Genomic DNA, 144,179 nt, shown 5'->3' with positions numbered 1-144,179 from the left:
TTAAGCGTACAGATCTTGGAAGATTTTTAGGTATTTCTAATATTGCAGAGTCGTATCGAGATATTCCAATTATTTCACGTAATGAAATAGGGTTTATTTCAAACCAACCCCAACTAATAATCCTCATGATGTTTTCATAACATTGGATGCTGCTCTTGAGATTTGTGCGCGTTCAAGAAAACCAAAGGCTCTTAAAATTATGAGAATGCTGGCGTCGAAAGGGATTGAAAAATTACAAGAAACCATCGAAGAGCATCGTCAAGCTCTAGCAATACTAAGCGATGACCTCCATGAAGAAGAACACCAGCTCGATCTTCGAACTTTAGAAAATGCGGAGCTTCGTGAACGGTATGTTCCTAATGGTTATCCATACGATAATGTACTCTGTGTTATTGATAAAAATGTTCCTAATGAATGTGGAAAAAAGGGACAACATCCCCACTATATAATTCGTTGTCAACGTCGATCTCTAAACGATCAGCTCCGTACATTAAGATATGGTAGAAAGGAATCCAATATGTGATGATCCCAACGCTGTGCATACATGGAACAGGTTCAGGGTGATAATCTTGGTATAGAAAATTCATGGCGAAATCATTAAAGTTTACCAGATAACGCCACACGCGAGTTATTCGAAGGGTTGTATGATATCGATATGTCATAATGTGTATATATTTTGTGTGTTATGAAACACACAAAAATCGGGAAATTTAAACCATTCTTTCACATGCTTGGGAGGTAGTTCAATATCCTCGGGAATCAACATTAACTCTTCGGCTACGAAAGATCTATCAGGTCCATCTACCAAGTAGTATAGTAGACGAGTACCAGTTACGATCCGATCCAACATGTACGTACACTTCGACCACCAAGCATCCGTTGCGCGTCTTCGAGCATCTCCATGTTCCTCTCCAGCCTGGAGCAGATACAGATATAAGCCGTCGTTAGGCAGAGCCTTTTCGGGATATTCCTCATTTCTCGCGAGTGGGACCTCCTGGAGCTTGATCGCTTGCGAGGGCTTCATGCTGATCATCGCGGTCTTACTATTGTTAATGTTTTTCACAATGGTATATAAGTGTTTCACCCAGGTGGTACTGGTTTCGTCAGTGACCAGCTCCTGAGCATTTTGGGGTTTAAAGAGCCTTTGTGCTAGTACTTTGTTGTAGGACTCCACGAACGCCGTGAAAGTATGATGATATTTGGTGGTTGCCCGCTTGATCTCGACGCCCTTGCTTTCAAGCAGGTTCGTCACATCTGATTTTAATTCACTACCGTTGTCGCATTGGAAAGTCTCCGGGTATCGGAGAGGTCCTGCTTTATAGATATCCTTGAGCATCTCCGCGACTTCACTAGATTTTTTGGTTCGCAACGGCCTCGCGACCTTGTATCTTGAGGCCACGTCAATGCCTGTGAGTATATATTTGTATGTGTTTTTATACACTGTATCATGGGGCATATAGAGCAAATCGAATTGATGCATTTCGTTCGGTTTCGTGATGGTGAAATGCGGATAATTGATCTTTTTCGGACCTTTGATATGTCGGAGCCACAAGAGTTGCCGACTCAGGCAATGTATAATTTTCTTTTTGGAAAGACTAGAGTTTTCAGTCAGTAATTTGATAACTTTCCGTCCGGTCTAGAGATTTTCTGGTTGGTAGTATATTTGACTTAATTTTTCCGCTTCTTCCGGATTAACAACATGCTTTGCTTTTGACATGTTTATTATACATATCAAAAAACGATTACATATATTTGTATATCGCAAAACCCAAAAGGACTAAGGAGCCAAGAATGAACGTCAGTTCACCGTCTTGTTGCTGTTTGCTGGGTATGTAAAAATCAGAGAGCTTTGGGGCCTTCTCGATCGTCGCGATATAGTACTGTCTCATATTTTCGTCGAGCTCTTTGAGACTTTGCCCTGCCTCCCGCTGTTCCTCCCGACGTTGGTTATACCAGTCTATTTTTACGTGACGATCCCGCACCCACTGCGCCTGAGCGGCTTCAAGCTTTTCAACTGCTAGATCATGCCGTTTCCGCTCTTCGTGGCTATGACCTGAGAGCTTACTGAATAAAAAATTTGATCTGCTGAACGCCAACGTGTTTATAGCAGCGCCCGCTACGAGGACACCGATTGTTGCCATGTTTATTTTGTAGATCCAAGACCTACAAAGACAGATTTTGATGCTCTTAATATTCTACTGAATGAAATCTGCCATCTAAAATATTCAACTGAGCATCTTGGATTAAGTAAACATAGCATTTTATATCACCGACGGTATCGTCGGCCTTCTTTGTAATGTGGAGGGTTATGCCGACTGACAATCTCTGCAAGGGCCTCCCGCTTCTGTGTAGGGCATGGTCCGGGCTTGCTCTGAAGTGGACAAAAAGCCCATACCTCTCCGTAAAGAACTGCCCGATCGTGACGATGCTATCATGTTGACCGAAGAGCTCCTCTACTTGCTCTAGATGGTTCTTTGGCAACATCGCGTGGCTATACAGTTGATTAGGCTCACCCTCGATAGTGATCGAAATTTTCTCGATCTTTGGGTTATAGAATCTTTCATTATTACCACTATATGCTTTAAGTACACCGGGATCCTGGAATAAGAGTAATACACCCTTTAAGCTCTTGGCAGGGGTATCTAATTGTAGGTTGTAACTCGTGTCGGCCTTTTTTATGATAACCACTTTACTCCTAAGTATACGCTCGTACGGTAGAGCCAATCTGGAGTACCTTGAGAGCATAGCATTCGCGAGCTCCTCGTTTACAACCTTGTCGAATTCTAGCGAGATATTGCTGATCTTATAGGAGGAATCAGCTGCCTTTGCAGCCGTAGATCCTGAAGCTGGTGTACCGCCGTCACCGTCACCGTATGCCGCAAAATGAAGAATGAATATCAATCTGTCATAAAGTCCATGTTGATAGTACGGCCAATCTCGTGTCAACGAGAACATCTTGCCGATAGGGATGCAAAACGTATTACCGTAGGCCTCAGCGATCGCCTTTTCCTCGTTGTTCCCAACATGGTCGCTGGCTTTGACCTGGAGGCTCCGAATCTTTCCATCGTTGGGGTTGATACCTTCAAGGATCAGATTATTGTCCCTGTCAAATTTTGAAATCCAGAGATCACGGTACACTACGAGTATGTTGTAGTCAGCAATGTTTTGCACTTCGTGACCGTTCAGGCTTATGCGGAGGTTTTAAAACCAGGGACTTGCCGATATTGCTCACAGTTGTACGCTTGCTGTTTGTACCAGTCAGCTCAAGGTCAAAAAGGAGTTTGAGAGAACCTTGGAAAATTATATCATTCTGTCCCAAATTGGGGACGTCCACGTACAAATTTTTATCCTGGTTAATTGTAGATGGCACGTGGCTGATTTTCACCCTTTGTCGTTTGCCTTTAATCCCATACATCTTTTTTACCTCCTTGTACGGATCTAATTTTCCAAAAACAGACATCTTTATTTATAGCGGTGCATGGGTTGAAATCAATGGCTGATAATCTAGAATTTGAGGATGACTTTACGCCAGAACGAGATATAGAATACGAACCCGAAGAATTTAGTAGTGAGAGTGAGATCCTTATACCCGAGGATATTCCTGATACAAGCAGTATGTCCGCAATACCTTCACAAGGTGACACTCTCACGGCAAGGCGAGAACTACTGATATCGAAGGTTGATAGCCTCTACGAAGCTCTTAGTTGGGAGCTCGGTCAACCACTCGCGAGACATTATGATGACTTTGAAATGGATGGAAATCGCCTTTTCTATGATGGTGTAGAGCTCACGAAACAAAATGGTGAGCTCAGGAGTGTTGTCGAGATACGGAGAAAGTTGGGGATGAATCGCATGCGTGCCTTAGGGTTTACCAACTATACTACACCCAACAAGGGCAGTAAAAATATGGCGCAGGGACTCCTTAACAAGTTTGTTTACGTTGAAGAGAAGGCTGATGACATCGAAATGTTGCCACTACCCGAGAATGTTCTAGATGAAACAATGAGTCTGATGGAGGATACTTCCTTTACCGAAGCGTTAGACGAATATGAAAGAAGAGGATTTAAGCGCGAGCTTCAAACGCTAAGTGGCAACGTGAAGACGCTAGAAGCCAAAATAGTATTGTATGATTCTCAGATCAGAGATAGAGAAGCGGAGATTAAAAGGCTCGAGAGCAAAAAGATCACATCTGGAGCATCCGAGGAACAACAAAAAATTTGGGATAATGATATAGCCAAGACTAAGGAGGACATTGAGCGGCTCAGGGGTGAAAAACAGGCCATTCAAGAAGCCCATGGTTTACTATAGACTGAGACCCTCATGAAGATACGGGGGACGATCTATCCCTACGTGAGAAGCTAAGCTTTCTCTGCAAAGAGCAGGGGATCACGATTGCTAGTATCGTATCAGCTGTTGGTCTACTTATATCCACCTTTGTCCTTACACTAACAGGTGGTAGTGGGGCAGCAGCAGGTGCAGGAGGAAGTGGTGGTACCAAATGTTTCGTGCAAAAACAGCTGGAGAGACTCGGGAAATTTTTAAAATATTTGGCAGGCAAAGCGGGAGCTGCCCTCCCAGGGATCATTGGCAGCGTGGTGTCGTTATTCTTCCGGGTAGCCGCCAAGGTTGTGGAGTTCGTAGCGAGACATCTGTACATGGCCATCGCGGGAGCTGTGGGTATCGTGATGGTTTACGTGGGGAACAGAAGGAGTGGGAAGAGATCATAGATTATTCTGGTAAACCACCTAACTTACCAGATGACAATCTGAATGTTTCATCCATATATAGGTGATAATTAGCAATATCCCCATAGTGATAATGGTAGCCTTAGTTTCCTCGTGAGCTATTGCTGACGATGGAGCTGGTGGGGGATGTGGCACCTGGGAAATATGACGTTGATAATGCTTCCTTGGTATGGCAACAGCATGCGGAGCGTTAATATTGGGATTGATACCAATCTTGAAATGGTCCTGACTGATCAGGATCTTGTTGTTAAAACCTTGCACGTTTCCGATCCTTAGGTTCATATCTGAGGGGGTCATGTAAACCCCGTATGCTACCGAGAAGTCTACCTTCGACCTCGCATATCTGAGTACATTTTCAAACCCCGCAATCTCTCGACCTGTATTTGTAGGTCTATTGACCAGCTGTTCAAAGGTCGTCAAGTAAAGCCGTTGGGAATCAATAGAACTGCCTTTATTACCAATAATTCCTGATCGCACATTGGCTTGGCACTCCAAAATCAAATACGCGTAGCATCGTACACTTTGCGATAACTTTTCAATGCCGATGCGTGTAAGACCCTGACTATTTTCAATTATCCATTTACTCCATGAATTTTCATTAAAATATGAAGGCCCACTGCCAGGGAAGTCTTTGCGAGTAGCCTACCAGCTACTAAAGATTGTCTCGTTCCTCCATTCATGCTCGCTACTACTAACCCCAAATTCACGAGCCATCCGTTGGAATTTTTCCATGTTAAAAGGATTGTTGATGGAATTAAAGCGGGAGGAGCCAGGTAGGGGGATTTCAAGCTCCTCTAAAATTTTTCGGATTTGAAAATACACATGGAATCGATAGACAGCACGCACAAGGGGCAAGAGGGAGTTTAGATGTTGCATGCTGATACCACATGCCGATGTCGCGCAGTAAGCAACAAAATTCAGCTGCGTAGACCAGAGGCTGAAAGGGTATGTTGCGCATCTATCAACCGGAGGATTACTGTGGAAAACATAGTCCACAAAGATATCGGGAAACCTTACTTTAAATGATGACCCTTTGGCATCTATAACGATATCCTGCACTATGAGATCCGAGCCCTTTAGCTTGTTCAGGTATCGCTTATGATTGGGGTATATTATAATTTCGAGGAATACTCATAAATATCCATTGTTTTCTTTAATAGAAACATGAAGCAACTGTACGTTACGGATATTTCAAAGCCGATAGTCTTTGAAGAATATTTGACTGAGGGCACCAGAATAGCGCTAAAAAAATTAGTATTCGGCCAACATGGCTAAATATCTATAGCAATAATGATTTTACTATACGTAAAGTAGGGTCCGTTCAAGAGGAATTAAGAATAGAGCTAATGAACGGCTTGTATAAGATTGAGGATATAGCAGCTATTGTCAATACCCAGGCACAGGGTAAGGTACAGCTATTTGTGCTAAATAACGGTTTGTGCAGAATAAGGGTTCATGATGGATATACCCTAGTATTTGGGGAAACACTTCACAAGCTCCTAGGGTTCACATTCGATCCTCGTAAATAATATTATCAAAAGGGCGATTATGACGCACCGTATAAAACAGACGTGTATCAAAGATTAAGGCTAACATGTCATCAATTAGATGACGGCCATGCCCTGCTAGATGGGAAAAAATCGAAAACCCTAGCGGTATTGCCCACAAAAGAAAACAAATGGGGGACATGCTTGGGTGGAGCTTTGATAACGTCGTATATATACCCTTGAAAGGATCCACCGATCCTTTCGAGTTCATGCTAACGGATGAATACCACTCGCATAAAAACGTATCATTTGTAGGACTAACGATGGCTATACTTATAGAATAAATGAATGATGATGTTATGAAATTATACCCGAGCTTACCACCGAGTGCTCCAGATCATGAAAATAACGAGGGGCACGTGTATCGTCTGAAGAAGATCGAAGAGATCGAACATTTTCTACGAGTTGAAGTCAAGCAGCGTGAAAAACTCGCTAAAAAATTTGGAATGCATGGTACCTGGATTAATCTTATATCAAGGCCTAGTTGATCTTATATCAAGGGCTATTGAGAATGGAGTGATAAGTGATTATGAATTCACTCTAATAATGCAAGAGAAGCAAAAATATCTCCTATTGACGGAACAGATCCGACAACGCACTAAGAAAATCGTTGAGACAATTAATGAACAAGAAAGGCAGCAATTAGTAGCAAAAGGCAGAGAAGAGGGTAAACTCGAGTTGTTGAAAAAACTACAGTCTGCGCAATATGTAAGCACTACTTAGATAAACCGCCTGAATATTCATAATTTTATTGTTTTGTACAAAACACTGAATGACACCCACAATCTCACCAGTAGTTGCATCAATCATAAAATCACCATTATATATAATGGTTCGCGTTTGTCTCGCCTCGAGGCCTCTGATATATTCCTCTAAAATTTTCATGGCCGCGATATCTGAGCTTGGCTTGCAGTATGGACCATCGGTCTGCGTTGCAGTGTTCTTGTACTTTACTTTATGAATCGCGGTTATAATTTTACCCTTTTTCATAGTGGAGTAGCCACGAATACCCAGCTCTCTCGCTTCTCTTTTTAATTCATTCATGTTTATTATACGACGACGAACGGGTCCTCTTCATCATCTGAATCAATAAGATGTCTTATACTTGAGGTTACAGGTACCGGCCTGTATTTGCACTCTTCAAGCAAGACCTGTAGATAGTGCTCGGAGCCTTGCTTTTAAATGCTGGATATTTTTAAAATACATCTGCATTTGCAGGGCTGCTTCAGTGGTACTGGTTGATCATAAAAATTAGTTGTCACCTCACCTTCCCGTTCCTTGACATTTGTGTTCAGATACCGATCGTTCTATAATGGTGAGGTTGAGAATGTACTACCATAAAATTTTTCAATCTTGGCCAGGATAATCTGATATTTCTCCAACCATTCTTGATGGTTATGTATATCGAATGACATTCTGAGTGACGAGCTATCAACGTATCTGGATGCACCGTTGCTATATAGACCTCTCGGTGTTGTGATTAGCAACGACGATATCCTTCTGTCATTTTTATACCCTATCACAACTCTTGCATTCTTGCTCTTATTAGCTTGGATAGGATCGCTGAGTATGATGTTCTCAATTTGAACCTCCTCGATGCTTAGTACTGCTGGTTCTCAGTAAAAATCTCTGGTCTCTACGGAATCATTACAAAATTTAAACATCCTTTATTTAATAATCAGGGCCCAACTAGGAATTTTCACAAGCACAGTATCCGTTGTAGGTGATCCACATGATATAATGTTGCCAGCACATCATTTTTTCACATATGATTAACCTCCTTCCACACTTCTCACATCTATTATATTTATCAAGATCAATCCCACATTCATCACAATAATCAGTCATTTATTTGATATAACTCTGGTAACTGACAATTAGGGAATTTCCCTTACTCATATTCTGTATACTACCATATATACTATTACGCATTCGTTGATGACGTCATATATTTCTAGTTATTTACATTTAATATTATTATGTGTTGGTTATTGGTATTTATATATTATTTTGTGTTGATAACAGCATATGATTTAGTTTTTACTTGTTTTGGGATGGAGGTGGTGATGGAAATGGTGAAAGCGGGGTTTTGGGGGGTAAAGGTGTAGGAGGAGCGAAAACCTGATTATAATCACTCCCTATCACTACTGTCTGTCTGTCTGTCTGTCTGTCTGTCTGTCTGTCTGTCTGTCTGTCTGTCTGTCTGTCTGTCTGTCTGTCTGTCTGTCTGTCTGTCTGTCTGTCTGTCTGTCTGTCTGTCTGTCTGTCTGTCTGTCTGTCTGTCTGTCTGTCTGTCTGTCTGTCTGTCTGTCTGTCTGTCTGTCTGTCTGTCTGTCTGTCTGTCTGTCTGTCTGTCTGTCTGTCTGTCTGTCTGTCTGTCTGTCTGTCTGTCTGTCTGTCTGTCTGTCTGTCTGTCTGTCTGTCTGTCTGTCTGTCTGTCTGTCTGTCTGTCTGTCTGTCTGTCTGTCTGTCTGTCTGTCTGTCTGTCTGTCTGTCTGTCTGTCTGTCTGTCTGTCTGTCTGTCTGTCTGTCTGTCTGTCTGTCTGTCTGTCTGTCTGTCTGTCTGTCTGTCTGTCTGTCTGTCTGTCTGTCTGTCTGTCTGTCTGTCTGTCTGTCTGTCTGTCTGTCTGTCTGTCTGTCTGTCTGTCTGTCTGTCTGTCTGTCTGTCTGTCTGTCTTTCTGTCTGTCTGTCTGTCTGTCTGTCTGTCTGTCTGTCTGTCTGTGACTTTTGCAAAGACGATATTTTTTACCACCCGAATGCGCGAGTTTTTCGAGTTTTTTTGTCAATATCTTTTAGCGTCAATCTCTTATAATAATACGGAGAGTGTGTCCGTCTGTCTGTGACAGGCAAAGTGGATGTGTTCATTTTCCTTTGATGTAGCCGAAATTTCCTTTGAAGTCTCCGAAAAAGTTATATCCATTTTGCCAGCGGGTTTACTTTGTTTACATCACGTGATCTAAATGAAGCAACTTGATTTGCCGAAAAAATTTTAACGGCTTACTCCCGAAAAATGGTAACCCTCGACACAAAAGCAACAAGAAGCCCTGGGGGCTCTAAGAATTTCCGCGCGCTACCACAAAATTTGATGAAAACCTGCTAATTCGTTGTGTTATTGTGCCAAACATTCGAAGGGGTTTGGTGCATGAACCTCTGAAGATAAAGCTTATCAGTGACATTATATCTTACAACAAACGCAAACAAAACGAAACGTGTCATAATAAACTCACATTTTAAAAGAAATTGGTAACAAAAAATACAGCCTATCATTCATGGTTGAAAGTCTTGCGATTGAAACGTTTATGGTCTTAAACGGCATTAGTTGACAAAAAATCAAAATTTTGATGTGACGATCATTTTCAGCATACTTTTTTTATTAACTGTGTCAATTTTTGTCGAAAATAAAGCAGTTTTATTTTTTGGATAAATTTTGTCCTGAAATGACATTTAGGTGACAAAAAATCAAACTTTTGTACCATCATCATTTTCAGCATACTTTATTTGTTAACCGTGCCAGATTTAGTCGAAAATGAAGTGGTTTTAATTTTTGGACCAATTTTGGCCTAAAATGGCATTAAGGTAAAAAGAAATCAAAAGTTTGATGTCACCATCATGTTCAGCATACTTTATTTGTTAACTGTTCCAAATTTTGTTGAAAATAAAGTAGTTCTAATTTTTGGACCAATTTTGGCCTAAAATGACATTTAGGTGACAAAAATCAAAATTATTATGTCACCATTATGTTCAGCATACTTTTTTTGTTAACTGTGCCAAATTTTGTCGAAAACAAATACCAATTTTGTCCTGAAGCGTCAATACTAGACTTCCCAGTAGTTAAGGAGCTTGGGTACGAAGTTTACATCTGTGACGGACCAACGTGAAATCCCAGGGTCGATTATTTCTCAAAAAATGCTCCGAAAGAAAAAACGACGGTTTTAAAGAATTTCCTACGCCTTCGGGCGCGGAAATTCAACAACAAGAAAACAGCCCCTTCGTCTTGATAAAAGTAATTCAGAGAAAGAAAAGTCCAAGAAATGAAGTGAGAAGTGGTAGCTAGAGCTAGAAGTAAAGTAGTAAAGTTAGAAGAAGAAAATAGAAGCTAGAGGTTGAAGTGGATTTGAAATCACAAATAGTAAGAACTTTGATGTTTTTAGACGTTTAGTTTTTATGTCACTGGAGCAAGCAGACTCGCATTTTCCAAGAAAAGCCTCAAATTCTTGAAGTTTCATATTTTAGCGCTTTTTTAAAAACAAACCTAGCAACCATATTTGTTTATGTTTTTGTTGCATAATTAATGTATCCCCTGGTGCGTAACTAATGTGTTTGTCCTAAAATTCAAAATGCTACATAAAGCTGTTAGCTGACTAACAAACGGAAAACTTTGGTTTGTTGAACTTACTGATCACTGTAATGTTATTATTTTTACATTACTATTGTTTCTCTTTATATGTGTTTTACTAAGCATAAATAGCTAGCTTTAGTTTTAGCTAAGTGTTCCCAGTTTAAGTATATTTAACTGGGGGTCTTAGCTACTGTTAGCTAGCTAATGTTGTCCTCCATGGGCTAGCTCTAACCTATGACTTATATTGTTATTCCTCTTTTTTAATTATCTATAGCTAGCTACCTTAGTTTCCAAACTTCTTTTCTTTTATGAGCACGAATTATGTTCTAGCTACCTACCTACAAAATCTTTAAAGACTTGAACTTTTGCAGATGTATTTTATATTTCTTTTCGCATTTCCTGTAAACTTTACAAAGGGACCACGTGCAATATGACAAGTGGAATATTTTTTTTCTCCAGAATTTAAAGCGTGTGTGTTAAGTTATTTTTTATTGTTTTGTTTCTGACATCCTGTTTAACTTTCGTCAGCCTACATGTAAAATGCCAGGTTATTTTTACAGGGGGGTGTAGCTAGACATTTGATTGGAAATTTACATGGGTTTTTGACTTTATTTTAATTTATGAGAGGATGGTCGTTCGGTTCGGGAAGGTTGTTCGTGTTTTTGTTTGTGTTGCAAACTGCTGTTTTTTAAAATTTTCTGTAAACTTTTGTGGGAAAAAGACCACATGCAATATACTGAAAGCACAAATTTTGTAGAATTGGCCTCCACTAAAGGCTGTTGTGTAAGCTAATGGCTTTTTCATAGTTCGTATTATAAACTTTTGTTGGGGAGAACTAAACTGTATGTGATGTCATTTTTGCTGGAAGAAAATTCCATGGTTTCACGTTTTTGTTAAGAATTTTATAATTGTGGTAATATATATATAACTGTTTTTGGTGATGATGAAAAAACTTTTTTGTTTTTTATATTTTATGAAATGCCTGATTTTTCTATAATTTGATGTGTTTCATAACCTTTTTGTGGAAGATTTATGGGCAATAGCAATATAGAACATGCTAAATGAACTGATTTTTGTTGATTTGGATGTGCTCCTCAAAAACCGAGCTGTTTTACATTTTGTGTTAACTTGTGTGAGGACGGACCGTATATACACTCTGTTTTCCAAAAGTAATATCTTTGTTGATTCAAATTTACTCCTTATTTATTTTTGACATTCACGTTTAAAATGGTTGGTAAAGGTAACTACAGATCATCATACAAAGGAAAATTTTTTTGTGTTCTTAACCTGTTAATTTTTACAATTTGTGTATATTTTTGGGAAACAGGATAGTATGTAATTGAATAAATGTTTTCCAGATATAAATTTGATGTTTTTTGACACTTCTGATTGAAATATTAAAGGTTTTCAACGAAGTAAATATTTGAGATGTGTTATTTCTGACTTTATTATTATTGTTAGTGTTGTACTTGATTCTAACATTATTTTGATTAGTGTTTCAAGCTCTACACATAATCTTTGTTGATTCAAGTTTATTCTTTGCTCATTGATTTTTTGACATTATGTTTAAAATTGTTGGTAAAGGGCAGTGCGGAACTAAAAGAGAAAATTTTTGTGTTCTTAACTGGTTGATTTTTACATTTTGTGTAAATTTTTGTGGGAGAGGATGGTAATGCATCTAAAATGACTGACTTTTCTAGATTTAAATTTTATGTTTTCCTAACTACGGCTTTTTCATATTTTTGTATAAGCGTAAGGGAAAAACAATATTTAAAATGTATAAAAAACTTATTTTTGCTAACTCTTGGAGGCCTCCTTTTTGACACTTCAGAATAAAATACTGAGGGTTTTCAACATAATCACTTATAAGATGTAAATATTTGAGATGCGTTATTTTTGAAATTGTTATTATCCGTGTTGTGACTGTTGGTGTTGTAACTGTTGGTCTTCTTACTGTCGGTTTTGTGAGTTTAGTGTTGTGAGTGTCGATGTTGTGAGTGTCGTTGTTGTAACTTTTTATCAACTAGATTTTACACCTTGCAAGCTGTTCTTTTTTTTTTGTGTAAGATTTGTGTGGAGGATTTAATGTGATTTGATATTTGACATTTTGTGTAAGATTTTAAGAACATTTTTTTGTATATACACTGCTGACGTCAGAAAAACATCTAAAAGAACCTATTTTCCCATTGTCCTTCTGCCTAAGTGGATTTCTCCACTGGCCTTATCGACTAGTATCTTATATTAAATTAATGAAGCCGTTACAGTGCACTTAAAACTTTGAGGCCAAATAACTTGGAGACGAGATAGTGACGTCAATGATTTTTCACCGCGTGGGTAACTAGGGACCACCTAGGAACAATTTGGGTAATTTTCCCAAACCTGGATCCCCGAATCCGTTTTGGAATGGACAGATTGATGACGTCACCAAGAAACCTCCAAACCCTAATATCTCTGCAACCGTTTGTCAAAAGTACACGATCCTATACATTTTCTTGATCAGCGTTTCAAGATCTCTACAATGAAGGCAGCAGGTATACAAATTTCTAAAAAAAATTGGGGTTGTAACGGGCCATTGCTGACGTCAGCAAAATTTTTAAACCCTTATATCTCATTAACCGCTCATCAAAAGCACATGATCATTTACATTTTCTGGATCAGCAGTTTAAGTTCTACACAATAGAGGCAACGTGAAAACATGGTTATTATTTTATTTTTATTGTTTGTGGATGGGTTGCTGACGTCATCAAAATTCAAATGACGCTTCTTTTTCATTTTTATCCTGCCTCAGTGGATTTTTCCACGGGCTTTATCGACTAGTCTCTTTAATTGGGCCCCGCCAAAGGGGCGCACATTTAGCGGACCGCGGGTATATAGTGTTTGTGTTGTGTATGGCAGAAAAATGTTTTCCACTCTCTATTTCGCGGGGGACTTCTGCTCGATCTTCCAACCCGGCTCTGATATAACACAACCTATGTGTGTGGTACCACCAAGACAAAAAAAAAACACTCATCGAGCAAATCTGTTTTTGTCACGGTGTCCTTGTTGTCTATAAAGATTTGAATGCGATAAAAAATGTTAAGCGAGATTCTTTTGTTATGCTAATTATGGAGCTTTGTAATATGAGGCTTCCTTTGCCTCGTTTAATGTGCTTAAATCGCTGCAGCCCACGTAAATTTATCTTCAAGAATAGATTTGTTTTTGTCTGAATCACGTTGTTGCTAAACCTGTTAACGGTAAATAAGTGGAAGGGTTACTTATGTCTTATATGAAATTAAACTTAGGACGGTTCCCGGCGTTGATCCAAAGGCCGCAATTTAGGGATGCATCGAAATTTATAACTGGGAAGTTTTCTTGTGCCGTTGATGCATTTTTTGAACTTTTTATTAATGCTGTATAATGTCAATACTTGCCTTCTTCTTCTTGTGAAGAAGAATGTTACATGTTAAGGTTGTTATCTGATGTTAAGGTACATTTTGATGTCAATTATCTGTAAAGATTTCGTGTATATACGGCCATGACTAAAACTGCTTACATTCTGTTGGTCTTCAGTCAGGGAAAACAGCAAATTAGGATATCATAAACTAATTAGGCTATTCGCCAAATTAGGAGAAGGATTCCTAACCTAACTTGGCTATGCTATCCTTATTAGGCTATGAAAATTTTTTAAAAGCAAAAAAAAAATCACCGTTAACGCGCTATCCGCATCTTTATTTCACTCTCTTTGTGCAGCTAAATTTCAAAACTTTGATATTTGAAAAAATCGTCGCATTTGTACGACGGAACTAAAAGATATTGACCAAAATCGGCAAAATATTTTGCGCATAGTCTAATTAGCATATGATGGCCTAACTAGGAGTTTCTTTCCGGCCAAACATTGTCTTTCTGCAACCGCCATTTTGAAAACCACATTTCGTTTGACATCCTTATTAGGCTATTTGATGTCCTAATTAGGTCATTCTCGCAGGAATTAAATATTTCGTCTACCCGTCGTTAGTTTTCGTTGAAATTTTGATGAGTTAGGCGCAGCATTGGTAAGAACCAAAACAACATGTAATATGGACGCGAATTTTTTTTGCAAAAGTTGAAAATGTGATATCCTAATTAGGCTATCAGCATGGCTTAAATAGGAGATGATAGCCTAATTAGGTTACATAGCCTAATTTGCTGTTTTCCCTGACTGGTCTTGCCTTAGTAGCTTTACTGATGTAGCTAGGGAGCTAAATCTATTTTTAAATTCCTCTAAAATTACTTTTACTAGCTATACATCAAGCTAGCCAGCTAGCTAGCTACACAAAATAGTGCTTTAATTACCTTTAAAAAACCTTTGTCCTGCTTTGCTTAATTTTATCAACAAGGGTGATGATAAGCCGCATACGCCGTAAAAAGTTGTAAAAAAGTTAGGGAGTTTCAGAGGACAACCAATAATTTCATTCAAAAAGCCGCCAAACTCCCCCTTTTATATGCGGGCGTAGATGTGTATATTTTTACATGGCTAGCCTCACAAATATCGAGGGATATACCCTGTCTATTATTTCCAGGAGGGGCCATGGCTTAGATGGAGAGTCCTAGAGTATTTAATGCTTTTTTTGAGCTACGCAGACCCAATTAGGGCCTGCGCTCTACTAGACAACTCCCGGCAACATCGACCCACATAATGTGCCATCTCCCCAATTTCCCTCACATGGCTTGGGTTAACCCGGGGCTATGGTAACATTCACTCGCCCATGTTGAATCGCCGCCAAGAGGGATCGAACCCCGGTCTCCCGCACAGAGTACGAGAGCTATAACCACTAATCTACGGTGTCACCGCCGCGTTTGCAGCTTATCAGCACCCTCTTTTTCTCATGAGGGGCTGGATACCCGACTCCCGTTCTTTTGAGAAAAATAGGGCTAAAATAACTTCCGAAGAAACCTTTGTGAGGCTATTGCTATCAGGTAAAAAGATATTCGTCAAAGGATTTTTATATCTCCTGCAGAAAAGTTGTCAAAGCTTGACAAAAATTTATTGTTGCTTGCACTGAACAGTCAAGGTGAACTAATAATTAGCCAATAACATGATAGTTAGCCGTTGCAGTATAACTATACGCTACCGACAGTATAATTGTTGTTACAGGCTTCTTTGTGTTCTTCACTTTTTCATGGTTTTTCTTGAAATGAGAATAGTTTCTTGTTAAATAACATGACATACTGCTACATTAACACTATTATCTTCTTGGTACAAGCGTTTCTTGTTCCTATTTTTGGTTTTAATTGAAGTACATCTTTATGTGGATCTATATAAATATAGATGGCTATGGGGAGATCGATAACGAAGAAATGTGTGGAAATTTAAGTCAAAAAAATTTATATCGTATAATTAGCTGTATGAGCGACTAATTATACTGTACACATCCTATATATAATTATTCTGCATCGGCTAACCATTCTGTTACTGGCTAATTATCAGTTCTCCTAATTTTCTTGGAAAACTTTCTTGACCTTACCTAAAGTATCACAATATATTTTTCTAAGATTACTTAGAAAAGACTTGATTATAAAAATCTCATGAAAAGACTATCAATTTATAAGTTTGACAAATTTATTAATTGTGCATGTTGTTTAACAATGATATCGATAGCCAGCTTGACTAAATTTATGTACATATATTAATATAATATACCTTGTGCATCACATGGCATTGATTTGTATCTTTTTAATAAATTCTCACTTCAAATCAAAAAGGTAGACAATAATTACACAACCTGGTATTAATTCAGTTCCTGGTAAAATTGTATTCTTGTTTCTTATTTTTAAATGTACTTTCTTTTTCACATGAACTGTTAATAAACCATGCACCATCAGCATTTTCGAAAAATCTTCGAGAGAATAAATGTTAAAGGATTTTATTGGTAAATTATTGAGTAATAATTCATTGAAATTGAACTTGTTCAGAAGTTGTTATATGTAATCGTCAAGTTCATACAAAACAATCTGTATCCTAGAATTTCAAGAATTTTTCAGATTAGTTATAAAAATATCCAGTTAAAGTTTTTAGAATATATACTATATATATGTAAAAAAATTATTTCTTAATTTTTATTTATTATGTTGTATTTTAGGTTAGTGACAATAATAATTGAGAATTAGGATACTTATGATTTGTTTACCTCATTGTTCTCCGTTTTCAAAGTCTATATTTCAAATTTCAGAATCTTCTAATAATGACAGAAATCTTCAAGCCGCAGGGCTTCTTATTTATAATTTTTCCCCTGAGCAATAAGCCTATCCACAAGTCTCTATTCGATTCCGTTCTGCATTTCTGTTATCATACCCGTAATCACGCAGTTACATGAAACACCCACCATTTTCCATTTTAAATTTCGATCCCGTTCTAAATTTGTATTTTTAAAATCGTTATTAGCAATTCGCGGCGCATTAGTGGTAACTATGGCTAGTAATAGCCGTATTTTGTCTGTCTCTGCGCGGACCTTTCGCCGAGTTTGAAAGACGTGCTACGGAAACACGAATATCAAATGCCATATATTTTTATCCACTTTGTTGCGACGGGTAAATTTAAAAGACGGACGACCCCGTCGATTTTTCCACGGGTTAACGACTAGTCTCTTTAATAATAGACGTATTCTGTCTGTCTCTGCGCCTGTGGATTTTTCCACACCTCTTTTCCAGCTCTTAAATGAATCGTTTCTCCAGAACTTTGGGTTCCTCGTGCTTTATGAATGTTGGTTCATCATTCACACTATTGTGAATAGCAAAGCTCATTGGTACGTGCTCTGATATGTACGTAAGGTCTGCTGTTTGCTACTTATTCGTGGGTGCCAGAAGAGCCTTTAAGTCAAGAACGTAGTGATGTTACGATGTAAACTCATTCTTAAAATGTTGTTTCGCCCTGGGTGGATTTTTGCACTCCCAGATCGTGACAAGGTTGTAGCTTAGTTCCTGTATAACTTTCTCCTTTTTTTTCACCTTCTTGTAACGGTATGTATTGGTTTCGGGCTGACAGGGGCATCCGTGTCATTTGCAACTGTGATATTCGTAGACAGTCTTTGTTGTAGGCTCTTGCCCGTCTACTTTGAGCTCTTATTTTTGTTCACGTATGACGTGTTTTTCTCCGTGTCCACAAAGTTCATGGTGTACGTGCCTTCCTGTTTCCATCGGCATTTTGCGATGCAGCGTAAATAAAATTCTCTCCGTAAAACACCTTCTCTGACTTGCTTGGTATACACTTTACCTTCTGACTTTTTCAGATGATTGTCGTCTTGTGTTCTTTGCAATAATTCTTCTTGTGCCTTGTTAGATTGCAAGCTTGCGCAAATAACTGACCACAATCCTCGCAATCCAGTGTTTTTATTGAAGCCTCGATCCTTTTGATGTAGAAGCATGGTCCTTCCAACATTCCAAGGGCGATATCCTCCAACCCCTCCATGTTGGTTCTAGCTAAAGACGAGTTGCCACGGCGTCTTTGTTTGGTTCATACACTCTGTTGTGGATCTTGAAGTGCTTCGCGATACCCTCCATATCTACCAATTTTGTACAACTGACATCTTCCCGCGTTAGCTTCGAAGTCTGGTAGTACTCGCGTGTTAGTTTAAGTGCCCCTCGCGCTGCTTTCTATCGTCACGGTAGTGTATGGCAAGACATCGCCACATGCACAAGTTGTCTGTTCTTTCATTTTCCTTGTCAAAACTACATATACACCACTTCTTCCGCAACTAGTCCCGAAAAGGTCTGCACTCGAACAGTGAATCCCTTGTGCTTATGATCTTGATTTGCACATGCTTGAACACTAGTTTCCCTTACAAACCTGAGATTTTAATAATTCTCTTTGTCAGAAGGTATGCTTTACTCAAAAACCCGACATCTTCAGTATCAATGCGCTTCATCTCACATTCTTCTATGAATGCTGTGATTTCGGCGAGACTAAAGAGGGATCCTTGTGTACCGTTGGTCTACCTATATGCAGATACCTCGCCTTCACCTTTGAAAATGTTGCAGCTGAAGCTATAGATTACCTTCCTCCTCATCTTGATGCCTGGTGTGATTTCTTTCATGATTGTATCTGTGAGAGGTTGGTTAAGGTGACGGTATACCTTTACTGTATCAAAAAATCGATTTTTTTTATTAGCCATTTACACTAAAGAAACGACGATCTTCCCAATGGTGAAACTATTTATTTATTTTTCGAAGGGGAATATTGTTTTTATCCAAATAACTAACTTTCTTTTCTGATCGGTCTTTCACACCTTAAATTGAATAAGAGTTAAGAGTGAATGTTTTAACACTTATCATCCTCTTGAGTATAACTTTTAAAAATAAATTATATTTCCTTTCCGAAAAGAAATGACTATTGCATCTGAAAAAAAAACACTTTCATTTCTAAAAATGTATGCCATCCTGTTCTGTTTCTGCAAGTCACAGAAAAATGTTAAACGACTTAGAAAGTTCTATTTCTATGGTATTCTCAGTCACGTCTTTGCGAATAATAAAATTTAAAAGGACAACCTTCTGAATATTCATCGCCTCGGAAGTGTGAAAGTATCACCATCATTATGAGTATGCATGAAAGGTGTGATATTTTAAAAAATCTTTAAAACACTTTCTCGTAGTGTTGTTTTTTTCGTATACCATCTATTACATATCAAATCTCTTTTACAAAACCACAGAAGATCTACAAGGGAGAGTGCTACTGTGCTGTAGCCGATGTGTTTATCTAAAAGCGATATTTTTTTATTTTAAAAAAATCAACAATTCTCTAGATATTACATCACCAGGCAAAAGTTTAAGTTAAAAAATGGCTTTTTTAGAAAAAGTAAAATAAATCAAAAACTTTGTGGGAAATAATTAAAAAATCGTTTTTACATACATCTATCACGATTTTATAGAACATCGAATGAGATTTGGAAACGAAGTAGTTTTGTAAATGAAGTCGCTTTTTTGAAGGTAGGGTGTGTTTCAAAAACGTCTCCGTACTTAAAAAGTTAAAAAGTTTCAAATTATTTTTATACCATTTGATAGGTGGTTCAAAATGCCTTATGGTGATGTATGAATGAATAAACTATGATTAACTATCGCTGAAAAAATCGCGATTTAAAAAACCATGCTCAAAAGGTATACCGTCACCTTAAGGTTCTTGTTGGATTTTTTTTTATTTATTTATTTATTTATTTAAAGTTGGATCCAGTATAGTTACAAAGTACTAATTTATGCCAACTATCAAATTAAAACATGTAAATACTAAGTGATAAAAATACAAAAAAAATACTAAAATAAATCATCGATTGATCCCCGAATGAGCAGCACAGAGTTTACATTGGCAGTATATTTCAACGTGCCTGATAACAGATTTGAATTCTTTTAGATCTGTCACATTTTTGACACACGCAGGTAGGTAATTCCAGGCTAGGCTAGCGCGAAATTGAAAAGAATTCTGCCCGATACTGCTTTTAGAAGGTGGAATGACCAGTACAGTACCACGCCTAAGACTGTAAGTAGTCTCCTTCTTTCGAAAAATATCCCACATTAGTTTAGGGTTCAATCCATGAAGACACTTTTAAACTTCAGTTACAAGGCTTTTCAGATTTCTATCATGGATAGGCATCATACTAGATAATTCCAGTATTTCTGTATAGGTTTTCTGCACCAGACCAGTTTTTGCACACAACGCTCTTTTATGGGTTGCCGAAATGAGATTGTGTGCCTGTTTGCTGCAGAACATTCATACAAGGGGGCAATAATTGAAACAAGGTAAAATAAATGAGTTAAATAATAAATCAATCTGATCCTGTTTGAGAAAATTTCGTATCCTCAGGAGTGCTTTTGTCTTTGAGGAAGCACTTTTGCACATCCCTTTTACGTGAGGGTAAAATGAAGGTTTTTCATCCAGAGTAATACCTAGTAACTTAACTTGTTTTGATGGAGCAATAGAAGATGAGCCAATCTGAATGCTGATATTGCCAACATCAGCTCCCAGAATTATCATCTGAAACTTGCTTGGATTTGCAACCATACCATTTGAGTTGAACCAGTTTACCACTTTGACTATGTCAGAGTGCAAACTTTCTAGAACAGCAGTAATGCTACTCTTACAACTAAAAATGGTGTTGTCGTCGGCAAAGTTGCAGATATCACCCTCTAATAACAGGAACAACAAATCATTAATAAACACATTGAATAATATCGGTCCTAGGACAGAGCCTTGAGGAACTCCTAACAAAATTTCTAACCACTCACTAACCGAGGAGCCTAACCTCACTCGATGTTTCCTGTTTGATAGATAGCTCAGTACAAGCTTTAATGTACTATATCCAACGCCATATGCCTCCAGTTTTGCAATTAAAAGACCAAAAGGGAGACAATCAAACGCTTTGGATAAATCCATAAAAACTGCACCGACTTTTCCAGATTTTGACATTGACATTTTTGCCACTTTTGAAGCATGTTTAAAATAGCATACTGACAGCTGTAACTCTTTCGAAATCCACAAAGATATTTAGACAAAAAGGTGTTGAAGAATGGTAACAGTTGTTTGGCTAAAATTCTCTCAAAAACTTTGGAAACAGTCGGTAACAAACTGACAGGTCTATAATTTACCTTGTCTGTGGAGCTACCCTTTTTATATAAAGGGATTATCTCTGCCAAAGATAAAAGACTAGGAAAAACAGAACTGTCAATAATAGAACTGTTAAAACATTTTGTAAGTACTGGAACACAATATCTAGCAGCTAATTTAAGCATCTTCTTTGGAATCGAACCACTGACTTTCTTGCTATCATCTAACGCAAGAATTTCCTTAAACATGACATCCTCACAAATTGGAGACAACTCAAAAGTATGTGTCTGTTTCTTTGATTTAATGAAGAGGACACTAGGGTGAGACGCATACTTCTCAACTGCAGCAAGCAGGGGCGGATCCAGACTTTTTCAAGACTTAGTCAAGACTGAGTCTTGAATTTAGCAGCTGGGGGCTAAATTTTAAGCTTTGCGGTTACAAAAATCGCCGAAAATTGTCTTCCGATTTATCTAGTTATTAATAAAATTGACCAAAAGAAACGCTAAGCTATAACAAAATCTCCTAAGAACATCTTTTATAAGAATCAAACCTCCGTCTTACACGTCTTATTTTAGATAGATAAAACCACTAAAATTAACAGGGATTAATTACAATAAAGTAAGACAATTGTGAATATATTTCATTATTTATAAACTCCTGCTGTTTCTGCCAATATCAGGCTTCATCAGCATGACTAGGTGAATCAAATGATCACACCAGCCATGGACAGCAAAATAAAACACAATAATAACAAAAACAATAAGAATATGGAAAGATCAGGATAATGAAGATAAAATATACATACATGTGATATGATACAAACACACCTCAACCCATGTATGTGTTCAGATATATTTGTTTATTCACAGGGCTAAACTCAAGTTTCGTTTGAACTTTAAAAGAAGAATTAAGAAGGGCTTTTTACTGCTTTTTGCTTGCTGAAATAGGAAAATGCAACTTTCAGTTAAGAAAGTTGCAACCTGGAAAAAGGGGAACGTAATGATTTGGCTTGAAGTCTACACCAGACTTAACAATATCTTCATAACAAAATAAAATTTTTAACTAATCTTCATCAGGTGAAATAGATGGGTGTGGCAATATACACTGTGTAAAGAAAGTTGTGACAAACTGTTACAAGCCGAATTGTGGGTAAAATGTGTTAATTTTTCTCTTTATTACTGTTGACAAGGCAAGTATTGATAGAAAAGGAAACCATGTCTTGGGGGTACAGTTGTTGATTGCTTCTGCTTTAACTGCCTCCTCAGGAGAAAGAGTCATATCACAAACAATATGGGAAAGGGAAAATCTGAATAAACTTTTCTCAGATAAAAAATTATTTGCCTTTTGGTTTTTAAAAGCAAATTGAAAACAAGGATGATTGGAATAAAAGGAAGGATGCAAGAAAAGTTCTATGGATGTCAAGATTCTCAAAACATCAACAAGAGAATTATCACCTATACCAATACCAACGATGCTGAGCTGTATAGACAGTCTCCTGATGGATTGGATCTAAAAATAATATATTTTACCATGACCTTTTACTCAACAAACTTTGTTTCTTAATAGCCATTCCAAGAGTTGTTTATTTTCATCACCAACCTTACTTATCCAGATGTCAAGTTCTTGCTTCTAATAACAACACAAATATTAATTGAGAAAGAATTCCTCCACAATGCTGAAAATTCTGTTCAAAGCTCATATTACAAAAACAATACACCTTTATGATAATTCAATTGTACATGCGTTCCTACGGCTCTCCATCGTTTTACAATATCGGAAAAAAGGAGGTAAAACTCGTGTTTTTATGAGAGTTTGTTAGAGACGAAAGCGTGTTTTCTCCAGTTTGTTAACTTCCGTCGTATCAATTTCTTTCAAATTTTCAGGAAACGTTAATAATAAGATACAACTTATGTGTACTTTTCATTAAAAACAAAACGTGGCAAGAAAAGTTATCACGAAATCACGTGTTTTCTCCTTAATAAACTCTTATAAAGTGTAATGTTTACCTTCTCTGATTGCAAAATAAGCTGCGATGGAGTGTTATTTTTTCCGAATTATCGTAAAGGTGTATTAGCCCTAGCTATTAGCTAATTAAATCTTTTTGCGAAGCAATTGAGCTTTGCGAGCGAAGCGAGCGAAGCGAAATTGTGGAGCACGTTTGCTACACGCGAGGTATACCAAGAGAATTATTGAGATTCTCAAAATTTCGATAGAAAAAAAATCATATAAAATCAGCGTAAAGAAATAGGACTGATATTTTTGCACATAAAGCTAGGGTATTTTTTTTTCTAATAAAACAAATAAGTTTGGACCGAGGGGTTAAAGTATAAGTTTAGTAAAAAATGCAATAAGTACGGCTCGTACCCCCCCACCCCCGGATTTTGACCCCCCCCCCCCGTCTTTTGGTCCGGACTATACGTCCGCCGAACTTGAACACACAAAGAGGAATATGCCGTGAACAAGAAACGGTAGTCGGCATTTTAGAAACGTATATTTTACAGACCCAAAATATGCCTTATTTCTTTGTATTATAGCTAGTTATGGTATAAATAATTAATTAATTACTTTGCAATTTTGCTTCTAATACTATTATAGTTGTATTTTAATGAAATATAATAGTATTAAAAGGGTTTTCTTCTTTTGAAAAAATTTATTGCTAGTCCTGTTTCTAATCAACTTTACTTGTGTATTTTAAGCTTTTTTGTTGCTGTGCTTTTTCTGGAGATTTTAGTTGGATTGGAAAGCTCCTGTGTAAGGTACCCTTTCCTGAAGAAAAATTGAAGTAATTTGTACAATTATAACGCGCCGAGCTGTGTTTTATTTTATTGTTTCTAAGAAGATGTAAGAATACAATATTATCAATTTTAATTGGTTTTATCCAAATCAAGGTAAGGCTTAATCACACGAAAGGTAGCTAGCTAGCTAGAGCTCAGTTTTGTATAAAAGAATTGAAAGTAATTTGTAGAATACATATGGAGAAGCTGTATTACTACCTAACTGATAGCCAGATATAGGAAAACCTGTAGCTAGGGCGCAGACAAAACAAATAGCGGGCGCTAGAGTGAGCTGACCAACCGTTTTTTATCATTTTTTATTTATTATATAAGTAACCTGTTACAGTAATTAAAAAAATATCCACTTTTGCTATCAAACCAACAGCAATGTAATTGTCAATAGGAATTAGTTTTCTGTACACCCTCCCTGAGAAAAAGGTTTAAAACGACATTAAAACATTAAAACTGTCATTCAAAAGAACTTCTAGGATGCCCAAGCCGCACCACGTCCTCTAAACGGCGTGGGCATCTTCGAAACTGCTTGTAATTTTAGAACAAGGGTGCTGATAAGCTGCATACGCCGTATAACGTGCAGGCGTTTTTGGGCAAGTTTAGCGTTTAGCAAAAAATTGAAGTATTCACCCAAAAAAACCCGCATAGACCATAAACTAAAGTATGTGGTAGCAAAGTTCTTAAAAGAACTGTTTTTGATGGTTTTTTGATAAAATTTACTTGATAAATAACTTTTAATTTTTATTAACTTCTTTCTCTTAAAGCATCTTTTTCCAACTATCGTCCACAAGGTGTGTTACAAGGAATTGAATTTTGAAAATGCTCCAGGCAAGTTCGGGAAAGTGCGGGCGGTTTTGGAAGACAATCACTAATTTAATTGGAAAAGTTCCCCGAACTCGCCCTTATATATGTGGCTGTTTGCAGCTTATTGACACCCTCTTATTTTAGAATATTCTCAGGAATAATAGACCAAGAGAAATTACATCACAGTTTTTTGTCCACCGCCCACGTGTGTTTGAGAACAACCCACATAACAAAGTTCATTATTTTTTAAATTATTTGTGTAAAAATTACTATTTCATTCAGGATAAACCATTTGTCAGTCATTTTATTCGCCCAACAAAGAATCCTATCCAAGGTGCTTTTCTATTAGTGCTGAATTTAATAATTGACATGGTTCAGCATAGTTTTTAAAAGTGTCTGATTGCAAAATATGATTGCCAAAGTTCAGCACTTGTAATATTTGTGTATTTGTGTACTCAGCTTCTAAAACACACACAAGAGACATTATAATTTCCTCTGGGTGATTACATTAATGTTGGTTGAAAAAAAACTGAATGATGAGAAGCATATGTTTTTAAATGGGTCTAGGACAATAAACTTATTTATTTCCCTTGGCCTTGCATCAATCAAATTCTGAAAAAATAAACACTTATGATTTTGTCAGATTTGGAAACTGTTGGTATGGTTGGAACTTTGCGTATAAAATTAGTAAAGTTGCCAAATTGTTTAGTTTTTTTCTTTTATACTTTTCCGAATTAGCCTTAATTATTTATAAGATGAAAAACAGTGCTTTCAATTCCATTGACTTGGCCATCCCTTAAAGGCACTGGAAGCTTCACTATATGAAAATGTTTTCTTTTTCTTTTAGATTGTGTACAATGGGAGTGAGTGATGTAATCTTCTAATGCGTGTGGTGAAAAGAAGGCGAATCCGTTATTGGTTTTCTGCCCAAATTTGAAGCTATTTAATAAATCTTGATAAAGTTAAAAAACTGTTTTGATTTGTTTGTTTTTGTTTTAATTGTTTCCCGTGAGTTTTCGAAATTCGTTCCAGCAGATTCTGTGGCTTCTACTGCCGGTATTTTTAGGTGAAAAAAATACTGTTTTGTTGTGAGGTCATTTACGAAATCGTTACGTTAGGACCAACTTCTGCGGGTTGTACAACTCGATGTATCACATATCTTTCGGAATACTGCTAAAAGTGTAATTTTGTATTGCGCTCTTTACTTTTACCATTCTGTGGGAAAAGGCGGTACAAAATTTTAACACGCGTTATTCGTTTTTGTTAGTTTCGCGTAATCTAATTTTCTCGCACATTTTGAAAAGAATATCCCACACGCACATCAAATACTCGCGCAGTCTGTTCGCAAAAAAAACTGTTTTTGAGCTACGAATTGTTCCGCAGAGCGTTCATTTTCCTACCTCGTCCCCAGGGTTCTTCTATATGATATTCAATTTTGATGTATTTCGGAAGATGTTAGCGCCAAAGAAACAAGAAGCGCTAGGGACAAAGTATTGGATAGTTTAATTTTGCTTGCAACTGCGAAATGCTTCGCAACCTTTTTTTTTAATTTCTAGTTGTATTTGGTTTTAATAGTCTGTTGTATAAAGCTCTCCCCAACTAGCTTTTCGTAGCAGATATACTGAAAACCTTTAAATAAATGCAAGGTGTGTTGGAGAGTAAAAAACATACTTCTCACCTTGAAGCAATAATTCCTTTATCTTCACACCTCGCCTCAGATGGAAGGTATATATCTGGACCTGAATTCCGATGAAGACTTTTACCAACCAAGGGATAAATATCCCCAGACAACAAAAATGCTCGAGAATAAACACTTTCTAAAAGTTCTTTTTGCGAAGCAATTGAGCTTTGCGAGCGAAGCGAGCGAAGCGAAATTGTGGAGCACGTTTGCTACACGCGAGGTATACCAAGAGAATTATTGAGATTCTCAAAATTTCGATAGAAAAAAAATCATATAAAATCAGCGTAAAGAAATAGGACTGATATTTTTGCACATAAAGCTAGGGTATTTTTTTTTCTAATAAAACAAATAAGTTTGGACCGAGGGGTTAAAGTATAAGTTTAGTAAAAAATGCAATAAGTACGGCTCGTACCCCCCCACCCCCGGATTTTGACCCCCTCCCCGTCTTTTGGTCCGGATTATACGTCCGCCGAACTTGAACACACAAAGAGGAATATGCCGTGAACAAGAAACGGTGGTCGGCATTTTAGACACGTATATTTTACAGACCCAAAATATGCCTTATTTCTTTGTATTATAGCTAATTATGGTATAAATAATTAATAAATTACTTTGCAATTTTGCTTCTAATACTATTATAGTTGTATTTTAATGAAATATAATAATATTAAAACGGTTTTCTTCTTTTGAAAAAATTTATTGCTAGTCCTGTTTCTAATAGACTTTACTTGTGTATTTTAAGCTTTTTTGTTGCTGTGCTTTTTCTGGAGATTTTAGTTGGATTGGAAAGCTCCTGTGTAAGGTACCCTTTCCTAAAGAAATATTGAAGTAATTTGTACAATTATAACGCGCCGAGCTGTGTTTTATTTTATTGTTTCTAAGAAGATGTAAGAATACAATATTATCAATTTTAATTGGTTTTATCCAAATCAAGGTAAGGCTTAATCACACGAAAGGTAGCTAGCTAGCTAGAGCTCAGTTTTGTATAAAAGAATTGAAAGTAATTTGTAGAATACATATGGAGAAGCTGTATTACTACCTAACTGATAGCCAGATATAGGAAAACCTGTAGCTAGGGCGCAGACAAAACAAATAGCTCTGGGCGCTAGAGTGAGCTGACCAACCGTTTTTTATCATTTTTTATTTATTATATAAGTAACCTGTTACAGTAATTAAAAAAATATCCACTTTTGCTATCAAACCAACAGCAATGTAATTGTCAATAGGAATTAGTTTTCCCTACACCCTCCCTGAGAACGAGGTTTAAAACGACATTAAAACATTAAAACTGTCATTAAACAGAACTTCAAGGATGCCCAAGCACCACGTCCTCTAAACGGCGTGGGCATCTTCGAAACTGCTTGTAATTTTAGAACAAGGGTGCTGATAAGCTGCATACGCCGTATAACGTGCAGGCGTTTTTGGGCAAGTTTAGCGTTTTGCAAAAAAATTGAAGTATTCACCCGATAAAACCTGCATAGACCATAAAGTAAACTATGTGGTAGTAAAGTTCTTAAAAGAACTGTTTTCGATGGTTTTTGATAAAATTTACTTGATAAATAACTTTTAATTTTTATTAACTTCTTTCTCTTAAAGCATCTTTTTCCAACTATCGTCCACAAGGTATGTTACAAGGAATTGAATTTTGAAAATGCTCCAGGCAAGTTCGGAAAGTGCGGGCGGTTTTGGAAGACAATCACTAATTTAATTGGAAAAGTTCCCCGAACTTGCCCTTATATATGTGGCTGTTTGCAGCTTATTGACACCCTCTTATTTTAGAATATTCTTAGGAATAATAGACCAAGAGAAATTACATCACAGTTTTTTGTCCACCGCCCACGTGTGTTTGAGAACAACCCACATAACAAAGTTCATTATTTTTTAAATTATTTGTGTAAAAATTACTATTTCATTCACGATAAACCATTTGTCAGTCATTTTATTCGCCCAACAAAGAATCCTATCCAAGGTGCTTTTCTATTAGTGCTGAATTTAATAATTGACATGGTTCAGCATAGCTTTTTAAAAGGGTCTGATTGCAAAATATGATTGCCAAAGTTCAGCACTTGTAATATTTGTGTATTTGTGTACTCAGCTTCTAAAACACACACAAGAGACATTATAATTTCCTCTGGGTGATTACATTAATGTTGGTTGAAAAAAAACTGAATGATGAGAAGCATATGTTTTTAAATGGGTCTAGGACAATAAACTTATTTAATTTCCCCTGGCCTTGCATCAATCAAATTCTGAAAAAATAAACACTTCTAAAATGATTTTGTCAGATTTGGAAACTGTTGGTATGGTTGGAACTTTGTGTATAAAATTAGTAAAGTTGCCAAATTGTTTAGTTTTTTTCTTTTATACTTTTCCGAATTAGCCTTAATTATTTATAAGATGAAAAACAGTGCTTTTAATTCCATTGACTTGGCCATCCCTTAAAGGCACTGGAAGCTTCACTATATGAAAATGTTTTCTTTTTCTTTTAGATTGTGTACAATGGGAGTGAGTGATGTAATCTTCTAATGCGTGTGGTGAAAAGAAGGCGAATCCGTTATTGTTTTTCTGCCCAAATTTGAAGCTATTTAATAAATCTTGATGAAGTTAAAAAACTGTTTTGATTTGTTTGTTTTTGTTTTAATTGTTTCCCGTGAGTTTTCGAAATTCGTTCCAGCAGATTCTGTGGCTTCTACTGCCGGTATTTTTACGTGAAAAAAATACTGTTTTGTTGTGAGGTCATTTACGAAATCGTTACGTTAGGACCAACTTCTGCGGGTTGTACAACTCGATGTATCACATATCTTTCGGAATACTGCTAAAAGTGTAATTTTGTATTGCACTCTTTACTTTTACCATTCTGTGGGAAAAGGCGGTACAAAATTTTAACACGCGTTATTCGTTTTTGTTAGTTTCGCGTAATCTAATTTTCTCGCACATTTTGAAAAGAATATCCCACGCACATCAAATACTCGCGCAGTCTATTCGCAAAAAAAACTGTTTTTGAGCAACGAATTGTTCCGCAGAGCGTTCATTTTCCTACCTCGTCCCCAGGGTTCTTCTATATGATATTCAATTTTGATGTATTTCGGAAGATGTTAGCGCCAAAGAAACAAGAAGCGCTAGGGACAAAGTATTGGATAGTTTAATTTTGCTTGCAACTTGCGAAATGCTTCGCAACCTTTTTTTTAATTTCTAGTTGCATTTTACGAACAGATTCAAAATTATCACACTTTAAATCAGTAAGCACCCGCGCCAACATATCTGCTGCAGCCATGATAGTACGGAAAGAATCCAAGCCAAAAGGCGTGAGTCTTTGACTAATCCTGACGGATGGGAGTTAAAACTATAGCCTAATAGGTTATCAGTAACCGCGCAGTACGGAACATAAATTTCCTTCGCCGGCTGCGGGCCACATATTGTTGGACTACGCATAGAGTGTGAAAATTACGTCACGATTTTGACGTCACAGGCCCCTTAGGTGAGATGGGGAGGGTTGCGGGCCATAGCTATTTGATTTTTGACTGACTGAGTGACTGATTAGTCAAAATGATATGGCAAGCCCTATTCACATTTATTCGATATACCTTGTATATCAACGGTACCTTCGAGAAACCCGGTTTATCGATCGAAAAACCTGGTTTATCGGACGAGTTTCCATGTTTCTCGCGAGAAACCTGGTATCTCGCTCGAAAAACCAGGTTTTTCGATCAAGCTGCCCTGCAAATGTGCACTCAGTTTATGGCTAATAGATATATTTTAAATAAAAACATTCCGCGATGACGAGAAACAAGGTTTCTCGCTCAAGAAACTCAGTTTATCAAAATTCAAAAAAAGAAAAAGAAAATCAATGAGAAGAATGAAATTAATTGTCCCGCGTATTTCACTATGGGGGTATTTATTTCTTCATCCCACATGGTTTGCTTCACAAGCTCTTTCTGCAACTTGAGAGAAGAACAGAACGTCATATCCAAAAGCAAAAGACCAAAACCACAAGAAGTATACGAGAGCAGGAGTTAGGAAGAAGATGCCTACTAACGGCTCACAACACCGCGGTACAGGGAGAGATTTCAGAAGAATGGTGAATTCTCCTTACTTTAGAAGTACTGGAAATTTGCCATCGTTGCCAGAAAATCCTCATAGCAACACTAGTCTAGGTTTGTGAAATGTTATATTAATTTTTTTGCATGTCCTGGGTGTCTTTTTTCAAACTAGAAATACACCTCTTGACATTGTTGTTGTACTCATGTGCAGTTCCTTTTACCTACCAGAAGTTGTTTGTCCTAGGTCCTACTCAGTCTGCTAAGCTGCGCTCTGTTTACCTGTACAAAACAATACAAAACAGCACATTGTTTGCAGAACAGAATAGCACGCAATACTGACACTGCAATGTGGAATGGTTTTGATTAGTTAAGATATTCATGATGCATCCATTTACATTCAGTCCCGCACTGATACAAAGTTTTAAATGTTTCAAAAACCATTTTTTATCTAAGTGCAAGATATTTCCATTTTAATATGTTCAGGTCTTATTTTTCCAAGAATGGAAAGGAGGGGGTTACATGGAAGAAACAGCACTTCCATCACTTCATCAGGTATATATATAAATCAGTTCTGTTTTTAAGTTTTAGAGAAGTATGCATAGATACATTTATGTATCTTTTTATAACTTTTCATTGCAATGTATGAATCCCTCTTTTAGCTAGAAATTATAGAGCTTTTTTAAAGGAGAACTAACGACAAAATCTGCGCATATGTTTTTTTGTAATAAATATGTTTGTTCATATCACAAAAACAACATTGCATACCATTTTTTTCTATTTACTCTATTTTTTTGTCCAAATTTTGTCCCTAAACTTGGTCAATGGTGTTTTTTCACATTGTCCAAAGTTTCAATATTGGGCATTTTCTAGTCCCCCGTGGTTGAAAACAAACCAATGCTCAACAATCTTGAGATGTTCCTTTCTTTCAATTCTATATTTTCTAACTGTGTGGTTTTTGGGTTGCTTGCTTTTTGGGGTGCATTATGAATTATTTGAATAATTTAGCACATTATATTGGTCCACCTCACCTTGAGCTGATATTACTATCACATTGTTACGTCATAAATCTTATTAATTTACCGAATAGCGTTTCTGTGTAGCCACTGTCATGGTAGCGACCATAAGCCCCTTTTGACCAGAGCTAATAAAGGCGTAACAAATTTCACACTTCAATATTGGCTTTGAAATAAACAATTTAAGCAGAACATGTCATCATTCGTTGGTTCTCCCTTAAGAAGGTGGGTTATCAGAAGGGGATTGAGGACCGGTACTGTATAATAAAAAATCCTGTTTGTGAAATTACTTCATTGCAAAATGATAGTTTTTATAAATTTATAAAAAAGAGGTTTTTAAAAGCATGATGTAATAATAATTACTTTATAGCTTTTCAACAAGATACTAATTCACAAAGTTTACCATCTTCTGCAAGTACCATTACTTCGAAATCTAAAACAATATCAAACTCTTCACTTTCATGTGTATTAGGTAATGACATACACATCACCACCACTTATGAGGAATAATTTTTTTTCTTTGTTGCAACACACAAAAAACTTGAGTTTTGTGTGCTGTTAAGTCAAATGATAATTTTTACGTCTTCAAATTAATGCAAGATCAGTTTAAATACAGACGGTAAATGGATCTCAAATACAAGCATGATGGTATTTGTTTTGTATTAGGTTCTCAAGTTGATATGTTGTCTACACTCTCACATGCACCAGTTACACAAGATGTTGCTTCTTTTGGTAAATAGTTTGACTTTGCTATCATCACTAGGAAGCCGTTACTTCCATAATTCTCCTTGTAAAATTACACCATCTCGTTTCAGTTACCATTATGTCCAGTGTTCCAAGTTCTGGAAATGATGAAGGTGTTTCAAATGCGATGCAAAGTGTTTTGACAACGTTGCCAAAAAATAATATTACCTTTCTTGAAAATATCACATTCTCTGATGATGATGATGATGATGATGATGATGATGATGATGATGATGATGATGATGATGATGATGATGATGATGATGATGATGATGATGATGATGATGATGATGATGATGATGATGATGATGATGATGATGATGATGATGATGATGATGATGATGATGATGATGATGATGATGATGATGATGATGATGATGATGATGATGATGATGATGATGATGATGATGATGATGATGATGATGATGATGATGATGATGATGATGATGATGATGATGATGATGATGATGATGATGATGATGATGATGATGATGATGATGATGATGATGATGATGATGATGATGATGATGATGATGATGATGATGATGATGATGATGATGATGATGATGATGATGATGATGATGATGATGATGATGATGATGATGATGATGATGATGATGATGATGATGATGATGATGATGATGATGATGATGATGATGATGATGATGATGATGATGATGATGATGATGATGATGATGATGATGATGATGATGATGATGATGATGATGATGATGATGATGATGATGATGATGATGATGATGATGATGATGATGATGATGATGATGATGATGATGATGATGATGATGATGATGATGATGATGATGATGATGATGATGATGATGATGATGATGATGATGATGATGATGATGATGATGATGATGATGATGATGATGATGATGATGATGATGATGATGATGATGATGATGATGATGATGATGATGATGATGATGATGATGATGATGATGATGATGATGATGATGATGATGATGATGATGATGATGATGATGATGATGATGATGATGATGATGATGATGATGATGATGATGATGATGATGATGATGATGATGATGATGATGATGATGATGATGATGATGATGATGATGATGATGATGATGATGATGATGATGATGATGATGATGATGATGATGATGATGATGATGATGATGATGATGATGATGATGATGATGATGATGATGATGATGATGATGATGATGATGATGATGATGATGATGATGATGATGATGATGATGATGATGATGATGATGATGATGATGATGATGATGATGATGATGATGATGATGATGATGATGATGATGATGATGATGATGATGATGATGATGATGATGATGATGATGATGATGATGATGATGATGATGATGATGATGATGATGATGATGATGATGATGATGATGATGATGATGATGATGATGATGATGATGATGATGATGATGATGATGATGATGATGATGATGATGACTTGTTCTCTACAAACGCAGCTGCCTGCTTAAGCAACATCGAAACCTTAAGACTTCATAGTTTTAAAATTCCAGAGAAAACAAAAAAACGCAGAAAAAAAGGGGTCCTTTACCATCTACAACAAAGGCAAAGTTTTATCATCTCCCAGACGCATCAAGAATTCCAAAATTCCGAAAACTGACAAATGGCTCTGCCGATCCTCTTTTATTAGAACATATTAATAGTGGCTACGGTAGTTTTAAGTAAAACATCCAGCAGGGTAACAAGGTAGCACTATTGCCCTACCTAACAAAGGAAAAATGACTAATAATTATGTGCATTTTATTTGAACGGAGAAGCTACTCCAAACTTTCTGTGGCATACCGACAGTCATCATAAATTGATACGGTATGTTTGGTGACAGGGTAACAACGGTTTGTAAACTCTGTTTTCATATCAGCTATTGTTGCGGGAAAGTAATTTAAAAAAAATATGTTACAGTCGCACACTATAATGGTGTATGCGCTTAACTTGATTTACGCCTGTGCAACACGGTTTAACTGTACTAAGCGTTCAGCTCAGTGTCACGATTAATTTTTTAACTTGCGCAAAAAGTTATTCCGCAAAATGAAATAAAATTGACGATTGTTTTTGCTATGATGGAGTAACAACACTTTGTAAACTCTGTTTTTATATCAGTTATCGTTGCGGGAAAGTTATTTTTTGAAAAATATGTTACAGTCGCACACTATAATGGTGTATGCGCTTCAAATGATTAACAACATACTGTATACCTGTACTAAAGCGCTCCACCTGATCGTGTGGGACAGTTTACCGCTCTTATTAAGCGCTCCACAGAGTGTTCAATGCCGGATCACACCTTTACTTGTGGCTTAACCCGGCGTTTCGACGCCGGGTTTCCCGGCTAGTCTCTATAATAATAGCCGTCGTCTGTCTGTTTCTGCGCAGACCCCCGCTGAGTTAGAAAATGATGTTACGGAAACACGAATATCAAATGCGATATATTTTTGTCCACTTTGTTGCCATGGGTAAGTTTAAAGGACGGGCGAACCCGTGGATTTTTCCACGGGCTAACGACTAGTACACGTCAATAATATACGTAATAGCGTCATTCTAAAATTGCGATGTCATCATTATTTTATGTTTTTCGATCGTTTTTTTAACCTAAATATATATACGAAACCCTCATATAAGCAAAAGTTTATTCCAAAAAAAAAATCTAAAAAAACCTAAACGCAAACCTGAAATTTTGCGGTGATTTTGGTACTGCGAAATTTTTTTTGCGCGAAAGTCTCTTTCCTTAAAGTATTATATCCTACAACCCCAGACATAAATTAGTGGAAAGAAGGACGAAATTTCGAAGTTCGTAATTACAAGCAATTGAGAAAGCCGTTTCTATGTAAATAACAGGCACTCTAAATTTGTAAAGAGTCCTTGTCAAACTCTTAAACGGTGCTAATTTTTGCTGCCGTCGGCACGCCCTAACTTCCCGATATTTTGGAATGAATTATTTCATAAGACAGACATTGCGAAAAGTGCAGCTAGCGCATTTTCGACGTTCGTTACTTGGCTCCACACCCTTGTCAAAGTAAAACGTTTACAACCTACCAGCTGCATAGTACTGGTGAAGTAATGCTGTTTAGCCATTTTGAGAAACAGCCAAAAAACGGCCATTTCCACAAATATTGTGTCCAGGGTTGTAGCTTGATATCCTCTAAGATTGCGGATACCATATAGTAAATTGAAATATTTTCGAGTGTATTAATTTTCGTGCAAAACTTTTTGGGCGTAATTTCTGCACTACTAACGAACGTTTTTATATATGCCATACATTAATTTGATCAGAATACAATACAAGCAGAAGCTAAACTTTTTTTAAAAAAAATTGTATATTTCCCCAGCAGAGCAAATCACTACTTTATGCTGAAGCCAACAACTTGTACACAAAAATAGTAATTTTTTTGTCTATCGAGTTTCATCACACCGACTTGGAAATAATATTGGTATAAATAAGCTTTTATTATAAAAAAAATATTATTGATTGTACCCCTGGTGTATTTTTATTGCATTCAAAATTTTATATAGCACAAATAAAAATTAATAAATAGGATAAATGGACAAATAGTAAAAAGTGGACAAATAGTAAAAAATGACATAGCCCAAGGATAACAAAAAACAAATGCTAAATTTTAAATAAATGGAATATAATAAAATTATAACAAGGTTATGAAAATACAAATTTTTCAAGTACAGTATTTTCTTACACAGTAACAGGTATTTTTCATATTGATTTAAAAATAACTCCTTTAGTCATTTGTATCTACTCCATATGATAATGACATGCATTGCTCTTTTTAGTTCATACAATACGACAACTCCCAAAATATCTAAAAAAAATACTTGTTTATAGTATGCTAGGGTCCTCACTGAGACAAAATATGGAAAGTTTCTAACAAGGTTTTCGAGAATTTAAAAAGTGTTTCAGAGTTAGCCAATTTTTCTCAATTACTTTGGTAATCTAATACTCTAGCAGGAAAGATCCTGATTCATGAAATTTTTGTGCAAGTTTAAATTCCAGAGAACTCTCCACAGACTTTCCAGGTAATAAGAATGGCTTATTAACTGCTTACCGTAAAATATAGATAAAAAAACACACTGCGGTTTATCTTTTTTTATTGTTTTGTTTTTTGATTTCCCGGCAGTGTTACTTGTTTACATATAGCTATCATTATTGCTGCTACAAAATTAAAAGTTATATGGTGCAGTATATATATGTAAAGCCTGTCGTTAAGGCTTTTTAGCCAATAAGCACTTGTATATATATATATAGAGAGAGATTTTTTTGAATGTTTACATTTTTCACAGTAAGCCCTTCTGGCTTTAGAAATTGCCTGGTAGGCAAAAAGATGTACATGCTAGGTGAAAGAAAGTCTTGTTCAGTCTATTCCTTTGGACAAAGGTATTGGTAAGACTTTAAATGAATATATAGGTATATTAAGCAGAATGTAGAGCAATCTACAATAATAGTTTAAAGCCTCAACAATGTTTCCGTAAAAAGAAATGGTCTGATAGGACATTTCTTAAGCAAGCTTCCACATCTTTTTACCTGCCATGCGGTTGCTAGAGCCAAAATAGCTTACCCACAGAAAAATGTAGCTATTAACCAGTTAAAAATAGTTATCAGTTAATAAGGTGTCATAAACTGATTGTGCGATTAAATATGTCTAAAAAATGCCAAAATGCCTGTCCTTAAATGAATTTCTAAACATGCCTGTCTTAAAGCTCACCAAGCTCTTTTTTTATTGATTTCCAGTAGTAAAACGGATTCTGAGAACAACAAAATGATGAGTAACTCGTTTAGCTATAAGCAGAGATGTTTTTGGTGCCTAGCCATATAATTTGATGTAGGTAACTAGGTAACTGTTATTAAGTAGTAAAAGATCACTTACTGGGGTAAGATCACTTTTTTTTTTACTTCGTCATCATTAGTGTGCTAGCTAGCCCAAACATAAGTTTGCTTTAAGCAAAATTAAGTTGGGGCATACCCTATGGCTGTTTCTTAGAACGGAAACATAATACTACCAATAGTTATCTTACACTGCCTGCCTCTAGCTAGGATCCTCTCTCTCTCTCTCCTAGCTTCAATATCACTGTCTCGTAGTGGTAAATGAAAGTATAAACAAAACCTGCTTTTGCAGGGTTTTTTTTAGCAAAAAATCATTGCTGCATTGAACAAGATGTCAATGGTGTACTTTGCGGAACCTAACTTAGTCGAAATAGATATGCATCACTACACTGGATTATTATCCATCCACTGGTGTATTTTTTAGAAACCTTGAATCTCGACCGAAATACCAAGTTTTTCCAAAATTTACTTTGAGATACCAGGTTTATCGAATCGAAAAACCTAGTATCTCGATCACGGGAACGAAAAACCTGGTTTTTCTTACCGTTAAACCTAGTTTTTCGATTGATATACTAGGTATATCGAATACTTGTGAATTTGGCTTGCCATAAAATGAATCAGTCAAAATCTGTAAGCTATAATTTGCAACCCTCTCAGTCTATATGGTAGCGACGTCACAACTTTGACGTCAACATCGCTATAGGCGAATTGGAGAGGGTAACTAATAGGGTAACTAATGATGACGAAGTAAAAAAAAAAGTGATCTTACCCCAGTAAGTGATCTTTTACTACTTAATAACAGTTACCTAGTTACCTACATCAAATTATATGGCTAGGCACCAAAAACATCTCTGCTTATAGCTAAACGAGTTACTCATCATTTTGTTGTTCTCAGAATCCGTTTTACTACTGGAAATCAATAAAAAAAGAGCTTGGTGAGCTTTAAGACAGGCATGTTTAGAAATTCATTTAAGGACAGGCATTTTGGCATTTTTTAGACATATTTAATCGCACAATCAGTTTATGACACCTTATTAACTGATAACTATTTTTAACTGGTTAATAGCTACATTTTTCTGTGGGTAAGCTATTTTGGCTCTAACAACCGCATGGCAGGTAAAAAGATGTGGAAGCTTGCTTAAGAAATGTCCTATAAGACCATTTCTTTTTACGGAAACATTGTTGAGGCTTTAAACTATTATTGTAGATTGCTCTACATTCTGCTTAATATACCTATATATTCATTTAAAGTCTTACCAATACCTTTGTCCAAAGGAATAGACTGAACAAGACTTTCTTTCACCTAGCATGTACATCTTTTTGCCTACCAGGCAATTTCTAAAGCCAGAAGGGCTTACTGTGAAAAATGTAAACATTCAAAAAAATCTCTCTATATATATATATATACAAGTGCTTATTGGCTAAAAAGCCTTAACGACAGGCTTTACATATATATACTGCACCATATAACTTTTAATTTTGTAGCAGCAATAATGATAGCTATATGTAAACAAGTAACACTGCCGGGAAATCAAAAAACAAAACAATAAAAAAAGATAAACCGCAGTGTGTTTTTTTATCTATATTTTACGGTAAGCAGTTAATAAGCCATTCTTATTACCTGGAAAGTCTGTGGAGAGTTCTCTGGAATTTAAACTTGCACAAAAATTTCATGAATCAGGATCTTTCCTGCTAGAGTATTAGATTACCAAAGTAATTGAGAAAAATTGGCTAACTCTGAAACACTTTTTAAATTCTCGAAAACCTTGTTAGAAACTTTCCATATTTTGTCTCAGTGAGGACCCTAGCATACTATAAACAAGTATTTTTTTTAGATATTTTGGGAGTTGTCGTATTGTATGAACTAAAAAGAGCAATGCATGTCATTATCATATGGAGTAGATACAAATGACTAAAGGAGTTATTTTTAAATCAATATGAAAAATACCTGTTACTGTGTAAGAAAATACTGTACTTGAAAAATTTGTATTTTCATAACCTTGTTATAATTTTATTATATTCCATTTATTTAAAATTTAGCATTTGTTTTTTGTTATCCTTGGGCTATGTCATTTTTTACTATTTGTCCACTTTTTACTATTTGTCCATTTATCCTATTTATTAATTTTTATTTGTGCTATATAAAATTTTGAATGCAATAAAAATACACCAGGGGTACAATCAATAATAATTTTTTTATAATAAAAGCTTATTTATACCAATATTATTTCCAAGTCGGTGTGATGAAACTCGATAGACAAAAAAATTACTATTTTTGTGTACAAGTTGTTGGCTTCAGCATAAAGTAGTGATTTGCTCTGCTGGGGAAATATACAATTTTTTTTAAAAAAAGTTTAGCTTCTGCTTGTATTGTATTCTGATCAAATTAATGTATGGCATATATAAAAACGTTCGTTAGTAGTGCAGAAATTACGCCCAAAAAGTTTTGCACGAAAATTAATACACTCGAAAATATTTCAATTTACTATATGGTATCCGCAATCTTAGAGGATATCAAGCTACAACCCTGGACACAATATTTGTGGAAATGGCCGTTTTTTGGCTGTTTCTCAAAATGGCTAAACAGCATTACTTCACCAGTACTATGCAGCTGGTAGGTTGTAAACGTTTTACTTTGACAAGGGTGTGGAGCCAAGTAACGAACGTCGAAAATGCGCTAGCTGCACTTTTCGCAATGTCTGTCTTATGAAATAATTCATTCCAAAATATCGGGAAGTTAGGGCGTGCCGACGGCAGCAAAAATTAGCACCGTTTAAGAGTTTGACAAGGACTCTTTACAAATTTAGAGTGCCTGTTATTTACATAGAAACGGCTTTCTCAATTGCTTGTAATTACGAACTTCGAAATTTCGTCCTTCTTTCCACTAATTTATGTCTGGGGTTGTAGGACATAATACTTTAAGGAAAGAGACTTTCGCGCAAAAAAAATTTCGCAGTACCAAAATCACCGTTTTGGTACTGATAATAATAACTGACAAATGGCTCTGCCGATCCTCTTTTATTAGAACATATTAATAGTGGCTACGGTAGTTTTAAGTAAAACATCCAGCAGGGTAACAAGGTAGCACTATTGCCCTACCTAACAAAGGAAAAATGACTAATAATTATGTGCATTTTATTTGAACGGAGAAGCTACTCCAAACTTTCTGTGGCATACCGACAGTCATCATAAATTGATACGGTATGTTTGGTGACAGGGTAACAACGGTTTGTAAACTCTGTTTTCATATCAGCTATTGTTGCGGGAAAGTAATTTAAAAAAAATATGTTACAGTCGCACACTATAATGGTGTATGCGCTTAACTTGATTTACGCCTGTGCAACACGGTTTAACTGTACTAAGCGTTCAGCTCAGTGTCACGATTAATTTTTTAACTTGCGCAAAAAGTTATTCCGCAAAATGAAATAAAATTGACGATTGTTTTTGCTATGATGGAGTAACAACACTTTGTAAACTCTGTTTTTATATCAGTTATCGTTGCGGGAAAGTTATTTTTTGAAAAATATGTTACAGTCGCACACTATAATGGTGTATGCGCTTCAAATGATTAACAACATACTGTATACCTGTACTAAAGCGCTCCACCTGATCGTGTGGGACAGTTTACCGCTCTTATTAAGCGCTCCACAGAGTGTTCAATGCCGGATCACACCTTTACTTGTGGCTTAACCCGGCGTTTCGACGCCGGGTTTCCCGGCTAGTCTCTATAATAATAGCCGTCGTCTGTCTGTTTCTGCGCAGACCCCCGCTGAGTTAGAAAATGATGTTACGGAAACACGAATATCAAATGCGATATATTTTTGTCCACTTTGTTGCCATGGGTAAGTTTAAAGGACGGGCGAACCCGTGGATTTTTCCACGGGCTAACGACTAGTACACGTCAATAATATACGTAATAGCGTCATTCTAAAATTGCGATGTCATCATTATTTTATGTTTTTCGATCGTTTTTTTAACCTAAATATATATACGAAACCCTCATATAAGCAAAAGTTTATTCCAAAAAAAAAATCTAAAAAAACCTAAACGCAAACCTGAAATTTTGCGGTGATTTTGGTACTGCGAAATTTTTTTTGCGCGAAAGTCTCTTTCCTTAAAGTATTATATCCTACAACCCCAGACATAAATTAGTGGAAAGAAGGACGAAATTTCGAAGTTCGTAATTACAAGCAATTGAGAAAGCCGTTTCTATGTAAATAACAGGCACTCTAAATTTGTAAAGAGTCCTTGTCAAACTCTTAAACGGTGCTAATTTTTGCTGCCGTCGGCACGCCCTAACTTCCCGATATTTTGGAATGAATTATTTCATAAGACAGACATTGCGAAAAGTGCAGCTAGCGCATTTTCGACGTTCGTTACTTGGCTCCACACCCTTGTCAAAGTAAAACGTTTACAACCTACCAGCTGCATAGTACTGGTGAAGTAATGCTGTTTAGCCATTTTGAGAAACAGCCAAAAAACGGCCATTTCCACAAATATTGTGTCCAGGGTTGTAGCTTGATATCCTCTAAGATTGCGGATACCATATAGTAAATTGAAATATTTTCGAGTGTATTAATTTTCGTGCAAAACTTTTTGGGCGTAATTTCTGCACTACTAACGAACGTTTTTATATATGCCATACATTAATTTGATCAGAATACAATACAAGCAGAAGCTAAACTTTTTTTAAAAAAAATTGTATATTTCCCCAGCAGAGCAAATCACTACTTTATGCTGAAGCCAACAACTTGTACACAAAAATAGTAATTTTTTTGTCTATCGAGTTTCATCACACCGACTTGGAAATAATATTGGTATAAATAAGCTTTTATTATAAAAAAATTATTATTGATTGTACCCCTGGTGTATTTTTATTGCATTCAAAATTTTATATAGCACAAATAAAAATTAATAAATAGGATAAATGGACAAATAGTAAAAAGTGGACAAATAGTAAAAAATGACATAGCCCAAGGATAACAAAAAACAAATGCTAAATTTTAAATAAATGGAATATAATAAAATTATAACAAGGTTATGAAAATACAAATTTTTCAAGTACAGTATTTTCTTACACAGTAACAGGTATTTTTCATATTGATTTAAAAATAACTCCTTTAGTCATTTGTATCTACTCCATATGATAATGACATGCATTGCTCTTTTTAGTTCATACAATACGACAACTCCCAAAATATCTAAAAAAAATACTTGTTTATAGTATGCTAGGGTCCTCACTGAGACAAAATATGGAAAGTTTCTAACAAGGTTTTCGAGAATTTAAAAAGTGTTTCAGAGTTAGCCAATTTTTCTCAATTACTTTGGTAATCTAATACTCTAGCAGGAAAGATCCTGATTCATGAAATTTTTGTGCAAGTTTAAATTCCAGAGAACTCTCCACAGACTTTCCAGGTAATAAGAATGGCTTATTAACTGCTTACCGTAAAATATAGATAAAAAAACACACTGCGGTTTATCTTTTTTTATTGTTTTGTTTTTTGATTTCCCGGCAGTGTTACTTGTTTACATATAGCTATCATTATTGCTGCTACAAAATTAAAAGTTATATGGTGCAGTATATATATGTAAAGCCTGTCGTTAAGGCTTTTTAGCCAATAAGCACTTGTATATATATATATATAGAGAGATTTTTTTGAATGTTTACATTTTTCACAGTAAGCCCTTCTGGCTTTAGAAATTGCCTGGTAGGCAAAAAGATGTACATGCTAGGTGAAAGAAAGTCTTGTTCAGTCTATTCCTTTGGACAAAGGTATTGGTAAGACTTTAAATGAATATATAGGTATATTAAGCAGAATGTAGAGCAATCTACAATAATAGTTTAAAGCCTCAACAATGTTTCCGTAAAAAGAAATGGTCTGATAGGACATTTCTTAAGCAAGCTTCCACATCTTTTTACCTGCCATGCGGTTGTTAGAGCCAAAATAGCTTACCCACAGAAAAATGTAGCTATTAACCAGTTAAAAATAGTTATCAGTTAATAAGGTGTCATAAACTGATTGTGCGATTAAATATGTCTAAAAAATGCCAAAATGCCTGTCCTTAAATGAATTTCTAAACATGCCTGTCTTAAAGCTCACCAAGCTCTTTTTTTATTGATTTCCAGTAGTAAAACGGATTCTGAGAACAACAAAATGATGAGTAACTCGTTTAGCTATAAGCAGAGATGTTTTTGGTGCCTAGCCATATAATTTGATGTAGGTAACTAGGTAACTGTTATTAAGTAGTAAAAGATCACTTACTGGGGTAAGATCACTTTTTTTTTTACTTCGTCATCATTAGTGTGCTAGCTAGCCCAAACATAAGTTTGCTTTAAGCAAAATTAAGTTGGGGCATACCCTATGGCTGTTTCTTAGAACGGAAACATAATACTACCAATAGTTATCTTACACTGCCTGCCTCTAGCTAGGATCCTCTCTCTCTCTCTCCTAGCTTCAATATCACTGTCTCGTAGTGGTAAATGAAAGTATAAACAAAACCTGCTTTTGCAGGGTTTTTTTTAGCAAAAAGTCATTGCTGCATTGAACAAGATGTCAATGGTGTACTTTGCGGAACCTAACTTAGTCGAAATAGATATGCATCACTACACTGGATTATTATCCATCCACTGGTGTATTTTTTAGAAACCTTGAATCTCGACCGAAATACCAAGTTTTTCCAAAATTTACTTTGAGATACCAGGTTTATCGAATCGAAAAACCTAGTATCTCGATCACGGGAACGAAAAACCTGGTTTTTCTTACCGTTAAACCTAGTTTTTCGATTGATATACTAGGTATATCGAATACTTGTGAATTTGGCTTGCCATAAAATGAATCAGTCAAAATCTGTAAGCTATAATTTGCAACCCTCTCAGTCTATATGGTAGCGACGTCACAACTTTGACGTCAACATCGCTATAGGCGAATTGGAGAGGGCTGTGAACCATGGCTTTTCGCCGTAAAAAAATTACCATCTGATTTTTTAACGCCCTCCGTTTGCAACACCTGGATCGTCGACATCTTCGCTTGGCTAACATTTTTCGTCAAATTTACACTTAGTCACGCGACTTATCTGACTAACCCTGGATCCGCACCTGGCAAGAACAGCATCACACTCGGATGAAAGAGCTTGAGGAATGTGTGGCATGTTAAGGTTGTCAGTAACTTTATTAAAATATTTATTAAATATGTTTGCAATATCACTATCATTATTATATAATATATCCGTGTCAACAAGAGTAATTCTTTCTTTACCATATTTGGCTTTTTCATTAAACAAAGGTTTTACCGATTTCCAAAAACCTTTACTCATATTACTTCGGCCAAAGTTGGAAAAGAAAGTTTTCTTGTCCTGCCTATTTATATTGACCACCAAGTTTCTTTGTTTTTTAAATGCTCTCACATCATCGTCTTTCCCGGAAGTGTTAGCTACCCTTTTAAGACGCGAACGTTTCATGATCGCCTTTCTGAGAGTTTTAGAGACATGGGGCCTATTATTTGCCCTGAGGAACTTGGTTTTCAATGGAGCATGCCTATCTAATAAAGATGTAAATATACTATGAAAATCATCATAATTTGAGATATTGGTCATAGACCGAGATATATCCTCTAAAAAATAAGTTTCATCAAAATTCTTATAGCACCGGTAACTAATTTTAAGTGGTGGTAGTTTGACATATTGTGTTTTAAGCATTGTAACGTTTTGATACGATTCCCATCCTCCAGCAACTGTGTGCGTCGTTTTCGTCGAATGTATGCTGAATGTCTTCGATTCCTTCAGATTCCGTGAATCATTTTTTTTCGCGAGGGAACATGTGCTTGATGTCTTCGACTCCATGGTATTTGTCTTTTATGCCTTCGACATCGTGGTAGTTTTCCTGCGCTTCAGCTAAGTCCTGCAGTGTTGCCCCGAACGAATTTGTTCCTTTGCCCTATTGTTATAATGTAGAGTTTCGTCATTTCATTCTTGAACCGACTTATCTCTTTGTTACAGGTATATTTTTTACCAACTAACAAAAAATTTCTTAGTGCACAAAACTTTTTTGAGTATGGATTTAACCTATACTCAAAATATATTTGCGCATGTGCGGTATAGGTCACGTGACTTTTTGGCTGACTTTTTTTGCTTTTTTGCGTGACTTTTTTAATAATTCTTGGATAATTTTTAATAATTTATGATAATTTATGTTGATGACGTAAGAGGTTTTTGAGTGGTAGCTGTGGAAGGGGTTGGGAGTGAGGAGTTGGTCGACTTTAACCTACTTGAGAACTTCCTTGCTAGTAGTGTGGTAACGTTTACTTTTTGTCCACCAATAACATTTTTAAGACATGGCTTTTTCGGCTACATCAAAAAAAACGAACATGTCCACTATTCCTGTCACAGTCATAGGACAGAGGTAACCTATTAATATAGGCGATAGTGTGTAATATAACGTGAGTTTTGGATAATAACGCACATAGAATAACAAAAATATAGAGTAGTAGTAGTGTGTAAAAGAGAGTTACAATTTCGTTTATATATACAAGTTCGTATCGTTTAAAAGTAAATAGAAAATATATACATACATCAGCTAGTAAAATAAAGATCTTAAAGTATACGAAAAAAATTAAAGGACTGACTGGATCTTTCAGAAAGCAATTTTGCCTTATCACCAAGCGTTATCACTAAGAGGATACAAAGGAAATGAAAGAGACAAGAAATTAACGCTTTCACGATTTTTTTCTGTCTTTATTTTGCCTCAATTAAATGGAACATTGAATTCTCTTCAAGGGGCCATCCTCGTCTCCAGGGTTTGTTGCCTACGTCAAAGCTATTTGACAGCTAATAAGAAAACAAAACTAAAGCTAGCTTTGTTGAGTCAGCTCTATGTTAAAATTTGTCTTTATGTTTTGTCTGCCATGTTTGTTCTGTAATTTATTTAACTATTGTGTTGTCAAGTGTAGTTACCTAAGTGTATTTAGTGTAAAAATTTAATCACCTGTTTGTGTCTTTGTGTTAATTAAATGTCAATTTGTGCAATGTTATAAAATTTAATTGTAAAGTGTACTCCATAGGGAATTTATATTTATTTATTTAAAAGCAGATTTTTCAGTTCACTTGTTCACTTGAAGTCTCTGAGGTGATCACATCTTTTTCAATGTCAAGAAAAGTTTAAATAATCCTTCACAAATTCAATTTTTTTCAACAAGTTTATTTAAATTCTAATCAAGTTTATTTTTCAAAGCTCTCACACTTGGCAAGCTGGTAAGCATTATATAGTTTATAATATTTGTTATATTTCCTTAGTCATTTTTTTTGAATATTCACTACATATATTTTTCTTATATATTGTAGTTTGAACACGTCGTTACAAGCATTGTGGGCGAAACTTGTCTTTTTTTTGGTTAACCCTACAAACTTAGATAGCTGGCTAGCTAAGTATAAAATATGTTTTCAATGTCTTATAAATGTTAGTTGAATAATTTTTTAGAAGCAACCCAGTTGAAAATATTAGGTTTAAAATTGGGTCAAAATTAAAATAATGCTTAGCAACCGTTAGTCCTTATATCTACGCTAAGATCTCTTCCCTCAGGTATCAACTTTCCCAGTAGAACTATGATTTCCTAGAAGCAATATATGCTTCGTTTAAGCAGCAATAATTTGATCAGAAGGGTAAAGGTCTGGTTCACATTTCCCAAACTGTGTTGGTAAAATAAAGGTGCTAGGCGCCGTAGTTTAGTGGTTATCACTCTCGTACTTTGTGCAGGAGACCGGGGTTCGATTACCCCTATGGGCGATTCAATATATGCAATTGAATATTACCATAGCCCCGGGTTAACCCAAGCCATGTGTGGGCCGTTGGGTGTTGCAGGGAGTTGTCTGGCAGAGCGCTGACCCTAATTGAGTTTGCGTAGCTTAAAGAGAGCATTTAATACTCCAGAACTTCCCGTCAAAGCCATGGCCCCTCCTGGAAATAATAGACAGGGTATATCTCTCGATATTTGTGAGGTTATCATGTAAAATATGCACATCTATCTATCTTCAGACTCAAATTTTGTTTCGAGTCGTGACATTTTTCTACCAATTACTGGTGTGGCTAAATTTTGCACAAGTGTGACGTTTCTGCTTGCCAGCTATAGCTACATTACAGACCAACAAAATTTTACATCAGTTGTTTGTATTACTTGGAAGACGCATTTAGCTGGTTTTAGGTCATACTAAAACTATACTTTTGGAAGAGCACATTTTTATGTAGAAAAATGAATAAAAAATAAGATTTTTTTTATTTAGTAATGGCTTATTATGCGTGCCTATGTACATATTAGCAAGATTGAAATTTTCTTGATATATCGAAGAAATCGCTGAGATTCCTAACATTTTTTGATTTCCGTCGCCGCTACGCGGGGCGGAATCTTTAAAATCGCCTGAAGGAAGAGACAGCACAGAGCCTGGACGCTGCTAAGTTTGTGTCCAGGCTAAAACCTAAAAAAATCTCCATTCCATTTTCGAAAGCCAATGAAGATGCTTTATTTTAATCTATTTTGGGTACGGCCATGACTAAAAGTGCTTACATTTCGCCCCCTTGCCACTTTCTGGTCTCTGATGGTTTGGTCGTAGTAGTTTCATTGATGTAGCTTGGGAGCTAAGCACATTTTTTAAAATCGTGTATTTTATCAGGTGGTACTGACATACCCCTTTTAATAGTCGTGAAATTACTTATATACTCACTATCGTATAATAACATCGTATAGAGCCAGATAGCTAGCTAGCTACACAAAATAGTGCTTTAATTAGAGTTCCTATTTTCTTAAAGAGCCAGCAACAAAAAGCCTTTGTCCTGCTTTGCGTAATTTTTCCATTACTGGACACCCGACTCACCCGACTCCTGTTCTTATGGGGAAAAGGGGGGCTAAAAAAACTTCCAAACAACACTTTGTTGGGGCTACTTCTGTCAGATAAAAAAGGTATATTCCCACAGGATTTTTTTTATATTTTTTGCAGAAAAGTTGTCGAAACATGACAAAAGTTTATCGTTGTTGCACCGAACAGTCAGGGTGAACTGATGATTAACCTGCAACAATATATATATACTTAGCCGATGCAGGATAATTGGACGCTGCGCATAGTATAATTAGCCGTTAAAAGCTTCCTTGTGTTCTTAACAGCTAACTGTTCGAGAGTCCTAGAGTATTTAATGCTCATTTTGAGCTACGCAGTTTAATCAGGGTCCGCGCTCTACCAGACAACTCCCTGCAACATCCAACAGCCCACACAGTGTGCCATCTCCCCTATTTCCCTCACATGGTGGGTTAACCTAGGGCTATCATAGCATTCACTCGCCCATATTGAATTGCTTCCAAGGGGAATCGAATCCCATTCTCCCGCACAAAGTGCCAGAGTTATAACCACTAAGCTACGGTGCCATTGCAAACGGCTAACTATTTTTTTTAAAAATCTCACGGAAAAGACCATCGATTTATCAAATCCGCAAGTTTATTGTGTGTTTACCCTTTTTTGTTTCAACTTGTTGACTTCAATTCGTCAATTTAAAATTTCAGAAGTAATTTCGGAATAATGCAACTAATCAGACTCTCCGAAAAGAAATTCAAATTTGAGAATTCGAATCAAAAAAGGATAACAAACAATTAAATTTGTTGAATCCAATAAATCGATTTCGACAAAATAAATCCTGTATTGTCCACAGGTTTCAAAATCATGGATCGCCTGCTTAATATATTACTTGTTTAACAAAAATATCAAAAACCAGCTTGATTAAATTTATATACATATATTTATATATATAATATACCTTGTGCATCACATGGCATTGATTTGCATCTTTTTAATAAATTCCCTTTTCAAATCAAAGAGGTAAAGAGAGGTTAAAGAGGCAATAATTAAACAACCTGATGACATTTCAGTTTTAGGCAAAATTGTTTCTCATTTTTAAAACGTTCTTTCTTTTTCAGATCAGCTGTTATCAAACCATGCACCATCAGTATTTAAACAAATCTTCAACAGGAGAGTAAATTCTGAAGGCCTAAATACGGAAATATTTAAATGCTAATATGTATTTATTGCTGAATTAATTAACAATGAACTACTTCCTTCATTCAAATGGAGCTCGTTCAAAAGTTATTATTCGAATCGTCAAGTTTATACATAACAAGATTTGTATTCTGAAATGTCCAGAATTTCCTGATCAGTTTTAAAAACATCCAGTTAAAGTTTTAACTGTTATTATAGAATACTTCATATAGCTATGTAAAAATTTTATTTTATTTTTTATTTATTAGATTGTATTTTAACTTTGCAGGTTATACAATAATAATTGAGAATTGGGATTTGATGAATAATAATTGAGAATTGGGATTTGTTTACCCCATAATTCTCCGTTTTCAAGGTCCACTTCAAATTTCAATATCTCTCAGGCTATTGACGGAAATCTTCAAGCCGCAGGGCTTCTTGTTTTTGGTTGAAATTCCTCAGTCAGAGTGACCCTGGTTTAGGCTCTGATGCTATAGGCTCATTCGACGCGGCCGAAGCTCACATAAGCTTAATTTAATAAAACGCAACATAAATTTGCTTCCAAGCCAGGATGGGTAGAAGGGAACAAACATACCGTAAAATTCTCCATATCCATGGGTCTACTATTTCTCATCGAATTTTTTGGCGAGCTTAACTTGGAGAGGGGCTTAATATCAGGAGGCGGAGGCTTGTTATCTATGTGATAATAAACTTAGGGATTTAACAGACGTGAGTGAAAATAGTAAATAGTATCAGGTCATTAAATATGTGGCACAATCTCTACATCATGAACACAGTCATACAGTGTGTCTTCTTCGTTGTGTCGTTGGTGCTCTGTTCGCAGTCATCCGAAAAAAATACATCGTTCCCATCATACAAATCACCGACTTGTTCTCATCATATGCCCACAGTCATTTCCATTTTCCGAGTATCAGCCGATGGGCTTTTATTGTGGTAAAAATAAAATTAGGAAATAGCGTAGGGGTTATTTTCGGGGAGAACTTTATATTCGGGAAAAGGGGGGCGGTGGTTGCGCTCTAGTGTTGTAATTTTTGGTGTCGATTAAAGCCGACCTTTACATTTGCGACTTGTGTAGACACCGTTAGAAGATTAATGCTTTTTGATATTTCTAAATACGATAGGAACAATTTACATCCACTGTTCAATACCTATCACATCTCAATTACCAATTGCGACAATCTGAATCTTTATACCAGACTCGATAAACCACGAAAATACTCGCTCGATAATTCTATCAAAAATAGTAGACACAATTTAAAGAAACTGTTTGTTCGAGAGTGTTGAAATCAATTTCTTTTACGTTGTTTTATCTTCCACTCAGTTCACAATACGCTCGCCATAGCAATTGACTTCTGGCGTTTCAAAGAGGAAAGACATAATTTTAAAACGTTGTTCAAAGAAAACTTTCCTGTGATTTATATTATTTCCAAAATTTTACCTATTTTATTACTATGAGTGTTTAAATATAAATTATCATTGTTATAAAGATAAAATAATATCCAATTTTTGATCTACAGACTGTTCTAGGTCAACCTCGTCCCTAGGCCCATTTTTCTCTTTCTGACAATCTCGGACGGCGAGAAGAAATGACCCTGGGCCACACTGGTCAGTTCTGAGATTTGATTAGTTTCTCAAGTTTCCGTTAATTATGAAGAGGAATTAGTTTATGCGTAAAAAATTAAATAATAACAGAAAAACAATAATGGCAGGTAAGTTTATGTGCGAAAGGGACGCTGGAATGTTTATTTTCTGCTGGACTGAATTTATTTTTGTGAAAAATAAAATATTCGGCATTGTTAGTATAGCTTAACGTGCAAACAAAATTAAATAGCTTTTAGTTGTACTCAGAAGCTGTTAAAGTAAGCTTCTGTTTTTTTTACAGTGCAGTTAAGGAGGTAGCCACTAGACTAGAAAGCTAGCTTTTGTGCACAGGGTGTAGTAAAAACACAATGAAGGTTTCTTTGAAGACATGTTTAGCAGCTATCTAACTAGCTCAAATACAACACAAGGTACATACAGGTATACTACGATGGCCCCTATGACTCACTTCTTAATAAAAACACTTCTCTTCTTAGTTAAAAAACTTCTCTTCTTAGTTAAAAAACTTCTCTTCTTTCTTTCTTTTTTTGAATAAATGACCGACCGTCACCTTCAGGTTTTTTGCGTTTTTTATATATTAGGGAGACGAGAGTGAATAACTGACGTATCCGTTTAAGGCATTCGTTTATATTTTTTAATACGCACGTTCTTATAAGAATACCAAAAATTTTAACCAGGCTGGCCATTATTTCTTTATTGTTCTAAACAAAATACGTATTGTTTTAAATCTAAAATCCTAACCTAACATTTTTGAAAGAAAATGTGCAAACTGAAAACTTTAAAATAAATATATACTTAAAATTTTTATGTAGCCAAAAAAAGCGAAGGCAACACTGCAATCATGTTTTCTCGAAGCAAAAACTCAAAACACTTTAACTAACTTGTTTCTGATTAAAATTAAAACTCTATCCATGTTTTCGATCCAAGATTGCTTTGCATAAATTATAGCAATACGGTGTTCTCGGCGGTCCGCATGCAATTCTTAACAAAATGACCAAATTTTGAATAAATTAAAAATCAGCACGAATCGTGCTGATTTTAACCAGTCTGGCCCAGGGTCATCTCTTCGCGCCGTCTCGGATATCAAAAAAGCGAAAAATTGCCCTGGGAACGAGGTTGTGTTCTAGGTATCTTATAGCGTGCGACGCGTTTAAAGTGCTAGTTGCATTAAATACCAAGTTCATATCAAATGTTTTTCTTGTAATTATATGGACAGTGAAGTATTTTACATCAACTAAGGATGGAAACTTACGATAAAAATAGATAAGCGAAATGTTAATTTCCTTATACAAGGTTCAAGAATTTTCTACCATATTTTTTGAGGATAACAGTATTTTCATAAAAAAATAGGGGACATCCAAGGACATATAATATTTTTCCTAAAATATTGAATGTCCATTTAATAATTACGTAACACCCAAATTAGCCATTTTTTAACACCTCCCACCCATTGTAACGTTCGTAACAAATCCAGGAGGGCCACAGAAAAGAGTTGTTCAAAAATCAACTTTTGGAGATTTGAGGAGACTTTTTTTAAATTTCAGGAGAATTAAATTTTGAAAAGGCGTGACAACCCTGTTTAAACAAGGTGTATAAGAACGAAATTTGAAGTAATTTTTAACCACGTGTTAACTGACCACCATATTCTCATCGAAATTCGAATGCTGTAGTTATTTGTTCTGGTTTAATCATTCTAAAAAGACTTTTTAAGACATTTTAAGTACGAAATGTGCACTATCCCGTAATTTGAACAAATGTTTTTAACTCAACATTAAAATTCGAATTAGAGAGTTTGAATAATACTAGGGTGTTAAAAAAATAGGGTGTTAATTTTTTATTTTTTTGCCTGTATTTCGCGTTTTTAAGCTAACTTCTACAACTTTTAAACGAAAAAAATATCTAGGTACAAACGAATGCCCAAACTTCTAGGGAAAAATGTAAACACAAGGAGTTTCCCGTTAAACGATATGCGCAAAAGCGCCTAGGAGTTTCAGCGTCCATATTGACAGTTAAAGAAACGACGCTAACTTGCATCCGCCGTAAAAAAAGACGGTAAGATGCAATCCTGTCGTATCCAACATTAAAAGAATTAAACATGAGAGAGGATAGAGATTTAGAGATTTGACTATTTTCATGATAAAGAATCTTTTTGCTTTTGAAGACACTCCACACGAAGACTTACATTCTTCTATGAAACACACAGGTGACGGAGCTCAAACAAAGAGCTTAATCAATATGGGGGAGGGTGACACAACAAACACGGGAGAGGACACCACGCACAGCTAACAATAACTACGCGATGGTACTATTTAAAATTAACATTCTATGCGTCCAGAAAAAAATAAAAATATATAGAAAAACTAAGAAATATAGAAGAAAAGACGAGAAAAATTCCACAAAAAATAATAAAAATAAAAATAAAGTAGTTTATCTTCCCTCGTCCAGAAGTTCTCGAATATCCCATATCTGAAAATAAAAAATCATTGGTATTGTTTTTCCGGTACGCAGAAGAAAGCAGTAAGAACAAGAGGGGGAGAGCACGTACCTTCACCATATTATCCACACCACAAGTTAGCATGCGGGATTTCGAAAGGTCGATATTTAGGTGAGCGATGCCGTGTTTGAGATCATGAAATGTAGATGTCGAAATTTTCCTGAAAACGAAAAAATAAAAATATGAACTCATCGGAACATTGGTCATATCTCAGTCCTATTTACATACACACACTTTTGAGCGGAAATAGGAAACTGAAATAATTCTTTTCAGCTTTCCCACATAGCATAGAGAACTTCGACTCACCTCCAATAAAAAACAACCATTTTGTTGCGTTGTAACGTTGTTTTGTACGAAAAACGTGTTCTGTACGACGTACAGAAGACGCAATATCCTCAAAGTGGACACTTCCTTAAGACTGACGAAACATAGACTCCTAGACGATTTCTTAATAAACTCTTATAATAAAACCTCTCCAAGGCGGACAGTTTTAAGCGGACACCTCTTTAAAGCGGACACTGGGCAAGTAACATGGGCATCCCTAACGGATTTCCGTTTTTGAATTAGAATTTTTACTCGTTTCTTGCTAAAATAAGCAAAAATTCTCAAGGCGGACACCTTTCTAAAGCGAAAACAATCTTTGGTCCCGTATGTGTCCGCTTTAAAGAGGTCCCACTGCACACTATGTGTAAAAAAATTTGCGAATGGAGAAATTCGTCGCTTGGAGTTAAAAAACATTGTAAATTTTAGAATTTTTCTCCCTCTACGCGAGTTAAAGTAGCATTTTTTTCTTGTTCATAAACTTTTGCGAATCGATGCTTTTGGAAAATTTAGCAAAATAGATTTTTGCTAGTTTCTGCACTGAAAGCAAAGGATTAAGGAAAAAAAGTTCATAATCTTATCTTCACTTACTCTTCGTCTTCTATCTTGTCGTAACATTCCTCACACAATCTGACATCGAATTCGTATCCCATCTGAGGTAACACGGATGTTTTATCGCTGCAGTTATGACACACTGCCCGACCACACCTTCGACAATGGTGCTGAAAACAAAATAGATAAATACAGCACCTTCAGAAACTGGTAATGAGTAAACAATACGAAAATCCCCTTACCTGTCTGACGCCAACAATTCGTTGATCCCACATCTGTTTGAAATTCCAAAAAAAGGGCGAAGCACATTTTTCACACATATCGCTTTGTGACCATGTGGGTGTCTGAAAACACAACACACACAACTCTTCCAATTAAACAAAACAGAAATGAGTTATTAAATAAACTACTTGAGGATATGAAATAGCTGACATCACCTCTTTTCTTTCTGATCTGGTATTCCACACTGTCAAGTCTTGATCATCACCAACACTAAAAAGTCGATCTGCATGACTGGCAAGACCAATACTTCGAACTCTAGATCTAAAAAACAAAAACACCTGCTTATGTAGATATTCTGCCAATAATTGCCAGCACATTCAAATTACAAAATCAAAACAGAGCATCAAATGTGCAAACAGAGCTTACAAGTGACCATGCAGTTCAACAGCTGAACCTTTTTGTCCGCCTATATCCCATACTATCACGGATTTATCGAAACTTCCCGAGTATAACCACTTTTTCTCAGCATCCCACGTAAGACATTGAACGCTACCTAAAACATTGAAACACATGTTAGCTGAGAAAACGATGCATCAAGCCGAAAAAAAAAATGTTTGCGAACGAACTATAAAATAAAAATCTGTCAAAAAAGAAACTGTGTTTTCTCAAGTAACCGCCTTCTGGAAGAGAAGACTTCACATGGCAGCTATACATCTGATTTGATGAAGACAAAGGAAACCAGTTAACTACAACCCCAGATAAAGAATACGTCCGAAAAATGGACATTGTTGATTGTGATGGGGATAATCTTGGTAGTGAGAAAATAAAGAAGTTCCAACTCATTTTCGTAATAAATGCTCTTCTAAAATAAATTCCTCCCAGAAATGTTTAATTTTTATTCGACAAAAAAAAGGGTAATAATAGAATTACCTGAGTGGCCCTTCAAAACTGTGATTGGTTTCAAACCATCTTCAGATAATTTCAGCACATGTATTTCACCAGAGAAGTCACCCATAAACGCGTAACTTGAGGTCATATCGAATCTTCAACAATCGTTAAGGTTTTTCCTTTTTTTCTTCACATATTCAGTAAATTTAATTTCTTCCCTTTTTCAATACCTTTTCATCTTTACGAAATTATTAACCTCAATGGAAATTAAATTCCAAGCACATTGAATTTTTTTATATATTTTTATTATCATAATTAGCTTATTAATTTTTCAAAAAGGCCGAAATTAATGACGTTCAAAAATGCATCCTTTCACTCATGCTCTGTAGACTCATTTTTGTAAGAACCAGTAAAAATTCAGTGAGCTTCAATACTGTTCTTTTCACATGATCTTTTGAAAGCTAAAATACATGCCCCTCCTATTAAAAAAATGCCTTAACTGAATTGTCACACAGAGTAATGCATTCTGACACTATAAGTGTACAGCATTTAACTCAAAACAACAACAAGAACAGAAACAAAAATAACAAAAACAACCAAACAACCCACTAATAATAAACAACAACAAGAACAGCAACAATAGCAAAAATAACGATACCTAATCAGATAACAACAACAACAAAAAGTACAACAACAACAACAACATCAGCAACAACAACAACAATAATAATATAGAATAGATACTGCAAGCAAGTACATGAAGCTTTTGCAGTGTATCCACCAATCCTCTTGCCAGTTTTTGTACAATGCCACTGAAACTGCTTGTCATTACTGCAGCTCAGCAACCAGTTATAATCCAGTGCATATACAATGCTTCTAACTCTTTTATTGTGTGCTAAGATACATAAAAAAATCCAGCTAAAATTGCTTTTTCGTCTAAAAAGAGCAAATTGGCTTTGAAACTTACCTATATAATTTCGAACAAGATTTAATTTGTTGCAATCATCAGACAAACTGTATTCCTATTACAAGAAAACAATGCAATCTGATTAACCCTTTACCTACTTTTTCTAATGATATCATTAAGCTGCAGGGCTTTGCTCTAACATCATGGCACAAAAAAATATCTATCCCGACTGCTCATATTTCGTGGACCAAAAATGCCGAATGTTGGGACCAGAATATTGTGAGTTAGTTAAAAACAGGATTTTCTTTAAAGCTGTTGGATAATATTGCTTCAAAATTTTACAACATATTAGTGAGTTTTTTTTGTTTATAAGGAAACTCTTCTTAATGCACCATATGTCCACTTTGTTTTATATTACCAAGTTCATAATGATGGACATGGAGGTGTTTATAACCCACAGTGAACTTTCCTTACAGTTTTAACAATAAAGAAAGTTCTATTTTACCTGTATATAATAATACAAATAAAATGGTGTCACACAGCGACCTTTAACCAACATTTTTAAAGCCATGAATGCAAATTTAATGTTAGACTGCTTATTAAGTGTAGCTTTCTTATTAATGTATAGCTTCATATTTGCTACTCTAAAATGAAGACGTTGGTTAAAGGTTTTACCTGAATTGTTCCATTTGATAGACCAACGAAAACTTTCCCACTCTCTTTGTTATAATCTAAGCAAGTCCCAGCCTCTGCAATTAACAAATACGAAAGTTATATATATAATATAGGTGTAAATTTTTACACTTTTTTTAAATATAAAAAAGGCATTAAAGAACAATATCTTTTACATGCTTTCTGATTGTGATTTTATATAGCTGCTAGATACCATACAATTATCGTTATGAGGGCTGACTTCTTGTTCTTGGTATTTGGTGCAAAAACCAACAATTTGCTTATGCTTTATTTGTTTGGCATGCATGCTGTTCGGTGTTGCTATGTCAGATGCAACAAAAAACAAAGTATTTTACACGATTTATTCATTTAAAATCAAATCAAATGTTGTAGTTATAGCAAAGATTAGCAATTAAAAAAAAATTACAACTTAAATCATTTTTAAATATACCTGGCATGTAGTGACAAATACTTGGCCAAAACTGTCCATTCTGTCGTTGTATCCAAACTCTGATACTTCTAATATAAAAAGAAACCCTTAGTTAAGGCGTATTGTTGACAACTACAACATACAAGCTATATATACTTAATGACTCCTTCATAAATAAATATAGTTCAGCTAATTTTAATTGAAGCTCCTGGTGGGTTGCCATTTTGCCATTAATCTACAAGGTTTTTGTCCAGTGGTGGAAAGCAATTGGCCTATTTGGATTGCCAATACTATTGGCTACATTTAGTTTTGAATTATGGGCTGTATTTACAAGTATTTACAAGAGTATGGTGATTATAGTTCAGGTGCATGTGTGTAAAAAGAAATTGTAAAAAGAGGGAAAGAAGAAACATGAAGAAGTTGTATTGGCTGTAAAATAGTGTTTTTATTTCGTGTACACGACAAGAAGAGTTTCTATTGCGTGTTTTTTTGCTATAGCTCCAGCATCCTCACCCTTCTCTGCCAAATATCACAATGTCTTTTAATTGAAATATTAAAAATAACAACAAAAACGACCAACAATGATATAAATTAAGGTTATAGTAAGGAAAAAAAATATTTTTTTTCAAAAAATTTTTTTGCTTATGGGTATTACACCAACGAATGAGCTTTTTTCCTATGGCCAGCTGTTATAACCGACATGATAAAAATATAAGTAATTATCTTCTGTATTGATGCTTTTTTTCGGGAATTAGGACAATTGTTTTGTTAATTTTGTTGTAAAAATAGACAATCACTTAAAAAATAACAATTACACCCATTTGCAATTGTCTAGCTATCACAGCAATCCACACCACATTTGAAAAAAAAGGAAATGTAAGAAAAAGGTTGTTGATTCCCCTGCGAAAATAAGAATGAGAAAAAAATGTCAATCACGTCACAACACAATAAGGATGAACTTGAGAAAACTTGCCAAAGATATAAAGAAACTTGAAGATGGAAAAGGAAATAGTGGGAATGGATGATTGACTATTGCCAAAATTGAGCCATTCAACGTTTTTATGGAGAAAATGTCCCAGGAGACTTGGGCAATTCTCAAACATTATTCAACACACGTGAACATCCACAGCATGATTATTGCGCTAAAGGAGGATGCAGTTGGTGCAGCTACCAGCGAGATATTACAACTGAGTCCTAAACATCAAGCCCACAAAATCACCTTCACCAATGCTATTGTGAATGCAGTTACTCCAATATTTAAAAGACTTGCGGACAAGTCTTTTTTAGAAGGATGTAAAAATGTCTCCAATCAAAATGCGAATGAGTCATTCAATCACCTGTTGTGGAGTTTGTGTTGAAAAGAACAATATGTGCCTCCTCTGGAGACATCTCCAGCATTGAGCTAGGCATTGAGCTTGAGTGTATGCGTGTATAACTCTGGGTTGAACTATACCACAGAAAAATTATTTGAAATGGCTGAAATAAACACACCAACTTTATCGGTTCAACGTGGCACGTTATTGACAAAGAAAGGATCAAGAACAGTGAATGGGCTGTTAGAGAGGACACTAAAATGAAAAGAAGGCTTTGTAAAAGACAACAAATAAAAAAAGGGCAGGACAGATTCCACAGAAACGAGGGGGTTATACAAGCCTCAAGGTTTTCACTCCAATAAAAAACAAGTTTATTTATTTTCTATATTTATTTTGTATATACATAATATACACACAGCTACATCAACTTTAGGAATATATACTTATAGCTTCACAAAATTCTTCCAAGCTTACTACAAATGCGTCCTCCCGAATTTCTCTGACGATATCACCTGGTGCCAACTCTCCTATGTAATTGAGAACAACTTCAGGGTATCCATATGACACTTGCTGTGAACCAAATTATTTTTGATATATCTATTTTCGTTTGTTTTTTGTTTTGAAAATACAGAATCCTCCAATTAAAGTCTCTTCGAATCAACCAATTAAAGTCTCTTTATTATTTTGTTTTCAGTCATATTTACTAAAATCTAAACACGTGCATACAGAAAGAAAAAGAATATTTGAATAAAGTTCCTTATCATTCTCAAAATAAAACCTGCAAGCAGCGCTCATAAAGTGATCAATACTATGGTGATTTTAGCGAAGTCATGCAGCAAGTTGTTTATCATTGAACATTTGTAAAGCTCTTTTTTCTCTGTGTTAATTTTTTCATAAAGTATATAGTGCTTATATTTCGACTTTCTTTTACATAAGCAGTTAACCTCTCGTAGGAGAGTTGGTTTAAAATCAAGCTGAATAATATATCCTGAATGGTTTTTCGTTTTTCTGCTTTGATAACTCTGACAAAAGTTATGGTGTAAGTTGTGAAAAATATAAGTTACAAAGAGTTGAATTTCGGAAAAAAAGGCAAATTTAAACAAAACGACTTAGAATTAAGAAAAAAATCGAAAAACCATTTTAGATACATCCCTCCCGGATAAGATGATCCAAGAAGATGGGAAAAAAATTCAGTGAATTTGTAAAAAAAAATCGACATGAAGGAGGGGGTCAAATTTTCTCCACCTTATAAATCCGGTGTACCTTAAGTGCATTAATTTTCGTGAGCATTTAATTTCGCGAGTCGAAAAAAGTTACATTTTGCGAGCATTAATTTTGCGGGAATGGATGAATGTGAAATTTTTTGCGAGCATTTATTTTCGCGAATGGTAGAATGGACCAACCTCATTTTCAGGGCTCCTTGCCTTTTTTGAAAATATTTCTGATTTTTTTTTTGAGAGAGAAGAAGCCCTGGGGACGAGGTAGAGAATGGACAAGTAACAAAGGAAAAAGTTGATACAAGGTTTGATTTCTTTTAAGTTTCTAAAGGCAAATGAGATATGGTCAACCTGAGATACGATTTAACCATACAGGTAAATATATACTAAATGATAAGATATATCATTTCACATAATATTTTAAAAACCATGGTTACGTGGAGAAGAATTGAAATTGTAGAACAAGTTGTGGTCAATTTAGAGCTTAATGTATTAAGTTAATAGAAGAACTCAGTAAATATAAAAATAGTTTAGTCACCTCGCTCATCATCAAACGCGTCAAAAATAATAATAAAATTAGAAAAATTAAAAATATTGCAAGCATTAATTTTTGTGAATCAACATTTTCAAAAATTTTGTGAGCATTAATTTTCGCGAATTGGCCTTTTTCAAAAATTTCACGAGCACAAAATTTCGCAAATTAGCCCATTAAATTGCAAAATTCGCGAGATTTAATGCTCGCAAAAAATTAATGCACTCAAGGTATATACTTTTCATTTTAACACGAAAAACTTATATCAACCTATAGAAAATGTTGAGATCTTTCCAAATATTTATATATTTTTAAACTCACACATAAAAACTCATCATTGTAGAGTACAGTTCTATTGCTGTAGATAGGACAAAAGTTACAAAACATTTATATATAGTAATAGCTGAAAATATATACAAGCATGAAATGAAAGTAGAACACATATATAATATAAGCAACAACAAAGCCAAGGTAATAACACATCTCTATATAATATTAATAAGCGTGAACAAAATATATATATACATAGCATAGCTCACAACGTAAAATATGTGAAAATGGTGAACTAACTATGGGCAATACAAACCAGAGAACTGTAGGAAGAAGATCTATATATGTGTGCATTTAAACACTCATAAATATATATTTATGAGTCACAAATATATTAAATTAATGTGAAGAAGATATTGTGACTTAAAAAATCATGCTCACTTTCCCTTACAATATCCTTAAAAGGTGCAGTTTATACTTATTACAACACCATATTTTCACTGCAAATACAATAAATTAGATTAAAAAATTCTTTGCTTAGAATTTTTTTTATTCTCATAAAAGGGTGCATAATATAGTCACCTAAACAGCTGAGTTTAAAATATAAGGGAGAAGGGGTTATAAGAACTAGTTTATGGCAGAATTATTTATTCTTCCTTAATAATACTAATTTCAGAAACTGTATTATGGCCAAATCGCGGATTTACGTACCTGCAAAATATTTTTATAGATAAAATTTAAGAAAATCAATACCCACATATATAATAATCAAGAAGTGACAATAATTTGTTAAATTCTTATTTCAGGAGCAATACAACAAAAAGTTAAGCCAAAATTCTTAAAAGACTCATAACAGGTAATTTTGTGAATGTTTTATAAAAAATTGCTTTTTTTAACACGTTTAAAGCGTTTTAAATCGAGATGGCGTAGCAATGTTCTGTTTGCAAACAGTACCTACAGCTTACAGACAGGGTCAAAGCGTTTTAAACTGGGATGGTGTAGTTATGTGCAGTTTACGTTTACAAACAGAATGTACGGATTTGCTGAGGATTGTTGCCCTTACAGCAGCATGAAATTTTAATACAAACAAAAATTCTGTTGTTTTCTTTATACCTGAATATATTGCTGCTCTACTTCAATGTATTGAGCACTGTGACTTAAGAAAAGAAGACTTCAAAAAATAATTAATTTTCAACATTCAAGTATCTACTTGAATGTTGAAAATAAATTATTTTTTGAAGTCTTCTTTGCTAGAGAGGAGGTCATTGTCATGTACTAAGACCATTGGATAGAGGTTACAGAAGTAATTTTAATGAATCTTACATTAAAATAAATTCATTTCACTTATGCCTACTAGAAAATACCTTGCTCCATTATGAGGGGTTTTACCAAGTTGATTTATTTAAGAGATGATGTAGCTAGAGTAAAACTATATAGTTATGTAGCGAAATGGGTTTGACATCATTAGACAGGGCTTTTTTTAGACTGATGTCTTTATCATCTACATATTATTCTCAATCAACCCTAATTTTACAGACGAAGATTGTCACAAGCCGTTAAGAAAGGCACCGGTGCTCCAGAACATGCATTTAGTCAGTGTCACTTAACAAAAAATTCCTGCTAAAACAAAACGAAACTTTTCGTAATAAAGTCACTTACTTGTCTGACGAAACAGTTATTACAGAATCTTCATGTGGGATAAAGACTGCACTATATATACTGTCCCCTGGGAGATCGAGCTTGCTAATTAAGATAGGTTTTGGTTTCTTATTACAATTCCTACTCTGTGTGCTACTTTTTAGTTCAGCCGCCATTTTAATTTCTGGGAAATAATGAGGTAATGTTTTGCCGTAAATTCTTTTTTTTCTTACCGTGCTTTGCCGACGAGGAGACGATTATTTTGGATGCCAGTGGAAGGATACCAACCTCGTCCCCAGGGTTTCTTAAGTTTTATATAAGGTTGGTCATGGTGAATTTTGTATATCTTTAATCTGATTTTTTTATTAGCAAGGCCAAAATTTATGCAGCTAAGGGCCAAAAAGGCCCTCAAACTAAACTTTCTGAACAATGTAGAGTCCATTTCCGAGTTGATAAAATTAATGTAAATATACATACAATGTATTTATACCGTATATACACAAGATTTCTCAATTGTCACTATAAACACGTATCATCCGACTTATATTATCGGGCAACTTCGGCCATGTTCGACTTATTTCTGTGCATTTTTCTTCTTGCAGAGGCAGAAAGTGGACCAGAAAAGCTTTTTTCTGCAAATGACATGAATTATTATTTGTCTGCAGTGTGAAGATTATAAATGTATGTGTAACAACATTTAACTTTAAATAGTTTGATTACATTTTTGTTCTTCTGAAAGGCCAGAGAGAACTTCAGAAAACTTTTTTTTGTATAGCTTGATGTTTGAAGCTTTTGAACTTTTGATTTGTTTTCTGTCAGCAACTTGTCTTTTAACCTGGTACTGGAGTTGCTAAAAATACCTTTAAATTGATAGAAAAGCTGCTTAACAATTTCCTGGAAGAAAACCGAACACTTTGCAAAAACCCTGCTAACAATTACTCGAATTGTTTTATTTGATGTAAAATTCTTACATAATATCCACACCACAGAAGACGAAATGATGATTATCTGGAGAAAAACCATTGAGAACCAATGCTGTTGGTTTGGTATATAATGTGTTTGTAAAATTTGACTCAAATCATAAATTGTTGCTTATATCTAATATTACCTTATACTAAAGTTGCTTATAGCAACCTTACAGATTTTAATTTAGTTGCTTATAAACCGGTTACTTATATGTAAAAAAAATGGGTGCAATTTGACATTAAGTGTGGTATCAAAACTATTTTAGCAGTACGTCAAACTTGGTGGGTCTGTTTATCACTTTTTATCAATTTATCAATATTCTAATACAACTATTACACACGGGAAAACTTAAGTCTTAAGTCGTGATGCGTAACAGCCTAATCTTCATCGGACGATTTGATGGAGTGATATGCTGATCTAATGAGGCTTCTAATTTCCATCAGATCTTGCAAGACTTTTGAAATAATATTAACGTTAGCTGCGAAATAGTTTGAACCAATTGATTATGGACAAATAGCGCCATTTCCAATACAGCTGTGACACTCCTTTTAGATGTAAGTATTTTAACTCCAATAAAGTCAATTTCTTGCACTGCTTATCGGATCGGATCAAGTTACGTTGAAATCTGAAGTTGGCATACCGTAAAATTGATACCCTCTGGCATGTGGCTGCAAAGGCTGAAAGTAACCTAGCTCGGGTATATGCGATATAGCATTTCTTATAATATCGCTGGTGCTAATGTTTCGCAGTAGTGGATGTTGGTGTATGGGCGGAACCGAAACAGGAATTTGCTGAATTAAATGGTTATTGGTGGTTGGCATGGTAGTGTTTCCGACATCTTGTTCGCGCTGTACGTTGCGGTTTGTTCTCGGCTTGCGCGTTTTGCTTTCTGTGCCCTCCGCGTTCTCACTGTGCAACTTCTCTACGTGTACCTTCATGTTGAATTTAGTTCCGAACATTTTATTGCATATTTCGCACTTAAAGCGTTTTATTCCCAAATGTGTTGTACGTTCGTGGTTTTTTAAAGTAGTCGAGCGCTGAAACGACTTCTCACAGAACTGGCATTTAAACTTCGAACTCACTCCTCCTAGGTGGATGAACATATGTTCTCTTAGTTCGTACTGGTAGGCAAATGTTTTCGGGCATTCCGTGCATTGTATTTTCTTTTCTTTGTGCTTCTTGTGCACGTGGGCGTTCATATTTGAGTAATGATTAAAAGTTTTGTCGCAAAATTGACAATTATATTTAAGTTTTTCTCCATCTGGTCCTATATTACTTTTCCGTTTAAAACTATCTCCAGGCCAGCTATAATGAAACTGCATGTGTCTTTTCACCTGCGCCATGTTTGTAAATGGTCGCTTACAAATCTCACACTCCACTTTTTTCTCTTGGTGTGTTAACAAATGTTTATTCAGCGCGCCACGATCTTTGTACGCCTTTTTACAAAAGTCACATTCGTATGGGCGGTTGTCGCTATGAGCTTTCATGTGCTCCTTCAGGTTGTATCTAAATAAGCACATTGTATTTTAGACAACGATTACAGAGTATTACCATAAAGCAATTAATTTTCAATTATTTTTTTTTTTTTTTTGACAATTAACTTTTTGTCAATTTCACTGTTCGCGAAAATTAAAGGAGAGGCGAACTGCGTACGGCACGGTTGTGGAATAAAAGTTCAGACTGTGTTGATTTTAAAGACCAGACCGGCTGGCATTGTCAGCTCTATAATAAATCAATTTACATGATCCAACCATCATAACAAAAAACGTCCTAAAAAAAGTCTAAGAATGTTTTATATTGAAAATATTCGTAGGGTTATAAAAATTTGATGTTATTTCACATAAAAACGTTAAGCTTTGCAGAACGACATCATACTAGATCCAAAATATAAAACGGTCTGTTAAAAATAGTTTTGTTTACATCTTTGTGAGGGCTGAATTTTTTTTATAATTCGGTATTTTTACACATTTGCCAAACAGGTGAATAAATTAAAAAACAATGAAATATATTTCTCCTTATTGTGATGTCACGGATCAATACGCACAAAATAATGAATCAAAGAAAGTTAAAGATCAAAATAGCAAAAATGTTGAAAAACATGTGAGGAACATTGTTATTTTATACTACTAACGTACTGAATAAATTGATATTTTACTTTGTTAGTAGAGATAAAGAAAGTAAAGATTTGTGAAAAAAAATGACGCCACCATATTGCGCGTTTCGATTTGTTGTTAAAGCTTGGTTCTTACTATGAGCTAACGATGAGCTAACCATAGTGCGCATAATATGTTAGCCGATTTCAATTTTTTAACTGCGGGTACCTGATGTATTCGTTTCACGTTCACACTACGATGCATCGTTAGCTCTTTTGTAGCCAAATCTAATGCAAGAAAGAATGAAAAAGAAAGATAGAAAGAAAGTCTTGTTATTATTACTACTTCGAAGAAGACGACGTAGCCTGGAAAGAAATGAATTAACAAAATTACGAAAGAGGAAACGACTTTGGGTCAGAGAGGCAGAAAAAATCTTTCACCCTGAACACAAACTCTTCTTCTTCTTCTTCCTCAAATATCAATTTTGTCAGCCATTTTAGTTTTAAAATGGCTTTTCACAACGAAACATACTACTATTTTTTAAAACATAAATCGCTTTCAGCACGATATATGTCGGCTTCCTTTGAAGATTGCTGAAAGTGAGCTTACCTCACTGTTAACCGAAAAAACATATCAAAAAAATTTTGATTTCAAATAATCGGCTAACGACGAGCTAATGACGAATTCAGCTGTGAGCTAAGCAGGTACTTTTACGTTTACACTATGAGCTAAGGTCTTAGCGCGTCATGCGCTCTATGGTTAGCTCATCGTTAGCCCATAGTGAGAACCAAGCTTAAATGTTTCCGGTCTGTATATTTATTCACATTTGGCGCCATCTCATAATAACAAACTTTCTCGTTCGAAGCTCGTAGTATTTTGTGGAAAAGGGACTCGAAACATGAAAAAAATATTGTTGTTGATCATGATAGATATTTCTTAAGTTCAGAGAAGGTTATATAATGCAGTTATTATTACAGCACGTAAAATATTCTTGGTTATCTTAAGTAAAAGATCTTATTTTTGATGTTTACTGGTAAGTACATCCAAAATCTACTTATTTTTATCCTATACAGCCATAAAGATTTTGTAAAAATGTTGTTAGGAAGATATACAGATACTTTAGTTATGAAATATAATTTTTTATTTGTATTATAGCTACCTTCGTAGATTTTAGGATTTAGAAATTTATATTTTTTTCTCGCTTAAAATTTATTTTCTGGCTGCCACAAAATAGTTTTTTGTTCGCATCTCCTTAAGTCCCGCAAAAATTGGATTTTTTTTATTTACCTAGAACTACATATAATCTATATGTGAGTAGACCTATTTTCATATCCATTTGGTTCCGCGAAATATACATACTCAAAATGCAGAATAACATGAAAACGAGATTAGTTATGAGCAAATTTGGGGATGCTGGTTGTTTGCATGCAAGTTTGAAGAATGTATCAACAAAATGTTGACTTTTACAATTTTTAACTGGCAGTTTCACACAATCGTAGTTTACACAGTTATAAAGAGGGTTTTGGTAGTGGTAGTGTGACAAAAAAAATTAAAATATTGCAGATTTTAAGGGCGTATCTTTTGGTATATGTTAGCTAGCTAGCTAAACCTCTAAAACCTCCTAGCACGTTAAACCTAGCCCCGTTTTTAGAATGATGTGAATACATTTTTACTTACTGTTTCCAAGTAAATTTAGAACTAAAACTCAATATACAGTTTACTTCTGATCAGTTAAAAAAATTAAAATTAGCTTGCCAGTATAGCAAGCCAAAAAGTAGCCAGCCGCTAAAAGCTACAACCCTGGAAAGACATATTGTAAATATCATTTTGCTTGACTGATGCTAACAGAAGTATTCCAGAAACCTAAAGAAAAAAACATCGACTTCAGGGGAAAGGGGATGGCACAGTAAAGAGATTTCAAAGGTTGGATTTTCTTATAGCATTTTCCCAAGTATTTTTTCCATGGTTGTAGCTATAGCTTAGCTGCATGAGTTACCAACAAATCATTTTTCACCATTTGTTGCGTTAACTGATATTTAAAATTAATATTTTCGGTATTGGCTGTTGTGATTATGTAACTGTCGCACTTCCTCTGTCACTACTCCCTCTCTTACTGACTGTCAAAAATCGTACATTTGTATCAAGCATTGTGATGGTTAACCTTAATACTTACAGTTTGTAAGTAATATGAATTAATAGAGCATAGAGCTTATCATAAAAATAATCATAAAAAAAATGAAAATAAAATAATACATAAGAATTTCTGGATTTCAGCTGTAAACGTGCTTAATATTTATGAAAATCCCAGTCTCAATGTTCTTAAAAACCAGGTCCTTATGTATTTTGTTTTCTTACCAGTATAGCAAGCCAAAAAGTAGCCAGCCGCTAAAAGCTACAACCCTGGAAAGACATATTGTAAATATCATTTTGCTTGACTGATGCTAACAGAAGTATTCCAGAAACCTAAAGAAAAAAACATCGACTTCAGGGGAAAGGGGATGGCACAGTAAAGAGATTTCAAAGGTTGGATTTTCTTATAGCATTTTCCCAAGTATTTTTTCCATGGTTGTAGCTATAGCTTAGCTGCATGAGTTACCAACAAATCATTTTTCACCATTTGTTGCGTTAACTGATATTTAAAATTAATATTTTCGGTATTGGCTGTTGTGATTATGTAACTGTCGCACTTCCTCTGTCACTACTCCCTCTCTTACTGACTGTCAAAAATCGTACATTTGTATCAAGCATTGTGATGGTTAACCTTAATACTTACAGTTTGTAAGTAATATGAATTAATAGAGCATAGAGCTTATCATAAAAATAATCATAAAAAAAATGAAAATAAAATAATACATAAGAATTTCTGGATTTCAGCTGTAAACGTGCTTAATATTTATGAAAATCCCAGTCTCAATGTTCTTAAAAACCAGGTCCTTATGTATTTTGTTTTCTTGCTTTTTTTCTTTTTTTTTCTTGCTTTACAGAAAATAATCTCAATGAAATATTTCCAAAGTGAAAATACAAAACCAAAAATTTTGTTTTTGACGTCACAAAAATGTGACATTGTTTTCACTTATTAATGTTAATTGTTTTCACTTATTAAAGTTCGACATGACAAGCATTTTGTGGACAAAATTTTAAAGAATTTTTTTTAATTCTAGACAGTATGTCAGTAAATGTTTTCTGTTTTTTAAGCAACAATTTTTTAATTATTTTGTGACGTGATCCTCTCAAGGAAATATTTGTTTCTGACCGATCCAAATTTTTATGGAAGAATGGAGTATTCTTACAATCATATAACACTGAAATTGAACAAAAATTCAACGACAAACAATTTAATTCTACGGAACTTGACAATGAAATCAAGTGGTAAAACATTATCAGACTGTTCATCTGCTGCATACAACCAGACCCATGTGTCAAATAGAATTAAACAACCTAAAACTTGGTGGACAAACGAGCTCACAAAACTGAAACATGACTTATCAAAACATTTTAACGCATGGAAAAATAAAAGGTTTTTCTCGTGATCCAAACAATGTGACATATAACCGTTATCAATTCTGCAGGAAGCTGTTTCGCAAGGGTGTGAAGTTTGAACAGAATAAATGCGTTTGCAAATACTATATCAACATAGATGAACTCAAACGTACCAAAGCTAAAAAAATTTTGGCAAAAGATGCGATCACTAAAGCGCTCAAAATCAAGACCTTTTACCATTAACAACAAACGAACTAAAGAAGATATTGTCGAAGAATTCTCTTCCCATTTTGACAAGTTATTGAATACTCCTAAAATAAATTCCGATGCATCACACGAAGTCAACTATGGCTCAAAAACTTCTACACATATATCCTGAACTTACAAAGTATTTCTACATTGATGTCATCTTCAGTTATAATACCACTTGTGAAATCATATAAAAAATCACTCTCTGACCCAAACAACTACCGTGGAATTAGTCTAATACCTATTCTGACAAAAGCATTGGATTCTATCATTCTACATAAATATCCAGATCTCAAAATAACTAATGATTTTCAGTTTGGTTTCAAATCTAATTCTTCAACCTTGCATGCGGAATTTATTGTAAAAGAGACCATTTAGTATTACGAAAATAAAAATTCTCCTATTTATGTCTGTAGATTGGATGCTGGAAAAGTTTTCGATTCCTGCAACTGGAATTCTCTTTTTTCAAAACTTATAGAAGACAGTCGTCTATGATGGCCGAGAACTGCCATGCAAAAAAAAGAATCTAAAATTAAAAAAATGAATCAATTCAAAGCGAAATTGTATGACCTAATGAACACGAGGCCTGAAGTAAAAAAGAAAAAAAAAAATCAAACTTTATGTCAAGAGGACCTTCATTAAGAACTTAAATTTTCGGCGAAAATGTATCGTCGGAAAAAATTTTTGGACAAAAAAAAAATCCGAAAGTTCTTCTGTCCGAAAATTTTCGTTCCTATTGTAATTGGATTTTTTCAATGGATGGTCATGACAAGCTCGTATCAGAACAGTAAATTCCACTAGCTATTTATGGTTGTATATATAGCTAAAAATATCATTTTTAAGAGTATGGACCTCAAATTTAAATTCAAGAGATAACTGGTAGGTGGTATCTTGAGTACCTATATTCTAGGAGATTCCAAATTTTTCAAGGTTAGACAAGGGCACAGAGACATCTATTATCAGTGTTACGCAGTGTTTCTTAACACAAACCCATATGGATCAAGACATAGATGATGCTACAGACTCTGTTATATACGGACCCTCTACTTTAAATCAAGTAAGAAACTTTATCAAAAATATATATATTTCAGTATTCTATGAACAAAAAGTAACAATTTATAAATCAATGCATAAACAATAACAATAAAAATCTGAACAAATACACACTTGAATTGTAAAGTGAGCTAAATATTCAGCCTTTGAATTTGGTTGGTATCAACAATCCATTCTAATGTACTGTTTCATCATTGTTGACATATTTGGAAAATTCGCCTTCGATAAAATTCTCTACCATTAGAAAGGAATATTCCCCGACTCTTCTAATAGTTTTCCTAATTTTGCTATGCGATATGAAAAGTTCTACCAAATTCTTTTCTAGCATCACCGGTTAATTTCATCTTGAACTGTTCAGCAAAGTTTAGTGTAACATACACATTTTTACTGCTTTTCGTGATAAAGTTTCCTTATTTTCCTGAATTGGTGAAGCTTTGTTCACCATGTCATTAGCATCATATGTTTTCTTTAAAATCTTCTTGAGGACCAGTTATTATTACTATTATTTACCCAGGATAGCCTCTTCAGTTTTTATAGGAACTGTTATCAATGAGTGTCCCGCGAAGGGGGTCCTAGTGCATTAAAGCTCCCATTTGGACAACGAAAGGCGTGCTTAGCACAACAACCGCTTAACTGGACAACCACCTAAGATATCAATTCTATTCTCATGCTGAACGTTAAGCAGAAAGGATCAATTCACACTGTTATTGTCTCTGGCATGACTCGGTTGAAAATTATGATAAACTTTGATTGTATTTATTCTTTGCCTTTTCTTGTTGAAATTTATTAGTGCGTTCATCATTAGTTTGCTTAGCACTTCTTGATCTGCATCATTTTCCTTATTCATAAGATAGTTTCTTGAATTGTTTTGAAAAAATCTAACATGAATTAAATTAAATGATTTAATTTGATCTATTCTAACACAAGATGGTCCATTTATACTGATTTTAAAATATCACACTCCATATTTCTATTGCACAGCCTGTAATTTTGACATTATCAAATGTTATTTCTTCGAAAGGATAAGGTACAAACTCAAGAGGACCAATCTTTGGATACTTCATATCATAAAACTAGCTACCTGTTGTTTTACTGGCACAACGCTGAACAATCATTTCTTTTTCGCCAGAATGTTACCTCCAACTGTAGCCCCGGCTTCTTCACTTTTCCTTTTTTCCATTGACAGGCTTTTTAGTTCTTTTATTTTTCATTGTACATGCGAAGTGCTTCCACTTGTCTGCATCCTTTATTCGCCACCATTTTGTCTTAGTCCAAATTTAAAGTTTGAGAGTATTACATTTGGTTCGTGAATTTTGGAGTCAATAGCTATACGTCGTAACCACATTTTTGACAATTAACAGTTTTTTATAAGCCAAAACATCACAATTCATCATTCCCGCGGAAAATATTTTGTATTTTTCAAAAAAATCGTTGATTTGAGAAATTACTTTTAGATTTATAAAAACAAATTCATTTCATTTCATTTCATTTTGATTTGAAGCAAAGTTGATTTCATTTCGTTTCATTTCATTTGTTTTTTAAAAAAGTTGATTTATTTTTTTGTTTTTAGATTATTTTTTTTGCATGGCATAGTCGTCTACCTCCTTATGTTGTGAAAGTTTTGGATAATTTATACTCAAATGGAACCGCTTTTGTGACTTATCAAGGTGAGACTTCTCAAATTTTTAAGCTATCCCAAGGAGTACGTGAAGGGTCGCTATTGTCACCTTATTTATATAATATTTATGCAGAACAACTTCTACGTGAAATTCAATCGTTAAATATAGGGACAAAGCTGTACGGCGAATTCACTGGCATTGTGTTCTATGCAGATGATATTATTCTGATGAGCGCTACTCTCTCTGGATTGCAGAAAATGATAGACCGCTGTGTAAAGTATGGCTATAATCATTTAATTAAATTCAATACTAAAAAGACGGAATTCGTTATGTCTGGAAAACCTCCATTAAAAAATCCTTTTATAATCCTCCATGGTAACCCAATATATCCTACTGACTCTCTTAAACATCTTGGTTTTGTATGAACTATGCATAAATCACACCTTGAGCTGAGTCAATCGCAAAAAAATCATAGACTCTGTGAAATGTGGCACACTTGTAAACGCTGGTATTCGTTTCTGTCACCCCTTTAGCATCATAAAACACTTTACAAATCTATCATCATCCCAAAACTCACATATGGGCTCGAGTTATCTTCACTTCCAGCGTCTTCACAACGTAAGCTCGAGATTCAGGCACGATCCGCACTGAAATATTTATTTAACGTATCTCGATTTAGTAAAAACATTTTGCATGAACTATTTGAATTAGATACAATCTGTTTAATATAAAAAAAAAACTCAATTTATTCCGTCGATTTCTTCATAATGAAGTAACACGTAAAATACTTGTCACACAACTGTCTACAGATCTCCGAGCTGGGTCTTTCCTTGGTGACGTCATACAGATATGCAGACAACAGCATATTGATGTGCTGGATTTGCTACTTTCAAATAATACACCTGTGCTGATAGACGAACTGAGAATGATTATTGAGAATTGGTATATCCCGAACACAGACTGCGTTTCAGATCGATTTTAGAGGCCAACATCTGACGATAATATATATTTTATTTTTATTCTTTTATTCCTTTCCTTTATTGTTTGTAATATGTACCCGAATGGGTGTTAATTTCAAAGATGAAATATATATGAATACTGGACAATTTCATTTGCCTGAAAAAATACCAAGATGGTAACTCTCTGAATACAAAATTTAAGAATTAGGATATCATCCTTTTAGTCAACTTTATATTTTGAAATTTTAGATTTTTTTAACCAAATTCAATCTTTGATAGAGGCTTAAAATTTAACGCAAGAACATTTAGAGAAAGGTTTAAAGTCCAACTTTTCCCACCAAGTCAAATTAGTATCCTAATTCTGAGATCACAAATGTGTAAAATGTGAGTTATAAATACTTCCAAAACTACCCTCACTTGGAAAAAAAAACACAATTCAAAACCACAGTCAGTAAGCCTGGCTAATGTTAATTTCAGATATGTTGTTTAAAAATAAGGTAACTGGCGACACAGGACATATACCAGCAACATCACCAATTTTGGTAAACAGCTTAAAATTCACGGTTGTTTGGAACAAGTCAGTCAGCCAAATAGTTAGCTACTCATATCATATTCAAAACTAGCTAATACCTAGCTTATTTACCACGAAGAATAATAAACAAAAGCATTAGAACGACCCAATGATACATGCTATTATCCTATATCATCACCAAATGTTAATAACAATCTGTATGACAAATTATTTTGCAAATATTGCAAGTAAACAAACGATATCTGCACTACTTCGCTGCAAACTAAAATTTTGTTCATAACTAATCTCGTTTTCATGTTATTCTGCATATTGAGTATGCATATTTTGCGAAACCAAATGGATATGGAAATAGGTCTATTTTAACTTTAGCAGTCTTTATTTCATGTCTCCTGCATAAACGTCCTTGAAAAACGGTATAAATTGAGAAAAAAAATGTCATCATATTCTTTTTTCGCGTAATATTAAGACTTGCAAACTTCGCGTAAATGAGTTCTTAAAAAGTTAATTTTTTTTCAAAATTTGTCGCAAAAATTAATTTACTTGTACAAGAATCGTAAATCTTACACTTAATATTACCGTCTTTTTCCGACTTCTCCTGACATTCCTCCCTTTCCAATATCTGTTTAAATTCGCAGTAAAAATCATAACCATGTAAATAGTTTTCATGAAAATAAGTTTAGAAAGAATTCACTTATTGATCAACAAAGAATATGCTAAAGCTTCTGACAATTAAAGACAAATAACAAGTTTGATGCATATATGAGCTCTGGTTCTCGATACACTTAAGTTCAAAGTATAATAGGACGATAACGCAAAAATTAATACCCGCGAAAATTAAAGTATATACTTTCCCCTCAACATTTCCAGAGGTTTTAGGCCGAAATTCCTTAGTACCTAAATTTCTGCTTGCTTTATCATGATGCTTTATCATGATTATTTTTTAGTATTACCCTGCCTTGGTATACTTGATTGTATACTTGCTAGAATATGCTTATAAAAGAAGAAGTATATAAAAGGTTTGTACACGCGGGTACAAGTACACAAAGGTTTTTCTGTTCTCCTACTCAGTTACTAAAAAAATCGACGTTTTTACCTTCCTATAAATTTCTTTTGGCATATTTCACACTCGAACTTTTTCTCCATGTTGTGTTTGCGCAGATGGCCGCGCATGTTATTTTTGAACTTGAACTTCTTGTCGCAAACGGGACACGAGTATTGGTATGACGAATTATGTTTGTCCATGTGGTGCTTCAAGAAGTGGGTGCTTTTAAAGGTGGTCATGCAGATTGTGCAAGTGTGGTTGTTGTTGTGCGTCAACAGATGCTTCATCAAGTTTTGTTCGGACGACAGAAGTTTGTCGCACACCATACATTTTAAATTGCTGGAATTTCCATTTATTTTATCTGCAATATCCTCGTTGTTGACAGTACCTTCTTGCACGATCTCTGCAGGAGCTACGATGTCGGGATCGATAACAGTCGATATGATTTTCGAAATTTTCGGCTCTAAAACAGAGATTTAAAATAAAAAAACGGATAACCTATCTTCCGTAGTTTAGTTTTTGAAAAGATTTAAAAATTAATAAATTTAAACACCTTTTCCCTTTTCCTTTATCTTCCTTAACTTCTCTTTTGCTTTTTTGATTTTGTCTTTTTTTCTCACAAGAGTTGACTTGACTTCAAAGGAGTGCACACTCTGTCGTGGAGGCCTAGCTTTGCGTTTTGGTGCACCTTTTTTTGAAGGAGAATCAACAGAATGTTCGACACTCACATTTTTTTTCATTGAGCCTTCTACAACAATGTCTGGGTCGTCCTCTGGTACTACTGCTTTGACGACTTCTTGCGTGACGGCAGTAGCAGCATTGGGTTCGGTTTCAGCTTCCTTTTCATTCGTTGCTTCTGTTGATGCAATGAAAGTGTTGGGAGAATCTTTATCATTTGCAAATGCTTCGCGTTCCTCTCCTTGCATTATAAAGTTGACATCTTCTTCGATATCGGAATCATCGAGTTTGTTATCAACACTTTGCTTTTGTTTGCCACTAACCTAAGCATAAATATCAATTGAAATATTCAAGACTATGCTTTAAAAAAATTGTTATTTAAGAAACGTTTTATTTCAACGCCATATGAAATCAAATAAACATGAAGTTATACCCCTTCTGGTTCGTTACCAATCAAATGAGAACCTGTTGCAACAGTGGTATTATTTTGACTCGATGTGTCGTTCTGGTTCGCTTCTGCAGGGCTGGTTAGCGTGGATATTCGAATTTTATTTTTATCGTGATGCTTTGCCTGTGTGTCTTTCTCTTGCGATATCAAAGATTTTTTGGACCAGAAATCTTGTAATAACTTTTCACAGTATATTAAAGAACTTTCAGGCTTCCATGAATCTTTCCAATGTATCAAGTAGTATCTATGGCCATCCTGTACATAATAAATAGATGAATCAGTTGAAGTAAAATCAAAACAAAGAGTTGTTTTTTCTTAATAACTAGAAAGCATTACTGAAATTATGTTCAAAATGTCAGTTTCATACGACTTCCGTCGAGTTATAAACAAATAAAGATTATGGCATGACATGTCAAAGACCAATTGATGAGGCGCAAGTCCAGCATTAACTTGCGCCTAATCAATGGGAGGATATTTAGTTGGTTTTAGAAATATCTATCACTGGATCTATCACTGGAAAGCATATCCAGGCCGTTTTCAGTAAAGCAGTTTCTTGAAAATTATAATACTAGGGGACAGTTTTTTGTGGTTGAAACAGCAGTTACCAAGAATAGTTCATAATACTGATTGTTGCCTTTTTTACCCATCAATTTTGGTGCACCTATTTTACACTTATTTTACCTGTTATACGAACGCAAAATAACATCTACATTAGAGATATTTCTACAATTCTGCGTTCCGAATTTTTTTGTATCTTTATGACTACTTTAACAGCGTTAAATTTTATTGGCATAGTTTTGCGCAGTTTTTGCGGAGAGGAGCGGATCCCATTTCCTCATTAAATAAGCCAAATAAAAGGGACGGAGGAGAGTGTATAGGATTTCCGCACCTATACATCAAATTTTTTTAATATTGGTAAATTTTTGACAGGGTTGCCCAGTAGTTTAATCTGGTCATTTTTTGCGCAAACCTCTGATTGAGCGAGACAATGTGTTTTTAGCGCGGCGATGAAGTTTTTGTTGTTTTTTAAAGATGGTCTAGCAGTGAGTCCGGTTGAGAGCAACTCAGTGTACAGTTTTAGGTGATCCGTGGGTCATTTGTACTAATATCACGTGACTTTTTCTCGGATAACATAGCGCCTTAAACTCAAACTTTCGTTTATCTAAGCTATATCGCACCTGATAGAGGAAGGGCTTGTTCAAGAAAACGAAAAAAGGGTATGTTTAGCTCGTTAGTATATCACTATTTTTTGCATGTTGTGAACCCATTCTTATTCTCACTCACACCTAAAGCTAGCTAGCTTAAAACTGCCGATTTAGATAGAATAATAATAGAAATTAGATAGCATTTAGCTAGCTAGCTACACTGTTAGGGTTAGCTAGCATAAAAACAAACAAACAATGCAATATAGCTAGCATCAAACTAGCTACAAGGCTAGCATAAAATTAACTACCGTAAATGCTCGATTTAGCGCCCTGGGCGCTTATTTAAAAATTCAACTTTTGGGGTGGGCGCTTATTCGAGAGGGGCGCTAAAACGAGAGGGGCGCTTAAAAAAAAACTCAAGTTGTGTCAAATCAAAAATTTTTTAGCAACTAAGACAGTATTAGTAAGTGATAAAATAATAGAATAAAACAGAAGACATGCTCTAAAAATAACGTTGTTAATGTTCTTAAAAACTAAATATTCTCTATGTCAATATCATCGTCTTCGATTTCGTCATCGTCCAATAAAAAAACTTCGTTTGCCACCTCTTCTACATCGGAATCAGTTACGCTATGTGATGAAAAAGGGTTTGTTTCATCCTCGGCATCCCGTAATACCTGCATTTGTGTTTTAAGCATTGTTTTGCCTGCTGCACAAGGTTGTGATTCTTTGAAACAATGAATATCGTCATCTTCAGAACCATCAACTTTTATATTTAGTGCGCATGACTTAAATGATTGTTTAATGGTATCAGCTGATAAGGATGACCACGATTCTAGAATCCATTCAACAATACGTTTACGAGGTGGTGCCTTAAGATTGCCATCAACGGTTTCGTTGTGTATTCCCTCATCTGCAAGCCATTGATCGTATCTTTCTGTACACATCGCCTTAAATGGTTTATTCCATGACACATCTGGTGCTTGAATGTACTTCGTGCATCCTCCGGGAATAATAACCTGATCAATGTTTGAAGACTTTAATGCTGCTGCAACATATGACACTCGTAGGAGTCCCACGCTAAAAATCGCTTACCGAAAGAGAAACTTCCCAAAACCTTCTTAGTATAGTCAAGAGTCAATTCAGTATTCATCCAGCCATTTGATGAAGAAGCTATTATACAGCGTGTTTTGAATTCGTCGTTTAGTGTTTTTGACTCACGTTTTGCGCCTTTAAATACGATATACGGTTTCAATCTTGTTCCATCCGCTTTTGCTGTTAAGCAGACAGATACTCGTGATTTTTCATGGCCAGTAGTTTTCATTGTAACAGTCTTGTCACCTTTTTTATGTACTGTTGTATCAGATACCATATCTGACCAAACGGGTGTTTCATCCATTGCTATGATGTTTGAAGGTGAATAATGATACTTAGAAGCATAACGTCGAGTGTAAGTATGTAAGACACAAGTTTATCGATCAACTTAGAAGGATCTTTTTGAGCGACAGAAGTTTTCGTCTCAGAGATAGCCCATTTCGAAGCATAAACTTCTGCAACCACCCTGTACTTGCTACAAATGTGATGCTATTTTCTGAATCACTTTCTTTCGCTTTCTCATTATACACAAAAAGGGCTTTTTTCATGATCAGTTTTCTGGAAACTCGAAGTCCTTTATCTCGTCTATCGTAAATCCATTCAACAAGCACTTCTTCCATCTGCTGATCGAGAGGTTTGCGTCCAGCACCGTCTAATCGTTTCCTTATTGAACCGTGATCTTTCTTTTTTAAAGATTGTAATTCTTCTTTACACTTTGACCATTCTCTTATTCTCTTTCTATCAACGTTGAATTTTCTGCTTGCTGAACTTATGCTATCGAGTTCGGCGTAAGCTACTGCGTCAAGCTTAAACTTTAAGCTATAACTAGATACTTTTTTACCCTTATGAGAAACAGCGACTTCGTTAGTTTCGTTTCCATCCGCCATATTTTCGTACCACACTTGACCTTGAAATTTTTCTTTATTTCCAAAGCTATCTTTATTTCACTTCGCAGATCTTTTTTAAATGTCCTTCACCACAGAAGACAATTTCTGCAAGCTCCTCAACTATCTAACATTGTGTAAAGCCAATAAGATGGAGTGTTTTCATCGATGTTCACAAAGATCAAAAGACAAAGGTGACAACTTAATAGTTGTTCCAAATGGTGTTTTTTGTTTCTCTTGTTATCACAGCTGCAGTCACATCTAATTAAAGTGCCAATTTACTATATTTCACTACTAGTCATAAAGATAGCTAACATAAAAGTTATGGCAAGAACAAACTCTTCTTTCTGCAATATATTTTACACTTTGGATTTTGAAACTGCTATCCGTGGTCATCATGTTTACCAGTCAAAATGGACGCCTGAAATAAACTTAAAACTGAAATGTGCAGTTGATACAAGAAATGAAGCTACAGAATACGATGAAAATGCAATCGGCGTTTATTTATGGGGCAAAGAAGGAACAGTAGATGGGCTTGTTGGTCATCTTCCATTGGAGTTATCAAAACTCATAAAACAATTTCTAAACGCAGACCATTATAACGTCGTGACAGCAACCGTGATTGGAAAGAGAAAAAGAGAAGTTGGGCTTGTCATCCCGGCAAAGTACAGTGCTATGACAACACGTAAAGAACTGATAACTATTCTAAATGATGAACTATTGAAAAGAAAAAATAGATACGAACACTTTGCTATGAAATTTAACGCTGTAAATGATTTTAAAAAGAAAGCTATTTTTGAGTAAAACGTCTTTTTCCTATTTCCTAAATATTCAAATAAGCGCCCCTTTGGCTCTAAAATTATATTCGAATAAACGCCCATGGGCGCTTATTTGAGAGGGGCGTTTATTTAAAAATTCAACTTTTAGGGTGGGCGCTTATTCGAGATGGGCGCTTATTCGAGAGTGGGCGCTAAATCGAGCATTTACGGTACTTAGCTGGGATAAAACAACCCATGTAGCTAGCAATAAATTGCTATTTTTTGGTGGTATAAAAAAATCAGAAACATAGCTAGCATAATAGAAAAATTCTTTTGGACAGATTTTCTACCTATCCTCTAGCTAGCTAGCTATTATACATATATACTACGCAGTAAGTGAGATAATTCCACTCTGTAGGAATGACCCATCATACAGCTTGTTCTAGCTACAATTGTTACAAAATGTGTTGTCTCCGGCAATTTTATACCAAAAACTTGGAACAAAAAAGTTTAGAAAAGTCAGCAAAAGAACATAGCCAGCTAGATATTTTTCAGATAGTACGTTCTGTTCTCACTCGTGATCAATGTTTATATACAGGTATGTCACGTGTAATTGTTTACGCTGCTTAGCCACAAAAGGGCAGTTCTTAAAATTAAGGGGGAATAGAGAGCCATATTTTCGTGGACGATTGTAGCCAGCTATATATATTGTACACACGTCAGGAAATAAACTTTTTTAACCCTGCCGCTGAGCATACACCAGTGCGGCTGAAGTTACAGAAGCGAAAATTATTTCTATATATATATCTATATAACGGGAAATTTTTACAAAATCAACATTTATTACTGAGGCTTTTTAAATTCTGAATAGCGGTTCTCGTTCAATCGTCAACATTGAAAATCTCCAAGTGTATTCATTATTTATTACCTAATTTCACGATATGTATACAAATAATGTCCCAATAATTTCTGTTTTCTTAACTTGACCCAATCATTACACATTTGGCTCTAATGATGTTTTTGTTCAGTCTGGAATAAGAGATTTTTATCCTACTCTCATGAAAACTTGTTTGCAAACAAAATATATACTGCTATTTGATTTTTTAGCTGCACATGCTAACAACGGGCTGTTTCCGCTGTGATTTTTTAAACCGAAGTTGCAGTAAAGGTTTTTTTAAAAATGTATTACGGCTGTCCGATTTTACGATTAATTCTTGATCTTGCACAGAAACTTTTCCCATAAAATATTGCAGGATTCTTTAGGAGCGTAAAAACAGGTTTTAAACAGTGTATAAAATTGCTGAATGATTGTTTTAGCTGTGTAGGATAACAACAGGGTGTTTACTGTCTGTTTATTTGAACCAAAGTTAGGATAGTTTTTCGGATGTGCGCCACAGTATTTTTGTACTAATCACTCAGGCTAGTGTTAACGACAAGCTATTGCCTGTGTTTCTATTTAACCGAAGTTGTGCTAAAGTTTTTTTGAAAGGGTTTGTTTACCTATACTAATGGCGCACCACAGATTAAAGTACATATATATTTTAAGTTTTACCGGGAACATTTTGTGAAAAATAAAAAAGGTTTGCTGACAGTTTTCGCTATGACATGGCACAATATATAAATTGTGTTTTTATTCAAGCTAAAGTTGAAGGAAATATATATTTTGTGAATCTGAAAAATATAATTATACACCCGAAACACCTTAAATGTTGTGTGTTTCACTCGATTTACGATATAATGCACACCTGTACTAAGGCGCTCCACCTGAATGTGTGGTACAGTTTAAAATTTGTATTAATTGTTCCATCAAGCGTTTTACGCCAGGTAACACAGTTACTTGTGGCTTAACCAGCGTAAAAGTGTATATAATATTCACCTGTAAAGTTTTGTATATATATTTATATTTATGCCCTGCTGGTCTAATGGCTATGACACTCATGCAAATGAGAGATCCAGGTTCAAATCCTGGACAGGGCTAGGAAAAACATAATTATCTTGCACCTACAACAACCAGGTTTTCATATAATAGGTAATCTTTGAGTCGTGGAGGGGGGAGTTGCATGCGTTTATCACTTTCATTTGTAGAGCCTAAAAGTGCTTTGTTTTTTGTAATAGATCTATCAATTTATGGTAAAAAGTTTTGTGTTGATATACCTGGTAGGCACAAGAAACCAAAAAAAGGCGTTTTTTAATAATTTTTTGGCATTTCTCGATGACTTCTCTGATTATTTCTATATCTTGGCTTTTTAATGTTGTTGTCATTGGAACCAAGTTAATCTCAGATTTATCAAAAAATGATATGTCGTTATGACCGATTGTTTAAATACTTGTAATGGCACATAATTCTGCTAACATGATTTACTGTATATTGACCTAAGATAAATTTGAGACTTTTTTTGAGATATTGAATTTGAAATATTTGCACCTCAATATTTTCTATACTCCTGGACTAATATGATACTTAACTTAGATATTTTGAGTATACACAATCTTTGAGTTGTAAGGTGGAGATTTTCTATTAAAGTCATGCACCCCTGCCTTGCCGTTCCATTGCCTTGTCAGCACTGACCGTGCCTTTCTTTGCCTACCTTTCCTATCCCTTTTTCTGGTGCCTGCCTACTATGTCCTTGCCTGTGCTTCCCATGCCTTGCCTACCCCTGCCTTCCTGATTCCTCTTCCTATTTCCTTGCCTGCCTTTGCCCTTTCCTTGCCGTGCTTAATGCCTTTGCCTTGGCAACCTCTCCGCAACACTTTCTATTTTGATTTGCGGAGAGTAGCGGAGCCCATTTCCTCAAATAAATAGTATAAATATAACATGAAAAGGAAGTACGGTGGAGAGTATATAGGATTTCCGCACCTCGACCCCACTATACATCAAAATTTTTCAAATTTCGTCAACTTTCGACGCGACGGGCCAGTAGTTTAATCTGGTCTTTTTCTCTTGAATATTTGATTAAGCGAGAAAACCATGTTTGACACAGCGATGGAGTTTTTAAAGATGGTATCAAGCGTAAATGGTGCCGTTTCCAGTTGAGACTACACATTTTAGTCACGTGATACATAAATCAATTTTACTAATATCACATGACCTTTTCTCTTACACATACCGCCTCAGACTCAAACTTTCGTTAATATAAGCTATATCGCAAGTGACGGAAGGGCTTGTTGTTATGATAAAAAAACGAAGAAAGAAAGGGTATGTTAATCTAGCTACTATATCACTATTTTTTTACATGTAATGAACCCCGTTCTAGCCTGACTCCCACCTAAACCTAGCTAACATATACATCACTATTTTAATCTAGCTAGCTTAAAATCAGCATAAAATCAGCTACATAGAAAAATTCTTTTGGACAGCTATTTCTAACAAACTAGCTAGCTAGCTAGCTATATACATATACTACACAGTGAATGAGATAATTCTTTTCTGTATTCTGTAGGAATGCCCTCTCATAAAGCTTGTTCTAGCTACAATCGTCCACAAAATTTGCCTCTGGCAAAAAACCAAGAACCAAAAAGTTTAGCAAAGTCAGCAAAAAAACATATAGCTAGCCATATATTTTGCAGATAGTACATTCCGTCCCCACTCATGATCAATGTTTATATAAAGGTTAATGTGGTCAAGTGTAATTGTTTACTCTGCTCAGCCACAAAGGGCACTTTTTAACATTGAGGGGGAATGGAGAGCCATATTTTTATGGACGATTGTAGCTATATTGTACGCACGTCAGGAAATAAACTTTTTTTACCATACCGGTTAGCATACACCGTCGGGGCTAAAGTTACACAAAGTGAAATTATTTTAATATGTAGCTATATAGCTATAAATACCAGGAAAATTTTTCAACATCAAAATTTGTTATTGCTGAGGCATTTTAAATTCTCATGTAATTGTCAACATGTATTGAAAAAATTTAAATATATTCATTATATATTTGTTATTTAATTTCCCGATATGTATACAAATGTCACGAGAATTTCTGTTTCTGTAGCTTGACATGAACTTTCACCAATGCGGGATATCACAGTCCAGCTCTAACTAGGTTTGCTACCTAATAATTTCTAGCCTAATTAATTTTTATTATTTTAAAGTTTTTGTTTATTTTGGAATAAGAGCTTTTTATGCTACTGTCATGAAAATAAACATATATATATACTGCTGTTTTTATGGAAAATGTGTTACCCCTATGTGATGTCACGATTAATTTTTGATCTTTCACGGGAACTTTATCCATAAAATGTTGCAGGATTCTTTTTGCGTTAAGAGGGTAAAACAGGTTATAAAGTGTGTTTTTATTTTTACATGTTACAAAATTTTCCACAAAGTAAAATTGTTTTAGGTGCATAGGATAACAACAGGTTGTTAACTGTCTGTTTGTTTGAACCGAAGTTAGGATAGTTTTTTGGAAATGGGTATTATGCCGAAACGTATGTGCGAAACAGTATAACAAAAAGCTGTTACCTGTGTTTCTATTTAACAGAAGTTGCGCTAATTTTTTGTTTGAAATGGTATTAAACCTATATGGATGTGTGACATTGTTTACCTATACTAAGCGCTCACCCTGGATTGAAATTCACTTTTTAAGTTTTGCGAGAAACATTTTGAGAAATTCGCTAAGATGGGCACAACAAACTGTATTTTTGAAGAAAAGTTATTATTTGAAAAATATATTACACCTGAAACATCTTACTGTTGTGTGCTTCACCTAATTTCTAAAATACTGCATACTTGTACTGAAGCGCTCCACATGAATGTGTGGCACAGTTTACAAAACGTATAAATCGCTCTACATCAGACGTTTAACGCCGGGTGTTCGATTACTTGTGACTTACCCAGACATTTCAACGCCAGGTCCCCCTGTCTAGTTAGTAAAAAGGCTATGTGAGCATATATAAGATGCACATGTAAAGTTTTTCATTCATGCCCTGTTGGTCTAATGGCTATGACACTCATGCAAATGAGAGAGGTTCAAATCCTGGACAGGGCTAGGAAAAATGTAATTATCTCGCATCTACAACAAGCAGGTATTAGCTAATATTGAGTATAATAGGCAATCTTTGAGTTGTAGATGGGTAAATTGTGTACATTCATTACTTTCATTTATAGAGTTCAAAAATGCTTTGTTTTTATAATAGATCTATAACTTTATTGTAAAGCGTTTTGTGTTGATAAACCTTCCAGGCACAAGAAACCAAAAAAGGCGTTTTTTACTAAACTTTTTTGCCTTTCTCGTGGACTACTCTGATTATTTCTCATTCTTGACTTTTTAATGTTGTTGTCATGGAACCAAGTTAATTTTTAATCCCAGATTGATCAAAGAATGATAGTTTTTTCGGCGTTATGACCGATTGTTTAAATACTTGTATTGGCACATAATTCTGCTAATATGATTCACTTTATATTGACCTGATTTAAATTTGAGACCTTTTTTATGAGCTATTTAATTTGAAATATTTGCACCTCAATATGTTCTATACTCCTGGTATACATAATCTTTCAGTTCTAGGGGAGAGATTTTCTATTGAAGTGCCTGCCCCTGCCGTTCCCTGGCCTTGCCATCGCTGACCGTTCCTTTGCCTACACTTCCTATGCCTTTTCTGGTGCCTGCCTACTATGCCCTTGCCTCCCATGCCTTGCTTTATCTTGCCTACCCCTGCCTTGCTGATTCCTCTTCCTGTTTCCTTGCCTGCCTTTGCCGTGCCCTTTCCTTGCCGTGTTTAATGCCTTTGCCTTGGCAACCTCTCCGCAACACTTTCTATATTGATTATCCTATACTGGGAACAGAACTGCCTCTTGGTTCACGGAGTTGGTATATACATGTTTGTTTTTTAAAAGCATGACATTTATAAGCATCCTTTGACCAAACTCTTAGATTAAAAACTGAGCACCGTCGGCGTGTAAGACTACACGAAAATACGTAAACAAATATGGCAGATAAGAAGTGGCGGCTAGCAAGACACTGCATTGTCTATGTCCTATGTGTAGTGGTAAATAAATTCATGTCCAGGCCCTTTTGGTAGTACAAAATCCAACTTGTCCTATTTGCACTTTACTTGTACAATTTATAAGCAAAGAAACTGACTGCACCAAATCAGAAAAAAAGATGCTTAGAAGAGAATTTTTTTTTATAATTTTATTAACAAAAATAATAACTTAATAACAGAGAGATTTTCCTTTGCTGACATTGTGCTCACTGCAGAAATGAAGATTCATCATTCCTATTTATCGAAAATATGTTTCATTCAGGTAGACTTCAGGTAAACAGACATCAAGACATTGTTGTCAACTGTCACTATTAAGAAAGTGGGCAACAACGACAGTGGACAACAACAACCGTTCTTTCCTTTGTTAGTATAAATTGTACTAAAAGGGATCCTTCCATGCAAAAATAATAAAGTGTAAAACAATACAGACTAGCTAGCTATACCTTCCTACAGCTAGCTGACTATACAACAAAATAATAACAATATTTTTTAATTAAAAGGTTTTTTGTGTGAGGTGGTAAACAAGATGCAATGGTTCTAATTTTCCATTTATGTCATTAATGTGCTCTTCCCATTACATTTTTTGATCAAATGTTACCCCAAGATATTTAACTTTTTTCGCTCCTCTTCAAAGGAATACCCATATAGTTGATAGTTTTTTCTCAAATTTTTTTAACTGGCTGTATTGGTGAAAAAGATTGTTTTAAGATTGTCTGTATTAATACTCATTTTGTTATTACTCAGCCAGAGCTAAGACTTGTGAAAGTTCTATTTCGATCTGCAAGACAAGGTTATTCAAGTTTTTATGGGATGAAATAATTATTGTATCATCTGCATATAGATGGTGATAGTTTGAATTGATGACAGATTTTAAGTCATCAATATACAAAAGAAAAAGCAGGGGGCCCAACAGAGTTCCCTGCGGCACCCCAAAAGCGTCTTCATGAAGCAGATCTGATCTTGTGTCATTTACAAGAGTCAGCTGCATTCAGCCCGTTAAGTAGGACTCGAACCAGTCAAAGGCAGCATCTTTGATGCCAAAACACCACAGCTTTTTTAACAAAATTTTATCATCAACAGTGTCAAAAGCTTTTTTTAAAAATCAATGAGCACAGCACAACGACGTTTTGTTGGTCGAGCTCAGTAAGAATAAAATCAGAGACATCGACTACTGCAGTTTCTGTGGAAAAGAGTTTTCGAAATCTGGACTGTCTGTCATTTATGAAGTTGTGCTCAGAGATAAAATGAGAAATTTGCTCATGCACTAATTTTTCAAAAAAATTTCACAGGAATTAGCAAAATGGAGATAGGCCGATAATTAGTAGGATCTGTTTTATTGCCAGTTTTAAAAATAGGCGAGACCCTTTTAGTCTTCCAACAATTAGGTACATAACCAGTAAATAAAGATTTGTTGAAAAGACTTGATAAATAAATACTAAAAACTGACGAATTCCCTTATTTATATATTTATACAAATATATAAATAAGGGAATGAACTAAAACAAACAAATAAAAAAAACAGAAAAAATGTAAAACAGAAAATAACAATCTTTCAATATAAAATACTATATTTATATATCTTTTTTTAAGAAATATTTACAGTATAATAAGTAATAAATATAAAAAAGCTTTAGTACAAATGTTTAAAATGTACTCTCTGCCTTGATTTTTTAATGGAGCAAAAAATCAAGCATCAAAAAAAAAGGTTTCTAAAGGAAATGTTGATATGGCTACTATCTGTTGATGTTGTTTCAATTGGTGCAGAGGGTGTCAATGCATTGAATGCAGACCTAAATTTTGCAGGGTGCGATGTGGATTTGAGGAGTGTAATGCCAACATGCTCTGTTCTTCTGACAATGGTGGTGTTGTTATATGACCCTAGAGAGCAGTGAAGCTCATTGGGCCATTGCAAGTGCCAACATTTTTATTTATGTACTGCTCAAGAAGCATCCCTTGACATGTGCTAAAAACGTTTTTCTCTTTTGTACTGCGATGCAGGAATTTAATCATGGTCATCATCTCCTGTGCACAGTTTTAGTAAAGAAAGACTATTGAAAAATCCATTCCTTCTTTTTTAGTGACAGTCGCTTCTGGCAGCTGAAATTTGAATACATTTCTTTCCACAACATCTTTTTTTAATTGGACTGCTTCAAGGCTGACAAACTTTAATTTTGTTAGTCTTTTTTAATGTTACATATAATAAGATATAAGTTTTGATAAAAAAATTCATATTTATATAATATTTATTATTTATATTCATATTTATTAATTATTTCTTATGCAAATAGTAAATATAATAAAACAATACATATATATCAAAATAAAAATTACAATGTTGTCTGTCCTGTAAATCAAGATGACATCTCGTACTGTAATTTGAGTGTTAGCATAAAACAGTATATGCACTTTTGGATTAGGGCCCCTTTCCAGTGTTGGGGGATCCCCATGCTGCATGCTATACCTGTAAAAAAAACATGTGCCCTGCGAATTTGTCCGGAATCAATACGATTTGCTATATACCCGCAACCACTTGTGAAACTCTTCCAACCGTGCGTCCAGCTATGCTTCTGACTGTATTCCCTGTGCGCTGCCTTACCAATGTCTAAGATTTGTGGATTAAGATTAAGAGGCACAACAACTTTGATAGCATTTGTATCATATGCGTTAGAAGGCTCTCATACTAGCATCATTGGCATTTCCATGCCAACAAGAGGCCTCACTTAAAAAAAGTGAAATCCTTGAAAGTGAAATACTCCATTTTCTTCCATATACCAATCTTGGCGAGTACAAAATTTTGCAGTATATACATATCTACCTACATCCTGCTTTCAGCATTCAGCGTTGGCCATGTTTTAGCTTCGTTGAACAAAAAAGAAAGTTGCACTGGTGCAGGAAACCTTATATTGGCGCGAAATAACCTTCTGGTAAGCATAGCCCAAATAGTCTAGCATGGCCTATTAGTCTACTTTTGGCCTATAATTTTTAGTTCCTGAAGCAAATTAAACAAATTTTGCTTAAGCTTGAGAAGCTAAGTAAATAGTTAAAAAACATGGCGTGATTATACGTGGTTGCCGTTATATTTGAGAAAGAAGATAACAAATTGCTAAAATAGGAGATACTCGCATAAATACTCTATGGAAAATCTCCTAACTAAGCTACTATCCTAATTTGGCGTGATAGCCTAATTTGCGGTTAGCCCTGTATGCCTAGACCAGAAACTTTACAGACCAGATTGAGTATTGAGTACGAGTCTGTGTTGTTCTCTTATTATACAGTACCGCCTGAATGTAATTTTACATGTACATGCATTTCACGATGTCGCATAATGAAGTCATGTTTACATAAAAACACTTAATGTGTCTGTTGTTATCGCATGTATTTTGCATGTTTCTTTATTATCTATAATTGCGTGTGTTAACAAAAATATATACGAAAAACTTTTTGTTCGAATTTAAGACATGCATGTTATTGTTTAAATGGGGTAACAATCACAAAATATCAACTATAATATTCAGGAATAATATTACCTCTTCAGGAATAATATTAACACTCTTTCACTGCGCTCAAAAGTTTAGATATTTATAACCATATACACATTTTTCTCATCGGACTAAAAAAAGTTTTGGTTTTTCTTGCAAGTGTTTTTCTTATCGCGCCAAAAAGTTTTAATTTTTCTCAAAAATATTTGTTTTTTTATCGCGCTAAAAAAAGTTTTGTTTAAGGCCAGGATACACTTGTATAATATCATTAAATATATTCTATAATACAGTTATAATCTTTCTGAAACCAGACTTTGATTTTATTCAAATATTATAGCTATGCAGCAAATTATGAGGTTATGATGCACATGCTAGATGATGAAATTATACATATTATAGCTATAAGGCCATCCATGAAAAATTCTTTGGTTGCCGTAACCCGACCGATAGTCTGAAAATGGCGCTGACTGAAAATTTTTTGGGTCAGGGGGACATGAAAATTCATTTTTTTAGACCACGTCGACTGAACTATTTTTTTTGCTGTCGTTATGCTTAAGGTATACTCACACGAAATATCTTTATTCGTTTACACGTCTTGTGCAACACCAATAGAGTGCGTACTACTCTACTTTGTTATCTTAGAACAGTGGTTTCGAGAAGGTTTGAGGAACATGAACAACTCAGAAAAACTGTTAGTCGCTGTATTACATCACGTATTGGACAAATTTTTGCTTTGATGGGGGTTTTTAGGAAATTTTATTGTCTGGAAAGAGGACCAAAAAAATAATTACCCTGACCGCTCGACTTGAGTTATTTTATTCGAGTTGGTTACGGCAAGCGAACAATTTCTTAAAGGTGGCCTAAAATATAGGAAATTATAAGAAACAAGAAGCCCTGGGGGCTCTAAGAATTTCCGCTCGCTACCAAGATATTTGATGACAACCTGCTAATTCGTTGTGTTATCGTGCTTGAAGCTCTGAAGATAAAACACACAAGTGACATTACATCTTACAACAAACGCAAACAAAACAAAACGTGTCATATTAAACTCACACTTTAAAAGAAATTGCGAACAAAAATTATAGCCTATCATTCATGGTTGAAAGTCTTCCGATTGAAACGTTTATGGTCTTAAACGGCATTTAGTTGACAAAAAAACAAAATTTTGATGCCACCATCATGTTCAGCATACTTTTTTTATTAACTGTGCCAAATTTTGTCGAAAATAAAGTAGTTAAAATTTTTGGACCAATTTTGGCCTAAAATGACATTTCAGGTGGCAAAAAATCAAAATTTTGATGTCACCATAATGATCAGCATATTCTTTTTGTGTTCTGTGCGAAATTTTGTCAAAAATAATATAGTTTTAATTTTTGGACCAATTTTGGCCTAAAATGACATTTAAAGTGGCCAAAAATAGAAATTTTGATGTCACCATCATGTTCAGCATACTTTTTTTCTTAACTGTGCCAAATTTTGTGGAAAATAAAGTAGTTTTAATTTTTGGACCAATTTTGGCCTAAAATGACATTTAAAGTGGCCAAAAATAGAAATTTTGATGTCACCATCATGTTCAGCATACTTTTTTTGTTAACTGTGCCAAATATTGTGGAAAATAAAGTAGTTTTAATTTTTGGACCAATTTTGGCCTAAAATGACATTTTACCTAAATCAAAAAATCAGAGGAACGAATTTAATTAATGCTTGATGTAATAGTGCAAAAACGAGACGTCTGCGACCACGCGTTCGGAAAAAGAAGTCATTTTAAAACGTACGGTGAAAAAAATGGTGTGTGTTTAATTCATTATATTTTCTTTTTGGAAAATTAACATCTCACGAAAATAACACCATCAAAAAAGTCTTTCATCAAACATTCAGAAACAAAAAAAAATTTAAAAAAAAAGTAAAAGTATTGATAAATTATAAGGGTTTTTCTGAGACTACTCATCAAGTGAGTTTTTTCCTTTACAGTAACCTTAAAATAAAAGAAATCATGCAGGCGCACACCTGCTGCTAATATATTATTTTTTTGTTTTATACACCATTCTCCGATTTCAGCTTGTTCTGTAAAATACATATTTACCGCGTGGGGCCTCGGCACTAATCTACATTTTCGTATGTAAACAAAGCGTGTTCAACAGTCGACGTACAGTCTTCGAATATAAAACATGGCTAGACGTTGTGCTTTTTCTGTATGTGGGAATGAAGATTATGCACTAGAAAGATGGAGGAGCTCACACACATGTTCCACAACTCGTGTTTTAGGAATGTGTTCGTGTGAACCACCGTTCTGGTGAGAAATATAACGCTAACTTGCTGCCTTTTTTAAAGAAGTTTGAACAGTTTGATGGCGGATAGCTGTACTGTTTTATTACGTTTTTTAAGATTATTCACTTTTCCAACAGTAAAAAAACACTTTTAAGGCTTTTAGCTGGCATAAAATAGAGCAAGTATGTAAATATATAGGTAGCGTAAAACTGGCATAAAACTAGCTATACAAAGCTAGCATAAAATTAACTACTTAGCTGTGATAAAACTACAATTTTGCTGACATAAACTTGAGAACGAAGGAAGATTTTTAACATTTTTTATCCTCTATAACATACAAAATAACATTTTCAATTCAGGAATCCTTTTAAGCCCGGCTCTATTTAAGTACCAAGCTAGCCTAGTTTATTGCTATACTTTTGAGGTTTCTGTTCAGTTTGGAATAAGAGCTTTTTAATCCTACTGTCATGAAAACTTGTTGTACGAAATAAAATGAAATATATGAAAATATATATATGGATGTGCGACATTGTTTACCTGTACTAAGCGCTCACCGTGGATTACAATTCATATTTTAAGTTTTTCCGCAAACATTTTGAGAAAATTTGCTATGATGGACACGACATGTAAACTGTATTTTTGCAGGAAAGTTATTTTTGGAAAAATATATTAACCTAAAACTCCCTAATGCTGTGTGTGTGCTTCACCCGATTTATGATATACTGCATGCTTCTACTAAAGCGCTCCACATGAATGATGGCACAGTTTCCTATTAATCGCTCCACCAGATGTTTAATATTGGGTAATACAGTTCCTTATCCAAACTTTTCAACACCAGGTCCCCCCATCTATTTAGTAGAAAAAATTGAATTTTATTATCCACAAGAAGAATTAAATGGCTATATGTGCTGTAAATCCATAAGCATATGCACCAGTAAAGTTTTTCATATATATGCCCTGTTGGTCTAATGGCTAAGACACTCATGAAAATGAGAGATCCAGGTTCAAATCCTGGACAGGGCAACAATAACCACTTTCATTTACATATCACAAAAATGTCATGTTTAGAAAAGGCAATTATACATGTTTGTCCTGCCAAGGAATCTTTTCAAAATAAGGACCACTAAATATTTTTGCTTGAAAACCTAGGGGGGCCAGTCCCACACTCTGCAATCCTTTCTATATTGTTGTATTGTACATTATTATACGTAATTTTTGAGTTGTAGGGGGAGAGTTTCTGTTGAGGTTCCTGCCCCTGCCTACCCTTCCTATGCCTTTTATCGTGCCTGCCTACTACTATGCCCTTGCCTGTGCCTCCAATGCCTTGCCTACCCCTGCCTTGCTGATTCTCATTCCTGTTTCATTGCCGTGCTTAATGCCTTTGCCTTGGCAACCTCTCCGCAACCTTTTCTATATTGATATTAAGAAGCGTAGTAAAACTATTTTTACAAAAATGACGCTGAGAAATTGATGGCATTTAGCACATCAACTTGACTCGTTAAACACATATTGCATCTTTTCATATAAATAAAGTTAATATGTTACTAAAAAACTATTTTAAAATAATTTAAAGGTCTATTTAATTAATTGTTTACCATAAGAAATAGTAACGCTTACTGTGTTCGATCACGTTAAGGGTTTGTTTACATACGAAATCCGCCATTATTAGATTACGTCATTTTAAAATTATGATCGCGTTGAAATCGGAGAATGGTGTATTGCTTAGACGGCTAGTATATTTGTTGAATTTTTTTTTTTAAAAAAAACAATCATTAGTACAGAGATTGATGTGGAAAGTACGTTGAATTTTTTTAACTTTGTTGCGACAGTATTAATTGTTTTTGGCTATGAAAGTCATTAATAATAGCGAGTAAAAGTCATTAATTTGTGAGCACTACTGAAATCGTACATACTAAAAAGGGTAACACCCTAGAACAAGCTAGAACAATCTGGAACAACCTAAGAACTACCTAGAACAAGCTAGAACAATCTAAGAACAAACTGGAATAAACTAAGGACAAGCGAGACCTATCTGAAAACATGCTAAAAGATCATGCTGATAAAGTTAAATTCGGGTAATCCCCTTTGCGTGTTTAGTGAGCGATTGAGGTTATAAGCGTGTACAAAAAAATTTAAGCCTAAGAAGCGCCGTGATTGTAAAGATATAGTTGGATCGTCGAGGTAGACAACAAAGTTAATTACATAGCTGGTACATAGCTCTTCGACAAAAAATTTAAACGATCTCCTAAGTTTCGAGAAGCCAGAAGGCAGCGATTAATAGCCTGAAATGACAGGGTCACTAATGACGAGGAATAGTCGCAATAGCAACGTGGCCAGAGATTTGCTTTTGGTTGATGATACGTGCCAACGATTGCACCTACTGTATTGATGCAGTCCTTATTAATGGATGTGCATAGACACGTCTCCACCTACCCCGTTTGTTTAACGCTACAAAAATGCGATTTTTCAAAGAACTATTGTAAGGCAAGGGAGGCCATGTGGCACCAGATGTAAAAGACAACGACTGAAGTTTTTTAGGTAAAGCCTGAAAAATTAATACAGTGACATTCATCATTCTCGGCTTAACGTCCGTTTTCCATGCTAGCATGGGTTGGACGGGGTATCTTAATGACCCTCTTCCAATCTGATCTAGACTGTGTTGGTCTAAACTCATCTTCCTCTGTATCAAGTCTGTCCTATAACCTTCTGCCAAGTCTTTCTCGGTCTGCCTCTGGGCTTTGCCCCAGGAACTATCAAGTCTCTACACTTTCTTACCCAATTATCTTCCTCCATTCTTTCCAAGTGCCCCAGCCAATTCAATCTTCTTATCTGGATAACATCTTTAATTCTACGGATACTTAGCCTGCTTCTTAGCTCATCTGAACTCTTTCTGTCTCTCAGACTGACGTTACACATCCACCTAACCATTCTCATATCATTCCTTTCTAAACGGTCAAGATCTTCCTACTTCACCGCCCATGTCTCACTACCGTACAACATAACACTTCTTACACAGGCCTCATACAACCCACCTTTTACCTCAATTGACAAGACCCTGCTAGTCAACAAAGGAAGCAACTCTCTGAACTTTTTCCAAGCAGAACCTATCCTGCAAGTAACACTTCTTCAAACACCCCCTTCACTGCCCAACATATCACCTAAGTAACAGAAGTTCTCAACTATCTCTAATGAGCCACTGTTGTGCATCATTAAAGCTGGAAATACTTCATTCTCTATAATCTCACCTTTGCAACACTTGCGCACAAACTGAATGTCAGTTCTTAACCTTCCACAATACTACTGCACTTCTTATGTACCCAATGCTTGCAAGTCTGACAAAAAATTGAGTTACTACCAACCCCTTTCCTGCAAACTCCACAAGGCCACTTTCCAACCACAAGGTCACACTTGGCTGCAATGCTGCTAATCATGACTTTAGACTTTGCTGTGTTTACCCTTAGCCCTTTCTCTGCTAGTCCTTTCTTCCACTTTTCAAACTTTTCAACTAATTCTTCCATCGACTCTGCTATAAGAACCAAATCATCTGCATACAATAACTCCCATGGACAACCTGTTCTGAACTCCATCGACAGCGCTTCTAAGACTAGAACAAACAACAAAGGACTAAGTACAGAACCCTGATGTACACCAACATTTACACTAAATTCATCACTAAGTGAATCGTTAATCCTGACACGACTTTTAGCATTGCTGTACATAGACTGTACCATCGTAACTAGCCACTCATCCACACCTAATTTTCTCATAGCCCACCAAATAACTTTACGTGGCACTCTATCAAAAGCTTTCTCTAAATCTACAAAGGCAAAATAGAGATTCTTTCTCTTTCCTAAATACTTTTCCTGAAGCTGTCTGAGTAAAAATGTTGCATCTGTAGTGCCACGCCCTGGAAGTTGAATATGATTTACTGTCTTACAGCAAAAGAAGATTAAAGCAAAAGGTTTCTACTGCCGTTCGCCAAGCTAGCACTAGTCGAAAAGATTTTTGTTTCTAGAGTTTGTTTTTGTTTTACCCATACTCAAATGTGTTGCGAATATGAGCGAACACGTGCAGCATAAACAGAAGATGTGAAAAAAACCTGTTAACAAATAGTCGTCACTTTAGTGATCAATTATTATGCAGAAGTATAAGATTTCTGTAAGAAACTTAGCTCTTTTTCACAGTGTTAAATTTTTAAGAGAGTATCACTTACAAATCTCTTTTACAAAACTATAAAGGATGTGGGGTGGAGAGCACGCTTAGCGTGGAGAGGAATGTTTGATCTAAAAACGCTTTTTTATTTATTTCTTGAGAATGAGTCAAACGCGACTTATGATGAGTTTTCTGACAATTAGAGGTTAAAAATTGTGGAAAAAATTTTAATACTAAATAACTCCAAAAGTAAAAAACATTAAGAAATAATTAAAAAAGCGTTTTTAGATCATTGTCTTGTGATCACAAAAAAGCAAACAGCAAACTTGAGAAATTAGTAGTTTTGTAAAAGAGATCGCATTTGTAGGAGAGGAGTCATTTTTTGTGTCTTTTAAACCTTCAAATTTTATATTTCTTAATAATTTTTATGCCATTATATAGGTAATCATATAGGCTTTCGAAAAATATATACATTAATATATCAAAATAAAGTTTTGGTGAATTAAAAGCATTTTAAAATATCACACCTTTTGTATACTCACGCCTTTAATATCAAAACTTTTAAGCAGTGTGGACTTATGCTCTTGATGATATCTTGGCATGTGCAAAGTTTTATAGTTTAAGAATGGCCTCATCTTTAATTATATGTAGAAATGTGATGTCAGCATTTTTTACTTGTTTTTACTTACTTGTGACATCATAAGATCCCAGATTTTAAACATATAAAATCTTGAATAATTTGAGACAAAAAAGATTTAAAAAAAATTCCAACGGGCTTCATCAACAACTTTTTATTCTCCACATCGTATCAAAAAATCATTTTGGAGGCAGGAATCCCTTTAAGTAGACTTTTAAAGCATAATATATAAAAAATTCATGCCTGCAGTTTTTCAGTTGTAAAACAACTTTTTGTGTAACGTAGTTGTTTTGATTTTATTTTGAGAACAATGGGCAAGCATGCACTTTTGTGTAGGTAAAAAAGCAGGACTCGCACAGCACAATATGGTTATTAATGAAGATTAAAGATTTTTTGGGTAGCATAAGATTCAAGAGGAACTGGAATTAAATTTTAACTATATTCTATTAATTCTTCTTAAAAAAATTCCCCCTTCACTGCCCAACATATCACCTAAGTAACAGAAGTTCTCAACTATCTCTAATGAGCCACTGTTGTACATCATTAAAGCTGGAAATACTTCATTCTCTATAATCTGACCTTTGCAACGCTGGCATACAAACTGAATGTCAGCTCTTAACCTTCCACCAATACTACTGCACTTTTTATGTACCCAATGCTTGCAAGTCTGACGAAAAATTGAGTTACTACCAACCCCTTTCCTGCAAACTCGACAAGGCCTCTTTCTAACAGACTTCGAAAAAAATATGACTTAAATACTAAATATACCCTAAAGGCAAGAGTTTTCGCGATTTTGTGATTTTTTAGCAGTTTTGCAAAAATAAAAACCGCAAAAAAATCCTTCTTTTTAACAACATTTTGTATGCCTTTTGCTCCCTATTTTGTTTAAAAAAACTGTACTAATTAACAATCTAAAATTCTTAAAAACACGAAAAGCTTTAACGAAATTAAAGACTCGCGAAAATTCTGCCAAATGTATCCTTTATCAGAATTAAACAGAAGTGTCTTCTACTAGAACACAACAGGTAACAAAAAATCAGCGATTAAAAAAACGCAAAAAACTTTTCTCTTTCTACATTTTCCGAATTAGATGATTTTTAAAATTTTGGAATTTCGATGTTGTGACTTTTGAATTTTGGAATTCCATAGTCCAGTCCAGATGCAAGCGTACAACAAATCCAATTGTCTAAATATTTAAAAAAACTAATGCTGCCACTTTTTAAAACTTTTAGTAATATTTCTTTATCATCGAAACATATTTTTTAACATGCAAAACTTTTGAAAGTTCTTCTTATAAAAAGCAATGTTTAACAACGCAAACGGAAAAAACCCTACATTCGGGACTTTTCCCTTCATGATAAGATTTCGAAAATAAATTAAATTTTAAAACCGAAGAAAGAAAGAAACTAAAAATATAACTTTTAACTTTCATGATAGATCAAAACACTCATTGTGAGGACATTTTGTTTTTGCGATTTGATCTAAAAAAGCTTTTCTATCGCCGTTCTTCGTTCTGAATTTTTAAAACACGATCATTTTAGCTATCACATTTTCACCAAAACAAATATACAATGATAACGAAAGTATAACTATTTTACCAAAAAATAATCTCACTATCTAGCTAGTGAGATTATTTATTTTTGCTGTAAATCATGTGAAGAAATTAAATTTGCAAGAGCCTAATTCGGTTTTAGAAGTGTGCAGAGGCATGCATGTGCAAACGAACACATTAAAATGAGAAGACTGAAGATTCTTTATAACTTTGTTGCATGTATAGACAAAAGATACAACATTTCTTTTGTGTGCAGAAAAATAACATTTGCATACGAGTTTACACGCATACGCGTTATAAAAAACAATAAGCAACACGAAAATCTCATGTGATCGTTAAATTTTACATATGGGACATGAACTCTATTGTTTTTGACATGAAAAAATAGATCATGTATTTAACAATGGATATATAATAAAAACGAAAGTTTTGATGCTACTGAAAGCTTGTGTAAAAGTGACTATCGTGCACATGTAACATTACATTCAGGCGGTACTGTAGATGAATTTCAGCGAGAAGTCCTTTGCTTACAGTTCAGCGGTAAGTTCCTTGGCTCTGGCATTTGCTTGGCAGGAAAAAAGATGCTAGAATTTGTGAAAAAGGTCTTTTACGTGAATTTCTTTTACCGGGAACATCGTTGGGGCTATAAACTATTATCGAGGGTAGGACGATGCCTTCTGATTTATTTGAATTCACTGAAAGTCCTAAGAATGCCTTTATGTGAAGAAATGGACTAATAATTACTTTGCTTTACCTACAAATACAAGGGTGCCGTCTCGCCTAAAGCACCGTATATATGAGGGCCCACACAGGCTTTTTTTTTAAAGCTTTCGTCTGTAACCACCTGGAACAGCCTGGGCATGGCCAAAACCACCCGAAATGCAACGCGCGCAAGCTCATTGTTCTTATTTAAATTTTGTCGAAAGAAGGAATATGCTATTTTGTCGTTGTAATCTCAGTTTATTATTTGTGAGACCTCTTTTCAGACCTCTTCCACTACCACTGCTCAACATTAAAAGAATGAATTATACTTGGTATAGTGAGGGAGGGTAATTATTACGCCGGAGGGTTGGCAGGTTAACTATTACGCCCTTAATTTACAAAAAATGGAAGTAGAATTCAGCTGCAGCTAGCCCTAAGCACATTTATACCCCTATAATTGTTAATTAAATACATAATACAAACTCAAGTATTCAACTGATAACTGTAAATAATGCTCCAAATTATCATTACATTTTTTCCGCTGATAACAATTTCCTATCGTGCCTGAGTAACTTTCGCTTTTATCCCGATGGAAATACCCTTCTCGCTTATTGTTGACACATTTTGTTCTTTAACATTATAGCTTTTAGAGTCGGTCATTTGTTTTGATTGGGTACTTATGTATATTTTACAAATAGCAACGTAATAGATACAATAACATGGCGGGAAATTTTTTACGCTCCGATGTCAAGGTTTAATTCAAGTTACCAAGTGACCTAGACAATTTAATTAGGCCAAGTTGTATGGTTAAACTTATTTCAGTGTACTTTATGGAAAACACGTTTTTTACTTTTTAGATGTAAACAATAAGTAGATAACATCTTCAAATACTTGTGTTCTTTTAAACTACAGCCAATCACTAACAAAAATCATTCAGGCTATAGAAATACTGTGGTGCCGTTTGATTCGTAATAATAATTGAAAAAATTGTTTATCGTATTAAAAAAGTTCTTTCTCCCACACGACACATCAGGCAATAAGTCAGCTCTGCCCTCGGTTTTGTGAGGAGAGAGGTTCTGTGAAGACTCTAACAATTGAGAATCTTGTAAATTTTTGCTTCATGTTAAACTGTGCCTGTGACAAGCATTTCCGAAGCATGTTATCGGCGACTTCTGCGATATACAACCTAATGATGCCCTAACCTACCCTTCAGTACCCGTTGTTATAGATGTAAATTGTTTATAAGAAAGTTATTGTTTCCTTTTCAGAGCTTAGTTGTATTATTCACGTACGCTGCAGTTGTTGGTATATAGCGTAATTTTACAGCGTAATAATTTCCCTCAAAGGCGTAATAATTAATAAATTTTGTGGCTAATTGTTACGCTCAATACTTTGCGAAAAAATGCGGAATGAGGCAGTAAGGAACTAAAAATTATTTTTAATTTTAAAAATGGTACAATAGCCTTTACAAAATCACAACAAAGGAAATTTAAGTCGATTGCGCTGGGCAGAAAAACAAAGTTTCGTGATATGGCGTAAAAATTACCCTCCCTCACTATAATAAATGTTTAAAAGAAATGTTCCTTTGGGTTAATTTGGGTTTCTCTGGGCGAAAATTGTTTTAAACACTGGAAGTTATCTGACAGCCCCCATGGATTTTGCAGCGATTCCGGCAAGCCGGCACCCTTAAGCAAATGCCAAAGCCGAAAGAGCTTGCTGTTGAAAATGTAGACAATGGATTATCTATATGTATGACCTGACACAATAAAAATTTTAAGAAGTAGGTAAAATGAAATATATTTCCTTTTATCATTTTCTAATATGAGCTTATTCACATTCATTTGTTTTTGCATGAAAGAAGGGTCCCCTTAAAAAGCTCTGAAATAAGAAAATCAGAGCAAAACAAGCCTACCTGACCAACATTACACGATCTTATTTCCTCTATCTCATCAGATTTAACAAATCCCAATAGATCCCATCTTCTGTCAGCCTGAAAAGTAAGAAAATCACTTCCAGGAAGTGGCTTTGGCAATTTTAGTGCCTCTCCGTCCGCCATGTCCTTTTTCATAAAAGATTCTCTTCGGCTCACGGTCAAAAATACAAGCGTACTTTACCCCACCCTCCCTCATTTAGCCAGTTGGTTACTTTGTTTTTGTAGTATTGCAAACATAGCTAATGCTACCTTGTAAAAAAAAAGTCGGCAAAAAGTGACTAAATTTTGTCCAAGTGACTAATATTTTTGCCGACTTTATATTTTTTGCGGACTTTTTTTTACCGATTAGGCACGACGAACACGCACGATCTTCTATCGAGGCAACCTCGTCCCCAGGGTATTTTTTCTCTTGCTGACAATATCTCGGACGGAGATTGTCCGAAAGAGAAAAAAACTGCTAGCGCGTACTCAACGACAAACTGCTGCGGCTCCAAAATTTCCAAACCAATTTCCTTGCAAAAGGAATACCTTATCGGTAAAAAAAGCCGGGAAAAAAATTAGTCGGAAAAAATAAAAAGTCGGCAAAAAATTAGTCACTTGGACAAAATTTAGTCACTTTTTGTCCACTAAATTTTTGAATTTAGTCACTTTTTGTAGAGTAAGTTTTTGAATTTAGTCACTAATAAAGAATAACAAGGAAGAAAAATCGGGAAAAAAATGTCGGAAAAAAAGTTTGGTCAATAATAAAAAAGTCGGCAAAAATTTTAGTCGGCAAAAAATATTAGTCACCTAGCCAAAATTTAGTCACTTTCTGCTGACTTTTTTTTACCGAAAGATAAAGAAAGACCCGCAATTTTTGCTAAAGGTAGTCGAGAATAAAGCCAACTGATGACATTATTGCCAAAAAGACCTTAAATAACCAGTTTTCCAAACTTCTTTTAACTTTTTAATTTCCAATTTATTTATTAGATGTGATGATGGCGTTAAGCAGCTTTCTCAGAATTTTTCTCAGAATACTTATACTTGTATTTTCTTTGTTGTATTTGAAAATACTTTAAATTTGTCGACCTCGTTCTTCATCTAGCTGTGAAGGACGACCTGCACCTCATACCATACTGACGGCTTTATAGATCATTTGCTCGCCTATGACATCAAAAGATGTTGGTAAAATTCTGTTAATGAAACCGTATAATGGATTGTTTTATACTTAGGAGGGAAGGGGGTGCGAATAATTGAGAGTTTGAAAAGTGTCATAACACAAACACAAAGATTGCGGATTCCGTGTAAAATAAAATAAAATAGAACAGTACAAATCTTTGATCTAACTGATGCTGGAAAAGAAAAAACAAGTTGTACTTTGATATCTTTTTATTAATTTATGTTTCTACATTCTTTACGCAGAATTCTGTTCCTTAGCACTTCACAATTTTACAGGTTATCGAACACACATAAAAAGTAGAAAATGTTTATTAACCTGTTCAGGGTAATGCCTTTGCTGTGTGATGAACCTGTAACAGACTTTCATGTTCTACCTGATGTTTTGCATAAATCAGTTATTAACATGTTGATGCATATACATCTTCGTGTATTTTTTTATTCGTTGAAATAAAACCCTATCTTGTAAACAATAAGTTATAAAAAGTCAAAACTTATAAAGAATCAGATAATTACACCTCAATTCTAGCATGCAATAAAAAGTTTTTTTAAAACACTTTCAATAAACACTATATGCTACACGAAGCTTTTGAGCCACACTTTAAAAAAAATTAGAATGACTAAAGCGTAAAAAATAAAATAAAATTTATATGTACCATAAATATATACAATATTATTTGGAATAAAAAACTATATCCTAAGATATATGTAAGACAATTAATTTACGTTTTTTAAAAAAACAACAACTAATACATCATATTTCCTGTCTATAAGTTTAAAAAAGAACACGTTTAAACAAAAAGGTCAAAATAAAAAACGTAACTCTGTATTGTATTGTAGAAAAAACAAACGAACAAACAAACAGGAAAATCAAATGTTAGGGATGGCGGCATTCAAGGAGTCCTCACGAGCAACCTCTCTCAATATCGCCGTCACCACATTTCAATAGTTTCCACAATTCATCAACGCAATCATCAACATCCACAGTTATCTTTCCCAATCACCTCTTCAGCAGAGTGAGGTTGAACGATAATATGAATGGGTTCACGTTTTGTGTCTGGTTTACCTGAGCTTAAACCTTGGAGTGAAGATGCGATATCTCTGAACAACTGAAAACCAAAAGAGCAACAATTATGTTTAACATATTTTGTTAAATCATTAAAACGAAAGCATACAAAGTATGTTTACCTTCTTTACATTGTGACCACTCTTTGCACTGGTCTCCACAAAATCAACACCAAGCTCACGAGCTCGATGCATTCCTTGTTCCATTGATATTCTCCTAGCAACATAAGAAAACTGCTAATTAGACAATTTCACAGATTGAATTATACGTAAACACCTAGTCTGGAATTTTTTGTGCTAAACACAAATAGATAGTTGTTATAAAAGACAGGGTGACTATGCAGCCTCTAAAACTCCTTGTCAGTTAAAAAAATATGACTTGCGGTGAAGTCGCTGTAGTGTATATCATTTTTAATGTAGCTACACCTGTAAAAAAATTAAAATATATATGTATGAATTCCCGAAAGATTAATTTTATGCCACATCAACCTGACCACATCACTTACGTTTGATGTGAAAGCTCTTAGACATTAATATAGTTACCGTCTGTTAATCTGAGAGAATTGGTTATACTACGTTTAAAACATTTGATAACTTGGCATGAAAAGGCATGAAAATGATCCTAACATCAACAGTAAATGCAATTGCCACAGAAACAATAGTCACCGAGTTCTCGACTGAAAAAAGGGAGTATGATTCAGGAGAAACTGTTTTTGGCATTTGGAAAATTGAAAATATAATTTAATTCAATAGTAAAAATAACAGCAACAAGAAAAAAAAGAAATCCCTTGACTTGGAACAGTGAATTCTCAAGCTTAACTTAAAAATACCTCTTCTCAGCTAAATCTGTTTTATTTCCACACAGAAATATGACAACATCGTCTCCTTTTTCTCTTCGTACATCGTCAATCCAGCGATTAATCTCAGCAAATGATGCCGAACCTGCAATAAATAAAAAAATTTCCTTTTATAACAAAATAAAAAAATCACCATGATATAAAGCTTAAGCTTTTTCTACTAACTTGAAATATCGTAAACTGCTACAGCTGCTGATAAATCACGAATGTAGTTGGGGATAAGACTTCTAAATCGTTCTGTACCTGCAGTATCCCAAATTTGTAATCGAATCTAAGCATAACGAATCACATTGCAAAACATGAATAAATTATAAGTAATGGATTTAGGTTCACACATCGCGAATAACGAAATCTAGTTATAAATGCAAACTGCTTTTATAAATCTCAAAAAATCATGTGAAAATATTGCACAGAAAAATACAACTACTATCGCATACTATATTACATTTTAATAAATTCTAACTGATAGTAAATAATAAATTCTAACTGAGGTACCTGATTGTCACCAACGATGACAGTTTTTGATAAAAAATCAATTCCAATAGTTGCCTACAAAACAATATATAACAAAACAACAATATTTACACGTTTCAGCAGCTAAAAAAGACTGTCTTAGGAGAGAAGGGGATGTTCATGGGTATTCATTTTCAAGGAAGTTTTTTTTACTATATTTTCTATTTGAAATAAGTTTATTAAAATTGAGCACGCCATTAGATTTGTTGCGTATGGTCAAAAGTTGTCTCAAATGAACCACATGCTTACCTGGTATGTACTATCAAAGCTGTCATACATAAACCGTGTGATTAGTGATGTTTTTCCAACTGAAAGAAAAAACTAAGTTACACATGGGATTCACATCTTGCTACTGAACCAAACTCAAACTTTCTTGTGATTGTGGCAAAATAACACTACTGCCTTCCGTAAAATCATTAAAAAAGAAGTTGGTAGTCAACGATTTCAAGGATTTAGATTTTAGAAATTTAAAGTTGTCTAAAATTCAAGTCACAAAAAACTTATATACACTTATATATACCCAATAAACTCAATTTATCATGTTTCAACTCCAGTCTCCAAAGAAATTAATACCATACCACTTTGTTCACCAAGAAATACCAACTTGTATTTTCTTACAAGACCCTCATCATTGGCACTCATGTTTTGTTGATAAATGCATTTATTAGTGCTTTAAATATATACCCTGTAAGGTACAGATTATAAAAAAATCAAGTTAAACTTAAAAATGCTGATAGATAGATAGACAGACAGACAGACAGACAGACAGACAGACAGACAGACAGACAGACAGACAGACAGACAGACAGACAAACAGACAGACAGAGACATACAGACAGACAGACAGACAGACAGACAGACAGACAGACAGACAGACAGATGGAGAGTCCTAGACCCTCATTGTGTCTATGCAGACTCAACAAAGTCCCTGCTCTACCAGACAACTCCTTGCATAAGGACTCACTTCACCCAAAAAAAATTTGTATTTAGTTATAGTATTGGAATCAGGACACCTAACATCATAGACAGCGTTCGCGATCCATTATGGGGTCGACTTTCACGATGCATTGTGATTTTCGCAATCCACATTGCGACCGTAATGATACATCTTTAGACATTATAATAATCCCTTAATTTATGTCATGAGAGAATAACGCCATTAAATATAAATAATTGTTTTTTTGTTTTTGTTTTAAATCAAGAATGTTCTCGTCATCGCAGGGCCCACGCCATGCCCCCTCATTTTTATTTTTTATTTTTTCTTTTAACGTAAAAAACTGTTATAACAATATAGCATGCATGAGTGCCTAGAGATAGTGTTATGTGGAGTGTAACTACAACATCATAATAAATGCAGTGCACATGATTTTCGATTCTGTTACACGATCGAAAATGTTTTGAGAAAAAGGTAGGGAAATATTTTCGTGCTGGTGTTAGTGTATCTATATTACAGTATAATACCTGCATATATACGTTTGTCTCTCACGCAAAATGGTAACCGCAGTAGCGAGACACACAAAATACAGTAAATAAAGGACGGACAAACCCTTGGATTTATCCACAGGCCATCGACTAGTAGTTCTAATTACTACGTGAAGATGGCGAATCGAAAAATAACAGATTTATTCTCGTTAGTTAACAAAGTTAACAAAAAGGCATCTACTTCATTTGAAACCAACTAAATCTGCAACGCGCTAGTCTTTTGAAACTTCAGCTAAACCACTTACTGTTCCAGAAAAAGCTCTTCCGCATATTGATGGAGACTTTCTGTGCCAACCCCCAAAATCTTTACTTTTCCAAAAACGAAAATTAAAAACCTAAATCGTTCTTGTCAGTATCAATGGTTTAACCCTATTCGGTCGGGGGTTTTCCGAACATCTTATGACCAGGGCGGGGGGGGTGGAATCCGCCCCGCCTCATTAACTTTTCATAGGCTTGTCCAAATTGAATCAAACTTAGCAAACTTATAATACGTCACAAAAGAAACAAAATGGCAGCAATAAATTTGTGCTTGCGTCAGCACATTTTCTGTGACGTCATCAAAAGCCTGAAATTTGTCCAAAATGCCCCTATCTGCTTAAAATTCCATTACTTCAGTTCTAGAGCGAATTTTTACATTCTGTTTGAAGTTTTTACACAGATTGCATAATACCAAGCCAAAAATTGCCTGGAAATCCGTTTTTTCCAATTTTCAGGTAAAATCCAAAAAAATCGGGAAATCGGATTAATCACGTGTCCAAAACAAGCAAAATAATTCTTCTTGATGAAACAAAATTGTGTTGTAAGTTTCAAGTTCTAACGGTAATCCTAACAAGAGTTATTGTATTTCCTCATTATAGGTGAAGGGTCTCTATAAAAGACAAGAGAGGAGTTGAACGTCCTCCACCATACCTTAGTTTAAAGGGGCGATTGTGGAAGTCCCATGAAATGCCACATAATGATGGTGTCACTTTAAAAAACACCCAGTCCGGTCTGTGAACGGTTGGCGCTAGGAAGGGCATCCAGCTGTAAAACAATGCCAAAACTCTTTATTAATGGTCGTAAGAACAGTTGATCCGACAAACTAATAATACTAATACTAATACTAATACTAATACTAATACTAATAATAATAATAATAATAATAATAATAATAATAATAATAATAATGTATATTTATAGTGGCAGTGCCCAGAATAATCTTTCAGCTTTTAGACAGCTTTCAAATTTCTTCCACTGGGGGCCACTTTTGAGAATTATTATACATCAGAATTATTTAATTGTGTTAAAAGAAAAGAAAAAGGTTAAAATATTTTATTGAGAATGTAAGAACTTTAAATTATTATTTAAAGTTATAATATTTGCCAACTGCAACCTTGAATTGCAGGAGACTATTTAATTTTCTGATATCATCTGGCAAACTATTCCAAAGCTTTGGAGATGAATATAAAAATGTTCTATTAAAACACCTTGCACCACTTGGATGAGAAACTAACATATTACTTGTAGATGATCTGGTGCTGTGACAATTAATGTTAGCTTATTGCTCAAATATGCAGGTGCAATCTCATGGACAGCTTTAAAGATTGAATACTTGAGTTGAAATTAAATAGAGAGTTCAGGTCTGAAGCATCTCTACCCAAAAAATTGTTTATGTTAGAAAATAATTTATTCACCTTTTTTAAAGATGAGTTATTAGCATTACACCATGTTGGTGAACAATAATATTAATATAAATATGGCATGACAAGAGCATTCATGAGTAATTGTTTTGTTTCATCGTTCAAGTATGAACTGATGTATCTTATTTTATTGAATTTATAATATGATTTACTAACAACGCTTTTGATGTGACTTTTCCAACTCAGGTTACTATCAAAGATAACCCCAGGTACTTCACCTTCTTTCTTGAAGTTAATTCAATGCCATCGTATGATATAATGATGTCTGTGCATGCTTTAAGTTTTGCTTTATTTCCAAAAAAGATCACTTAATTTTATCAGTATTTATGGTGACTTTATTAATGTGGATCCATTGCTTGACATTATTTAACTCAATTTCAAGTGCAGATTTAAGTTCAATAGGAGAATTACAGCTTTGAATAATTATTGTGTCATCTGCATACAGATGGAAGTAAGAGTTGTGAATTTCAGATTTCAAATCATTAATATAAACAAGAAACAATAACGGTCCAAGGACTGATCCTTGAGGGACTCCATAGGACTCCTCTGGTATCACATCTAACATAGTGTTTTTCACCAAGGTGACTTGGTGTCTATTAGAAAGGTAATACTCCAACCAATAAAAAGAACCATCTCGAAAACCATAACAGTATAAATTTTTTAAAAGAATTTTGTGGTCCACTGTATCAAAAGCCTTTTTATAATCTATCAAAACTGCACCAACATATTTGCCTTTGAAATGTCATTTAAAATATAACCTGACACATCAATCGCAGCAGTAGAAGTGGAATGGAGCTTTCAAAAAACCAGATTGTTTGCAATTTAATAAATTATTCTCCAATAGAAACTCAACCATTTGCTCATGGACAATTTTTTCAAACACTTTCATGACAACTGGAAGGATAGAAATCGGTCTGTAGTTGTTTACATCACTAGGATCTCCAAATTTGAAAAGAGGAGATACTCTTTTATTTTTCCAACATGATGAAACATAACCAGTAGTTAATGATTTGTTAAACAATTTCGTGAGAACAGGTGAAAAAACTTGGAGGCCAGCTTTCAACACTCTCACTCCTATCTTATCTGTACCTGTGGCCTTATTGTTTTTTAGACCAGTATGGTGGCCCATCGGTATCAACGTAAAAAATATGATGGATATGTCAAACTAAAAAGAAAAAAAAGAAAAAAAGATAAAAAATTAAATCAATAAAAAGTAATATTAAAAATTCAAATAATTAGAATAAAAAAAATGTTTTATAATGATAAACAATTTATTAAGAAAAAAAATCTTATATAAGAAAAGATTCTTTTTAAAAAAAAACAAAAATACATGGTGTGGCCCAGTGCTATAAGTGTCACAAGCCCTGCAATTGGTCATGGTTTTATTCACCGTGCAACTAAGCACGCTCTTTCGTTGTGTTTATTTATTCAATAAGGTGAAAAACATGGCGGAAGCAAATGCGAGGAATGAAAAATTTAAGAACTTCCAGAAAAAAATTAGTGAAAAAAGGAATAGAAGTGAAGACAAGGATAAGAAGGGGAAGAAGGTACATTCCATCATGGTTCAAAAAATGAATCCAGTGGCAACTGGTAAGTTGAAGAAATACGAACCAGAAAGAGCTAGGGACTTTGTAGACTTTTCAGAATATTCAAGTTTATCTCTGGACAATGTCAAAAGAGCATGCGAGAAGTATTATGGCGAACCTGAAGGATCGTGCGATGTCTTGTATAGTGAGAGAGGACCATCATGATTTGAGGATGATCAGATAATAGGCAAAAAAGTTTTGCTTGTTCGATTTTTAGCAACAGCAAAAGTTTTGACAGATTATATCAACAGCCAAAAATGTTCTGACCTACACAAAAGGAACTTGTCTTCTATTTATAATAAATCGAGGAATGCGTATTCAGACTCAACAAGTTCCATCAAACGAAGGAAGAGAATTGTATGTTCAAGCATTAATAAGAGTGTGTTTCCAAAGTCAGTATCCATAGCTGATGTAATTAAAGCTGGGAAACTTGTTAAACCAAAAGAGGAATACACAACGGATATAGTGTTGGAATCATTTGAAATAAACGAGAAAAAATGGTTTAAGAGCGATAGTAAACTTTTCCATGTCGAAAAGGAACATTTTGCAGAAGGAGCATTTCGTTATGCATTTAAGGCTTATACAATGGAAAATTAAGTGAATAAACAGTATGTTATTAAAAAATTTAAATCTTCAACCTGGAAAAATGTAGCACACTCATATGGTATGAGTTTAGAGGAACACACCCGAAAACAGATCCAGATGCACATGGCTGCTCAAGCAATAACAAACCGTTTGAAAAAGCGGACAAAATCTTTGGCGAGTTTTGAATAATTTTTATTTACAATAATGTTTATTTTGCAAATCTTGCGAATGAACCTGTAACAGTTGAACCCTTTGTGCCTGGGAACTTTAAAAAGTATATAAATAATGATGGGGTGCCAGTACAAAATAAAGTACCCCTTGAAAAGGATTTGTATGCTAAGGCTGAATGTGTGGTCACTTCTCATATCAAGAGGCTACTTCTAGTTGATTTACAAGGGAGTGATTATACACTATATGATCCTGAGATTGCTACGTCTAATGACCTAGAAATGGATAATGAAAGATATTTTTGCTCTGGTAATTTGAATGAAATGGCGATTGATAATTTCTTTAGCCAGCACAAATGCAACCTGTATTGCAAACTTCTGTCGTTAACAGAAATAGAAATGGAATCAGAGGAGGACAAAGACTGAACATTTTAAAACTACATATGCTATTAGGTGGACATTTTTGTTCTTATTTTGTTATAAAAATACAATACAATATATTGTGGCATGTTTTTGTTGTAGGGAGACATTTTGTTCTTTAAAGTGCTTTTCGTTGAATATATTTTTTAAAAAAGGCACTGCATCGTTATGTTCCTATTATATTTTCAAATTTGTTCAAATAGTCCAGTCTGAAGTGGATTAGCTTTTTGTATGTTATTTTGTTATATATTATGTTACAAAGAATGATATAATTTGATATATGTGTCCAGTTACTAAAAATTAAGCAGTTCCACCTTGCGATATTGAAAGCTGTGATTTCAAAAACTTAAAAGCTGTGACTAATTCATTACACTTTAAACCTAGCGGATCAGGAAGTACATCAGTAAAAGTTTCAACTTCTTCTTCAGTGAGATAGTGATTTGGTAGACTGTCCAAATGTGCCAATTCACTTACTTCCTCCAAAGACTCCTCAGTTATGTTGATATGTTTGTCCTCAGCGTTAATTTTTCTGGGAATGAAAACATGTGATTAGGTATTCCAGTTGGTAATTCTAATCCTGATTGATGCCTTATGCGATGAGAGTTCCACATACGACAAAATGTATCGCATTCTCTTTGAACTACAGGAATGAAAATATAGGATAGCATTTTACTATCGAATGTGCAACTCGGGTCATATAAATGGGATAATAGTAGACCATACACTGCTCCTTTAAGTATTTTTCGAACCGTTCATGCAAATCCTTCCACCATCTTTCTATTTTGTTAGAGGTTGATTTCCCATACTCAATACACTTAGTGCTGTCCTCCAGATCACAGAATTTGTCAACTAAGTATGCATGTATCGTTGCCATCACTCGAGTCTCGCTTCCACGATCCATGCGTAAATACAGGCAATTTCTTTGTTTCTAGAAGATACTCAGTGTAGAATTTTCCAATCAATTTTGGGTCAGAGTTCGACGTCCATACTTTAAGAAAAATTATTTTTCTGGAAAACGTGTCTAGACAACCATACACGGCGAGAGGAAATATGGAATTCTGATATCCCATCATTTTGTCATGGCCATCAAGAGAAAAAGTTCATCCTGGCCCATCAGAAATAAACGGTCTTTTGAGAGGTTTTTTTTTTTTTTTCACATTTCTAGACCCCATTCCATCAGGATCTAAATCGAATAACACATCTGCTACAAGATTCCTAGGTACACAAATATGGTGTTCCGTTCTGAGTTTATGATTCATGGCGCGATATCCTAGTAATTTGCCAGGACCTTGCAACTCACACTGAACGGCTTCCTTAACAGTTGATAAAGGCGTTGCATTGTCGACATACTTTATTTGAAAAAATTTCAATCGCCTGGCTAAGGTTGGAACACTCCAGCAGTATTGTGGATACTTCTTTCGAACAAAGTCAACTATTTCTGACCGTTTCATATTCTGTTCCACGTAACATTTCAGTTCCTCATGCAAAGAAATATCTTTGCGCCAATCAGCCATGTTGTCTCATTTAAACAAGCCCTGCATAAGTTACGCGTATAAAGCAGACCAGCGGTGTGAAGGGGAACTTCCCGGTGATCTTGATTTTGATACTCATGGGCCACGTCGACGGTTTTCATTTTAAAGAAAAAGAAAAGAAAGAGAAACAATACAACAATTTTGTTTTTACTTTATATATTTTTTTTCTTTAAATAAATAATAATTAAAAAAATAATAAAATTAAAATAATAATTAAAGAAAAAAAGAACTTTTAAGAACGATTTTTTTCAACATTTATTCATTTTATTGCTTTTTTTACGTTGATATCAATGGGCCACCATAGACCAGTTATTATTTTGGTAACGGTATTTTCATCCACTTCCTTAAATATAAAGTTTTTATCATTACATTCTATGTTGACATCAGACTTGTCAGAAGTAAATTTTTGAGCAAGGGTACTACCGATGGTAGCAAAGGAGTTGAAAGAGTTCGAAATACCTTTAGGGTCATTTATTTCCATGCCGTTCTTAGAGATAGAAGATGGAACATTCTTGTTCTCTTTATCAGGAACAAGTTCCTTAAGAGTTTTCCATAGGCGTTTAGGATCCGATGCATCCTCATTTATTTTATTGCCATAATGATGACCTTTCAACCTTTCTTTCATTTTATTGACTTGATTTCTTTTGAATTTGAATTTGTCCCAGTCAGCAATTAATTTAGTTTTTGAGGCTTTTTTCTTTAAGAAATCCCTCTCTTTTATAGCATGAATAAGGTCATCATTTAGCCATTGAGGGCAATTTCCTTTGACACGGCTAGATTTAATAGGAGCATGTTGATCAATTATATTAGTAACAAATTTATTAAAGATATTACAAGCTGTGTCAAGATTGTCTTTATTTAAAATTTCATCCCAGTTTATAGAATGCAAGTCATACAAAAAGTTTTCTTCGTTAAAGTTCTTAAAAGATCTTGATTTAATAACTTTTGCAGAAATTTTAACCCTTTTCCATTCACGAATGGCATATATAAAAGAGTGGTCACTCAGACCCATATCAATGACAGAGGAGTGACATATGCTCACTGTTGGAAATAAAGAGATCAATTAAAGTAGATGAAGAAATAGTTGTGCGAGTATCCTTATCAATAAACTGCTTCAAGTTACAGGAGACGAGACAATCTTTTAGAATTCTGGTCAAGTTATTAGGTTTATTAAAATTACAGTTTAAATCACCTAAGATGAAAACTTCTGGATATTTGGAAGGTTTTTTAAGCAGTCCTTGATATATCGAGACAGTCGTTCCACCATGACAAGATCTTTTCCCTTTGCAGGTGGTCTATATATAGAAGATAAAAATATTGGGGAGGACTTTTTTAGTTTGACCTCAATCCATATACTCTCAATATTATATTTACTCAAATGGCTAAGCTTTTTAGTGGGTAATGTATCAATAGCATAAATTAAGACTCCACCACCATGTTTGTTCCAGTCACAATGAAAAATATTGTAACCAGGGATGGTAATATCTGCATTGGTGACATGGCTGTCAATTTTAGTCTCATTTAGAGCTAGAATGTCAAGTTTATGTTCATGAAGGAAGACTTTTATGTAATCAAGCTTGCTTCTTAACCCATTCACATTCAAATGACCCATTTTGAAACTTTTTTTTTTAGTTGAACCAAGGTCAAAATCAAAGTTTGGTTCAAAGGAAGATATATCTGGTTCTACGTCATCGTTTGGAAATGAGTTATCAAAATAGCCATCCTCAAAAGAAGTTTAAAGTGTCGTCATCAGATGCAGTCAACATGGAATTGTACGATTTTACAGATATATTGTCACACTTAATATGTAACCATTTTTTACATTGGTCACATTCAACTGCTCTGTGGTTTTTTGCTACCGTTCTGAAACAGGCAGGGCATGTGTTGGCATTACGTTGTGATTGAGGTCCCGGGTTAGGATTTATGTCCCCTGTGATAGTTGTATCTTCTCATAAATAGTTATCTAACTAATACAGCTGCATGGGACGCTGAGTTTATATCAACAGAAGTATCACCCAAAGTATCAACCTAGTTGGACAGGATCAAACTAACTGTAAGTGTTATATTTCAATTTAACAGTGGTAGCAGCTAGAACAAGATCCCCGACTCTGGATGTTACACGGTTTTTGGATGCAAAATGTCGTCAAACAAAAATCCTCCCTTGCTGTCTACAAGTTCATTATACACTGATTGGAAAAAGAAAGTGAATATCTGGTCCTCATTCACCACACTCGAGAAAAAGAAGCATGGAGCAGCCATATTATTGACTTTAGATGGGTCGGCTGAAGAAGCCGTACTTGAACTTGAATTAGAAATCATTAATAGCGATGATGGATTGGAAAAGGTTTTAGAAAAGTTAGATAAACTTTATTTGAAAGACACAACATTAGAAAAGTTCGAAGCTCTGGATAAGTTTGACACTTACAAGCGGACATCTGAAACTTCCATTTAAGAACACATTCACCAGTTTGAAAAGTTGTATTTCAAACTGCAGAGCCATGGTACCACTATATCCGAAGATCTCCTTGCTTACAAGCTCTTAAAATTAGCAAATCTCTCAAAGCAAGATGAAAAGTTGGCCAAAGGTACCGTTACAGAGCTTACATTGACCAACATGAAAGCCCAACTTAAGAAAATTTTTCCAGATAAAGAAAGCTTATCACAAGCTTCTAATTCATTACAAGTCCATGAAATTAATGAAGTCACTTATGAAAACATTGACAATGACGAATGTTATTCAACATACTTTGCTGGCAGACATAGTAATGAAGATTATCAACGCTGTCCTCACAGACGAACACAAACCAACCAACAACCGATGAAAAGATACTCTTCTGTGGCAAGTTCCAAAAATCCACCATCACGCACTGGGCAAGTCAGTCGTTGCAGAATTTGCGAATCAATTTATCATTGGGCTGCAGATTGCCCCGATAAAAAACACCAAAACAATAATCAGCGTTCCATGCGTCCACGAAATCAACCTCTTCATCACAGATATGTTTACTTCCAGGAGCAAGAAGATGATCCGAGCCTATATAAAGTTGAGGAACATGACACTTATCATAAGATTATATTATTTCAAAGTGATTATGACCACCCAAAACATCTTCCTGGACTGGTGGCAGAATCTTGGAATGCTGCTGTTCTTGACAGTGGTGCTACGAAAACAGTTTGTTGCCGTAGTTGGTAAAACACTTTCATCGAAAGCCTTTCCGAAACTGACATTAAAAAGGTTAAAACATCACCCGTTTCCAACGTTTATCTCTTTGGAGATGGAAATGAGGTTACATCTACCCAGACAGCCACCATACCTGCCTTTCTTGGTCTCTGTGAAATAGGTATTTCCACTGACATTGTTGAAAAAGACATTCCACTACTCCTTTCTCAAGAAGCTATGAAAAAAGCAAACATGTCCATTGACTTCAAAGGTGATACTGCCTCAGTATTTAACACTGTTGTGAACCTCAATGTGACGAAGAGTGGTCACTATACATTCCCACTCACCAGGCAAACACAACTCTTGTCCATGGTTGATACAAAATGCAAACCAAACATTGTCTTATCTGTTCAGGAAGCAACATCAAAGCATAACCAAGCACTGAAGATACACCGTCAGTTTGTGCATGCACCAGTTCACAAACTCCTCAAGTTGGTAAAATCTGCTGGCGACCCCTGGGCACATGATAAAGAGCTGGAGCAAGAGCTGCATGCTGTTGCGAAAAATTGCCAAACATGTCAACAGTATGGCAGAGCTGCACTCAGACCTGTTGTTGGTTTACCATCAGCCAACAAATTTCTAGACACTGTTGCCATAGATCTGAAATTCTATCGTCAAAAGATACTGCTACATATGATCGACCATGCTACACGTCTTTCGTTCCTATTTGATAATGGTGGTGAATTTATCAATGAATCCTTTCTGGAAATGTGTGAACAAATGAACATCAAAGTGAGAACAACTGGAGCTGAATCTCCTTGGTCCAATGGCCTTGTTGAGCGTCACAACCAAATTATATCCGCCATGCTGGACAAAGTTCTGGAAGACACCGACTGTGGTTTCGATATCTCTTTATCTTGGTGTGTCAATGCCAAGAATTCCCTTACCAATTGCCATGGTTTCAGTCCATATCAACTGGCAATTGGAGGCAATCCACGCCTCCCTAGTGCTATGAATAATGAATTGCCAGCATTGACTGCAGATATACCAACGAGTGATATACTTTGCCAGAATTTAAATGCTCTACATGCCGCTAGAGAGGCCTTTATGCACCATGAAAGATCAGAACAACTTCGCTGTGCCCTTTCAAGCAATACTCGTACCTACAGTGATGTTGTTATTCTTACTGGAGATATTGTTTACTACAAGAGGAACAACGAAACAAAATGGAGAGGACCAGCTACAGTTTTAGGGAAAAATGGACAGCAAACATTGCTCAAACATGGTGGCTATTACATCAGAGTACACCCTTGCCGCATACGACCAGCTCGAAATTCCCCTGTGCGAAACAATGATTCTACAATCTGTGATCAAGATGATTCAAATCATATATCATCAGAAAAAGATGCTGTCACATCTGGTTCACCAAGTACTCCAGAAAAACAGAGTCAAGCACTCGAAGACGACAGTGATTCTGATGAACAACCTCATCATGTTTCCATTACTCCACCAACGATTGCACCAACACCCCCTCCTACACCACATGCAACTGCTCCAAGATCCAGAAACACGCATAGACCGCATCGCTACATGTCTTCAGCAGCAACAAACACAAGAACATTAGACACAGATTTTGAACAACAACAATCTCTTGATGTCCAACAAGCATCACCTGACAACCAGAAATGTCCTAATCTAGATTCTTTGCGTAAAAACGACACCATGGAGTATCAACTCAAAAATGACGATAGATGCAAAAAGGGAACCCTACATAGCAGATCAGGAAAATCGACAGGAAAATGGAAGTATCATGGAATGTTAAGTCACCCGAAGGTGAATTTCAATCAGTTGATTTCAGTAGTGACGTAACAACATGGCATCATACTAACAAAAGCAATAAGGATCAAGAGGTATTACAATCAGAAATCCTCATTGCCCAAGTTGACACTGACATAGAACTTGCCAAACAACGGGAGCTTCAGTCGTGGAAGTCTCAGAAAGTCTATGAAGAAGTCATAGATGAAGGTCAAAATTTTATGAATGTACGTTGGGTAATCACTCCTAAAGTTATTGACAACAAATCATCAACAAAAGCCAGACTAGTTGCCAAAGGCTTTCAAGAATCCCAAGACTATCGGACAGATAGTCCCACCTGCTCAAGAGAGAGTGTTCGACTTTGTCTTTCCATCACAGCGTCAATGAGATGGTCACTCCATTCTCTAGACATAAAAACAGCCTTTCTTCAAGGGTATGCCATAGAACGTACAGTATTCATAAAACCACCTAAAGAAGCCAATACTGATAAATTATGGAAACTCATGAAGTGTGTTTATGGTCTTGCAGATGCTCCTCGCCGTTTTACCTGCGACTCCGACAAGAATTGATCAAATTAGGTGTTACCCCTAGTCCATTTACCAATGGATTGTTCTATTGCGTGTTGGTGATGCGTTGCATGGAATCCTTGTTTCTCATGTAGATGACATTATGTGGAGTGGCACTTTCGTATACAGGTTATCCAGCCATTGGGACAAGTATTGAAGTTTAGTACTGAACATCACACAGCATTTAAATATTTGGGAATTGAACTGAAACAACATAAAGACTTTTCTATAACGCTCTCTCAAAACAATTTTGCATCCTCAATTAAAAAGATCGAGCTACCACCAAAAATGGACAAACATACACCTGTTAATGAAAATGTTAGAGGAGAACTGAGATCCATCATTGGTCAATTGAACTGGCTATCATGCATGTCCAAACCTGAAATCAGTTTTGAAGTCTCCTACTTGTCTGGGAGAATCAAAGAAGCTACATTCACAGATGTCATTGATGCTAACAAAGTCATCACTAAAGTCCAAAATAATCCATCATTCATGACATTTCCCTGCCTTGATTTTAATTCAATTCACATCCAAGTCTATGCAGATGGCAGCTTCAATAGTTTACCAAATGCTGGAAGTCAAGGTGGCCAGATAGTTCTTCTATGTGATAAGTTCCAGCAATGTTGCACACTAGCGTGGAATTCTACTCGACTCAAACGTGTTGTAAGGTCAGCATTGGCTGCTGAAACATTAGCAATGTGTGACGGGTGCGAATTGGCATTCTTCGTTTCTAACATGGTCAGTAATCTGTTATTAGAACATCAACAGCTTTAAGTCTATGCTGTAACCAACAGTCGCTCATTATACGAAGCACTTGGTTCAACAAAGCAACCATCAGACAAACGTCTGAGACTAGAAATCTGTGCCTTGAGAGAAATGGTTGAAGAAGGTGACATTAAAGTCACATGGATAGAAGGTTCAATGCAAATCAGTGATGCACTCACCAAACGTGGAGCATCTTGGAAGCTACTGAAACAAGCTATTGAGAATGGCCAGCTTCCACACACCATTCCAGTTTGAAGGGGATGTGCTTTTGACCCTACTGTATATAGACAAACATTTTGGATTTCTGTTTTTTATTTTTATTTTGTTCACAAAGATTAGGAGATAATTATGTTGCTGACCCCACTGTACATAGATAAACGTCCAGTTCTAGAAAGTATTTCATTGGTTCGATCCAGAATGTTACATTTCTCCTTCGACCATGGTTTATATCAAGTTTATGCTGCAAGTGAATAATTGCAGATGATGAAGAAGATGACCAGCCAATGGAGTTGACACAAATAAAGAAAGAGGGGAGATTGATAGTTGTATCTTCTCATTAATAGTTATCTAATACAGCTGCATGGGACGCTGAGTTTATATCAACAGAAGTATCACCAAAGTATCAATCTAGTTGGAAAGGATCAAACTAACTGTAAGTGTTATATTTCAAGTTAACACCCTGCTAGCAATAGCAATATACCACCACATTTCTTACTGTGAGATATTTTAAATTTATGTAGCACAAAAATCTTAAGATTTTCATTAGATGTTATTTTTGTTAAATTATCATCTAACAGCAAAGAGTAAGGTGGTAACAGAATGTTTTCTGAGACTGCTTTGCTGGGAATGCAGGCTTCATTTCTGTACAGATGATATTGTGTGAGAAATAATATTATAGATATGGAAGATGGAGATACAGTACTGGAATCAGGACACCTACCATCGTGAGCGGGTATCATGCACAACACGAACGATCCGCGATCCTATCGTGACCATCACGATAGAAAAAATGTTAACGAAGAGCTTCACGGTAGTTGCAATGTATAAAAAATAACGATGCTATCGCGATCGTCACTATTAATTGTGATTGTCACGATGGATTGTGAATAACATTAAAAATATTAAACAAAAGATGTGTATAGCTAATCTTGTGTCTTTGTTTTTGTTTTTTTACATTCAAAAATTCTTTTGTATCTTGTATTTTTATTAGAAATTGGATTTTAGAAATAAGGTGACTCCAACTTAATTACTTGTTCTACGGGCGAAGTAGATAGTAGTTTACGGTCTGCCGGTCAGCGAAATAAAAATAATTTTATCGAGAATGTATAAATGGTCGGAACAACAAAAAAATAAAAAAACAAGAACAGAGGAGGGGTTACGACAAGAATATTTTTCTATGCATTTTTGCATAACGCACGCAGTTTATATTTTTTAGTTGCGAAGGAAAAATAATAATAATTTGTCTCACTAAAAAAATGTAACTAGTACTTAAGGTTAAAAGATAAAAACGCTTGCATGTTAAAAAACTTGTTTTCAAAAGTTATGCAGCAAGTATTTGTGTTGTTTTGAAAGCTCTACATCAAGAATTATTCTTGTGCTGTTTCGAAAATTATTCAGAAATACCTGCGTTGTTTTGAAAGATATACAGCAGGTATATATTACATAGGCTGTTTCGAAATTTATACAGCCAGTTATTATTTTCCCATTTAAAACAATAAAACACAAAATTTATTTTAATAATAAAGTTATAAGTGTTCTTTTAATGTTTTTGCGCAGTCTCATAAGAAAATTAATATTTAAGTGCAAAAAAGTTTCACAGACTATATATAGTTTACATTACCGCCTGAATGTAATGTTACATGTGCACGATAGTTATCACCTTTACACAAGCTTTCGGTAGCGTCAGAACTTTAACAATTTTCGTGTGGCTTATTATTTTATAATTATCGCAGCTGCTAAGGGATTAACACAAAAAATGTTTAAAAAGTCAATTACCCTTCATGTCTCTTATTGTTTTAGCACACGAACATCTTTTATTCACACATGAATTTATTTGTTAAAGTATCTCCGATTTTGTAAACGCTTATGCGACTGTTATTGTTCTGCACACAAAAGAAATGCTATATCTTTTGTCTATAAATGCAACGATTTATATTACGCTAGTTAAAATGTATAATCTTTCGATTTAACTTATGTGATATAAAAACAAGGCAGAATAGACCCTTCTTCGTTATGATTTTTAATTAACTTTAATGCTGCGAAAGACTTGAAATATTAGTCTCTAAACAACTATATTCCTTAAAAAAAATTTGCACTTAGATTTATTTAGCTAGATTTTCTTTTAAGACTGCGGTAAAAACATTTAAAAAACACTTGAAGCTTTTTTTACATTATTTTAAGTGGGAGGAGAATAACTTGCTGCATAAACATAACTTTCAAAACAACACAAGCATCTTCTGTATATCTTTTTGAACCAGCAGGAGAAAACTTTCTTGCTGCATAACCCTCTAAAAACTAATTTTTGAGCATGCAAGTAGTCGGATGAGGTAATCATTCCGCACTTGTAACTTTTCCGCACTTATAAAATCGCGTTTTTCCCTCGCTGGGACGCTTTTCACATGTTGTATTATACACGTTTTGAAAATATATAAGTGTTGTCACCTTTTTCCCAGGGATTTCAAAGAAAATAACGGTTAAAACAGCAGAAAATCAGTGCACAAAGTTCATGTACGATGGCACTGAAGGGTCAAATTTCTATCGACATTTTGGAACTTCTATTCAACTTTTCGGAACTTTTATTCATCTTTTCAAAACATCTATTCACATTTTTAGAACTTCTGACCAACCTTATCGGGATTTTATTCATGAGCCGAAAACTCCTATTCAAACAATTTCGGAACTTCTATTTAAGAATCGGAACTTTCTATTCAAGCACTTTCGGAAAACTTCTATTCAAGATGCGGAACTTCTATTCAACTACTTTCGAAAAACTTCGGCACCGTGCAAAAGTCCAGACAGATCACATGAGGCAGAATTAGTTCATATTGGTTGCATTGATGATGGACAACGTTATAAAGAGTATTGTGCAAGAGGAGTTAAAAAAAGCTATGGAACCGTCAACATCAAAAACCGCAGCGGTGACATTACAACCAAAAAAGAAAACTGAAGGTCGATTGAACAATCTCCTGTCGAAAATCAGGAGCAGTGGTAGTGTTAGTAACTCATCAAAAAAGAAGGTAAAAACAAAAAAGTTTCAACTAAAATGGTCAAGATATGATGCATTTAAGGAACAGTTCCAGATTGTTAAGTCAGGAGATGGTGGAGGCTACAGGTTCTTGAAGGTTGAGGAAGGACAACCTAAAACAGTTGAAGCATTAAAGGCTGATGCAGTCAAGCTATACTTTGATAAGGATGGAAGAAATAGCTTTTCAGAGCACGAATCAGAATGTTATCTAGCTTTGTGTGGCCCTGATGGTGAAGAATTGTTAGAGGACCTTGATATTTGGACATATTTGGATAAAAAAGGTTTATTCCTCAGTAAATGTGTTTTTATATTGTCAACTAAATTCATGGATTATGATGAATTCACAAATCCACACGAAAATGAGCCACATATATGTCATGAAACATCATTTAATGTTAAGCCAAATGAAAGTGTGGCATCAGGGGAGGCATCTAAAAGACGAATATGTTCAACGTGTGCGTGTACATACACTGGAACAGAATGTCTGATTTGTTTACAGAATTCAGAGTTCAATGCTTCTAACGCAGCAGACACAACCAAATCTCAAGATCTTTTTTATTCTGAATTTTTCACACCTTTAAGTCCTGTGTTAGAAGAAGAGCAGTACACTGCTCCATCGCTTCAGATGTTGAGAGAAATTAGAGTGAGAAATTTGGAAAACAATAACACTTCTGAAGAGAATCCCCTCAATGATGCAGCAATCAACACAACATTTGAAAAAAAGTGCTATCATTTTGATATTCATCGTTTGACGCTACGATCTGATCTAATTGAAATTTTCAAGAACAAAGAGGTAAGTAACCACATTTATAATGACAATGTTAATTTTATATATTTAGTATGGGTTGTCAGTGAAAGTAAGTAAGTAATTAAGTAAAATCTATTTCTCATTGATCAAACTTGCAGTGCTCATAATCTGCAGTAAATTAGTATGCAGTTTGTTAAGCAGTAAAGTAATTTAAGTGGAAGAAATGTTGTGATTTTGTATCCAACATTTTTTCTTTATTTTGCGAGAGAGAAAAATTGATTTAAAAATTTTACATGGCAATTAATTATCGTGAATGACTGTCTTTGGTATATAATTGGGTATGCATTATAATAAAAGCATGTACACAATGTGTTTGTTATTTTGTTTTTTGTAGATCCATCAACAAGACTTAGTTACGTTTGGATGGATAGATCCTCGTGGGAATAAGGAAAAAGGCTGTGGGAGTGGTGTATCCAGAGATGTCTACTCTTCCTTTTGGAGGGATGTGAGTGATTCCTTATTCATTGGAGAAAAGGAAAGAGTGCCATACGTCAGACATGACCTTTACAAGGCAGAATGGGAAGCAATTGGGAAAATAATCTTAAAGGGATACGTTGATACCCAATATTTCCCAATCTTCATTAGCAAAGCCTTTCTTGAGTTTTGTTTATTTGGGGAAGTCTCTAATGAAGTCCTTTTGGAATCTTTTTCAAACTACCTATCTGAAGATGAACGAAACTTGATGAACATTGTAATTGATGGTGATAACATTGCTATTAAATCTGATGAATTTTTGGAATTTATGGAGCAGTTCAGTTGTCGAACATTGGTCAAACAAGAGAATGTTAAAATTGTTATAATTGAAATAGCACGACAAGAACTTGTGCAAAAACCACACTTAATGGCATCTAGTTGGCAAAATGCTTTTAAAAACATGAAAGAAATGTCAATATTTTCATCGTCACAAGCGATCTCACAGTTTTACAAGGACATGGAACCATCGTCCAAAAAAATTATCAATTTGTTTACGAATGTGTTACCAACAAATAGTGCAGAAACTGACGCTTTCAATTACCTCAAAAGATATATCCGAGGACTAGATCCGGCACAAACGAAAAAGCTTTTAAAATTTTTAACTGGTTCCGACCTTTTAACAGTTGAATACATTGAACTCAGCTTTATTCAACCAGAAAATAATTTTGAACGTAGACCTATTGCTCACACTTGTTCACCTTGCTTGGAATTGCCTTCCACATATAATAACTACTGTGAATTACGTGAAGAATTTAGAAACATTTTAAATCTCTCTGAATGGGAAATGGATATTATGTAATCTGATTGTGGTAGTGGTCGTAAAAAGACGCTTTGACTAATTGTGTTGACATTTTATGTATATTTTTCAGGGTTTTTTTTATTGCTTTTACATTTTATATTGGCAATACGCATCTTTTTTTATTATGTTTATCATTTTCAGTAGTTTTTTGTGAAAAGTATTATTCTGTTAAAATATGTTCTGGAAACATATGTTTTATTCAAAAGTGCTATTTTATTATATCTGCTTTCTGACCTAACAATTGATTGCATAATTGTTTCGGCAAACTCACTAAACTCCGCCGATACATCATTCAAAATGCTCCCAATGACACATGGATAAAATTGGTCAATTTCTTCGGTATCGACAGGGATAAGACAATCTTCTACTTCATATAAATGTGGTAGCTGGTACATTACGTCTGGTCGCCCTCTTGGCCCATTATTTCTGCTTTTAGAGATAATGTGTACATTCCAGTCGTCCTTCACGCTTGCTAAATCTTTTCGCAACAAACCCATAAAGCAAAATCGTATGCATTCTACTAACACCGGATCAGAATTTGTGAACATTCCTAGGTCCACTAAATCTTGGAAAAAACGTTTCCACCATCCCACTCGATCTCGTTGTAAAGTGGACCAAAACGACTCAATTCTTTGATTTTCAGTGGAAGAAATTATGCTAAAAGAGTGCAGCCCTGAATGGTTGTTCAAGGAGCGAAGGTAAATATGAATTGGCTCGATTACCGAGTGCTCTGTTCCATCATCTGCCTTGACTAAATTTGGAACGCCTTTAGCTTCCCTCACTGCGTTAAGATAAAAATTTGCAATAATTTCCGGTGACTTGTTTGACGCCCCCACCTCCAGCCAAATTAATCTCCTTGAAAAGCCGTCTATGCAGCCATGAATTGAAAACCCAAAAGGCTTCAGTTTGTCGTGGCCATCTATATGCCACGCATGGTTTGGTCCCTTAGAGATATATTTCCTACGATGGAGTCTTCTCTTTCTCCGAAGATCTACGCCAACAGGGTCTAATTTCTTCACGATTTTTCTAACGTCTTCATGTCGACAAATTATGAAATTTGAGAAAAGAGATGCTCGCAATCTTCGATACCCGATATTTGATCCACTCCCATTTAATTCTTTTTGTACAGCTTCTTCGATTTCTCTTTCAGAACTGCGGACACCGACAATAGCTCTTCGCTTTATACCGTGACTTCTCAAGCGTCTTTTTAGCGTTGATAAGCTGATGTTGATACTGTGATGAATTTTAAGCATCTCGATGATCTCATTATATGACAGTCCACGTTTATGGTAGTCTACGAGTACATCCATTTTCTAGCATCTGGTGACCCGTGATGCTTGACCAACAAGGTCCATCTATTTGGCTCTCTAACAGAGAAATATTAGTTAGATTTGATTATTTATTATTATGTTTTTTGAATAAAAGTTTCAAATTTTTTGAATAGAAGTTTCAATTTTTTGAATAGAAGTTTCAATTTTTTTTTGAATAAAAGTTTCAAATTTTTTGAATAGAAGTTTCAATTTTTTTGGATGCATAGAAGTTTCACATTTTTTTGAATAAAACTTTCAAAATATTGAATAGGAGTTCCGAAATATTGAATAGGAGTTCCGAAATATTGAATAGGAGTTCCAAAATATTGAATAGGAGTTCCGAAATATTGAATAGGAGTTCCGAAATATTGAATAGGAGTTCCGAAATATTGAATAGAAATTTGACCCTTCAGTGCCATCGTATTCATGCGGGATCCATCCGCCATATTGAGTTTCTTGTTATGGTGCGTAACTTTTCGATCATGCCCTCTACGAACTCGCTATTGTTTAAGTAAATGTGTTAAATAACAGGACCGACCCCAGGCCACTCAGAACAATTTAGCCCAATAAATTATCTCTAAACGGAGCGTATTTATAGCGTGCGGAACGATTAGCGCGGAATTTTTAGATTACGTATATTTCCTACAACTTTAATTATTTTAAGGTAAAAAAACGTCATGGGAAAAGTAAACAAAGGAGCACTAAAATTTAAGAAAGTAAAAGTTAAGGTCCGTAATACTTGGACAGAACAAGACATTGAAGAGGCTCTTCACGAGTTAGATTCTGTTCCAGGAAAATCAATACGTGCTGTTGCTGCCCAATATGGCCTTGAGGAATCGACGCTTTGCTTTCGTTTACGAAAACAAAAAGCAAACGAAGATTTGGGCAAAGGTGGTCGAAGGTACAACCAATGTCTTTTTGCAGTGCTAATTGTCTTGGAATACAAGATAATAATGAAAAGCATGACGTAAATTTTGTAGGTGCGTTTTCAACACGGAGACAGAATCTCAATTAGCTGAGTGCATCGCCGTGATTTGCAACTTAGGGTTTAGTCCCGCATTACACGAAGTAATTGTGAGTGCAACGTTATTGAGGTTGCTTATACAAATCTTGCTTTGCCAAATAAATAACAACCTAATGTTGTATTTAGGATGTTGTCCATGATTACATTGTTGCTAACGATATAAAATGTCCGCAGTTCAAGGATAGACGGCCAGGGTTAGTTTGGATGAAGAGCTTCATGAAGGAAAATAGCCTAAGCCACGAAAAAGCGGAAATGAATGGCAGCGCAAGGAAGGCAAACACGTCCAACCCCTTCACCATTTATGACCTTTACAGTCAACTTGAAGAGGTATATACCGTCTGCCGCATAACCTATTAACATTGCTTCAGGTTTGAAATTTCGTTGTATATAAGCCGTCTCCTTGGGTTTCCAGTATTATATACTTACTTACCTTTCCGTATTAGATATTAAGAACACATCCAGATCTCGATGCTAGCCGTATTTGGAACTGCGACGAGTCCGGTTTCCCTACTGATCCATCACAAGGAAAAGTAGTATCGGTTAAAGTACATAATAGACTCTTCTTTTAAAACAAATTCCGACTTTTTATTGTTTAAAAATAATTAATTGTATATATTAATTCTAGAATCAACGAGCTACAAAACTTCGCTTCGGAGCCGGTCGCAAAAATATCACTGTACTCGCAGTGTGTAGTGCTTCAGGAGTCGTCCTGGATCCAATGATTGTATTCAAAGGCAAAAACATGCAACAATCTTGGTTCGGAGATAAAGCCCTTCCAAATACATACTACGGGAAATCCGAAAACGGTATGCAATGGTATTACATTCTGTCCCGATATCACGAACCTAAAGGAAAGGGCAAAGAGGCTCGTAAAATGGCGAGTATCGAAGGGTTTTGTAAGAGTTTTTAAGGAGAAGGGCAGAATTTAGTTCGTTATATCGAGAGTTCTTACTCAACCGAATGCAAAATAAAATTTGATGCCATCAGTGGTTTTGCGACAACAGGTTACAATATTTCAAATTTCATTACTTTAATCTCTGGTTTAGATCTCGCCTTTAAAAAAAACTTCCATTTCTTCAATACTGTATTTTGATTGTTATACACTTAGGTGTTTATCCTGTCGATCCCGAAAAATACCCAAAGGATCGTTTAGACCCGAGTCTTCTGCGAAAATACGAAGTCTGGAAGCAGTCTGGAGAACCTTTGGACTGGGGCAAACTGGTGAATGGGTATGTCCATTTTCATCTTTTTGTTACTGTAATGTATCGGAGTTCTTTATTGTAAATGTTCTCCTTAGGGAACCAGATTCACAAGACACGTTGGCAGAACCATCATCAACACCTGCATTATTCCCTAACGTCTTAACACCTGTGCAAGTATCAACATCAACACCATTACAAACACCAACATCATCTCATGCTGCAGCTGCAGAACAAACGCCAATACAGCTGGCAACGTTGCCAGGTTATTCTTCTCTTGTGCTGCAGCATCAAACTAACGGAAATTATGATTATTTAATAACTGAAATAGGACCGTACCCGTTTGCTGCGCCGTCTGGGTTTATTTGGAAACCAAAATGGGAACTTGTTCTTGCTGAAGTAATGACAACCCCAACCAGCAGCGTTAAAAGTTTTCAAGAGGCGTTCCTTGATAAGGTAAAGCCACCAAAAAACAAAGAACAACCTAAAAGACGAAAATTAGACGTCAGAGGAAAGTTAAATTTGTTGTTGCTTTATTTTACTTTGGTGTCACTCACCTTCTACTTCCCTACGTTGCTTAATATTTTATATCTAAAAAAAGAAAGACGTGGCCTTGTAAAAACATTTACTTTTAACAATTTAGGTGATTACGCAAAAGGAATTTCTAGAGGAGATGGAGCGAAAAAAGCAAGAACGGAGGGGAAAAGAAAGCAAACCGAAGGGAAGGAGATGAAGAAAGAAGGTGGAGAAAAAGGTCGCAGAAAAGGAGGAGGAGGAGACTACTGTCCCTGACTATGGTTCAGAGGAATTTCAAGATGAAGAAGAGGAAGAAGAAGAAGAAGAGGAAGAAGAAGAGGAAGAAGAAGGTACCTTTAATACTTATAGTTGAAGGGAATGATATGCCGCAAAGATGTTAAAAATTTATTCTATCCACTTTACTTTAGACGAAGAAGAAGAAGAATTGGCGCAACAACCAAATCCATGTCTGCCTTCTATGGAAGCGTGCTGGAAAACCCTTACAAATAAGGAAGAAATTGTTGGAAAGTGGTTTGGTTGTATTTACACTTCCAAGAAGTCGGAGAATTTATTTATTGGAAAGCCAAAAAGACCTTTTTTTAATGATCAAGGAGGTTCTAAGCAGTCCAATTCCAGGGCGTGATTAGACCTCCTAAATTATCTTTGAAGTAACCGAAAAACGCATGTCTAATATTTTAAATTTTCCGACGTTACGGCGCGCCGTCAATAGCACTACTTTAACGTCAATATCCTATATTAAATTAATGAAGCCGTTACAGTGCAGTTAAAACTTTGAGTCCAAATAACTTGGAAACGAGGTGGTGACGTCAATGACTTCTCACCGCGTGGGTAACTAGGAACCACCTAGGAACAATTTGGAAATTTTCCCAAACCTGGGTCCCTAAAACCGTTTTGGAATGGACAGGTTAATGGCGTCATCAAAAAACCTTTAAACCCTAATATCTCTGCAACCGTTTGTCAAAAGTATATGATCCTCTACATTTTCTTGATCAGTATTCCAAGACCTATTCGATGAAGGCAGCAGGTATACAAATTTCTAAAAAAAATTTTTAGGGGGTTTGGCTGGCCATTGCTGACGTCAGCAAAATTTTAAAACCCTTATATCTCATTAGCCGCTTATCAAAAAGACATGATGATATACATTTTCTTAGTCAGCGTTTTAACCTCTGCACAGTACAGGCAACGAATAAACTAAATTTCGCCAAAAGTTTTGTAATTGCACTGCTGACGTCAGCAAAAAATCTAAAACAACCTACTTTTCCATTGTCCTTCTGCCTAAGTGGATTTTTCCACGGGCCTTATCGAATGGTCTATATAATAGCACGCCAGTTCCGTGTCTCTGTGACAGGCAAAGTGGATAAAATTTCTTTGATTTCTTTGATTGTGTATAACACCTTTTTCGAAATGAAAAATCGTTCTGCAAAATACACCACAAAAAATACCGGGAAAAAAATTTCGAGTAAAACTTTAAATTGCTATATGTTAACAAACGAAAGTGAATGTTTAAAATGTCAAAAAAAAGTAATTTACTTGAGCTTGAGATCAAATCATTGGACGATTTTAAATGATATAGTCCGAATGCACTTAAACAGTACTTGGCTATTAGAAAGAAACCTTTAAATGGTTCATTCGATACTTTGGTAGCAAGGTATGCGGTACTTACAAGCTAGCTAGCTATATTCTCGTTTCTTTTCTTGTGCTAGCTTTTTATGACTACACTTTTTATTTCTCGTCTTTCAGGGCATTTTCTGCTTACGAGGAAGGTGTCCCTGTTAATTCTGAAGTGGAACATCGGGAACGTTTGTTACTGAAAGAGTATACAGAAAAGTTTCAGTCTCTCTCTTTGGAAGATCCCTTGACAATAAAACTGGGCTGGGTGGGAGAAAATGAAGGATTAGCTTATTGGCCAAAGTTATATTTCATGGACATATCTAGGTATTTCCTAAATGTCATTTCACGAGATAATTTGTGGCAAAGGTTAGAGTGTGAATACAAAGAAGAAAAGGCTTACAGATATTATTCCAATGGGTTTGTTGGTGAGATATTTATCAACATGCTGCAACCAGAGTGCAAATATTGTATCATTAAAACGAAGTGTCTACCATCGCAAGAGTTAATTCAAAACAGTATGAAGTTTGGTGTATCATTGAAAAAGACCATGGTGGAATGCCAGGTGGTAAAATCTTAGCTGGGTATTGTAGCTGTACAGCTGGTTTGCTGGGTAAATTAAAATTTAATTTTTCCTGCACTTGATTTAATTCTTTCTAAAAAATATTTGCAAGAATGAAATTGATCTTTTAAAGGTACTGTCCGATTAAAAAACAATATCTTTTCTTTTGTTTTATTAAGTATCAAAAATAACGAAGATTGCACTCTTAAACAACAAAGATTTATCCAATACTTAGCACCATCGTTTGTTTGTTTTAATCTTGCTGCACTAGCCTACCATCTTCACGAACTTTCGAACGCGGCAAAAGGACTGGGTCAATTCATTATTCAGCACATTTTTGCTTGTGACGTAGTTACCTGGCTTCTTATTAGGCGAACGACTAAATGTTTATTTATAATTTTTTTCCTTTGTTTAAAAAAGTTCTTCATGAAGATAGCAATGAATGAAAATAATTCGCAGGTTCTAGGATTTCAATTCGAGCCGGAAAGAACAGCGAATGATGAGCTAGTTCCGACTTTTCAAGACGTAGACGAACATAATATTGGAAACCTTGTTGCTCCTACTCCTAAATGTGAGAGGATGCCCTCTGAAGTGTAGAATGTTTTTGCTGTCACGAGACAGACTCTCAGTCTTTTTCAGGAATATTTGAGTAGGTGTGCGATGATTCGCACGTGTAAATCAAGTAACGCGTGTGATGTAAAACGCACGTACAAAGAATGTTACGCCTGCGATACGGGCTCCGAGGTTACTTTTGTTGCGCATTTATTTTGCGGTAGAAAAGTGGGGGACGTTTTAAATCGTGAACCCCAAACACGATGATCGAGCGTGTACTAGTATAGCGACTCTCTCAATCTTAACTTCCTTTTCTACATGTCCGAAATAGTATGCATGACTATACTGTCATTTTTGATATTCCTATTGAGATATCAAGACTAAATAGACTAGAGACTGCCCTGATATCAAGGCGGTTACTTTTCAAAAAGGTTGTCATAATGTCGAAAGGCCAAATGCCTAAGCGCAAAGGGGCAATTTGCAATATTCCCGTTTCAGTAAGTGAGACATTTAATTCATTGCCATGTCCGCCGGACACTTCTGGTTTACTCCTCGTAAAGTTGAAAAAGAAAAAGATTTTCAATGGTCATGTTTATTTTGAATCAGTTTCCCCAGCAAATATTGAACATGCATTGTTATTTTTAAAATTGAATAATAACTTGTACAAAGATATTAGCATTAACCTGGACAATGTCCCATTAGAGTTATTAAACCTTGACCATGAAGAGGAAATCGTTATTAATTTAGAAACAGAAGAAGACTCTAGCGATTCCGAATCTGAAAGTCATGTAAATAATTTAGGGCAAGGTGCATCGGAAGTTTTTGTTATGCCGTCTGAAATGAATAGTGATCTACTTGAATTAGCACCTGGTGAAGGTAAAACCCTAACAAGCATTTTACTAGATAAGTTTTGTGAGGAATTAGCTTTTCCTAATCTGTTACCCAATGGTTGCTTTGGTTACCAAGTTGAAAGACAAGTAAAATTATCTCCATCAAAGTATTTTAATCAACGATTGCTCAACTACAAGCAACATTTTGCCTCAAATTCAGATTATATATTTTTTGCCCAGTTTGTTTTACAGCAGCTGAGTTTGTCAAGCCAGATAAATATTGCTTTAAAGAAAACACTCGGTAATGTGACTGCAGGAATGTTATCTGCTAGTCGTAGCTCGACGGTTAAGTCGTTGATTGCTTCTGATTCTGGGTTTATGTTTATGAATACTATCAAGGGAAGTCCAGCATATTGGAAGCGATTCCAATTAGAAGCACTCGCTATGATAAGACAACTTGGATGCCCCACATTTTTTTAACTCTTTCAGCTGCCGATCTTCATTGGGATGAGCTTGTTGCTATTATAGCAGTTACAAAATAAATCTTTGTCTGAGGACGAAATTCAAAATTTGTCATACATGGAGGTGTGAAATACTTAACAGCAATCCAGTAGTAGTAGCTAGACATATTCAATATAGGGTTGAAAATTTGTTTGCTGAAGTGCTATTAGGCTGTGATACTATTGGAAAGATAACAAATTATGCAATAAGAGTGGAGTTTCAGTTCCGCGGAGTTGCACATACACATTCCCTTATTTGGACCTTGAATCCACCACAATTGACTAAAGAAACAATACCAGAGTACACAATTTTTATTGACTCTGTAATTAAGGCTCAAATTCCAGCTGAGTGTGAAAATAAAGCCTTGCATGATTTGGTAAAAACTTACCAGTTGCACAAGCATACCCGCTCTTGCCAAAAATATAGGAATACCAAGTGTCGTTATAACTATGGTCGTTTTTTTACCGAAAAAACTATTATAGCACAGCCACTAGAAAATGATATTGCTCCTGAAGAAAAAAGCAAGATAATCACACACAGAAATGCTATTCTTTCGAAAGTAAAATTGTTTATTGACGAATACTTAGACCCCAGTAAATCCACCTATATGACTGGTAAAACAATTTCTGATATCTTGACACTTCTTGAATTGAGTTCTACTGAGTACTATGAAGCTTTGTCTAATTTCAGCTACTTCTGATTTTGAAATACATTATCAAAGAAACCCTGACTCGTGTTTTATCAATAATTACAACCCTGTCATACTTGAAGCTTGGAGAGCGAACATGGATATTCAACCAGTATTCAATTATTACAAAGCTGCCTGCTACATGACTGCATATTTCTAAAAGTCAGAAAGTGAATCATCACAAGCTCTAAGACAGGCTGCAAAAGAGTGCAATTCAATGAATTTAGGAGCAAGAGAGTCTATGTATAAGGTTGCTTCAGCGTTTGCTACATCTCGACAGGTGTCTGTACAAGAAGCTGTATACTATAGCTTACCAGAACTATGGCTTCGCAAGTGTTTCCCTAAAGTAATGTACATTAATACTAATATACCCTCAGAACGTGTACGGATGTGTAAGTCACTAGAACAAATTGAAGAACTTGATCCTGATAGCACAGATATATTTAAACGTAATATTGTTGATAGGTATGTAGACCGACCTAATCAAAATTTTAAGAAGGGCTGTTATGCTGTTGTTGACAATATATGTCTTGCAATATTCGCTTCATATTATTATGTTAATTATTGTGTTGACAATAATGACTCACCACCAGAATTACTAACTGATGATGTAAGTGCCATCAACCATCATACCCACGGTTATCCTAAGACATTACCACTTATGAATTCATTTGAAAGATTGAAGTGTCGCCGTGTGCAACAAGTTTTGCGATATCATATACCTAAGAAAGAGTTGCATCCAGAAAAGTATGCACACTATTTACTATTTTTATCTTATCCATTTCGTAAGGAAATTGATCTCCTTTCAGATAACAGTTATTGTGCAAAGCTTCAATTGAAAGGGGTGATGGATATTGTAACCTTAAACCGGCTAAACTTTGAACCTCATGCTGAGAAGTTGGATGCTGCCTTTGCTCGTTTGAGTATAATGTCGGAACAAAATTGTTTATCTGATGTTGAACCAGAAAGTGATAATGATGAACCTGATGATCATCAACCTGTTCTTTTTGATAGTGTTAGTCAAGCATCACCGATGTTTAAATCTGATGCTGAAATAAGTAATATGGTTTGTTCTTTGAATAACCAACAACGACAAATTTTTGAAAACGTATATGACTGGGGTAACACTTATATTAAATTTGCTATTTGCAAAAAAATCAAACAGCCACTTGAACCATTAAGGTTATTTATAACTGGTGGTGCTGGTGTTGGCAAGTCGTATTTGATCAATACTATTTATACATCTCTCTCGAAATGTCTCAGTTTCCACAATAAATCACCTGACAAGATCAAGGTTTTGAAAATTGCTCCAACTAGTATAGCTGCTATCAATATTGATGGAACAACCATTAATACAGCACTTGGAATTCCTTTTCAAGCCATATCTCCGGATATAAATAAGACTCAGTGATAAGTTGAGGTGTAAATTCAGGGAAAAATATTCAGAACTATCTATCATTATTATTGATGAAATATCAATGGTTTCCAATAACCGTCTCTATCATATTCACAAACTTTTGTGTGATATATTTGGTGTAGCACTTTACAAATTATTTGCAGGATTATCAATTATAGTTGTTGGCGATTTGTACCAGCTTCCACCTATTCGTCAGTCTACTGTATTCAGTCCTTTTAAAAATGATTTGCTAAACCTTTGTCATCCTTGGAAACAATTTTCCTTTTGTGAATTGACTGAAACTATGCGTCAACAAGGTGACAATCGTTTTGTGACGTTGCTCAACAATGTTAGACTTGGAAGAATTACCGAAGATGATTTAGTTTTACTTAAAAAGTCGACATACTGATTTACATAAACTTCCAATTGACACAGTATTCATTTATGCAGAAAATGCTTTAAAAGATAAATTGAATACTTCGAAACTAAATCAACTATCACATCCACTAATCAAAATTCAAGCTTTAGATAAAAGTCCTGCAGGTGTCTCCCAAAACAAATTAGATAGTATTTCAGACTTGAACCAGAGCCAAACAGGTGGCCTTGCAAAAACTTTGATTATTAAAAAAGATGCCAAAGTGATGTTGACCGTCAATATAGATATCGAAGATCGTTTAATAAATGGTCAATTAGGTGTTGTTTTCAGCATAAAATATGATACAAACTGTCAACCTAAAACTATTTACATTAAATTTTCTGATGCTGGTGCCGGGATCAAGGCACGAAAGCTGATAAATATGCATATGATAGTTCAGTTGTTCCTATCAAAATGATTGAAGCCAGTATACCTCTAAGTAAAAGTACATCTTCCCCATCAATCTCGCGATTGCAGTTTCCATTAATGTTAGCCTGGGCGTGCACAGTTCACAAAGTGCAAGGTCTGACAATTCCTAATGCGGTAATATCTTTCGAACTCCAAAGACAACGACAGTTCAGTCATGGTCAAATTTATGTAGATTTGAGTCGGGTACGAAGTATTGAAAATCTTTACATATCTGGTGAAGTAACTCCAGAAGCCATCACATGTAATTTGAATGTTTCCTCAGAATATGATAGATTGAGAGCTACTGTTGTACAAAATCAGATTCTACCTCCTTTCATAACCCTAATAAATATCAGATCATTTGTGAAACATGCAACTGATTTGGCAAATCACTCACTTTTAAGGCAATCTAACATAATATGTTTAACTGAAACTCAATTACCTATTAGCTATGACACACATGATCTTGAGACGTTGTTTCCGTATTATCAGCTAATCTTCAACAATAACCAAGTTAAGTTCAAAAGCATTCTTACTATGATAGACAATAATGTCACACTGCGTACAGTTCAACATTTTGATGCTATATCTTTTGTTTGTGTTAAATATTGTTCTGACACAATAGCAATACTACTCGTATACAGAAGCCATAGAACTTCCATGAATGAATTTACTGAATTACTCTCCTATTTGATTCAGTCCAGGTCACCTCATATCATTCTTAGTGACTTTAACATTAATTATTTAGACACTCCCATCTCTAATCTAGTTATGTAATTCAGCAATTTGGGTACACTCAACTTGCACAGGAACCAACTCATATATCAGGTGGCATCATTGACCATGTATATGTATTGAACAATCATTTTGATAATCCCATTTCCAATGTTGTATCATTGTATTATTCTGATCATGATGCTGTCATATTATCTCTGCATTAAATTTTATCAATATTTTGTATGCTATACTGTGCTACATTTTGTGGCACCCGCTTGACTTGCTAAACTTTCCTGACATTCTCATGATTTTTCTTAAACATTCAGTCTGACCTCATGTTTTGTGTATTTTCTTGGGGGCCAAAATGGACATGGAGGACGGCTTAAAGCTCACTGGATATATAACAGGAGCGATATTATTCGACGATTACGCGATAAAACAAAAGTGGTATAAACGTTCCCTAATGCCTCCGAAATAACTGCGAAAAAGCCGGCTTTGAATAAAATGGACATTGTCAAAGACCTGCATACAGCAATCTTTACTGGACCGACAAGCTGTGGCAAGACGCAGCGTGTCCTGGATTTGATTGAGAACGAGTATAGGCAGCATTTCGACAACATTGTCATTCTCTGCCCTACCCTCCGCTGGAACAAGACCTATTAAGAGAGATCCTCGCTGTGGAGGGATGACTACGTGTTTCTGGTGGAGCCCAAGGAGCAGCTGTTCGAATGGATCCAAAAACTGTCGTCATTGCTGGCGGGCGAAGAGACGTTGTTTATCGTTGACGAGATGATATCCAACGAGGATCTCGATAAAAAGCGACAGCCCTTGCTTGAGCTTGCCATCAGTGGTAGACATCGCAAACACAGTCTCTGGCTACTCACTCAAAGCTACACGGCCATCCCGAAGAACCTTCGAAGGCAAAAAAAGCAGTTGTTCATGTGGTACCCCCACGAACGATCAGACATGAAATTGATCGACGAGGAAAAAAACATGATCAGCGACTGGGAAAACATCAAGGCTCAGCTCAAAAAGTCCAAGCACGCTTGCCTGTACGTAAGACTGGAGCACCCCAGAATTTTTTTGAGTTCTGTCCCAAGCAACCTGTTTGGAATTATTCCAAAACTACAAAATGAAAAATATTGAGATAAATCGTCTTTTCAGATCCCTTCCAGCCCGTTTTAAACAAAACCGCAAGCAGCTCAGGAATAACAACGGCAATCCCCACGATATCTTCATCTCTCTCGAGGGACTCAAGTGAATGGAAAGCAATACAAGAGACCCCAATATTCGAGGTAGACTGCGGGCACTTATAGATAGCACGACGGCTTCGTCCTATTAGATGGTGCCCTGGGGACGAGGTAAGTATTAATGTGAGCCACAGGTTCACATTAACTAGCACATTCAAAATCAAGAGCACCGTCCATGCAACATGATCCCGGGAATTCCAAAACTGTAAGATAAAATGTCTTGTCTTGTAGCAGTTGAATTTAACAATACCAAGTTACATACCGTAACCATCAACGGTCACCCTTGAACTCGTGCTAAAGAAGTAGTACAAGGCGCACTGGAGTACAAAAAAGACACATCTGATACCATCTGCAACCACTGTAGTCGGGAAAATTGCACTCACAAGTGGCAACTAAGCGGTTCCCCCGTTACGGGGGAACCTGTGAAATGGCCATCTGACTCTCAAAAATACGACCTCTACATCAATGAGGAGGGTATGTACGAGCTGGTGTTTGGAAGCCACCAACCCAAAGCGAGAAGGTTCAGGAAATTTTGCTGCAACACAATGTTCCCAAAAATCCGTGAGCAACTACAGCTTAAGACCTTCGAAGAGCAGCGTCAAGCCCTGGCGTTGCTTGAAGATGACCTCGAAGAAAAAGATATAGCCCTGGCTCTGCTCAACGACGATTTGGAGGACAAAGATCGTCAAATTCTTACCCTAGAGGAAGATGTTGACGACCTCGAGGGAATGATAGCCGTACAAGAGCAAGAAATTGAAGAACTACATAAGCGAACCGTTCCTCACCTTGAAGACCCTAGAAAGGATAAAGGAATGGTTATAATCCAAAAGAATAACAACGATGAATATCCGCATGTCGCTATATGTGGGCAACAAGGCTATGTAGCGCAAAAGATTTGCAACAAGTTAACAGATCACCCCAACGGTCAAATCGTCGTTCTTGCAGAAACTCCAAATGCCATTGTACATTACAACTGGCTCCGAGAGCGTGGATGCATCGAAATAAATCCCGTCCAAGGCACTTTCGATTAGGTCGTAATTATACACATCAGAGATTGATGGAGCTTGCCGAGATCTAGGATTTTTTTTTGTAACCCGTCTTGATAGATTACAAAAACCACAAAAAAAACCTGACGCTGCTTGACCGTTTCAAAATATTTCAATATATAATTAAGCGTTAAAGAAAAATGCAAAATTACGTACAGAGTCAGCAATTTACAAAGTGTTACGATGTGACGGTACCGGTTCTGCGATGCTGTATCAATGCAGGTTCCACTACCGGTTATTGTTCACAGTGTTTGGAAAATTTTAGATTTAGAAATGGACCATACTACGAGGGGTTTGTATATCCAGATGATGATGAGCTTTTAGACAGAGTAGCCTCGGGCGAAAAACCATGGGAGACAATTGCATGTGAGGAGGAGGATGAAGTGCTCGAATACGATATCGAGGATCGCAGGGGTTTGCATATTGTTTCCGCTGAGGTGAACAAGTGGGGCATGCTCTGCTACGAGATTATCAAGGATAAGGACCTAAGGCTCTCGGATCTAGCAGACCTAAAGAAAATTGGCGACATGTTCAACATTCAAATCGATGACAGGGCATTGGTTGACATCAAAGATCTTGATAGCGAGCAAAATGTTATCAAGGGAATCGTCTATGGCTATCCATTCTATACCCTAGATCCTTATGATTATACCCGCCTTCATCCGATTTCTTCAACCAAATGTACATTAGGATCGATAATACTCCCGCAATAACCAAGGTGGCCTTGGTGTCCTCGTGAGGGTTTCCATCTCCTAGACCTGACTGAGGTATCTTTTCAGACCCCGGTTTTAGGGCACCCCTCGATATTTCTTGCCCAGGTCTGACTCGTTTTAAACCCCGAAGCTGTGTGGGTTTGTTGTTTAGGTCTAGCCTTATACCAATCATCGCACTCGCCGGCGCAATTAAGATGTTGTTGTTATACCCCACAATTTTACCAATACGCAGGTTCATATCGGATGGTAGCATGTACACGTGGTGCATCACGGCAAAATTCACTGGGGTCCTGGTATATTGAAGCACCTTTTGAAACTCGGTGATATCATGACCTACGTTTTCCTCACGTTGTACCATAGCTCCGAATTTCTGTAGTAGCATCTGTCTCGCTGTGAAATTGTCAGCATCCGAACCTATAAGGGATGCCTTGGCATCAGCTTGGGACCCTAGTAGTAAAATCACGTAAACACGAATACTCTCGCTAAGCTTCTTCAGACCTTCCGATGTCAGGCCTTGGCCCGTAGGCATGATAAACTTGGCCCAATCACCATCTACTTGCGGCCACCATCTACTATTTGTGAGCGACGACATGAGAGCCTTAAACTTGTATTGGGCATTTGGGTCGGCACCATATTCACGACAAATCTGGGCATATCCAGATGTAGAGTAGGGGTTCTCATATTGAGAAAAGCCGTCATCGTATGGCATGGGTACCTTCATTCTCGCTAGGATACGCCGCATGTGGTAATAGATGTGGAATTTAAAGATACTGTTGAAAAGGGGCACGGAGCCATTCAAGTGTTTGGCGGATATACCCAAGGCGGTGCTAGCGCAATGACAGGCGAAATTAACTTGTATATTCCAGTAGCCAAGGGCTTGACCGGTCCAATTTACACTTACGGGGTCGTTCAACAGGTTAGTGGGGACTTTTATGGGGTATTTTGTGAACATCGAGAAGGTCACGGGAATGTGCGATTCTGTAGAAACGTAGAGGTCTTGATGCTCTAGATTAATTACACCGAGAGGCCATTCGCCTCTATTGGACTTGTATTTTGCTTTGTGGTTATAGCTATAAATGTTCATGTTTCTTTAAAGAAACACGAGACAGCTGTATGTCACGGATATAGAGAAGCCTACGATTTTTGACGATTACCTAGGGCAGGACACGAGAATTGCCCTGAAATCAATAAGTATCAGGCCCGCATGGCTGAACCTTTACAGCGACAATGATTTTGTTATTCGTAGGACAGGGCCTGATCAGACAGAAACTAGAATTGAAATTATGAACGGTCTATACAGGAAAGAGGATTTGGCAACCATCGTCAATAGTCAGGCAGGGGACAAGATCAAATTGTTTGTATTAAAAAATGGACTCTGCAGACTTAGTGTTAGTGACGGGTATACTGTGGTAATCCATCGAAAACTGCAGGAGCTTATGGGGCTACCCTACGACCCTGCAAAAAAGTATTTTACCAAAAGCGACTATGACAGCTACTACAAAACTGACGTGTACCAAAGATTAAGACTCGTTTGCCCTCAGCTGGATGAAGACGATTGCCTACTGGATGGGAAGAAATCAAAAATTCTTGCTTTGCTTCCCATCAAAGAGTTAAACGCATGGGGAGACATGCTTACATGGAGTTTTGAAACTCTAATCTACCTTCCTTTGAAAGGCTCAACAGACAGACTGCAGTTCATGCTGACGGACGAGCATCATCATGAAAAAAATGTTTCGTTCGTCGGAATTACGATGCATTTACTCATAGAATAAATGATGGCTGATACAATGAAGCTTTATCCAACTTTGCCGGCAAGTGCGCCTGAGCAGGAGCCTGAAGAAAGTCAGGTCTACAGACTAAAAAAGATCGAGGAGGTGGAACAGTACTTGCGTGGTGAGATCAAAAAGCGTGACAAACTCGCCAAAAAGTTCAAGATGCATGGTACGTGGGTTAGATTCACTGATCATGGATTGCTAGCTGTAAGTATTATAACTTCAGGTGTTGGGATTGGTAGTATGCTGTTCGGAATAGGTGTACCACTAGCTGTGGCGATGGGTGGTATCACGATCGCTGTAGGACTAGGGCAGGCAGGTTTACGGAATGCGGAGAAGAAGCTAGACGTTAAGTCAAAGAAGCATGAGGGCATCAGACTCTTAGCAGAGACTAAGTTGAACTCCGTTGTCGACCTCATCTCAAAGGCTGTGGAGAACGGTGTGATTAGTGATTATGATTTCAGCCTAATCATCCAGGAGAAGCAACGCTACATGTTGCTGAAGGAGCAGGTCCGACAACGAACGAGAAAGATCGTAGATTCCATCAATGATCGGGAGCGACAGCAGCTTCTCGCAAAGGGGCGTGAGGAGGCCAAAGAGGAGCTTATGAAAAAACTTCAATCTGCGCAGTATGTCAGCGATACTTAGAGTCTCCACCTGCTTACAGAGTCTAATATGTTAGTCAACATACTAGACAATTTCGATCACTTCTCCCGTATCTTGATCTATGAGCAAGTCGCCATCATGTACGACACGTCGCTGTTTTTTAGCGAGATCCCCTTAAATATTGTTCAAGATTTTTCTCCCATGCAATTTTAGCACAAGGCTCGCAGTACGGTCCGTCCGTTTGTGTCGAAGCATCCTTATACTTGACTTTGGGTATGGCTTCGACAAGGTCTATTCGCTTCAATGTAGAGTACCCTTTGAGACCTAAGGCTTTAGCTTCTTGTCGCAGTATGTCCATTTGTTTATGTGAACACAACCACCTTTACTCCTTTACTGTTTCACCATCAAACATTTATTTTTGGGTCTAACCTGCTTTGCCTCATGGACAAAAAAAGTCTCACAAGGGCAGTGGCCACCATTGTAAGTGACGTAGTCTTGGTAGCAATACCAACAAAGCACCTTCTCTCCCACGCGCAGACGTCTTTGACATCTACCACATCTATCGTAGGTATCTAGAGTTCTTTGACAGTCATCGCAGATTTCTCGCATTTATTTTATTTAGTTTTTGCGCACCATTTCTTATAGACCGTCAATTCTCTCTAATTTATCGTTGATATACCTCTCGCACTCTTCTTCTTTCATACTGTTCAGCACAAGTGCGGTAGAGGTTAGAGCTAGGGCAGCTATCACAAGCGCGGTAGAGGTGTGTGCTAGGACAGCTCCCACACCTACAAAAAACGTTACAAGTATAAAAACTGTGTACCTTCTTCCGCTGTCTTATTGCTTGACATTTATTATACATACATTCAGACTTCAACTAGCAACGGTCGCAATTTCCCTATTCAAACAGATTTGTTGATGTCAGCAGTTTTTATCGGCAACAATTTTCAGTGTGCCCATGGTTTATTTTTTTGTGACTGTCTCCAGTCACAAAAGATCCTCGCTACTTTTTTTGTCTTGGTTGGTATACCAAAGTCATTTTGGATGCTCGTCTAGTCCATCATACGCTTCCACAAGGTCGTAATCATAGTAAAATTGACCAGGATTCTTCGTAGATTGTTTCTTTCCCAGTGATTTGATAAACATCTGACCTGTTCGACCTATCAAAGCTTCTCTCAGCACACTCGTTGCCCATGCTCGAAATCGTTCACCATCGCAATCGATCAATGTGATGACAGTTGCATCACCTTTTTTGGTCTTGATTTTTTCAACATACTCAATTTTGAATATGATTCCAGTGGGAACATCACGCCACTTCATAATGCTCTCGTGTTCTGATTTCAAGGCATCAAATTGTTCTACAGATAGGAAAGGCATCTCTTTATTATAGATTTTTTAAACCTCAACCAGGATCAAAATACTGGACAATACTTCCATAATTTGGAGATCTCGCGCTTTTCTTCCTCATCTACACACCAATTCCAAAATCGATCCGGATGCCACGCCACTGGCAGTACCTCATTCCATATTTTTGCATAAAAATTGCGCTTGTGATGATGTCGCAGCACTTCATCATGAATGACATCAAAACCACGCAGCAATACAACAACGTTGGTGTGACCATTTTTAGCTGCAAGTTTCTAGAGCCCAATTAAAGGTCGTCGCACCCCACTCTTTGCGCAGCTTAACAATCTCGATGTGACCATTTTCAGCTGCAGGTTTCATGGCCCAATTAAAGGTCGTCGCACCCCACTCTTTGCACAGCTTAACAATCTCGATGTGACCATTTTCAGCTGCAAGTTTCATGGCCCCATTAAAATTCGTCGCACTCCCCTCTTTGCACAGCTTAACAATCTCGATGTGACCATTTTCAGCTGCAGGTTTCATGGCCCAATTAAAGGTCGTCGCACCCCACTCTTTGCACAGCTTAACAATCTCGATGTGACCATTTTCAGCTGCAAGTTTCATGGCCCCATTAAAATTCGTCGCACTCCCCTCTTTGCACAGCTTAACAATCTCGATGTGACCATTTTCAGCTGCAAGTTTCATGGCCCCATTAAAATTCGTCGCACCCCACTCTTTACACAGCTTAACAATCTCGATGTGACCATTTTTAGCTGCATTATCTAGAGCCAAATCTACATCTTCAACGGTGGCTTTCAAGGCTTGACCGTAACCAGGCCTCTCCCTCGCCCTGTTATAATAATGCCTAACAGTGTCTCGCACGCTCTGTAGTCGACCTGCAAGAGCATCGCGAGTTGCTGCCACTGGTGCAGATACAGCGCTGTATAATTTACTAATTGCATTCTTGAACCAACTCATTTCTCTTTATTATAGGTACATTCAGACTTCAACTAACAACGGTCGCAATTTGAGTAGGGAATTTCCCTACTCAAACAGATTTGTTGATGTCAGCAGTTTTGTCGAGTGCCGTCATTTTTTGATGATGTCAGCAAATTTGTTGGATATTACGTGACTTGTTTACGCATTTGAGGTATGATAAAATCTGTGACGTCACAGATTTTTTAGGGGGTCTAAAAGCAGCGTTTTTTAATAGGGTTTTGACCGTTGAAAACCTAAACTGTACTCATGCGGGTGTACTACTCTAGCTGAACAAGCGATACAAGAATTACTTCTTTATTAGTCGAAATGTGAAGAGGAGTTAAATCATTCTTACGTGGCTAAAAACTTCATGCTTATAAAAAAATGCACCTTATCGGTAAAAAAAACTCGGCAAAAATAGAAAGTCGGCAAAAATATTAGTCACTTAGACAAAATTTAGTTACTTGGACAGAATTCAGTCACTTTTTTTGCCGACTAAGTTTTTGAATTTAGTCACTAATAAAGAATAATTGCATACAACTGATAAAAATTAGCAACAACGAAGAAAAAACGGCAAAAAGGTGATCGGAAAAAATGTTGAGTCGGCAAAAAGTATTAGTCACCTAGCCAAAATTTTGCCGACTTTTTTTTACCGATAAGGTAATTTGTAAAGAACATAAGTAAAATATTTGAAGTTCTGAAATGCGGAAATTAAGATCGTCCCAATGAATTCTAGAAGTTCAGCGTATCTAATGAAAACGTGCATTCACTAAACAGATATTCGCCACCTTGATATCACATTCGGAATAATTCAGTCGGGCTTGTGTGGCATGCTTTTTATTTGGTATTACTAAACTATGGAACTATCCAGAACCACCCAGAAACGGCCAGAACCACCTAGAATCAGCCAGAACCACCCAGAATCAGTCAGAATCACCCAGACTCAGACAGGACCACTCAGACTCAAACAGAGACAGCTAGCTATAATTGGTAACCAAAAGAACGCATGCTTCATGCCTTGAGACTGAGTATTATTGATGTTACTATTACGATTAAGGTCAACCAGTGGGTGACGTTTTTTGTGCGTGTGTTTACCAATCTTGTAGTTGTAAACAATGGCTTTTTAACACTGTTTATGTTGTTTTACATGTAAATAAAAATCCTATTTCTTTCTTAACCCTTCGCAACTATAGCTACGTTTTATCCTATTTTACAAAAACCGTTAGAAGTCCAGTCCATTGTTATTTACCTAAGGATTTAGGGGCAAGACTGTTTATGAAATCGCACCCCTGACGGCACCAAATTAATAAGTTAGTGCAGGATTTTGTTACACGTGTTAAGCCTTAATTCGACCGACCATCATAACAGAGGAGCAGGGCAGAGGAGACTAGGAGTTAGACTGGCAAAATTACCGCTGTGATATATTAGCGTTTCATCCACATAAATAAAGGCGGATTTACTAAAAAAGGCGGGAATATTAGAGATTATTTTTTCATTAAAGTATTGAAGTTGCTATACTACTACTGCTGCTAGAGAGGCGAAACAACGCTTACGCTCAATTTTTATACTTTTTACAAGTATCTCACTGAGCATTGATTGAGAGCAGACGTGTTTTTTGAGCTGAAGAATTTTTCTAGTAAAAATAAAAATTTTTTTGTTGTAATAGTTAATTTAACTTAATTTAAATTTTTTAATCATAATGGCATCAATTGAAGAGATAACCGAACTCATGAAAGAAAAGTTTCAGATTCAAGAACAGTCATTGTTATGTATATTACAGGCAACGCAAAAAATGTAACTGAAAAAATTGAAAAACTGACGTAAAAAGTTTTAACGAAAAAATCGAACTAATAGAAAACAAGAAGCCCTGGGGGCTCTAAGAATTTCCGCGCGCTACCAAAATTTTTGATGAAAACCTGCTAATTCGTTGTGTTATTGTGCCAAACATTCGAAGGGGTTCGGTGCATGAACCTCTGAAGATAAAGCACACCACTGACATTATATCTTACAACAAACGCAAACAAATCGAAACGTGTCATTAAACTCACATTTTAAAAGAAATTGCTAACAAAAAATACGGCCTATCATTCATGGTTGAAAGTCTTGCGATTGAAACGTTTATGGTCTTAAAC

At 35.6% G+C, this 144,179-nt stretch overlaps 5 protein-coding genes and 5 long non-coding RNA genes across 11 annotated transcripts; 5 read left to right on the top strand and 5 right to left on the bottom strand.

Annotated features, from left to right (window-relative positions):
* The first annotated feature begins 23,837 nt into the window (after positions 1-23,837).
* LOC130636160 (uncharacterized) lies at positions 23,838-25,747 on the top strand. Its single transcript, XR_008982232.1, has 2 exons — positions 23,838-24,066; positions 25,616-25,747. It is a non-coding gene; the product is annotated as an uncharacterized LOC130636160 (long non-coding RNA).
* A 1,437-nt stretch (positions 25,748-27,184) lies between these two features.
* On the top strand, positions 27,185-29,070 carry LOC130636159 (uncharacterized). Its single transcript, XR_008982231.1, has 2 exons — positions 27,185-27,383; positions 28,939-29,070. It is a non-coding gene; the product is annotated as an uncharacterized LOC130636159 (long non-coding RNA).
* A 1,095-nt stretch (positions 29,071-30,165) lies between these two features.
* Positions 30,166-32,500, top strand: LOC130636158 (uncharacterized). Of its 2 annotated transcripts, XR_008982230.1 has the most exons (4): positions 30,166-30,603; positions 30,973-31,041; positions 31,873-32,234; positions 32,318-32,498. XR_008982230.1 is itself a non-coding variant. In XM_057445784.1 (3 exons), the coding sequence occupies exons 1-3, from the start codon at positions 30,474-30,476 to the stop codon at positions 32,010-32,012; spliced, it is 339 nt and encodes a 112-aa protein (XP_057301767.1). In that variant the 5' UTR covers positions 30,166-30,473; the 3' UTR covers positions 32,013-32,500. The 2 variants fall into 2 exon arrangements, 1 of the variants encoding a protein (XP_057301767.1); XM_057445784.1 differs by having other exon boundaries at positions 31,873-32,500.
* A 3,409-nt stretch (positions 32,501-35,909) lies between these two features.
* On the bottom strand, positions 35,910-37,666 carry LOC130636156 (uncharacterized). Its single transcript, XR_008982228.1, has 2 exons — positions 37,320-37,666; positions 35,910-36,109 (listed from the first exon to the last, which is right to left on the bottom strand). It is a non-coding gene; the product is annotated as an uncharacterized LOC130636156 (long non-coding RNA).
* A 245-nt stretch (positions 37,667-37,911) lies between these two features.
* Positions 37,912-39,163, top strand: LOC130636157 (uncharacterized). Its single transcript, XR_008982229.1, has 2 exons — positions 37,912-38,720; positions 38,964-39,163. It is a non-coding gene; the product is annotated as an uncharacterized LOC130636157 (long non-coding RNA).
* A 2,966-nt stretch (positions 39,164-42,129) lies between these two features.
* Positions 42,130-43,886, bottom strand: LOC130636155 (uncharacterized). The gene is made up of 2 exons (XR_008982227.1): positions 43,540-43,886; positions 42,130-42,329 (listed from the first exon to the last, which is right to left on the bottom strand). It is a non-coding gene; the product is annotated as an uncharacterized LOC130636155 (long non-coding RNA).
* An 8,054-nt stretch (positions 43,887-51,940) lies between these two features.
* Positions 51,941-62,487, bottom strand: LOC130636153 (WD repeat and FYVE domain-containing protein 2-like). The gene is made up of 12 exons (XM_057445782.1): positions 62,235-62,487; positions 57,265-57,332; positions 56,817-56,890; positions 56,202-56,256; positions 55,979-56,129; positions 55,277-55,389; positions 54,773-54,899; positions 54,562-54,667; positions 54,367-54,468; positions 54,164-54,294; positions 53,303-53,411; positions 51,941-53,223 (listed from the first exon to the last, which is right to left on the bottom strand). The coding sequence occupies exons 1-12, from the start codon at positions 62,387-62,389 to the stop codon at positions 53,185-53,187; spliced, it is 1,230 nt and encodes a 409-aa protein (XP_057301765.1). The 5' UTR covers positions 62,390-62,487; the 3' UTR covers positions 51,941-53,184.
* Positions 62,488-63,447: 960 nt separating this feature from the next.
* On the bottom strand, positions 63,448-100,117 carry LOC130636151 (zinc finger protein 37-like). Its single transcript, XM_057445780.1, has 5 exons — positions 99,902-100,117; positions 75,318-75,587; positions 74,760-75,207; positions 74,258-74,669; positions 63,448-64,685 (listed from the first exon to the last, which is right to left on the bottom strand). Exons 1-5 carry the CDS (start codon positions 100,055-100,057, stop codon positions 63,788-63,790), a joined length of 2,184 nt encoding a protein of 727 aa, XP_057301763.1. The 5' UTR covers positions 100,058-100,117; the 3' UTR covers positions 63,448-63,787.
* Positions 100,118-101,272: 1,155 nt separating this feature from the next.
* Positions 101,273-104,218, bottom strand: LOC130636154 (ras-related protein Rab-6A-like). Its single transcript, XM_057445783.1, has 7 exons — positions 104,091-104,218; positions 103,762-103,820; positions 103,495-103,548; positions 103,165-103,270; positions 102,973-103,084; positions 102,266-102,359; positions 101,273-102,186 (listed from the first exon to the last, which is right to left on the bottom strand). The coding sequence occupies exons 1-7, from the start codon at positions 104,152-104,154 to the stop codon at positions 102,052-102,054; spliced, it is 624 nt and encodes a 207-aa protein (XP_057301766.1). The 5' UTR covers positions 104,155-104,218; the 3' UTR covers positions 101,273-102,051.
* Positions 104,219-120,039: 15,821 nt separating this feature from the next.
* On the top strand, positions 120,040-122,796 carry LOC130636152 (uncharacterized). The gene is made up of 2 exons (XM_057445781.1): positions 120,040-121,303; positions 121,653-122,796. Exons 1-2 carry the CDS (start codon positions 120,323-120,325, stop codon positions 122,589-122,591), a joined length of 1,920 nt encoding a protein of 639 aa, XP_057301764.1. The 5' UTR covers positions 120,040-120,322; the 3' UTR covers positions 122,592-122,796.
* Positions 122,797-144,179: the final 21,383 nt, after the last annotated feature.

Source organism: Hydractinia symbiolongicarpus, chromosome 3, assembly GCF_029227915.1.
Source record: "Hydractinia symbiolongicarpus strain clone_291-10 chromosome 3, HSymV2.1, whole genome shotgun sequence".
Lineage (NCBI taxonomy): Eukaryota > Metazoa > Cnidaria > Hydrozoa > Anthoathecata > Hydractiniidae > Hydractinia > Hydractinia symbiolongicarpus.
The sequence above is the reverse complement of the archived record's forward strand: the minus strand, read 5'-3'. Positions and strand labels throughout refer to the sequence as shown.

Excerpts from the sequence above, each read along its gene's own strand:
- LOC130636153 (XM_057445782.1), bottom strand. The coding sequence starts at position 62,389 with ATGGCGGCTGAACTAAAAAGTAGCACACAGAGTAGGAATTGTAATAAG. Across the intron at positions 56,891-57,264 it reads TATTTGTCACTACATGCCAG|AGGCTGGGACTTGCTTAGAT; the intron begins GTATATTTAAAA and ends TGTTAATTGCAG. Across the intron at positions 54,295-54,366 it reads GAATTGTTGGCGTCAGACAG|CACCATTGTCGAAGGTGTGG; the intron begins GTAAGGGGATTT and ends TTTTGTTTTCAG.
- LOC130636154 (XM_057445783.1), bottom strand. The coding sequence starts at position 104,154 with ATGAGTGCCAATGATGAGGGTCTTGTAAGAAAATACAAGTTGGTATTT. Across the intron at positions 103,821-104,090 it reads ATTTCTTGGTGAACAAAGTG|TTGGAAAAACATCACTAATC; the intron begins GTATGGTATTAA and ends TTTTTCTTTCAG. Across the intron at positions 102,187-102,265 it reads GTGGTCACAATGTAAAGAAG|TTGTTCAGAGATATCGCATC; the intron begins GTAAACATACTT and ends TTTGGTTTTCAG.
- LOC130636151 (XM_057445780.1), bottom strand. The coding sequence starts at position 100,057 with ATGAAAAAGGACATGGCGGACGGAGAGGCACTAAAATTGCCAAAGCCA. Across the intron at positions 75,588-99,901 it reads GATCGTGTAATGTTGGTCAG|GATGGCCATAGATACTACTT; the intron begins GTAGGCTTGTTT and ends TATTATGTACAG. Across the intron at positions 75,208-75,317 it reads TTGGTAACGAACCAGAAGGG|GTTAGTGGCAAACAAAAGCA; the intron begins GTATAACTTCAT and ends ATTTATGCTTAG.
- LOC130636158 (XM_057445784.1), top strand. The coding sequence starts at position 30,474 with ATGCCTACTAACGGCTCACAACACCGCGGTACAGGGAGAGATTTCAGA. Across the intron at positions 30,604-30,972 it reads TCATAGCAACACTAGTCTAG|GTCTTATTTTTCCAAGAATG; the intron begins GTTTGTGAAATG and ends TAATATGTTCAG. Across the intron at positions 31,042-31,872 it reads CACTTCCATCACTTCATCAG|CTTTTCAACAAGATACTAAT; the intron begins GTATATATATAA and ends ATTACTTTATAG.
- LOC130636152 (XM_057445781.1), top strand. The coding sequence starts at position 120,323 with ATGATGGACAACGTTATAAAGAGTATTGTGCAAGAGGAGTTAAAAAAA. Across the intron at positions 121,304-121,652 it reads AAATTTTCAAGAACAAAGAG|ATCCATCAACAAGACTTAGT; the intron begins GTAAGTAACCAC and ends TGTTTTTTGTAG.